Below are 144179 nucleotides of genomic sequence, written 5' to 3' on the forward strand. Positions count from 1 at the left end.
GTTAACAAAAATGTATTCTGCACACAAAAACCACAAAACAAATAGATAGAAATGTAATTATTAAAAGGCAAAAACTAAGCTAATAGAAGAATTTCACAACATATATTAGCTTTGTTATACTGAGAATGTCTTTGTTGCCTATATTAACCAATCAGAGCTCAGGTTAATTAACTGTAGCAAAATAGAAGCTGAGCTGTGATTGGTTGCTATTGGCAGCCTGATAAATCCCCAGCCAACAGTAAGCCCTCCCCCCTGGCAGTATATATTAGCTCACACATACACATAATAGACTGGTCATGTGACTGACAGCTGCCGTATTTCCTATATGGTACATTTGTTGCTCTTGTAGTTTGTCTGCTTATTAATCAGATTTTTATTTTTGAAGGATAATACCAGACTTGTGTTTGTTTTAGGGCGAGTTTCGTGTGTCAAGTTGTGTGTGTTGAGTTGCGTGTGGCGACATGCATGTAGCGACTTTTGTGAGATGAGTTTTGTGTGGCGACATGCGTATAGCAACATTTTGTGTGTCGAGTTGCATGTGACAGGTTAGTGTAGCAAGTTGTGTGCAGCAAGATTTGTGCATGGCGAGTTTTGCGCGTGGCGAGTTTTATGTGTGGTGCGTTTTGAGTATGTGCAAGTTTTGTGTGAGGCAACTTTTGCATGTGGTGCAACTTTTGTACATGTGGCAATTTTTCTGTGTGTGCAAGTTTTGCATGAGGTGAGTTTTGCACGTGTGGCGAGTTTTGCGTGAGCCTAGTTTTGCATATGGCGAGTTTTGCATGTAGCGAGTTTTGCGCGTTGCGAGTTTTGAGTGGTGACTTTTGTGTTTCGACTTTTATGTGGCGAGGTTGGTGTGTGTGTGGTGAAATGTGCGCTGAGGGTCGTATATGTGTTCGAGCACGTGGTAGTGTGTGGTGCATTTTGTGTTTGTGTTCATATCCCCTTGTGTGGTGAGTATCCCATGTCGGGGCCCCACCTTAGCAACTGTACGGTATATACTCTTTGGCGCCATCGCTCTCATTCTTTAAGTCCTCATTGTTCACATCTGGCAGCTGTCAATTTTCCTCCAACACTTTTCCCTTCACTTTTTCCCCATTATGTAGATAGGGGCAAAATTGTTTGGTGAATTGGAACGCGCGGGGTTAAAATTTCACCTCACAACATAGCCTATGACGCTCTCGGGGTCCAGACGTGTGACTGTGCAAAATTTTGTGGCTGTAGCTGCGACGGTGCAGATGCCAATCCCGGACATACACACATACATACATACACACATTCAGCTTTATATATTAGATATACCTGTATGTAATCTCCTGTATATAGTATATACCTGTGTGTCATCTCACCTATATATAGTATATACCTGTGTGTCATCTCCTCCTGTATATAGTATATACCTGTATGTCATCTCCTCCTGTATGTAGTATGTACCTGTATGTCATCTCCTCCTCTATATAGTATATACCTGTGTGTCATCTCCTCCTGTATATAGTATATACCTGTGTGTCATCTCCTCCTGTATATAGTATATACCTGTGTGTCATCTCCTCCTGTATATAGTATATACCTGTATGTCATCTCCTCCTATATATAGTATATACCTGTATGTAATCTCCTGTATATAGTATATACCTGTGTGTCATCTCTCCTGTATATAGTATATATCTGTGTGTCATCTCCTCCTGTATATAGTATATACCTGTGTGTCATCTCCCCTGTAAATAGTATATACCTGTGTGTCATCTCCTCCTGTTTATAGTATATATCTGTATGTCATCTCCTCCTGTATTAGCCCTCGTTCACACGTTATTTGGTCAGTATTTTTACCTCAGTATTTGTAAGCTAAATTGGCAGCCTGATAAATCCCCAGCCAACAGTAAGCCCACCCCCTGGCAGTATATATTAGCTCACACATACACATAATAGACAGGTCATGTGACTGACAGCTGCCGGATTCCTACATTTGTTGCTCTTGTAGTTTGTCTGCTTATTAATCAGATTTTTATTTTTGAAGGATAATACCAGACTTGTGTGTGTTTTAGGGCTAGTTTCGTGTGTCAAGTTGTGTGTGTTGAGTTGCGTGTGGCGACATGCATGTAGCGACTTTTGTGAGATGAGTTTTGTGTGGCGACATGCGTGTAGCAACTTTTTGTGTGTCGAGTTGCATGTGACAGGTTAGTGTAGCAAATTGTGTGCAGCAAGTTTTGCGCATGGCGAGTTTTGCGCGTGGCGAGTTTTATGTGTGGTGCCTTTTGAGTATGTGCAAGTTTTGTGTGAGGCAACTTTTGCATGTGTTGCAACTTTTGTGCATGTGGCAATTTTTCTGCGCGTGGCAATTTTTCTGCGTGTGCAAGTTTTGCGTGTGGCGAGTTTTCCATGAGGTGAGTTTTGCACGTGTGGTGAGTTTTGCATGTGGAGAGTTTTGCGCGTTGCGAGTTTTGAACGGCGACTTTTGTGTTTCTACTTTTATGTGGCGAGGTTGGTGTATGTGTGGTGAAATGTGCGCTGAGGGTGGTATATGTGTTCGAGCATGTGGTAGTGTGTGGCGCATTTTGTGTGTGTGTTCATATCCCCGTGGTGGTGTGGTGATTATCCCATGTTGGGGCCCCACCTTAGCAACTGTACAGTATATACTCTTTGGCGCCATCGCTGTCATTCTTTAAGTCCCCCTTGTTCACATCTGGCAGCTGTTAATTTGCCTCCAACACTTTTCCTTTCATTTTTTCCCCATTATGTAGATAGGGGCAAAATTGTTTGGTGAATTGGAAAGCGCGGGGTTAAAATTTCACCTCACAACATAGCTTTGACGCTCTCGGGGTCCAGACGTGTGACTGTGCAAAATTTTGTGGCTGTAGCTGCGACGGTTCAGATGCCAATCCCGGACATACATACATACATACATACATACATACACACATACACACATTCAGCTTTATATATTAGATATAATGATCCCACCAATAATCTGCAGGATTGCTCTTAAGTGACCCGTATAGAAGATAAAAACTACAAGGTCTTACAGTGTTGCTCAGTAAGAGGACCTTTCACTAGCATGGTTTTTTCCAAGGGGGTGTGGCTCACAGGATCCTCAGGGGTGTGTCTTTAGGCTGCTGACCATTATTACTCTGTGAGCCACACTCCCTTGGTAAAAACCATAAAAAGTAGAGATAAACCAAAAGGCCCAATATGTCTGGAACCATAAGGAGTACAAATGGATTATTCAGAGGGCCAGTGGGAATAAAATAAGAACAAAAACTGGCCATTTATAACCCGATGACAGATACACTTTAGTGGATTTATCCTTAGTAGTCAAACCCTTTTTTTGTTAGAGAAGGTTGTTCAGTAAAGAACTAATCAGAGTGTGTCATTAAAGGTGGTTTCTGGAATGTAGAAGCACGTATTCCAGTTCCCTACAGCACTCCCGCAGGAAGAATGAAGTATTACATGAAAATCAGATGCACTGGGTCCTCCCGAGAAGGAGACGCTCTTTGTAGCTGCTCTTTAGAAGTCTGAATCATTGGGCTATAGGGTAATACTAGGTCCACTGTCTAACCCATCCTCAACTTGACAAATGTGAATTGTGTCCTCGATCATTCCAAGGCTCGCACGCCACACTGCTACTTTTAGGGTCTTTGCACAAGAGGGATAAGCTGGGAATTTTCAGCCACAGAACTGTACATATTACAGTATGCAGAGCATTGCTCCTTCTTAGACTGGCAGATCCACCCTCCAGGCTCCTGATCGGATAGTTTTTTAATGTAATTAGTACTTTCATAAACATAACAAAAAGTTTTTACACTACTTTTGGCTGCGAGTTTGAGCTTATTTACAAGACAGCCGTGTCCCGGATGTGGGTGAAGATACAGGGCTGGCGTAGTATTTGGCAGATGTGTTATGTGATGTTTCCATGTGGCCTCTTGGAAAGAAGCGTTCTGTCAATAATAATGTTATTCCTCCCTCCTCGTCCCTCTTCTATATTTCAGCAACAGTACATAGTAAGTTGTAGAGATTAATTATGTGAGCATTGATAGATGAGAAGAACAGTCCAGAAGCTGATGGCCAACCGGATGGTTGGCTGATGGTCAACTGGATGGTTAGCTGATGGTACAATTGTTGGTCAGCTGATGGTCAATTTGATGGCCGGCTGATCATAAACTAGATGATTGGCTGATGGTGAACCGGATGATTGGCTAATGGTGAACTGGATCATCAGCTGATGGTCAATCAGATCAGGTGGTCAGCTGATGGTCAATCGGTTGGTCTGCTGCTGGTCAATCAGGTGGTCAGATGATGATTAACTGGATGGTCATTTAATGGCCAACTAGATGGTTGGCTGATGGTCAACTGGATGGTTGGTTGATGATCAACCGGATGGTTGGCTGATGGTTGGCTGATGATCAACCAAATGGTTGACTGATGGTCAACTGGATGGTTGGTTGATGGTCAATTGGATGGTTGGCTGATGGTCATTACTTGCTGTTACATTATAGAGATGTGCATCCAGACAATCGATACATACCCTACAGCCTGTCTATCCTGCTATAAAACCTGTCATACACCTGATAAGGCTGTTGGCGAAACATTTTTTTTTTAGCAGTTATTTATCCAGACTCCATATACACAAGAACTCTTGTCCTGAAAGAGCAAGTTCGATTTATGAATTCCAATATATCGGGAATGGATAACCAATGTGTCACTTCGCATCAGCTGCCATCTGGGAACAATGTGTGATAATGGCGTACAAAAAAGTCACTATTTTTGGTGTTCTTCTGCCAGGAAGTTTAACTTTACGCTACCATGGAGCTATCTGATGATGTGATGATGTGAGTCCCAGCTTAGATCAGTATCAGGCAATTACCTGGTCATAAACTACTGATTTACCATCACGCTGACATTTCTGAGATGTATAACTGTGTTATAGATATGTGATCCTTACATGACCAGGGAAGATCTTAAAAATCATAAGGAATATCTTGGGATCTCCATCACATGGCAAAATACATAGCGGTTGCCGGTTGGGTGGGATGAGGGCACATTTCCTGGAAGCCGCCATGACAATAATGTTCCCCACATATAGGCTATGTATTTATTCTCACTGCCTTTGTGACATTTTCCAGTAAAGTTGTACTTGTCTGCGGGCAAGTCCAGGCCCCCGTGACCCAAACTTTACCAGTGCGACGAAGCAAGATAGTACCCTGCCCGTCCAGAGAGTCCATAAGTTATTGTAACCTCTGAACACAGTGCCACCGCCTGGAAATGTGTATTCCACTCAAAATAAAGATGATCTTATAATTAGTAGGTGGATCCTGCTGTGTACTGCGCCATTCTAGCTCTGTGTACTGTGCGCTATCTCTGTGAAGCTCCGACCACTGAAGGTGCAGCTACAGAGACAACCCAGAGAGGCCGAGATACTCTGTTTCCAAAGTTCCTATTGAAAAGAACAGGAGTTACAGAAACCGCTGAGCAGAGCTGTTCTGGGTGGTTTCTGTAGCTGCACCTCCATTGATCAGAGCATGGACGGGGATAATACAGTCTCAGCCATGAAAGGTCCAGATGGGAATAACCATTTAAACAGGAACCTTACAAGCAACTTACAAGAGATACAGAGCAGTAACAGCAGGCACAATACACGCAGCACTGCGGGCACAATACACGGGGGCACAGCGGGCACAATACACTGGGGCACAGCGGGCACAATACACTGGGGCACAGCAGGCACAATACACGGGAGCACAGCGGGTACAATACACGGGACACAGCACAGCGGGCACAATACACAGGGGCACAGCGGGCACAATACACGGGAGCACAGCGGGTACAATACACGGGACACAGCGGGCACAATACACGGGGCACAGCGGGCACAATACACGGGGGGCACAGCAGACACAATACACGGGGGCACAGCAGGCACAATACACGGGGGCACAGCGGGCACAATACACTGGGGCACAGCAGGCACAATACACGGGAGCACAGCGGGTACAATACACGGGACACAGCGGGCACAATACACGGGGCACAGCGGGCACAATACACGGGGGGCACAGCAGACACAATACACGGGGGCACAGCAGGCACAATACACGGGGGCACAGCGGGCACAATACACGGGGGTACAGCGGGCACAATACACGGGGGTACAGCGGGCACAATACACGGGAGCACAGCGGGTACAATACATGGGACACAGCGGGCACAATACACGGGGCACAGCGGGCACAATACACGGGGGGCACAGCAGACACAATACACGGGGGCACAGCAGGCACAATACACGGGGGCACAGCGGGCACAATACACGGGGGTACAGCGGGCACAATACACGGGGGTACAGCGGGCACAATACATGGGGGCACAGCGGGCACAATACACGGGAGCACAGCGGGCACAATAAACGGGGGCACAGCGGGCACCATACACGGGGGCACAGCGGGCACAATACACGCGGGCACAATACACGGGCACAGCAGGCACAATGCACTGGGGCAACGTAGGCACAGTACATGGGGGGCACAGCAGGCACACTACATGAGGGCACAGTAGGCACAATATATGAGGGCACAGTGGACAATTCATGAGGGCAAAGTACATGAGGGGGCAGTAGGCACAAGATATTGGGGTCGGGAACAGTAGGCACAATATTTGGGGGCATAGACAGCAAGTTCAATACATGGGGCACGGTAGGCACAGTAAATGAGGGCACATTAGGAACAATACATGGGGCATAGCAGGCACAATACATGGGGCACGGTAGGCACAATAAATGGGGGCACATTAGGAACAATACATTGGGGCACAGCAGGCACAATACATGGGGCACGGTAGGCACAATAAATGGGGGCACATTAGGAACAATACATGGGGGCACAGCAGGCACAATACATGGGGCACGGTAGGCACAATAAATGGGGGCACATTAGGAACAATACATGGGGGCACAGCAGGCACAATACATGGGGCACGGTAGGCACAGTAAATGGGGGCACATTAGGAACAATACATGGGGGTACAGTAGGCACAATCTCTGGGGGTTCAGTAAGCACAATGCATGTGGGCAAAGTTGGTCAAATCTATGAGGGGCACAATACATAAGGACACAGCCAGTACAGTGTAAAGGAGCTTCCAAATCTGACTTTTGATATGCAGCCCCTTATTGACGAGCCACAATACATTAGATAAACTTTATTCTTTGTAAGATGCAAAGTTCTTTTTACAATGTACAGCTCTCCATAAACCATAAAAGTGCCCACCTTCTATTCAGAGCGTGGCTGTGATGCCACAGTATTAATTATATGCAGGGAAAGTCGCTGACACATAAGTCATTCTCTCAATATACCTGCCATAAATTATCACTTCCAGTGTGACACAGACAATGCCGCTTGTGAAAGTGTGTAACATGGTGCAATGTGTCACCAACGATCGCCTGTACCGGAGCACCCTGTGTAGTCAGGAGGATGACATGGAGAAAATGAATAAATCACATTTAACATTTGGTGTCAGTCCTGGGCCTGAGTCCCTACAGTAAAACCTCCTGTCACTGTGGTCTGGCAGCTCAGTGACATGAATACGGCACTTTGCTGCGCCAGAGACCAAGAGAGCATTACATAAAGTCCATACAAATCCCCCCAAAATGGGTCACGGACCCACAGCCCCAGCCTTCAGGTCAGACTGCTCCAGTTATATAAGTGATGACATAACATCCCAAAATGTTACCTCTGTGCACTAATACTACAGACGGTCTGGACAGATAGTGCATGACCCCAGATTAGAAAACAGATTTTACAATAATCTGGGCTTTGAAAAGCAGCTGGTGAGTCTGGAGGTGATGTCTGGGATTAAGCAGCAGCAAATTAAGCATTTTCATGCCTACAAACATCTATCTATTATCCATCTATCTTTTTACCATCTGATTTTGGAGTGCTGCCCTCTTTTTGGGTGATTTGAATACTAGTATTGGTGATAAACATGGAGGCTTTGCACTCATAATTGAATCTACAGTGGGTATAAAAAGTCTGCACACCCCTGTACAAATACCAGGTTTTGGTCATGTAAGAGAAATAAATATTCATACCAACTAGAATAATTTCAGAACTTTCTCCACCTTTAATGTCACCCATAGTCTGTACAAATACATTAAGAAACTAAAAAGAACAAATGTTAAATAAAAAGATTGCATAAGTGTGAGTGCAACATTCCCCCAGGTAACCGGTTGTTGCAGTGATGTAGCCTTCCTTTCGGGGAGGGTGATATCACGCTTGGAGGCAAGGGAGATTCTTTCTATCAGGTAAGGCACTCACATTCAACACATCTGAATCTAGGCCAGGAGGGGGAGCTCAGGACCCGGATTGAGGGGAGCTTCCTTAGACTTTATGTATCCTGGTCTGGAGGAGGAATCAGCCAGTTGTAGAGAGTGGTAGAGGAGTGAGGAGAGGAGAAGGCCGTCTGGAACAGACAGAGGGGCCGAGCAGCCACATGGGAGCTGCGACCCCTGGAAAGAGTGATAACTTGAAGGAGTTGAATAGTGGAGGAGCTTAGAGGGAAGAAGCACAGAGGAGGAAGAGGCTCGGGAGGGGAACGGCGGAAGGACACCCTGGGAGCTAGAGCGCAGAAGCCGGGGTATGGGGAGTCCGAGGTTGCGTTGTTCTCCAGGATGCGCGACAGAACCAGAGGGCATAGGACTGTATGTCAGTTGCCTGCACCAAGTCTAATAATAATAATAATAATTTTTATTTATATAGCGCCAACATATTCCGCAGCGCTTTACAACTTATAGAGGGAACTTGTACAGACTATAGACATTACAGCATAACAGAAATCACAGTTCAAAACAGATACCAGGAGGAGTGAGGGCCCTGCTCGCAAGCTTACAATCTATGAGGAAAAGGGGAGACACGAGAGGTGGATGGTAACAATTGCTTTAGTTATTTGGACCAGCCATAGTGTAAGGCTCGGGTGTTCATGTAAAGCTGCATGAACCAGTTAACTTCCTAAGTATGTAGCAGTACAGACACAGAGTGCTATTAACGGCATTAAGTGTATGAGAACACGATGCAAGGAACCTGATTATGTGTTTTGTTTTTTGTTTTTCTATTTTTAATAGGCCACACAGGGATAGTTAGGTTAATGCGTTGAGGCGGTAGGCCAGTCTGAACAAATGCGTTTTTAGGGCACGCTTAAAACTGTGGGGATTAATCGTATTAACCTAGGTAGTGCATTCCAAAGAATCGGCGCAGCACGTGTAAAGTCTTGGAGACGGGAGTGGTAGGTTCTGATTATTGAGGATGCTAACCTGAGGTCATTAGCGGAGCGGAGGGCACGGGTAGGGTGGTAGACTGAGACCAGAGAGGAGATGTAGGGTGGTGCTGAGCCATGGAGTGCTTTGTGGATGAGGGTAGTAGTTTTGTACTGGATTCTGGAGTGGATGGGTAGCCAGTGTAATGACTGGCACAAGGTAGAGGCATCGGTGTAACGGTTGGTGAGGAATATGATCCTGGCAGCAGCATTCAGGACAGATTGGAGCGGGGAGAGTTTGGTAAGAGGGAGGCCGATTAGTAGGGAGTTACAATAGTCCAGGCGGGAATGAATAAGAGAAACAGTAAGAGTTTTTGCAGAGTCGAAAGTAAGAAAAGGGCAAATTCTAGAAATGTTTTTGAGATGCAGATAAGAAGAGCGAGCCAGTGATCGGATGTGGGGGGTGAATGAAAGCTCGGAATCAAGAATGACCCCAAGGCAGCGTGCATGTTGCTTTGGAGTAATGGTGGAACCGCACACTGAGATGGCAATGTCAGGCAAAGGTAGGTTAGTAGAGGGAGAGAACACGAGGAGTTCAGTTTTTGACAGGTTCAGTTTCAGATAGAGGGAGGACATGATGTTAGAGACAGAGGTAAGACAATCACTGGTGTTTTCTAAGAAGGTCGGAGTGAAAGCAGGAGAAGAGGTGTATAATTGGGTGTCATCAGCATAGAGATGGTACTGGAACCCAAATCTACTGATTGTTTGTCCAATAGGGGCAGTATACAAAGAGAAGAGGAGGGGGCCTAGGACTGATCCTTGAGGAACTCCAACAGTAAGGGGAAGGGGAGAGGAGGAGGAACCAGCAAAACATACAGTGAAGGATCGGACAGAGAGATAGGAGGAGAACCAAGAGAGAACGGTGTCCTTGAGGCCGATGGAGCAGAGCATAGTGAGGTTGATGATCCACAGTGTCGAATGCTGTGGAAAGATCCAATAGAATTAGCATGGAGTAGTGACCATCAGATTTAGCTGTTAGTAGGTCATTAGAGACTTTAGTGAGGGCAGTTTCAGTAGAGTGTAAAGAGCAGAAGCCAGATTGAAGAGGGTCGAGAAGAGAGTTATCTGAGAGATAGCGGGTAAGACGGGAGTGGACCAGGCGTTCCAGGAGTTTAGAGATGAAGGGAAGATTAGAGACAGGTCTATAATTAGCGGCACAGTTTTGGATGTATGATGGCATGCTTAAATGAGGAGGGAAAAATACCGGAAGTGAGGGAAAGGTTGATTATTTTTGTTATGTGAGAGGTGACAGCCGGGGAAAGGGACTGGAGGAGATGTGACAGAATGGGGTCACTGGTGCAAGTGGTCGGGCGAGAAGATGCAAGGAGCCTGCTTACTTCTTCTTCAGTAACTGGTTCAAAGTCAGAGAGTGAACTAGATGCAGTGGGGGAGGGAGTACAGTGCCTGGTATGAAGAGATTGGGAGATGATTTCCTGTCGAATGTGGTCAATTTTTTCTTTGAAGTAATTGGCCAGATCGTCAGCGCGGAGATCTGTGCTTGGGGCCTGCTCTCTTGGGTTGAGTAGGGACTGAGGTGTCTGAGGTGAAGCAGTAACTTGAGAGCCCGGGTCATGATAGAGATCCTATAAACAGGCTCGCACTGCCTATCATACAGACATCTGTCTTAGGACAGGAGAGAGGGGACTTTGCAACTAAGCTTCAAGTGGCAGGGACCTCGCCATCTTAGCGCAAGTAGGAAAGGCTTACGGACCTCACCTGGGAGAGGGATCTCCTATTGCCTCCAAGCCGGCCGGACCACAGCTACCCCTGCACTTGGTACTCTGGACTGAGAACTGCTTTCATCAGTAAACCAGGTAAAGACTGCAAACCTGTGTCCTCGTTCTTTACTAAATCATCCACCACATCATCGGTGCCATACACTTGGGAAGCTCTGGGGACCCCGCTTCACCTGTGGGAAGCGTCACTATCTAGTCGCCCTACCATCACCCCAGAGGACCCCTTTAAGCAGCGTCAGTCCCTACTGACTGAGAACCACAGGTGGTGTCAGGAACAATAGACTGTATTTACAATATCCCTTAAAGACCTTTCCCCTTTAATTGGGCGCCCAGGGCCACAGACTGGGTCGCAGCCACCGTGACATCCCCTTTAAGACCGGACCCGGTACTGTGTACCCCACGGCCCTGGCGGGTGACTCATGAACACCCTCTTATAATTGGAGATGTGGTTGTAATCAGAATAATATTTACCGTCATGTTAAATAGTAGTCAGTGCTCGGCCGCCATCATTTACAGAATTCAGGGCATCTGCATTGCCATGCAACGTCTCTGGCCTGTGCTCAACATGAAAAGTAAAGTCCTGGAGCGCCAGAAACCACCTAGTTACCAGGGCATTGTTCCCCTTCTTTTTCGTCATCCACCTCAGGGGTGCATAATCCGACACTAGCCTGAGCTTTCTGCTTAACTGGTAGCATGTTAGGGTGTCAATTGCCCACTTGATGGCCAAGCACTCTTTCTCTATGATGGCTTAGTTCTTCTCACAGGAGGAGAGTTTCCTACGCAGGTATAGGACTGGATGTCCCCATCTATTTCTTGGGACAACACAGCTCCCACACCAACCTCAGAAGTGTCCGTTTGGAGCACAAAGTCCTTAGTAAAGTCTGGTGCGAGCAAGGCCGGCTGTCAGCACAGGACGAACTTCAACTCTTAGAATTCCATCTCTGCTTCAGAGGACCATTTGGTCATCAATGATTTTGTGGTCTAGAGAAGATCCATCAGGGGGGAGGCTATCATGGCAAAATTCGGGATAAATTGCAGATAATATTCCACAATTCCCAGAAATGCCCTAACCAGCTTTTTGGAGACCAGCTGAGGCCACTTTTGGATTGCCTCCGCCTTATCTATTTGTGGATGTTCTCGGTCTCAGGTCTAGGTCTCAGTTCCACTGAAGCAGCTCATGGCACTGTTGTTTCTGGGCAGGCAAGTGTTTCTGCCACTGTGACATCCTCGATCCTTGCCTTTAGTATGGGCACTTAGGCGTTGCTTCTATCAGATTCCTGTCTCGCCACGGTTTCAGCAGGTTAATATGATACACCTGGTATGGTTTTCTTCTCCCTGGTTGATAGACCTTATAGTTGACATCACTCAACTTTTCGACCACCTCGTATAGCCCTTGCCACTTGGCCAGGAACTTACTTTCAACGGTGGCGATCAACACCAACACACAGTCTCCAGGGGTAACCGTCTCAGTCTTGCTGACCGATTGTAGACCCTTGCCTGGGCCTCTTGTGCTTGGAGGAGGCTCTTCCTCACAATCGGCATCACACTCGTGATCCTGTCCTGCATCTGTGCCACATGCTCGATAACGCTGTGGTGGGGAGTTACCACCACTTCCCACGTCTCCTTTGCAATGTCCGGAAGACCTTGAGGGTGCTGTCTGTATAAGAGCTCAGACGGCGAGAACCCCGTAGAGGCCTGTGGGACCTCTCTAATAGAGAACAGGAGGTATGGCAGCAAACAAATCCCAATCACGGCCATCCTTCTCCACGATCTTCTTCCACATAGTTTTCAGGGTCTTGCTGAACCTCTCCACTTGGTCATCTGTCTGCAGATGGTACACAGAAGTCCTAAATTGGGTTATCCGGAGTGCCTTACACAACTCCCTCATCACCTTGGACATTAATGGTGTCCCTTGGTCTTTCAGGATGTCCTTCAGCTGGCCTGTCTGGGAGAGAATAGGAACTAGCTGTCATGCTATACTCTGGGCAGAGGAGTTTCTCAGTGGTACCGCCTCCGGGTACCACGTAGCATAGTCCATTACCACCAGGATGTATTGATGACCCCTGGCGGACTTAACTAAGGGTCCGACCAGGTGCATGGTAATCCGGTCAAATGGAACTTCAATTATGTTTAATAGAACTAGGGGACTGCAGAAGTGGAATACAGGAGCAGATAGCTGACAGGTAGGGCAGAATCAGCAGAAAATAACAATGTCCCGGTGACACCCAAGCCAGTAAAACCTCTGAAGGACTCGCTATTGGGTTTTATCTACGCCTAGATGCCCCCCCAAGACATTAGCATGGGCCAGATCTAGCACCCTATGTCTATAGGGTCCCGGACTAACAGCTGCTCTAATACTTCCCCTCGCTGTTTAGTGACCCGATATAGCAACTGCTCATTGACTGCAAAGTACGGGAACCTGGTGTCGGCCCCCGACTCTTGGGCAACCCCATTTATCACAGTAACATTTTCAAGTACATTTTTTAATGTTAGATCCTGCATTTGGGCAGTCCCCCTGAAACCCCCAGTTCAGGAATTTTGGCCACACTGGTCACCATCTCGTCCTTGTTACCAGCTAGGACACAAGGGGAACTCATCCTCCTCCGACTGTGGTGGGGTTTCCTCAAGGTTTAGCTGACTCCTGTCTGCGTCCTTTGATATCTCCGCCTTTCCCCACAAGTCCCATAAAAGGCTAAAGTCCCACCCGATTCTCACGGGGTGTAGCAAACCTTTGACCTCATAGGTACCCCAGCTTGTGTTGACCAACACTCTGGCGACAGGATAGTCGTTGGCGTCCCCATGGATACAGCAGACACCCACGTGTTTCCCTGATATCAACTGGTGGGGGAGAGTGGCCCTTATCAGGGTCACCAAGCTTCCTGAGTCTAAGAGCCCTTACATCAGCACCCCATTTAGTGACACGGGACATGCCTGCAGCCCCTCATCGGGCTGATAGTCCACACAACAGGCGGGGTAGGCATAGTAGGAGCAGCACCTTCCTAGGCTGCAGTCCATCTCTTCAGAGGACAAGGGACAATGGACGCTATATGTCCAGGACTGCGACATCTCCAGCAAAGCAAGTCTTTACCAATGGCCTTTGACAATTCCTCAGTGACCTCTTGGGATCTAGGACTCCCCCCAGTGGTGGTTCTACTACCCTTCTTTTGAGGCTCAGGTTCTCACCAGGTACCCCGGTATGAGGATGCACCACCCCCTAGCTTTCTTAGGGACCTCTCGACCACCTGATACCGTTCCACTAAGCCCGCAAGTTTGTCCGCATTCCGGGTATCTCCCTGGGCAACCCTGGTCTGCGCAGGGATAGGAAGGGAGTGCCAACATTTCTGTTTTTAACTTGGCATACGCATGCGCATCCTGTAAAGCCAAATCATAATAGGCCTTCTGGGGCTCACCAGTCAAATCGGGGGCTAGCACCTCCACCCATTGCTCTGGCGGTAGCTTCTCCCACTCCTCCACCTGCTCGAACACAGTCAAAAATGCCTCAGCATCATCACCTGGGGTCATTTTTTGCATGGCTCGTCTTACCGCCTTCCGGACGTATGTGTTGTTACCTGGACTGGGTGGAGGGAAGTACAATTACTACAATACTGCCCAGTATGTATAAGAATATAACTACTGTAATACTGCCCCTATATACAAGAATATAACTACTATAATACTGCCTCCTATGTACAAGAATATAACTACTGTAATACTGCTCCTATGTACAAGAATATATCTACTATAATACTGCTCCTATGTAATAATAATAATAATAATTTTTATTTATATAGCGCCAACATATTCCGCAGCGCTTTACAACTTATAGAGGGGACTTGTACAGACAATAGACATTACAGCATAACAGAAATCACAGTTCAAAATAGATACCAGGAGGAATGAGGGCCCTGCTCGCAAGCTTACAAACTATGAGGAAAAGGGGAGACACGAGAGGTGGATGGTAACAATTGCTTTAGTTATTTGGACCAGCCATAGTGTAAGGCTCGGGTGTTCATGTAAAGCTGCATGAACCAGTTAACTGCCTAAGTATGTAGCAGTACAGACACAGAGTGCTATTAACTGCATAAAGTGTATGAGAACATGATGAGAGGAACCTGATTATGTTTTTTTTTTCTTTTAATGGGCCACACAGGGATGGTTAGGTTAATGCATTGAGGCGGTAGGCCAGTCTGAACAAATGAGTTTTTAGGGCACGCTTAAAACTGTGGGGATTGGGGATTAATCGTATTAACCTAGGTAATGCATTCCAAAGAATCGGCGCAGCACGTGTAAAGTCTTGGAGACGGGAGTGGGAGGTTCTGATTATTGAGGATGCTAACCTGAGGTCATTAGCGGAGCGGAGGACATGGGTAGGGTGGTAGACTGAGACCAGAGAGGAGATGTAGGGTGGTGCTGAGCCATGGAGTGCTTTGTGGATGAGGGTAGTAGTTTTGTACTGGATTCTGGAGTGGATGGGTAGCCAGTGTAATGACTGGCACAAGGTAGAGGCATCGGTGCAACGGTTGGTGAGGAATATGATCCTGGCAGCAGCATTCAGGACAGATTGGAGCGGGGAGAGTTTGGTAAGAGGGAGGCCGATTAGTAGAGAGTTACAATAGTCCAGACGAGAATGAATAAGTGAGACAGTAAGAGTTTTTGCAGAGTCGAAAGTAAGAAAAGGGCGAATTCTAGAAATGTTTTTGAGATGCAGATAAGAAGAGCGAGCCAGTGATCGGATGTGGGGGGTGAATGAAAGCTCGGAATCAAGGATGACCCCAAGGCAGCGGGCATGTTACTTTGGAGTAATGGTGGAACCACACTCGGAGATGGCAATGTCAGGCAAAGGTAGGTTGGTAGAGGGAGAGAACATGAGGAGTTCAGTTTTTGACAGGTTAAGTTTCAGATAGAGGGAGGACATGATGTTAGAGACAGCGGTAAGACAATCACTTATGTTTTCTAAAAAGGTCGGCGTGATAACAGGAGAAGAGGTGTATAATTGGGTGTCGTCAGCATAGAGATGGTACTGGAACCCAAATCTACTGATTGTTTGTCCAATAGGGGCGGTACACAAAGAGAAGAGGAGGGGGCCTAGGACTGATCCTTGAGGAACCCCAACAGTAAGGGGAAGGGGAGAGGAGGAGGAACCAGCAAAACATACAGTGAAGGATCGGTCAGAGAGATAGGAGGAGAACCAAGAGAGAACGGTGTCCTTGAGGCCGATGGAGCGGAGCATAGTGAGGAGGAGCTGATGATCCACAGTGTGGAATGCTGCGGAGAGATCCAAGAGAATTAGCATGGAGTAGTGACCATTAGATTTAGCTGTTAGTAGGTCATTAGAGACTTTTGTGAGGGCAGTTTCAGTAGAGTGTAAAGAGCGGAAGCCAGATTGAAGAGGGTCGAGAAGAGAGTTATCTGAAAGATAGCGGGTAAGACGGGAGTGGACCAGGCGTTCGAGGAGTTTAGAGATGAAGGGAAGATTAGAGACAGGTCTATAATTAGCGGCACAATTTTGGTAGAGGGAGGGTTTTTTAAGTAATGGATGTATGATGGCATGCTTAAATGGAGGGAAAAATACCAGAAGTGAGAGAAATGTTGAATATTTTTGTTAGGTGAGAGGTGACAGCTGGGGAAAGGGACTGGAGGAGATGTGACGGAATGGGGTCACTGGTGCAAGTGGTTGGGCGAGAAGATGCAAGGAGCCTGCTTACTTCTTCTTCTGTAGCTGGCTCAAAGTCAGAGAGTGAACTAGATGCAGTGGGGGAGGGAGGACAGTGCATAGTATGAAGAGATTGGGAGATGATTTCCTGTCGAATGTGGTCAATTTTTTCTTTGAAGTAATTGGCCAGATAGTCAGCGTGGAGATCTGTGGTTGGGGCTTGCTCTCTTGGGTTGAGTAGGGACTGGAAAGTGTCAAAGAGACGTTTAGGGTTATTTGACAGTGAGGTGATGAGGGTGTTGAAATAGGTTTGTTTGGAGAGGTGAAGGGCAGAGTTGTATGTTTTTAGCATGAACTTATAATGGATGAAATCTTCAGGTAGATTAGATTTTCTCCACAGACTTTCGGCGCATCTGGAGCACCACTGCAGGAAACGTGTTTGCAGCGTGTGCCACGGTTGTCGCCGTCTGTGCCGAGTTGTTCTATGTATAGGAGGTGCAGCTTCATCCAGGGCACTTTGCAGGGTTTCATTGTAATGCTTCAGAGCAGAATCAGGACATGAGATGGAGAAGATTGGGGCCAATGAGGACTGCAAGTTCTTCATAAGTTTCTGGGTGTTAATGGCCTGTATGTTTCTATAAGTGTGGAAAGTGGGGGTGACCTGAGCGGGGTGGCAGTTCTTGATAGAGAATGAAAGAAGGTTGTGGTCAGAGAGCGGGAGAGGGGAGTTTGTGAAATCATCCACTGAGCAAAGCTGGGAGAAGACCAAGTCAAGGGAGTTTCCATCTTCATGCGTTGGAGAGTTAGTATGCTGTGAGAGGCCGAAAGAGGAAGTTAGAGATAAAAGGTGAGAAGCAGATGGGGAGAGGGGAGAAGCAATGGGGATGTTGAAATCACCCATGATAAGGGTGAGGGTGTCACAGGAGAGAAAGTGTGGAAGCCAGGTGGCAAAGTGATCCAGGAACTGATGAGAGGGGCCCGGAGGACGATACACCACCGCCACTCGCATGGAGAAGGGGACGTAGAATCTGACAGCATGGACCTCAAAGGAAGGGAATACAAGTGAGGGTACTTGGGGGATAACTTGGAAGGTACATTTGGGTGAAAGGAGCAGACCAACGCCTCCACCTGCTCTGTTGTCTGACCTTGGGGTATGAGAAAAGTGTAGTCCACCATATGAAAGAGCAGCAGCAGCAGTGGTGTCTGACTGCTGGATCCAGGTTTCAGTAAGAGCCAGGAGATTAAGAGAGAAAGGAAAAAGTCATGAATGAAGGAGAGTTTATTACACACAGAGCGAGAATTCCAAAGGGCACAATTGAAAGAGACAGAAGGCATGCAGGGAATATTAATAAGGTTAGAGGGGTTTCTGGGTGTAGCAGTTGGGAGGTTTGACTGGCTATAACATGGGGGGCCGGGGTTGGGAGAGATGTCTCCAGCGACTAGGAGAAGGAGGATAGAAAGAGTGAGCAGATGGTTAAGTGATTTGTGAGAGCGTCTCTTGTGTTGGATGGTGGGACTAAATGGATCTGCGCTGTTAAGCAATGTGAACAGAGCATGAGTGCTATACATAGGAGAGGCAAGGACAGAGGGACCAATATGGATGGAGTGTAATGAGTTTATGCAAGGGCGGTGAATTTGAGTGAATGCAGCAGCCAGTATATAGATTATACAAATACATATGGTGAGTATTTGTTCTGTTTCAGGTGAATAGGGAATAGGTTTAGATTGTCTTACCTGTCTCCTGCCCTGTCTCACTGCCATGTTATAACTGCCGAATACTTAGAAAAAAATACTTTGAATAAAAGTACACGAATAATAGTGCACGAATGCACCCCTGCACGAATGCATCCCCAAACTATGTCTACATTTAGAGAAGGCTAGCTCTTAGATCTCACTTTTTTTTTTTTGGGGGGGTGTTTCTCCCCCTCTCGTTACAAATCAATCTAACTCAGTTGAGACAGCAGGACACAATAAATGTAGTGATCAGATAAACAAATGTCCAGGTCTACATGGATCATAAACCCCTTTGAAACAGTTATGTGATCTCTCTGCATAAGGACAAGCAGAAGTGAGTTAAATATCTATAAACAAACAAATGCATAATAAGATGACTAACATATATAAATATATGCAGGATTCAATGCTGAAGATAGAATGACTCAGATACCATTCAAGCTGCTTGCTGTCAGGGAATGGAGCAATAGACATGCAGGATATCTCAGTTCAGAGAATGAATGATATGTTTACCATTCAAGCTGCTTGCTGTCAGGGAATGGAGCAATAGACATGCAGGATATTTCAGTTCAGAGAATGAACATGAAAATGAAATGTACAAGAATATAACTACTATAATACTGCCCCTATGTACAATAATATAACTACTATAATACTGCTCCCATGTAAAAGAATATAACTACTATAATACTGCCCCTATTTACAAGAATATAACTACTATAACACTGCTCCTATGTACAAGAATATAACTACTATAATACCGCTCCTATGTACAAGAATATAACTACTACAATACTGCTCCCATGTAAAAGAATATAACTACTATAATACTGCCCCTATATACAAGAATATAACTACTACAATACTGCCCCTATATACAAGAATATAACTACTATAATACTGCCTCCTATGTGCAAGAATATAACTACTATAATACTGCCTCCTATGTACAAGAATATAATACTGCTCCCTATGTGTAAGAATATAACTACTATAATACTGCCTCCTATGTACAAGAATATAATACTGCTCCCTATGTACAAGAATATAACTACTATAATACTGCCCCCTATGTACAAGAATATAACTACTATAATACTGCCCCTATGTACAAGAATATAACTACTATAATACTGCTCCTATGTACAGGAATCTAACTACTATAATACTGCCCCCTATGTACAAGAATATAACTACTATAATACTGCTCCCTATGTATAAGAATATAACTACTATAATACTGCTCCTATGTACAAGAATATAACTACTATAATACTGCTCCTTTGTACAGGAATATAACTGCTATAATACTGCCCCCTATGTACAAGAATATAACTACTATAATACTGCTCCTATGTACAAGAATATAACTACTATAATACTGCCTCCTATGTACAAGAATATAACTACTATAATACTGCCCCCTATGTACAAGAATATAACTACTACAATACTGCCCCCTATGTACAAGAATATAACTACTATAACACTGCTCCTATGTACAAGAATATAACTACTATAATACTGCTCCCTATGTATAAGAATATAACTACTATAATATTGCTCCTATGTACAAGAATATAAGTACTATAATACTGCTCCTATGTACAAGAATATAACTACTATAATACTGCCCCTATGTACAAGAATATAACTACTATAATACTGCTCCTATGCACAAGAATATAACTACTATAATACTGCTCCTATGTACAGGAATATAACTACTATAATACTGCTCCTATGCACAAGAATATAACTACTATAATACTGCTCCTATGTACAAGAATATAAGTACTATAATACTGCTCCTATGTACAGGAATATAACTACTATAATACTGCCTCTATGTACAAGAATATAACTACTATAATACTGTCCCCTATGTACAAGAATATAACTACTATAATACTGCTCCCTATGTATAAGAATATAACTACTATAATACTGCTCCTATGTACAAGAATATAACTACTATAATACTGCTCCTTTGTACTGGAATATAACTGCTATAATACTGCCCCCTATGTACAAGAATATAACTACTATAATACTGCTCCTATGTACAAGAATATAACTACTATAATACTGCCCCTATGTGCAAGAATATAACTACTATAATACTGCCCCTATGTGCAAGAATATAACTACTATAATACTGCTCCTATGCACAAGAATATAACTACTATAATACTGCTCCTATGTACAGGAATATAACTACTATAATACTGCTCCTATGTACAAGAATATAAGTACTATAATACTGCTCCTATGTACAGGAATATAACTACTATAATACTGCCCCCTATGTACAAGAATATAACTACTATAATACTGTCCCCTATGTACAATAATAATAATAATCTTTATTTATATAGCGCCAACATATTCCGCAGCGCTTTACAGTTTAACAGTTTCAAACACAACAGTCATAGGTAACAACGTTAACAATACAGTAATAAAGCAAAATAAGACAAAATAAGGGTACGTGCCCACGTTCAGGATGGCCGGCGGTATCGTCGGAGCGGCAAAGCCGCTCGGCGCTAAGCCCCGCCCCCTTCTGGGACGCGATGATGCCGGATGTGTTCACTGTACACATCCGGGATCATCGCACTCCTCGCATAGGGCCCCTGTGTTATTCCTTGCGGCGATGCAGCGTCGCCGCAAGGAACATGGACATGCTGCGATCTGAAAAGACGCGCAGTATGTCCGGAGTCGCAGGGCCGCCGCGTGCGTGTTTCCACGCATAGTGGACACGGGATTTCAAAAAATCCCCTCCACTATGCTGGAACATCTGGACGCTGCGTGTTTGACGCTGCAGCTCTGCGCAGCGTCAAACACGCAGCGTTTACTGACCGTGGACACGTACCCTAAGACGACCCTGCTCGTGAGAGCTTACAATCTACAATGAGGTGGGGGAGATACAAAGTACAGGTGTGTATTTACAATGATGTATTTACAATGATGGTCCAGCCATCTTCAGGGGGTGGGGGGTAGATGGAGATAGTGAATGGGCTATACACACACACACAAACATAAAATGACTTTGATTAGTTAATGTGGTAGGCAGCTCTGAACAAATGTGTTTTGAGCAAGCGCCTAAAACTATGCAAGTTGTGGCTGGTCCTAATATCTTGGGGTAGAGCATTCCAGAGGATTGGCGCAGCACGGGAGAAGTCTTGGAGTCGGGAGTGGGAGGTATGGATTAGTGCAGAGGTTAGTAGAAAGTCGTTTGCAGAGCGCAGTGGTCGGCTAGGCCATTAGACAGAAATGAGGGAGGAGATGTAAGGGGGTGCCGCACTGTGGAGAGCTTTGTGGGTGAGAACAAGTACTTTGAATTGTATCCTGTAATGAATGGGCAGCCAGTGTAACGACTGGCGAAGAGCGGACACGTCCGAGTAACGATTAGCCAGATGGACGACCCTAGCTGCCGCATTAAGGATAGACTGGAGAGGGGAAAGTCGAGTAACAGGGAGGCCAATTAGTAGAGCGTTACAGTAGTCCAGGCGGGAGTGGATTAGGGCGACAGTGAGAGTTTTTGTTGTCTCCATGGTGAGAAAAGGGTGGATTCTGGAGATGTTCTTTAGGTGTAAGCAGCACGAGCGGGCAAGAGATTGTATGTGGGAGGTGAAGGAGAGATCGGAGTCAAACATAACACCCAGACAGCACGCCTGCTGCCGGGGTGTTATTATGGTACCACCCAAGGAGAGGGAAATGTCAGATTTAGGGAGGTTAGTAGAAGGTGGGAGCAGAAGAAGTTCAGTTTTGGAGAAGTTGAGTTTCAGATAGAGAGCGGACATGATGTTGGAGACTGCAGACGGACAGTCAGTGGCGTTCTGTTGTACAGCGGGGGTAAGGTCAGGGGCTGACGTGTATAGTTGTGTGTCATCAGCATAAAGATGGTACTGAAAGCCAAATCTGCTGATGGTCTGTCCAATAGGGGCTGTGTAGAGGGAGAAGAGAAGGGGTCCAAGGACTGAGCCCTGAGGTACCCCAACAGTGAGAGGAAGAGGAGATGAAGTGGAGCCGGAGAACAGAACACTGAAGGAGCGTTCAGAAAGATAGGAGGAGAACCAGGAGAGAGCAGTGTCCTTAATGCCTAGTGACTGGAGCCTAGAGAGCAGGAGAGGGTGGTCAACAGTGTCGAAAGCTGCAGAAAGGTCGAGGAGAATGAGCAGAGAGTGGTCACCATTACATTTTGCTGTTAGAAGGTCATTGGTCACCTTGATGAGTGCAGTTTCTGTCGAATGTAGGGGGCGGAAACCGGACTGTGAAGGGTCTAGGAGGGAATGAGTGGAGAGGTAACGGGTAAGGCGGGAGTAGATCAGGTGCTCCAGGAGTTTTGAGATGAAGGGGAGATTGGAGACCGGTCTGTAGTTGTTTATGCGTGATGGGTCAAGGGTGGGTTTTTTTAGTAATGGAGTAATGATAGAGTGTTTGAAGGAGGAGGGGAAAATGCCAGAGGAGAGGGAGAGATTAAAAATTGTAGTTAGGTGAGTTGTGACGACTGGAGAGAGAGACTGGAGGAGGTGTGAGGGAATGGGGTCGGTGGTGCATGTAGTCGGACGAGAAGAGGAGAGGAGCTTGGAGACTTCTTCTTCTGTGATGGGATCGAATGTAGAGAGTGAGCCAGCGGAGATGCAGGGAGGAATGGAAGTCATTGCACTTGGTGTCTGGGAGCAGATTTCCTGACGGATATTGTCTATTTTCTCTATAAAGTGGGAGGCCAGGTCAACAGCACAAATGCCTGTGATAGTGTCTTGTGCTTTTGGCCTGAGGAGGGAGTGAAAGGTGTTAAAAAGTTTCTTGGGGTTGTTGGATAGTGAGGAGATCAGGGTGGTATAGTAGGTCTGTTTGGCGAGGTGAAGGGCAGAGTTATAGGTTCTTAACATAAATTTGAAGTGTGTGAAGTCTTCTGGGGTGCGAGTTTTCCTCCATAAGCGTTCAGCACTTTTAGAGCATCGCTGGAGAAATCGGGTTTGCAATGTGAGCCAGGGCTGTTTTACTCTGTGTTTGGAGGTTCTGAGGGTGAGGGGAGCTTCTTGGTCTAGGGTGCTTCTAAGAGTGTCATTGTAGTGATGTACAGCCAGATCAGGACAGGAAAAAGAAGAGATTGGGGACAATGATGAGTGTAGGGAGTCTGAAAGTGTATGAGGGTTAATGGCTTGTAGATTTCTGAATGTGTGATAGGTAGGAGTGTGCTGGGGTGGGCGAGGAATTGTGAGTGTGAAGGAGAGAATGTTGTGGTCAGAGAGGGGAAGCGGTGAGTTATCTAGGTAGGAGATTGAACAGAGCCGGACAATGTACAAGAATATAACTACTATAATACTGCTCCTATGTACAAGAATATAACTACTATAATACTACCCCTATGTACAAGAATATAACTACTATATTACTGCCCTCTACGTAGAATATGAACCAGCAGTGATATGAGGACACTTGTTCTTTTAAGGCTGTGGTGATCACAGAGCAGCGTGTTCCCCTCTCACTACAGTACGGGAATGATTGAGTGCTATATTTTTGGCAGCTGAAAGCCGCTATCATTCCGAGCGTCTCTATAACGCCATTCTTGGTGCGCATCGTGCCACAAGTGATTGGTCACGCCAAGATCAGCTGACATACTGTACAACACAAACAGTGATCCCGGAGCTCGCTGAGTCCGGCCCTCATCCGAATGAAGGCAGCTCCGGGAGACCCCGGGTGGCGTCCGATAGCGCAGTATTCAGTACACGGAGCTCAGACACAATGTTATTGGAAACGGAATGTCCAAACTTTCTCCGTCCCTCGGGCACAGGATGCGTCTATTCCATTCACACAGTGCCCAGCTTGTGCGGTGACGGGTGGGCGGGCGGTTGGATCGATGTAAACAACTGGCAGATATAGTAATGGCCAAGAGAATATAGGAGGGGACGAGCGGTGCCACCTCCTTATACTTCCTTGTCCTCAAACGCCCGTCTGGACAGAGGCCCAGAACTTGTTAATGTAAAACTGACAGTCTGCACGTAGCTGTCTGCAGACACACAAACACACAGCCACTGATCAACCAGGACATCACAACTTGTACAGTGCTGAACCGAAGCAGCTTAACCCCGCGCATACTGATACCCACCATCCTCTGCTGCTAACGACATGTCTGTACATAATGAAGACACGTGCAGTATGGAAATGACACCCGCCGAGGCAGTAATGAACATTAATTAATTTAGGCAAAGACGTCATTCGCTATGAAGCACGCCATGCGTCAGGTTATAATCTGTCATGTATAGGTTTCCATAAATCCACATTAATTGCAACTTAAGTCTCAGCCGATATCAACAGGAATAATCAGTCCTGAGTTACATGGTACATGCAAATTATCAAATATATGAATGTTCCAACCTTGTATCATGATGGAATATATATACAGCCCCCTATGTACAGGAATATACCTACTATAATACTGCCCCTATGTACAAGAATATAACTACTATAATACTGCTCTATATACAAGAATATAACTACTATATTACTGCTCCCTATGTACAAGAATATAACTACTATATTACTGCTCCTATGTACAAGAATATAACTACTATAATACTGCTCCCTATGTACAAGAATATAACTACTATAATACTGCTCCTATGTACAAGAATATAACTACTATAATACTGCTCCCTATGTACAAGAATATAACTACTATATTACTGCTCCTATGTACAAGAATAAACTACTATAATACTGCTCGCTATGCACAATAATATAACTACTATAATCCTGCCCCTATGTACAAGAATATAACTACTATAATACTGCCCCCTATGTACAGTCTATAACTACTATAATACTGCCTCTATGTACAAGAATATAACTACTATAATACTGCCCCCTATGTACAAGAATATAACTACTATAATACTGCCCCAATGTACAAGAATATAACTACTATAATACTGCCCCTATGTACAAGAATATAACTACTATAATAGTGCTCCTATGTACAAGAATATAACTACTATAATACTGCTCCTATGTACAAGAATATAACTACTATAATGCTGCTCCTATGTACAAGAATATAACTACTATAATACTGCTCCAATGTACAAGAATATAACTACTATAATACTGCCCCAATGTACAAGAATATAACTACTATAATACTGCCCCTATGTACAAGAATATAACTACTATAATACTGCCCCTATGTACAAGAATATAACTACTATAATACTGCTCCTATGTACAAGAATATAACTACTATAATACTGCTCCTACAGGATTATGGGGAAGGAGACAGTAGGTTGAGGGTTGCAGGAGCTCCGGTGTTGGTGAGGCGGTATCTCCGGTAGTGATGAGGAGGCAGCGGGGTCAGTATAGGCTGTAGACTTTCCTGAAGAGGTGGGTTTTCAGGTTCCGTCTGAAGAATCCGAATGTGGTTGATAGTCAGACGTGTTGGGGCAGAGATTCCAGAAGATGGGGGATATTCGGGAGAAGTCTTGGAGGCGGTTGGATGAGGAGCGAATAAGTGTGGAGGAGAGAAGGAGGTCTTGGGAGGACCGGAGATTACGTGAGGGAAGATATTGGGAGATTAGTTCAGAGATATATGGAGGAGACAGGTTATGGATGGCTTTGTAGGTCAGTATTAGTAATTTGAACTGGATACGCTGAGGGAATGGGAGCCAGTGAAGAGATTTGCAGAGGGGGGGAAGCGGAGGAGTAGCGAGGAGAGAGATTAATTAGTCGGGCAAAAGAGTTAAGGATGGACTGGAGAGGTGCAAGGATGCTACCAGGGAGGCCACAGAAAAGGATGTTGCAGTAGTCAAGGCGGGAGATGATGAGGTCGTGCACAAGCATTTTAGTAGATTGGCGGTTGAGGAAAGGACGGATTCTGGAGATATTTTTGAGCTGGAGGCGACAGGAGGTGGAGAGAGCTTGGATGTGCGGTTTGAAGGACAGGGCAGAATCAAAGGTTACTCTGAGGCAGCGGACTTCCGGTACGAGGGAAAGTGTGATGTCGTTAATTGCGATAGATAGGTCAGGTAAGGAAGATCTATGTTATGGAGGAAAGATGATGAGTTCAGATTTGTCCACATTGAGTTTGAGGAAACGAGAGGAGAAGAAGGAGGATATGGCTGATAGACACTCCGGGATTCTGGACAGCAGAGAGGAGACGTCTGGGCCAGAAAGGTAGATCTGAGTGTCATCAGCATACAGGTGGTACTTGAAACCATGAGACTTTATGAGTTGTCCCAGGCCCAGTGTATAGATTGAGAAGAGTTGGGGTCCTAGAACAGAGCCTTGGAGGACTCCAACAGAAAGAGGTTGGGATGAGGATGTAGTGGGAGATACTGAATGTGCGGTTGGAAAGGTACGAGGAGATCCAGGATAGGGCGAGGTCTTTGATGCCAAAGGAGGAGAGGATCTGTAGTAGGAGGCAGTGGTCAACTGTGTCGAAAGCAGAGGACAGGTCTAGAAGGAGGAGTACAGAGTATTGTCCGTTAGCTTTGGCTGTAAGTAGGTCGTTAGTGATTTTGGTCAGGGCTGTCTCAGTTCAGTGATGGGGCGGAAACTAAATTGTAGATTATCAAAGAACAAGTTAGATGAGAGGTGGGAGGAAAGCTTAGTATGGATGTGATGCTCCAGGAGTTTGGAAGTGAATGGGAGCAGCGATATTGGGCGATAGCTGGACATAGCAGTTGGATCGAGGGTTGGCTTTTTAAGGATAGGCGTGATTGTGGCATGTTTGAAAGCAGAAGGGAAGGTGCCAGAAGTTAGTGATAGGTTGAAGAGGTGGGATAAGTGTGGTGGTGAGTTTGGGGAGGAGGTGGGATGGGGTTGAGCGCACAGGTGGTGAGGTGCGATTTGGAAAGGAGAAAATTAAACCCCCCTTCAGTGATGTTGGATAGGGAGGTTATGGGGTTTGGGCATTGGTCTGTTATACAAAGGGATTGTGGTGGTTGAACAATGAAGACTTGCCTTGTTTGGTTGATCTTATTTTTAAAGAGTGTGGCAAAGTCCTCAGCAGAGATGAGGGAGGTTGGAGGGGGCAGTAGTGGGCGGAGGAGGGAGTTAAAGGTTTTGAATAACTGTTTGGGGTTGTAGGATAGGGAAGATATGAGGGTTGTGAAGTAGGCCTGTTTAGCAGAGGTGAGAGCAGATTTAAAAGCGAGTGTTGCCTGTTTGAATGCAGTGAAGTCATCTTGCGAATGTGTTTTCTTCCACGCCTCTCTGCAACCCTGGACACTTGCAGGGGCTTTTTAGTGGTGTTATTGTGCCAAGGTTGTCTATTAATACATAGTCTGTGGGGCCCCAGTCCACCAAATCATTCGGAGGGGCGCCTCACAGGCAGCGCTCCCTAGCCCCCCAAGCCAGGTCCCGCTCATCCACCCGCCGCCCCAGCACAGACCATCCGCCAGCTGCGGTCTGGCCCACAACGTCCTTCTGGCAGGCATTGCTGCAATGCCTGCACGGGGGGCCGTGGGGTCAGACCTTTCACCCAGGAACGCAGTCGCGGAGCGCACTGATCGGTCCATCTCGACCAACCAGCGCGCTCAGCAACCATTACAGTATAACACAAGCACGGTCGCACGCAACACGTACACACCAATAATAAACGGTGCACCGCCTACACCCAAATGCAAATTGATCTGTTTAATACACCCTCCCTGGTCCTTTCCAGCACACCCCTTGCGGCTAATGTCGCCGCTTTATCGCCAACGCCGTCACCACGCCCCACACCACCTGTTACGACACACAGCCAGCGCTCCTCCATCACATCCCCTAACCACGACAGTCACAGGCGTACAGTGCCTACAAGTAGTATTCAACCCCCTGCAGATTTAGCAGGTTTACACATTTGGAATTAACTTGGCATTGTGACATTTGGACTGTAGATCAGCCTGGAAGTGTGAAATGCACTGCAGCAAAAAAGAATGTTATTTCTTTGTTTGTTTGTTTTTTAAATTGTGAAAAGTCTTTTCAGAGGGTCATTAATTATTCAACCCCTCAACCCACCAGAATTCTGTTTGGTTCCCCTAAAGTATTAAGAAGTAGTTCAGGCACAAAGAACAATGAGCTTCACATGTTTGGATTAATTATCTCTTTTTCCAGCCTTTTCTGACTATTTAAGACCCTCCCCAAACTTGTGAACAGCACTCATACATGGTCAACATGGGAAAGACAAAGGAGCATTCCAAGGCCATCAGAGACAAGATCGTGGAGGGTCACGAGGCTGGCAAGGGGTACAAAACCCTTTCCAAGGAGTTGGGCCTACCTGTCTCCACTGTTGGGAGCATCATCCGGAAGTGGAAGGCTTATGGAACTACTGTTAGCCTTCCACGGCCTGGACAGCCTTTGAAAGTTTCCTCCCGTGCCGAGGCCAGGCTTGTCCGAAGAGTCAAGGCTAACCCAAGGACAACAAGGAAGGAGCTCCGGAGCTCTCATGGCAGTGGGGACATTGGTTTCAGTCAATGCCATAAGTAACGTACTCCACCGCAATGGTCTCCGTTCCAGACGAGCCCGTAAGGTACCTTTACTTTCAAAGCGTCATGTCAAGGCTTGTCTACAGTTTGCTCATGATCACTTGGAGGACTCTGAGACTGACTGGTTCAAGGTTCTCTGGTCTGATGAGACCAAGATCGAGATCTTTGGTGCCAACCACACACGTGACGTTTGGAGACTGGATGGCACTGCATACGACCCCAAGAATACCATCCCTACAGTCAGGCATGGTGGTGGCAGCATCATGCTGTGGGGCTGTTTCTCAGCCAAGGGGCCTGGCCATCTGGTCCGCATCCATGGGAAGATGGATAGCACGGCCTACCTGGAGATTTTGGCCAAGAACCTCCGCTCCTCCATCAAGGATCTTAAGATGGGTCGTCATTTCATCTTCCAACAAGAAAACGACCCAAAGCACACAGCCAAGAAACCCAAGGCCTGGTTCAAGAGGCAACAAATCAAGGTGTTGCAGTGGCCTAGTCAGTCTCCTGACCTTAACCCAATTGAAAACTTGTGGAAGGAGCTCAAGATTAAAGTCCACATGAGACACCCAAAGAACCTAGATAACTTGGAGAAGATCTGCATGGAGGAGTGGGCCAAGATAACTCCAGAGACCTGTGCCGGCCTGATCAGGTCTTATAAAAGACGATTATTAGCTGTAATTGCAAACAAAGGTTATTCCACAAAATATTAAACCTAGGGGTTGAATAATAATTGACCCACACTTTTATGTTTAAAATTTATAAAAATTTAACTGAGCAACAAAACTTTTTGGTTTGTAAGATTTATGCATCTGTTAATAAATCCTGCTCTTGTTTGAAGTTTGAAGGCTCTAACTTATTTGCATCTTATTAAACCTGCTAAATCTGCAGGGGGTTGAATACTACTTGTAGGCATTGTATATGCCACAGACCGTCCCCATCCTCCTCCGGAGACTCCCAGCATTACGTTCACTAAATCCCACTATTCCCCCCATCGGCGCAGACGCAGTGCACATACATACGTACCACCACAGGTCCCGGTCGGCAAGATGGCGTTCACCACCCACATCGGGACGGTCCAACAGTTCCGAGTGCCGCGATAGGTGGTATCGTAGAAGACGTCATCCCGAGGATCCATCAACAGGGCTGGAGCGACACCATCAGCGGTAACTGCTCAGGCACACGACGAGCCATCGCCGTCACGTGCCCCAGCCCCGGCTGCCAGCAGGGGATACCCACCCTCATGTCCCCGGGCTACTGGCCAACATCAACGATGCACCACCACATCGGAAGACGGAAGAGTCACTCTCGCCCCGGCACACGGCTGTCTACAACCACGTGCAGCGGCATCGGCTACCGGCCAGGGAACCCCATCTCCATCTCCCTGGGCTTCCCGCCAACAAGTCATCGCTACGATAGGAGTCGGAGTCCCTCTGCAGCGCCCCAGAGTCCTGGTCGTTGCAGTACTGTGGCTCCGCCACTAAGGGGAGCTATGGTACGTCTGATGGCACTGAAGGAGTTCATCTGACCAGTAGTGTTGAGCATTCCGATACTGCAAGTATCGGGTATCGGCCGATACTTGCTGTATCGGAATTCCGATACCGAGATCCGATATTTTTGTGATATCGGGTATCGGTATCGAAACAACATTAATGTAAAAATGTGTAAAAGAGAGCATTAAAATAAAAAATATTGCTATACTCACCTCTCCGACGCAGCCTGCACCTTACCGAGGGAACCGGCAGCGTTCTTTGTTTAAAATTCGCGCTTTTCTTTCCTTTACGTGAGTCCCGGCTTGTGATTGGTTGCGTGCCGCCCATGTGATCGGGACGCAACCAATCACAGCAAGCCGTGACGTAATTTCAGGTCCTTCAGGATTTTAAAATTACGTTCCGGCGTTGTGATTGGTTGCGTCGCAGTCACATGGGCGACGCAACCAATCACAGCAAGCCGTGACGTAATTTCAGGTCCTTAAGGATTTTAAAATTACGTCCCGGCTTTGTGATTGGTTGCGTCGCAGTCACATGGGAGACGCAACCAATCACAAGCCGTGACGTCACGGGAGGCTGGACACGCGCGCATTTTAAAATGGGCGCGTGTCCAGCCTCCCGTGACGTCCCGGCTTGTGATTGGTTGCGCCGCGGTCAACCAATCACAAGCCGGGAGGCTGGACACGCGCGCATTTTAAAATTTTAAAATGCGCGCGTGTCCAGCCTCCCGGCTTGTGATTGGTTGATCGCGGCGCAACCAATCACAAGCCGGGACGTCACGGGAGGCTGGACACGCGCCCATTTTAAAAAGCGCGCGTGTCCAGCCTCCCGTGACGTCACGGCTTGTGATTGGTTAATGGCGGCCATGTTGCCGGGATGCGGACCAATCACAGCAAGCCGTGACGTAATTTCGTCATGGCTTGCTGTGATTGGTCCGCGTCCCGGCAACATGGCGCCGTGACCAATCATAAGCCGGGACGTCACTGGAGGCTGGACACGCGCGCTTTTTAAAAAGCGCGCGTGTCCAGCCTCCCGTGACGTCACGGCTTGTGATTGGTTAATGGCGGCCATGTTGCCGGGACGCGGACCAATCACAGCAAGCCGTGACATAATTTCGTCACGGCTTGCTGTGATTGGTCCGCGTCCCGGCAACATGGCCGCCCTGACCAATCACAAGCCGGGACTTCACGTAACCAAGTAAAAGCGCGAATTTTAAACAAACAACGCTGCCGGTTCCCTCGCTGAGGTCCAGGCTGCGTCGGACAGGTGAGTATAGCGATATTTTTTATTTTAATTCTTTCTTTTACACATTTATATGGATCCCAGGGCCTGAAGGAGAGTTTCCTCTCCTTCAGACCCTGGGAACCATCAGGAATACCGTCCGATACTTGAGTCCCATTGACTTGTATTGGAATCGGGTATCGGTATCGGATTGGATCCGATACTTTGCCGGTATCGGCCGATACTTTCCGATACCGATACTTTCAAGTATCGGACGGTATCGCTCAACACTACTGACCAGGTATCACAGACACCAATACATTTCACAGCCGGGCCTCCAGGGGGAGCTAAGGGTTCTATTCACTAGGCCACTCCCCACCATAGTGGGTAAACTGGGGGTCAGGCAGGAAGTTAGATCAGAAAGCTGACTGGGTTGGAACCAGGCAACACCTTGTGGCAGAGGGTGTTGTGGGGGAAGATACAGTAGGGTCTCTGTCAGGGGTGGGATCCTGACAGAGGCTTGGCAACTTGAGAGAACGTAACGGGACCGTGCCTGCTCAGGATAGCGGCAGTGCCCAAGGAAGGATCAGAAGCGAGATAGATTGTGCTGAGTGAGAAACGAGATCAAAGCAATAGGAGAATACCAGTAGGAGTCGTGCTGTAAGATCGAGGCAACATCCTACTGAGGCGCACAACCGGTGGCCGGAACGCCGAGAGAGTATTATAACATTCAGCTTCAAGCAATACTCTAAACAGCGGCAGGACAGTCAGTCTAAGGCGGGCTGTCTCACATAAATCACCTATGCAGTCTTGGGGGGCAACTTGTGGAGAGGGGCGACTCTAGGGTCCCGGAAGAGCTCCGAGCCTACCCGTCAAACGGGTGCCGTTCCAACCAGAACATCAGGGAGGGACGGAGGATTAGCAGAACATCATCTAATCGAGTTGTGAGGGAACTTAAGAAACAGACACAACAGTTGTGGGGACTTTCTGTAAGCACAGCAGGGAAGGACCACAACACATAGCGCAAGCAGGAAGGCACAGATTTCCACCTGTGAAGAGAATTCTGGAGGTGCCATTGGACCGGCCGGACATGCGCAGCCTGGTGAACCGTATTCTGGACTGAGGACCCAGAGATCTTTAGTAAAGAGGTAAAGAGACTGCAACCTGGTGTCCTCGTTATTTACCGCGACCTGCACCCCACAACTGCACCATTATCATCACACTCCATACCTATCTACTGAGCGCCCCACGGCAGGGTCACGGACTGGGGCCTAGCCACCGTGACAACCCCTGAGCAGAGACTCACAGGCCCGGTACCGGGTACCCCTCGGCCCTGCGGCGGTGGGGGCGCTACACCTCCACCACCGGGAGACACTCGGCCTGCGTCAGACAGCGGTAAGAGCTCTGAATTCGGCAAGCACCATGCCATACACATCTCAGGGGAAGGAGAATTGGAATCCTCTATCAGGGCACTAGTCCACCAGCTGACTCGCCCTGCCGGACAAACTGACACGAGGACAGCTCAATCAGCTAGCCTTCACAAAGACACATTTTTCTGTGGAATTAGTCCCCTAGGTACACAAGTAGACCCAGAGATAAAACATAAAATATGGGATAACGATTACGTGGATATATGGTCGCTATTATCAGCAGACCAACAGTCCGTGGATAAGGAGCGGCGGTCAGGATACGAAAGAAACAGACCAAAGATAGCCCAAACCATGAACAACTGGCTTCAGGCCTTCGCAGTCCTAGGCTACATTATGGGTCAAAAACACCCAGAACGCTGTTCTGAGCTATTCATATACCAGGACCTAGTATATAACTCATATAAGTCTCACGGCGGGTCAGCGTGGAGGCGGTACGATGAAGAATTCTGCTGGCGACTTGCCATGCAACCTGACCTAGGCTGGGGCGTTAATGCAACGGATGTTTGGTTACGTCTTATGCTAACCCAAAAACAACCCCCCTTTTCGTCGTCGGCCACTAATTACCCAGCCACCGCAGGCCAAAATTCAGTGGTCGCACGGAGACCAGGGGCCTGCTTGCTGTATAACGAGGGGTACTGCCGCTTCCATGGGGGCCTGTAGATATAAACACGACTGCTCGGCCTGCGGAGGCGGACACCCTGCAGCAAGATGTACCCGCCAAGCACCTGCAAGGCATAACCCCGGTGAATGTCACCGCAATAGGCCCTTGGATAAGCCTCTACCCCAATAAAGAGGCGGCACAGCAACTCGATAACGGTTTCAAATTCGGTTTCTTTATCCCCTTTAAGTTTAGTCGCACCCCGAAATCAGCGAATAATCTGAAATCCGCTCGTGAATTCCCTGAGATTTTACAGGAAAAAATTCAAAAAGAGGTAGAACTTGGCAGGATGGCAGGCCCATTTAATTAGCTGCCATTCAGGAATTTTAGAATTTCACCCCTGGGCATCGTCCCTAAAAAAGAATCGGGAAAATATCGGTTAATCCATCACCTCTCATACCCTAAAGGCGATTCGGTTAACGACGCGATACTCCCACAAGAAGCATCAGTAACCTACGCTTCATTTGACAGGGCGGTCGAACTCGTGCGGACAGCCGGGCCTGGTGCCCTGCTGGCAAAATCGGACATAGAGTCAGCATTTCGCCTATTACCCGTTCACCCCGAGTGCTTCCACCTGTTAGGTTGTAAGGTAGACCAGCTCTTCTACTTTGACATGTGCCTACCGATGGGCTGTTCCATCTCCTGTCACTATTTCCAGCTTTTCAGCAGTTTTCTTGACTGGGTAGTGCGTTACGAAACCGGCAGCGATTCGACGGTTCATTACCTCGACGATTTCTTGTTTGTCGGGCCAAAAGACTCTAAGCTTTGCTATTTCCTCCTCCAAAAATTTTAATTTCTAACCAGTCATTTATGCGTACCTCTCTCAACAGAAAAAACGGTTGGCCCGTGTAATGTGCTGCCTTTCCTTGGCATAGAAATAGATACCAACGCAATGGTTTTTAGATTGCCAGAGGATAAATTGCAAAAAACTCTGCAAATGGTCGACGATTTCTGCGGGGTTAAAAGAGTCACCCTCCAACAGATGCAGTCCCTGCCAGTCCCTTACCAGCCTGAGAGTTTTGTCTGGTTAATAAGGGGAGGGACCCCACTTTGGGTTTTTCATTAATTCATTGTCTCCTACTCGCACTGCTGCCGGCAGAGCAGGCGACTATGGATGAAAGCTGCGTTCAGCACCGCACGCAGGGGAACAGCACTTACAGTAGCACTGCTTTCCCGGTGGCCATCAGTGCACAGTGTACACTGTTCTCTGTGTACACGTGTGTGGCACCTTTTGCAGCCCGTGTGTCCGGGTAAAAACGGATGTAAGAGGGTGGTGCTGTTATGGACAGTCAGGAACATGCTGTCACTTTAAGAGGCTGCACCCCGTTGTCTGGCGTGATGGAATGTTCTGCTTCTCCCCTGCAATAGTCAGAGTAATGAACTGGTCTGTGCAGAGTGCAGGTGTGGAGCTGGAGCAGCATGTGTGAGCTGAGGCTGCTGCAGAGAGGATTTTTTGGGCTGATAGCTGAAAGAGAGAACTGTGCCCTGATATAGCTGCAAGAGAGCCACGAAGATACAGAGAAAGGGATTTACAGTTTCCAGGAGCATCCCTAGGATCCAGAAGCAAGGAGAAGACCACGTTTCACAGAGCTGACAGAAAGCCGTGCACACCACCATATTAGACTGCTGGGGGCCCCCCTGGGACTGGAGCTGATTCTCCAACATCACCGTTTGTTCCTGTTTGGTGCACCTTTTAGGGCCTATTGTAGGCTTCAATAGTCAGTACACGGGAGCCATGTGGCCTGCTTAGTAAAGGCCAGGGAGGTTATATGTAGAGTAGCATCATCACCTGTTTATTGTTTACATTTGCTGGTTAGACATATTTTGAGTCTGTAATAGTTGGAGCACCGTGCTATTTATAACTCTTGTAAATTGTCTTTTGCCATTGCATACCCCTGCTTGCATCTTCCTCATTCACTTCGTTCCTTGCCTCCCAATAAATCTACCCTTTGTTGTTTGCACCTCATCTTGTGTACAGTAGTCTTCCTGCACCGTGGTGGTCCCCCGGCGATCGCTTCACGGACATGTCTGTGTTTTTTGCACACGGACACACAGTCCATCAAAAATGCTGACATGTGCCTAGACCTATTCATTTGAATGAGTCTATGTGTGTCAGTGTCTCTGGTAAGTGAGAAAACAGTCACCACACGTACCAGAGACACTGACGTGTAAAATTGGACTTAGTAAGTCAGGATTAGGCTATAGTCACACTAGCAGTATTTGGTCAGTATTTTACATCAGTATTTGGAAGCCAAAACAAGGAGTGGGACAGTCAGAGGAAAAGTATAATAGAAACACGTCACCACTTCTGCATTTATCACCCACTCCTGGTTTTGACCTACAAATACTGAGGTAAAATAATGACCAAATACTGCTAGTGTGGCCGTAGCCTTATCGTCGCTGGTGTAAATAGAACATTCAGTGAACTGAGGATGTGTGTAAGGCCGGCGTCACACTGGCGTTTTAAACGGCCGAGTGCAATGCGATAAAAAAATCGCATTGCCCTCGGACCAATGTTAACATATGGGGCAGCTCCCACCAGCCGACTTTTTGTTGGCCGTTTTCCTGCTGCGATTGTCTCGGACCGAGGAAAACTCTGGGCTCACTCGCACCCATATAAGCCTATGGGTGCGAGTGAGACAGCGCACACCACTCGGATATCATCCGAGTGCTGTGCGTTATAAGCGGACCCCAGCAATGGAGGAGATGGAGAAATTCATTTCTCCGCCTCCTCCACAGCTGTGCTCCGATCCTCCCTGTGTGAGAGAATCGGAGCACAGACGCATGACACTCGGCTCCTGCTCTGCTGCGAGCAGGAACCGAGGGTCATTAGCATATCGCATCCGATGATCTCGCATCAAATACAATACGCCAGTGTGACGCCGGCCTGAGATAACATTACCACGATACGGCACATGGTGGGTCCATGCCAGGTGGGTAATTTGCCTGGTAAATATATGGGTGAATGTTTCCTTCCGGGGAAACGGAGGCTGCAGCATAATCAGCTTTGGGAACAGGATAATTGAGAAGATGGCGGTGAGGAGTAACGATCTGGCAGATGAGCTCGCCTTCCTCTTAGCAGCGATTCTCTCAGGTAAAGGGCAATGATTTCACAGGAGGAGATTCCAATGAAATAGGTAAAAAAAATGGCTGCATGACTGGAGGGCCAAGTGCAGAGAAGGAAATAAATCTGGGAAAAATTGTAGGTCAATGTGAAAGCCACCCTCCATTACAACACAACCTTGGAATTAAGGGTTTGCTCACACCGAGGCTTTTTGCTGTATTTTTGGAGTGGAAACACCATATTTTAAGAGCTCTGAGTTTTTAAGGAGGATTTTGGAGCGTTTCTGCTCTAAAAACTTAAAAAGACTCAATGTGAACGCACACATAAGGCCATGTGCACACATCTTTTTCAGGCCTTAGGAACGACAAGACCACCCGTGAAGCTGCCCCCAGAGGTTTCCTGAAGAAGCTTCACCTTGGAAAATTTGGTAGCTGCGCTGGCATCTAAATAACGCTGTGTGAACACAGCCTGAAAGAGAGGGTTTTTATCATGGATTTTAGTGCAGATTCTGCTCCAAAATCCACATGAAATATAGCTGTAAATTCCCTTTTAGGCCGGTACGTGAGGTGACAGTTTCCTCACGTACCGGAGCCACTGACACACGTAGACACATTGAAATCAATGCATCTGTGCAGATGTCATAGATTGTTTGCGGACCGTGTCTCCGTGTGCCAAACACGGAGACATGTCAGTGTTCGTGGGAGCGCACGTATTACACGGACCCATTAAAGTCAATGGGTCCGTGTAAAACACGGACCGCACACGGATGTTTTCCGTGTGCAGTCCGTGTGCCGTGCTGGAGACAGCGCTTACAGTAAGCGCTGTCCCCCCCCACATGGTGCTGAAGCCGCCATTCATATCTTCTCTGCAGCAGCGTTTGCTGTAGAGAAGATATTAATACAGTAGAAGCTGCGGCCAGGACAGGACACTGCGATGAAGGCGGGTGAGTATTTTAATAACAGCGGTCGGGCGCACAGGGGGTGGGGACAGGGAGCTTTATGTTAAACACGAGAAACAAACAAAAAAAGGATTATTCATATCTTCTCTACAGCAAACGCTGCTGCAGAGAAGATATGAATGCCGGCTTCAGCACCACGTGGGGGGGACAGCGCTTATCTCTAGCGCTGTCTCCTGCACGGTGCGTGTGGTACCCAGTCGGCACACAGGCGGCACACGTGTGCCACACTGATGTGACACAGAAACGCACGGGCACACGGACACAGATAATTCCGGTACCGATTTTTCCGGTACAGGAATTATCTGGACGTGTGAGACTGGCCTTAGGCAGCGTTCCCACGATGAGCTGTTGGTGAATTTTCTGCACCCATTAAGCAAAATAGTTTACTTGCATTTTTTTTTTTAAATACGCAGTGTGAAAAAACTTACTAAAAACTCCAAGAGGAAACATAGCCTAAATAAGCTTCATAGGGTCCACATTGAGGTTTTTTTTTGCTGATTTTTTATAGAAGAAAGTCTCCAGCTCTCCAATAAAAACTCACGGTTTTTGGAGAGTTTCTGCTTCAAAAACTCAGCAAAACACCCCCCCACATCCCAAGAGTAGCCGCACGGCTTCTTTTTACGCATGGTCATAAAAAACAGGACAATGTACACTATACACATGTTTTCCCACTGAACACACATTTTTTTCAAGTGGATTCTGCTCATAAACATCGCTTCAAAAGATATACAAAAATCCGCATTGAAAAAATCACTGCGTATATCATCCTCAAAGGGGTTTCTCATAAAGAATGGTTCTGCTTTTTTGTTTTCAGAAACACCGCCTCTCTGGTCTATAGGCCATACCTGGTACTGCGCCGCAACCCCATTCATTACATGTTTACCACAGAAATCACTGATTGACTGCAGCGGTCACATGATGTTAATGAAGACTGGTGAGGGACAAGGGAAGAAGTAAGGGAGGAAATCAGCAGTTAAGCTTTGTATTTTTTGGAGTGTGGTGGGAACCATACTGGCATCTCCAAGTACTGGACAACCGCTTTAAAGAGGACCTTTCATCGTATCAAAAGAGACCAGTTTTTGCTCCTATTTTATTCCCACTGCTCCTGAGTTTTCCATTTTTTAACGGTTTCCAGGGATGTGGGCCTTTAACTCATTGCTAAATTTATGTTCTTTAAAAGAGGGCGTGGCTTACAAAGTAATTATGCAGGGCAGCCTAAAGACATGCCCCAGAGGATCCTGGAAGCCACTCCCCTTCCGTAAAGACCACAAAAACTATCACCAAATAAAAAGTCCTGCATCTTTGGAACCGTATGGAGCATTTTTTTTTTTTTTTTTAATTGCATATTCAAGAAGGCAGGTAGAATGAAATAAGAGGAAAAAATGGCCTCTTTAAAAGGGTGGCAGATCCTCTTTAAAATATCGGCCTTAACAAAAGTGCCCTGTAAATTTCATATATCCCAAAACATTTATTTTCTAGATGGTATTATACACTCCCAGGAGAAATATCTGATTGTCTAAACTCCAAATAACTAAGTTTACTTACCTGCAGTCACCACTAGAGGGAGCATGCTGAAGACATAGCTCCCATTGAAGTTAATAATAATTCTGTATGCAGTGAGCTCCTCCTAGTGGTGACAAGCAAAATGAAATAAGGGAACTCATTGAATCTTTGTGGCAACAAAGATGTAGAAGGGGTTCATAATGTCCACACAGACAATATATTAAAGCTACTTATTACTTACTAATTTGTCACCTATCCCCTCAAGTACAATGCCCCATTGTGTGCCCTGGCAACCTCACAAGTCTCTAGTGTTATACCACTTACAGGCTAAATCCAGTACATTCTGGCAGAGTAGACACAGCGTTGCGCACGTTGACATCTCCTGCAGGAATTTTCCATTATTCTTTGTAAATGTGAGCAGCTTATGGCACATATTCTGGATTTCCCTATAGAAAACAATGAGAATTAATACAATCATGGGCGTCTAAGCCACGTGATTTGGTCGCAGACCCTAAATGTCGCTGTAACTGAGCAGTATACAGTCCGATCTATAAAAGGCAAGGTACGTTTCTGGTGGTAAATACTGTCGAAATCCATAAATGGCATTTAAAGGAGTTGCACTCTGGAGCAAGTGACGACCGTAGATGAAACCGAGACGTAATCTAAGGTGTTTCTAGGTAAGTTTCCTGCTCTTCTGAGCAATGGCTGTAATGAACCACAGCTGAAAGCGCCTGCTAATGCAGCCCTGCAAGCGAAACACAGGCAGACAGTGATAGGATGCTGCCCTCTAGTGGTTCCTACAGGTATTTCTATATCTCAAATATTTACCATGATGCTTGTTCACGTTTCCAGCCTAGGACACTTTTGATGCTTTAACAGCAGCTGCCTGACATTGATGTAATAAATGCCAAGTTATCAGTTTCACTTTTTTTTTATTTAAAAAAAGAATGCAAAAATCCAAATTGTATTAATTGATTAAACATCACAGAAGTAAATCACCAGTAGAAAACAAAATAACACAAGCTTAAGGGCACAAGGGCATAACTTGATTTTTGGGAACAACACATTGTACGGACAGTGGAGACATGACAACTCAACAGTGTCATCATCACCGGTGACATCACTTTCATACTTTGTCACATTTGCTGTAATTAAATACTAAGATTTTAAAAGATTTCCAGATGATGGGGTCTGAGGTACACAATGTTCCCCCTCCTCTCTGCATTTCCTCACGATCTCGATTCATATCACCGATGCAGGCCCAGCCGGGAGAGTCAGACCAGGTCACACACCACTTGGAGTGGTCAATGTGAGATGAGTAACTGACGGAGGAGCCGAAGGAGATTTCCTCAATGTCATATGTATTATACGATAAAGAGCAATTGGAGGGGAGAATGCCGCGGGAATTCAACCAGAACTGCACACACAGGTCCGACTTCAGCACCGAAGACACCCAACCAGAATACAGATCTGTGGAGGAAACAAGGCAACAACATGATATCCCTGTAACCTCTTATTACAGTAACCCGGCTCCTGATCCTCTTATTACCCTGTAACCTCTTATTACAGTAACCCGGCTCCTAATCCTCTTATTACCCTGTAACCTCTTATTACAGTAACCCAGCTCCTGATCCTCTTATTACCCCTGTAACCTCTTATTACAGTAACCCGGCTCCTGATCCTCTTATTACCCTGTAACCTCTTATTACAGTAACCCGGCTCCTGATCCTCTTATTACCCTGTAACCCCTTATTACAGTAACCCGGCTCCTGATCCTCTTATTACCCTGTAACCTCTTATTACAGTAACCCGGCTCCTGATCCTCTTATTACCCTGTAACCTCTTATTACAGTAACCCGGCTCCTGATCCTCTTATTACCCTGTAACCCCTTATTACAGTAACCCGGCTCCTGATCCTCTTATTACCCTGTAACCTCTTATTACAGTAACCCGGCTCCTGATCCTCTTATTACCCTGTAACCTCTTATTACAGTAACCCGGCTCCTGATCCTCTTATTACCCTGTAACCTCTTATTACAGTAACCCGGCTCCTGATCCTCTTATTACCCCAGTAACCTCTTATTACAGTAACCCGGCTCCTGATCCTCTTATTACCCCTGTAACCTCTTATTACAGTAACCCGGCTCCTGATCCTCTTATTACCCTGTAACCTCTTATTACAGTAACCCGGCTCCTGATCCTCTTATTACCCCTGTAACCTCTTATTACAGTAACCCGGCTCCTGATCCCCTTATTACCCTGTAACCTCTTATTACAGTAACCCGGCTCCTGATCCTCTTATTACCCTGTAACCTCTTATTACAGTAACCCGGCTCCTGATCCTCTTATTACCCTGTAACCGCTTATTACAGTAACCCGGCTCCTGATCCTCTTATTACCCTGTAACCTCTTATTACAGTAACCTGGCTCCTGATCCTCTTATTACCCTGTAACCTCTTATTACAGTAACCCGGCTCCTGATCCCCTTATTACTCCTGTAACCTCTTATTACAGTAACCCGGCTCCTGATCCTCTTATTACCCCTGTAACCTCTTATTACAGTAACCCGGCTCCTGATCCCCTTATTACTCCTGTAACCTCTTATTACAGTAACCCGGCTCCTGATCCTCTTATTACCCTGTACCCTCTTATTACAGTAACCCGGCTCCTGATCCTCTTATTACCCTGTAACCTCTTATTACAGTAACCCGGCTCCTGATCCCCTTATTACTCCTGTAACCTCTTATTACAGTAACCCGGCTCCTGATCCCCTTATTACCCCTGTAACCTCTTATTACAGTAACCCGGCTCCTGATCCTCTTATTACCCCTGTAACCTCTTATTACAGTAACCCGGCTCCTGATCCTCTTATTACCCCTGTAACCTCTTGTTACAGTAACCCGGCTCCTGATCCCCTTATTACTCCTGTAACCTCTTATTACAGTAACCCGGCTCCTGATCCTCTTATTACCCCTGTAACCTCTTATTACAGTAACCCGGCTCCTGATCCTCTTATTACCCCTGTAACCTCTTATTACAGTAACCCGGCTCCTGATCCTCTTATTACCCTGTAACCTCTTATTACAGTAACCCGGCTCCTGATCCTCTTATTACCCTGTAACCTCTTATTGCAGTAACCCGGCTCCTGATCCTCTTATTACCCTGTAACCTCTTATTACAGTAACCCGGCTCCTGATCCTCTTATTACCCCTGTAACCTCTTGTTACAGTAACCCGGCTCCTGATCCCCTTATTACTCCTGTAACCTCTTATTACAGTAACCCGGCTCCTGATCCTCTTATTACCCCTGTAACCTCTTATTACAGTAACCCGGCTCCTGATCCTCTTATTACCCTGTAACCTCTTATTGCAGTAACCCGGCTCCTGATCCTCTTATTACCCTGTAACCTTTTATTACAGTAACCTGGCTCCTGACCCTCTTATTACCCCTGTAACCTCTTATTGCAGTAACCCGGCTCCTGATCCTCTTATTACCCTGTAACCTCTTATTACAGTAACCCGGCTCCTGATCCTCTTATTACCCCTGTAACCTCTTATTACAGTAACCTGGCTCCTGATCCTCTTATTACCCTGTAACCTCTTATTACAGTAACCCGGCTCCTGATCCTCTTATTACCCTGTAACCTCTTATTGCAGTAACCCGGCTCCTGATCCTCTTATTACCCTGTAACCTTTTATTACAGTAACCCGGCTCCTGACCCTCTTATTACCCCTGTAACCTCTTATTACAGTAACCCGGCTCCTGATCCTCTTATTACCCTGTAACCTCTTATTACAGTAACCCGGCTCCTGATCCTCTTATTACCCCTGTAACCTCTTGTTACAGTAACCCGGCTCCTGATCCCCTTATTACTCCTGTAACCTCTTATTACAGTAACCCGGCTCCTGATCCTCTTATTACCCCTGTAACCTCTTATTACAGTAACCCGGCTCCTGATCCTCTTATTACCCTGTAACCTCTTATTACAGTAACCCGGCTCCTGATCCTCTTATTACCCTGTAACCTCTTATTACAGTAACCCGGCTCCTGATCCTCTTATTACCCCTGTTACCTCTTATTACAGTAACCCGGCTCCTGATCCCCTTATTACCCTGTAACCTCTTATTACAGTAACCCGGCTCCTGGACATCTTATTACCCCTGTAACCTCTTATTACAGTAACCCGGCTCCTGATCCTCTTATTACCCTGTAACCTCTTATTACAGTAACCCGGCTCCTGATCCTCTTATTACCCTGTAACCTCTTATTACAGTAACCCGGCTCCTGATCCTCTTATTACCCCTATCACCTCTTATTACAGTAACCCGACTACTGATCCTCTTATTACCCCTGTAACCTCTTATTACAGTAACCCGGCTCCTGATCCTCTTATTACCCTGTAACCTCTTATTACAGTAACCCGGCTCCTGATCCTCTTATTACCCCTGTTACCTCTTATTACAGTAACCCGGCTCCTGATCCCCTTATTACCCTGTAACCTCTTATTACAGTAACCCGGCTCCTGGACATCTTATTACCCCTGTAACCTCTTATTACAGTAACCCGGCTCCTGATCCTCTTATTACCCTGTAACCTCTTATTACAGTAACCCGGCTCCTGATCCTCTTATTACCCTGTAACCTCTTATTACAGTAACCCGGCTCCTGATCCTCTTATTACCCCTGTAACCTCTTATTACAGTAACCCGGCTCCTGATCGTCTTATTACCCCTATCACCTCTTATTACAGTAACCCGACTACTGATCCTCTTATTACCCCTGTAACCTCTTATTACAGTAACCCGGCTCCTGATCCTCTTATTACCCTGTAACCTCTTATTACAGTAACCCGGCTCCTGATCCTCTTATTACCCTGTAACCTCTTATTACAGTAACCCAGCTCCTGATCCTCTTATTACCCCTGTAATCTCTTATTACAGTAACCCGGCTCCTGATCCTCTTATTACCCTGTAACCTCTTATTACAGTAACCCGGCTCCTTTTACCCTATAACAAACCGGTAGAAAAATATCTTACCATCTCCAAATCTTGCATGTTTGGCAAAGCTAGTGAATGGTTTTCCGCCAACAGAAGTAAGGGTGATTTGCCGGTTCCATGGTGGATTGGTTACTTGCTTCTTTTTTGCTGCAGACTGCAGGTCAGGCAAGTCGCTACTGAAGGGATCGGGAATTGAGGAATCATAAGGGGTGATGGTGTTGTACATGAGCTGGGTGCCTACGACACAGAAAATATCTGAGGGTCAGTCGTTCCCGTCCGGAATCAGTTTGGTTACAGCTTTGCGTGCTCCTTACCGATGTCTTTGAACTGTGCGTATGGGTATGTGACGCAGATGAAGGACTGACCGTTGTGAAAGGCATTGGAAGGATAGTCGTACTTTTCGGAACTAGATGGCGGGAAGTGCGGAGTGCTGTGTATCAGCCAGAAGCCCTGCTTTTGGTCGAGGAGAACTACACCTGTAAACAGAGGATGATGAGAGTTCCCAGCTGTCATAGACTTCATAACCAGACAGAGAAAGACACAGCAAGCAATAGAAGAAAACACGAACTCCTGCAGTCATAGGAACCCGAGGTCCCCCACACTATCACACTCAACAATCAGAACAACGGCTCCTGATGGTGGAAAACGCTGCAAACCAGACACTGTCCAATCCAAAAGCTGCAAACAAACACTTCAGAGACAAAAAAAAAACTCTTTCACAATGCTTCAGAAAATGAAAAACGCCTCCAAAAACTCAAAGAAGAAGCATTTTCTGCTTAGGAAAAAACATTTTTGACAGTCTCCAAAAAACAAACAAACAACTTTTGTGCACATATCCTTAGACAATGTTCACACAGAATTTTTGAGGCACTGAAAAATGAAGAAGTTTTCAAGCATAAACCAATTTTTTGGGAGAATTTTTTTTCTTTTCCTAAAGAGGTTTTGGAAGGGTTTTTTTTTCTTTGAGTCGTTCTTTGGATTGGACGGTGCCCATTCTGGAGAGGATTTCATCAGGATTAGGGAAGTGACACTTTCATTTTTTTTTTTTTTTTACCACCAGGTGTTTTTCAAAACCTTTTCAGGGCAAAAAAATAAAAAATAATTAAAAAAAAGCTCAAAAAAGTCACTTGACCAGAAAAGTGTTTTTCCTCTTTGAAATGAGTGGAAAGAGTTTTTCAAGGGTTTTTTTTTTAGGAGGATCCATTAAAAAAAACAAAAAAAAAACTATATGAACACAGCCTTGGGATATGAGCACATGACCTCTTTACTGTCAAGGTTTTCCTAGGCTTCGCTGGTGGTTTTGTCATTGTTTTTACTCTTTCTTTTTGCGGCGCTTTTTCAGGAGCATTACTGACATAGGAGATGACTATTGGTGCTCTTAATATTCTATGGAGGGGACGAGCTAGGGGCCGACACAGACATTCTGCTGCGAGTTCTCACCCAACTACAGTTACAATTCTCCATAGAACATGATAAGCACTAACTGTCATCTCTCGTCTCACTAATTGGAAAATCTGTATTCACTGAAGACAAATTTTACCTTCTTAATTGAGAATTTTGAGAATGAAAGAACAGTCCAGGAGGAGAAAGAAGCAGGACTATGGTGGAAAGTTGTAACGTCAGGCCTTGGCCTTTCGCGTAGTTCAGAACATCGAGTTGTGTACGAGTAGTGTACTTTAGGGAAATAAGTAAAGCCTGCACAGATACAGATAGTTAGTGACTCAGGCACCTTTGGTGTGGCCACGGACGGCATTAGACCCTTTCACGGGGGGCTGATCGTTGTACAGCACATAAGCCACGTCCTAGAAGACAAAAACGAAACATTTAGTGACAGGGTGAACTGCAGCCACATTGGGTCATTGGACCCATTTTCACTTTAGATTTTTTTCCTCCACATATATTATATATAAAAAAAACAGAAGTTCATATCACCCTCCTTTTCCAATAAATAATTAAAATCTAAAATAAATAAAATAACAAATTTGGTATCGCACATTTGTAACCGGAAAAGTTAAATATAATATTTAAGAATATTTATCCTGTACAACAAAAAAAGTGATACACTACCGTTCCAAAGTTTAGAGTCACTTAGAAATGTCCTTATTTTTTAAAGAAAAGTACAGTTTTTTTTCCAATGAAGCTAACATTAAATGATTCAGAAATACCCTCTATACATTGTTAATGTGGTAAATGACTATTCTAGCTGCAAACGTCTGGTTTGTAATGCAATATCGTCACAGGTTTCCAACAACTATCACTCCAGTGTTCTTATGGTACTTTGTGTTTGCTAACTGTGTAAGAAGGCTAATGGATGGTTAGAATACTTGCACAAGGGTTTTCAAGGGTATGTTAGCACAGCTGAAAACAGTTTGGCTGATTAGAGAACCTATAAACCTGACCTTCCTTTGAGCTGGTTGAGAATCTGAAGCATTAAATTTGTTGGTTCCATTGAACTGTCAAAATGGCCAGAAAAAAAGAAATTTCATATGAAACTCGACAGTCTATTCTTGTTCTTAGAAATGAAGGCTATTCCATGCGAGAAATTGGCAAGAAACTGAAGATTTCCTACAACGGTGTGTCCTACTCCCTTCAGAGGAGAGCACAAACAGGCTCTAACCAGAGTAGAAAGAGAAGTGGGAGGCCGCGCTGCACAACTGAGCAACAAGTATATTAGAGTCTGTAGTTTGAGAAATCGACGCCTCACAGGTCCTCAACTGGCAGCTTTATTAAATAGTACACGCAAAACACCAGTGTCAACGTCTACAGTGAAGAGGCGACTCCGGGATGCTGGCCTTCAGGGCAGAGTGGAAAAGGAAAAGCCGCATATGAGACTGGCTAATAAAAGGAAAAGATTAATATGGGCAAAAGAACACAGACATTGGTCAGAGGAAGATTGGAAAAAAGTGTTATGGACAGACGAATCCAAGTTTGAGGTGTTTGGATCACACAGAAGAACAACTGAAAAGATGCTGGGAGAGTCTGACGCCATCTGTCAAGCATGGTGGAGGTAATGGGATGGTCTGGGGTTGCTTTAGAGCTGGTAAAGTGGGAGATTTGTACAAGGTAAAAGGGATTTTGAATAAGGAAGGCTATCACTCCATTTTGCAACGCCATGCCATACCCTGTGGACAGCGCTTGATTGGAGCCAATTTCATCCTACAACAGGACAATGACCCAAAGCACACCTCCAAATTATACTGGAACTATCTAGGGAAGAAGCAGCAGCTGGTATTCTATCTGTAATGGAGTGGCCAGCGCAGTCACCAGAGCTCAGCCCCATTGAGCTGTTGTGGGAGCAGCTTGACCATATGGTGCAAAAAGTGTCCATCAAGGCTAATCAACTTGTGGGAGGGGCTTCTGGAAGCATGGGGGGAAATGTCTCCAGATTACCTCAGCAAATTAACTGCTAGAATGCCAAAGGTCTGCAATGCTGGAAATGCTGCAAAGGGAGCAAAGATTGAAGGAGAAAATTATTATTTCAAATAAAAATCTTTTTTTCGAACCTTGTCAATGTCTGGACTAGATTTTCAATTTATTTGGCAACTAATTTGATTAATAAAAGTATGAGTTATCATGGAAAACACAAAATTGTCTGGGTGACCCTAAACTTTGGAACCGTAGTGTATATCTCATTTTATTTATATCAATGTATTTAATGTTTTTATTCTGTTACATTGCAATACCTTAATATCGCAGTGTATGATAAAATTACCGATTTACTGTGAAGCCCAACCACAGGCCACAAACATAATAGATACGGTGTGCCTCCAGCAGACTCCCGGCAGCCATGACAATGCCATCAGCTCCCCGCAATCCTGTCGTGGGGATCGCTGATGGGCGTTGGAAGGGACATTATTCCATTATCGCTGATGGGCACTGTGGGGGCCTAATTACTTTATGAGGGCACTGTGGGGGCCTTATTACTTTATGAGGGCACTGTGGGGGCCTTATTATTGTATATGAGGGCACTGTGGGGGCCTTATTACTTTATAAGAGGGCACTGTGGGGGCCTTATTACTTTATGAGGGCACTGTGGGGGCATTATTATTGTATATGAGGGCACTGTGGGGGCCTTATTACTTTATAAGAGGGCACTGTGGGGGCGTTATTACTTTATGAGGGCACTGTGGCGGTATTATTACTTTATAAGAGGGCACTGTGGGGGCCTTAGTACTTTATGAGGGCACTGTGGGGGCCTTATTACTTTATGAAACTGAACCTGTCAAAAACTGAACTCCTCGTGTTCTCTCCCTCTACTAACCTACCTTTGCCTGACATTGCCATCTCCGTGTGCGGTTCCACCATTACTCCAAAGCAACATGCACGCTGCCTTGGGGTCATCCTTGATTCCGAGCTTTCATTCACCCCCCACATCCGATCACTGGCTCGCTCTTCTTATCTGCATCTCAAAAACATTTCTAGAATTCACCCTTTTCTTACTTTCGACTCTGCAAAAACTCTTACTGTCTCACTTATTCATTCTCGTCTGGACTATTGTAACTCTCTACTAATCGGCCTCCCTCTTACCAAACTCTCCCCGCTCCAATCTGTCCTGAATGCTGCTGCCAGGATCATATTCCTCACCAACCGTTACACCGATGCCTCTACCTTGTGCCAGTCATTACACTGGCTACCCATCCACTCCAGAATCCAGTACAAAACTACTACCCTCATCCACAAAGCACTCCATGGCTCAGCACCACCCTACATCTCCTCTCTGGTCTCAGTCTACCACCCTACCCGTGCCCTCCGCTCCGCTAATGACCTCAGGTTAGCATCCTCAATAATCAGAACCTCCCACTCCCGTCTCCAAGACTTTACACGTGCTGCGCCGACTCTTTGGAATGCACTACCTAGGTTAATACGATTAATCTCCAATCTCCACAGTTTTAAGCGTGCCCTAAAAACTCATTTGTTCAGACTGGCCTACCGCCTCAACGCATTAACCTAACCATCCCTGTGTGGCCCATTCAAAAAACAAACAAACACATAATCAGGTTCCTTGCATCGTGTTCTCATACACTTTATGCAGTTAATAGCCTCTGTGTCTGTACTGCTACATACTTAGGCTGTCAACTGGTTCATGCAGCTTTACATGAACACCCGAGCCTTACACTATGGCTGGTCCAAATAACTAAAGCAATTGTTACCATCCACCTCTCGTGTCCCCCCTTTTCCTCATAGTTTGTAAGCTTGCGAGCAGGGCCCTCATTCCTCCTGGTATCTGTTTTGAACTGTGATTTCTGTTATGCTGTAATGTCTATTGTCTGTACAAGTCCCCTCTATAAGTTGTAAAGCGCTGCGGAATATGTTGGCGCTATATAAATAAAAATTATTATTATTATTTATGAGGGCACTGTGGGGACCTTATTACTTTATAAGAGGGCACTGTGGGGGCATTGCTATTTTATGAGGGCACTGTGGCAGTATTATTACTTTATAAGGGGACACTATGGGCATTACTACATCAATATTGGAACACTTGCTGCATTATTATCTTACAGGGGGGCACTCTGCAATTATAACTTTCAAAAGGGGCATTCTGGGGGGTTTCTAAGATGTCTTCGCATAGAACGAGGCTATCAGCCATCTTTCAGAGCTGAATGTGGCTCTCTAGGTAATTAGGTTGGGACCTCTAGTCTTGAAGGTGCATGTAGGGGATACAATGAAGTATAATATGGCGTTACCTTGGAATCAGAAGATTGATAGAGCTGACTGAGTGTTCTTCCCACCGCGCTTTCTGTGTCATTCATTAATGAGGCGCCAGTCACCCATCCGTTGCTGTTACTGTCCTGGTACATGTATTTTATGCCCGCTTCAGGAGTGTGATCTAACCGAGGCAGTTTGTACACAATGAACCTGATGATAGAGAACAAAAAGGCAGGAAGGATTCTTTACTGTAAGAGCATTTTGGTCCTCTGAACATCTATAAGCTGTGACAAATACCATACATTTTTCACATACAAAAATAAATTAAATCAAATTAAAAAAAAAAAAAAAAAGTACATTTTCATGGTCAAAAAGAAAAGGATGTGAAATTCCCCCCACATCTGGTAGCAAAAAGTGCTGTAGTATTTGCCGCATGTGCATGGCCTCTGCATAGCTCACTGTTGTATGACATAGCCCAGTATCAGTCCTCACCAGTCCACAGGTTGTCCATGGTCATCATAACAGGAGATAGCCGCAGAGCAGAGACCGGGCAGGATGAGGCTCATCAAGAACTGAAGGGTCATCTTATAACCGGAGACGGCAGGATCGAACAAAAGGTGAAGCTCAAAAAACCTGAAAAGCCAAAGTCAGAGTAATTACGGTAAATGGTTGTCGCTTCACCAAACTTTGCATAAAACGATAGCACGAGCACTGCAGATCAACTCTTATACAGTGAATGGTGCTGAGCTGCGTCACCAGTCACATCCGCGGACAGGAGTAGGAAACACCATTCTGTCCCATTCTAGGGAGCGTCGTTGGCGGCTCCTTCATTTTGAGGATCTTACACATTTTAAACTTCCCCTTTTATGTTTCGCTTGATTTCCACTTTCAACCACAATTTCGATCTACAAGAAACGTTATAAGTGTTTCTGTAAGTAGTAAGTGTACAATCATCACATGGTGGTGTCCGATACAGATGGGGCTACATAGGCACCGCTTATCTCCTCCTCCAGAGCTATCCACCATAGATCACTGCTGAAACAAGAGGTTCTTCAGCAGCTGCTGTAACCATAATACAGGCTCCAGCTGATACAGAATTTCACAAAGGACACCTCAGCTGGCGCAGAACCTCTTAATACACCTCAGCTGCTACATAACCTCATAATACACCTCAGCTGGTGCAGAACCTCATACTACACCTCAGCTGCCGCATAACCTCATAATACTCCTCAGCTGCTGCAGAACCTCATACTACACCTCAGCTGCTGCAGAACCTCATCATATACCTCAGCTGCCGCAGAACCTCATAATACACCTCAGCTGCTGCAGAACCTCATAACACACCTCAGCTGCCGCAGAACCTCATAACACACCTCAGCTGCCGCAGAACCTCATACTACACCTCAGCTGCTGCAGAACCTCATCATACACCTCAGCTACCGCAGAACGTCATACTACACCTCAGCTGCTGCAGAACCTCATAACACACATCTAATACATATGAGGCACATAAATCCCACAGATCACTTGCTGACAGTGAAATGAGCCCTCAGAGACAGTAACAGACCCGAGCACTCACGTGTCAGACAGCAGCAGTGCGATACACGGACTCGTCGCTCTCACGGCTGCACATACGGCGCGGACTGACAGTGTACGGCGGACCTGACCACTAGTCTCATGACCGCGAGTCTCACTTCTCTTTACTATTATGTGTCAGCTTTATCCACCAGATGAACCACCAGGATCCATGATTCCCAGGGTTGCAAAAGTGTTCACCCCCCTCCCCAGCTCTTACATCCTCATCTGTCCAGAGATCAGAAAATCCTACAGACCCCAGCGAGGGGCTGATAACAACAATATCTGGTGTCGAGCGAAAAATAAACACGGCGTCTGAAGACAATATCCCAGAAGGACAGGTCCACCTTACCACAAAGAGAACGTCGGAAAACAAACCCAAATCACAAAATCTCATTTCTTTCTCCAGTTGGACGTTTTTCCTCCCCTCATTTTTTCCCTTTATACAGTATATTAATCATATTCAAAACTACAACTCATCCTGAAAAAATAAAGAAGTCGTCGTACGGCCGTATCAGTCGAAAAATGTAAAAAAAAAAAAAAAAAAAGGTCTGAATTTTTAAAGGGAGGCGAATAGTGAAAAATTTTCCAAGGTGGGAAAGGGTTAATAAAATGTCAATATGTTGTACCTATAGCAAAAAAATAAATAAAACTTATTGTATAAAAAGTGCAAACACGGCGGCGCTGGCTCGGGAGAAGCATCAATAAGGGGTTAACGTGCAGCGTAGAGCATCACACTGTGGAGTTCCCCTTTAAATAACAATTCCCTGGTCCACTACTGGCCCCACCATGGCTGCCCAGCAGACACCACGCAGATCCCAGTATACACATCAGGAAACATTATGGAATTGCTATTCGTGCAATTGTCCAGATGATAGCAGCAACCATACTATGCAAATAACTACAAACACGCATAAGTGTGAAAAGCAGAAACCAGCCTGTCCCGCTGCAACGGGTGAGCAGTGACCGGACACGATAGCTGCAGCGAGCAAAGGGTTACTGTTTCAGCAGCAACAACACAGCACCGTCAGGACGAGTCCCGGCCATTGTACCGCGCATGCGCACAAACTCACCAGTGCGCCTGCGTGTAGTAAAGGTTCGCTAATGTACCACGCATGCGCTCTACGCCTCAACGGTTTCTCTATTTTTTTTTTACCTGACTGGATGATGCCGATAGTCGGCGTTGCGGTCACAGCTGCCGGTTTGTGTCTCCTCGGAGCAGGTACAGGACGAGCTGTGCCGCCTATTCCATACCAGGTATGGCATACCTGTGTTATCAGTGTGGAGACAGAAATAGGGAGATGGTTGTGGGCGACATGTAGCATCATGAGGGCTGAACGCCTATAACATCACAGATCGCCGTATACCAGTGAGAGACAGCCATATATGCCCCATAATAGTGTGTGCCGGCCATATATGTCCCATAATAGTGTGTGCCGGCCATATATGCCCCATAATAGTGTGTGCCGGCCATATATGTCCCATAATAGTGTGTGCCGGCCATATATGCCCCATAATAGTGTGTGCCGGCCATATATGCCCCATAATAGTGTGTGCCGGCCATATATGTCCCATAATAGTGTGTGCCGGCCATATATGTCCCATAATAGTGTGTGCCGGCCATATATGCCCCATAATAGTGTGTGCCGGCCATATATGCCCCATAATAGTGTGTGCCGGCCATATATGCCCCATAATAGTGTGTGCCGGCCATATATGCCCCATAATAGTGTGTGCTGGCCATATATGTCCCATAATAGTGTGTGCCGGCCATATATGCCCCATAATAGTGTGTGCCGGCCATATATGCCCCATAATAGTGTGTGCCGGCCATATATGCCCCATAATAGTGTGTGCCGGCCATATATGCCCCATAATAGTGTGTGCCGGCCATATATGCCCCATAATAGTGTGTGCCGGCCATATATGCCCCATAATAGTGTGTGCCGGCCATATATGCCCCATAATAGTGTGTGCCGGCCATATATGCCCCATAATAGTGTGTGCCGGCCATATATGTCCATAATAGTGTGTGCCGGCCATATATGCCCCATAATAGTGTGTGCCGGCCATATATGCCCCATAATAGTGTGTGCCGGCCATATATGCCCCATAATAGTGTGTGCCGGCCATATATGCCCCATAATAGTGTGTGCCGGTCATATATGCCCCATAATAGTGTGTGCCGGTCATATATGCCCCATAATAGTGTGTGCCGGCCATATATGCCCCATAATAGTGTGTGCCGGTCATATATGCCCCATAATAGTGTGTGCCGGCCATATATGCCCCATAATAGTGTGTGCCGGCCATATATGCCCCATAATAGTGTGTGCCGGCCATATATGCCCCATAATAGTGTGTGCCGGCCATATATGCCCCATAATAGTGTGTGCCGGCCATATATGCCCCATAATAGTGTGTGCCGGTCATATATGCCCCATAATAGTGTGTGCCGGCCATATATGTCCCATAATAGTGTGTGCCGGCCATATATGTCCCATAATAGTGTGTGCCGGCCATATATGCCCCATAATAGTGTGTGCCGGCCATATATGTCCCATAATAGTGTGGGCCGGCCATATATGTCCCATAATAGTGTGTGCCGGCCATATATGCCCCATAATAGTGTGTGCCGGCCATATATGCCCCATAATAGTGTGTGCCGGCCATATATGCCCCATAATAGTGTGTGCCGGACATATATGCCCCATAATAGTGTGTGCCGGACATATATGCCCCATAATAGTGTGTGCCGGACATATATGTCCCATAATAGTGTGTGCCGGCCATATATGCCCCATAATAGTGTGTGCCGGCCATATATGCCCTATAATAGTGTGTGCCGGCCATATATGCCCCATAATAGTGTGTGCCGGCCATATATGCCCCATAATAGTGTGTGCCGGTCATATATGCCCCATAATAGTGTGTGCCGGCCATATATGTCCCATAATAGTGTGTGCCGGCCATATATGTCCCATAATAGTGTGTGCCGGCCATATATGTCCCATAATAGTGTGTGCCGGCCATATATGCCCCATAATAGTGTGTGCCGGCCATATATGTCCCATAATAGTGTGTGCCGGCCATATATGTCCCATAATAGTGTGTGCCGGCCATATATGCCCCATAATAGTGTGTGCCGGCCATATATGTCCCATAATAGTGTGTGCTTGCCATATATGCCCCATAATAGTGTCTGCCGGCCATATATGCCCCATAATAGTGTGTGCCGGGCCATATACAGGTCCTTCTCAAAAAATTAGCATATAGTGTTAAATTTCATTATTTACCATAATGTAATGATTACAATTAAACTTTCATATATTATAGATTCATTATCCACCAACTGAAATTTGTCAGGTCTTTTATTGTTTTAATACTGATGATTTTGGCATACAACTCCTGATAACCCAAAAAACCTGTCTCAATAAATTAGCATATCAAGAAAAGGTTCTCTAAACGACCTATTCCCCTAATCTTCTGAATCAACTAATTAACTCTAAACACATGCAAAAGATACCTGAGGCTTTTAAAAACTCCCTGCCTGGTTCATTACTCAAAACCCCCATCATGGGTAAGACTAGCGACCTGACAGATGTCAAGAAGGCCATCATTGACACCCTCAAGCAAGAGGGTAAGACCCAGAAAGAAATTTCTCAACAAATAGGCTGTTCCCAGAGTGCTGTATCAAGGCACCTCAATGGTAAGTCTGTTGGAAGGAAACAATGTGGCAGAAAACGCTGTACAACGAGAAGAGGTGACCGGACCCTGAGGAAGATTCTGGAGAAGGACCGATTCCAGACCTTGGGGAACCTGAGGAAGCAGTGGACTGAGTCTGGTGTGGAAACATCCAGAGCCACCGTGCACAGGCGTGTGCAGGAAATGGGCTACAGGTGCCGCATTCCCCAGGTAAAGCCACTTTTGAACCATAAACAGCGGCAGAAGCGCCTGACCTGGGCTACAGAGAAGCAGCACTGGACTGTTGCTAAGTGGTCCCAAGTACTTTTTTCTGATGAAAGCAAATTTTGCATGTCATTCAGAAATCAAGGTGCCAGAGTCTGGAAGAAGACTGGGGAGAAGGAAATGCCAAAATGCCTGAAGTCCAGTGTCAAGTACCCACAGTCAGTGATGGTGTGGGGTGCCATGTCAGCTGCTGGTGTTGGTCCACTGTGTTTCATCAAGGGCAGGGTCAATGCAGCTAGCTATCAGGAGATTTTGGAGCACTTCATGCTTCCATCGGCTGAAATGCTTTATGGAGATGAAGATTTCATTTTTCAGCACGACCTGGCACCTGCTCACAGTGCCAAAACCACTGGTAAATGGTTTACTGACCATGGTATTACTGTGCTCAATTGGCCTGCCAACTCTCCTGACCTGAACCCCATAGAGAATCTGTGGGATATTGTGAAGAGAAAGTTGAGAGACGCAAGACCCAACACTCTGGATGAGCTTAAGGCCGCTATTGAAGCATCCTGGGCCTCCATAACATCTCAGCAGTGTCACAGGCTGATTGCCTCCATGCCACGCCGCATTGAAGCAGTCATTTCTGCCAAAGGATTCCCGACCAAGTATTGAGTGCATAACTGAACATTATTATTTGATGGTTTTTTTGTTTGTTATTAAAAAACACTTTTATTTGATTGGACGGTTGAAATATGCTAATTTATTGAGACAGGTTTTTTGGGTTATCAGGAGTTGTAGGCCAAAATCATCAGTATTAAAACAATAAAAGACCTGACAAATTTCAGTTGGTGGATAATGAATCTATAATATATGAAAGTTTAATTGTAATCATTACATTATGGTAAATAATGAAATTTAACACTATATGCTAATTTTTTGAGAAGGACCTGTATGTCCCCATAATAGTGTGTGCCGGCCATATATGCCCCATAATAGTGTGTGCCGGCCATATATGCCCCATAATAGTGTGTGCCGGCCATATATGTCCCATAATAGTGTGTGCCGGCCATATATGCCCCATAATAGTGTGTGCCGGCCATATATGCCCCATAATAGTGTGTGCCGGCCATATATGCCCCATAATAGTGTGTGCCGGCCATATATGTCCCATAATAGTGTGTGCCGGCCATATATGTCCCATAATAGTGTGTGCCGGCCATATATGTCCCATAATAGTGTGTGCCGGCCATATATGTCCCATAGTAGTGTGTGCCGGCCATATATGCCCCATAATAGTGTGTGCCGGCCATATATGTCCCATAATAGTGTGTGCCGGCCATATATGCCCCATAATAGTGTGTGCCGGCCATACATGTCCCATAATAGTGTGTGCCGGCCATATATGTCCCATAATAGTGTGTGCCGGCCATACATGCCCCATAATAGTGTGTGCCGGCCATATATGTCCCATAATAGTGTGTGCCGGCCATATATGCCCCATAATAGTGTGTGCCGGCCATATATGTCCCATAATAGTGTGTGCCGGCCATATATGCCCCATAAGTGTGTGCCGGCCATATATGCCCCATAATAGTGTGTGCCGGCCATATATGCCCCATAATAGTGTGTGCCGGCCATATAGGCCCCATAATAGTGTGTGCCGGCCATATAGGTCCCATAATAGTGTGTGCCTGCCATATATGCCCCATAATAGTTTGTGCCGGCCATATATGCCCCATAATAGTGTGTGCCGGCCATATATGCCCCATAATAGTGTGTGCCGGCCATATAGGCCCCATAATAGTGTGTGCCGGCCATATATGTCCCATAATAGTGTGTGCCTGCCATATATGCCCCATAATAGTGTGTGCCGGCCATATATGTCCCATAATAGTGTGTGCCGGCCATATATGCCCCATAATAGTGTGTGCCGGCCATATATGCCCCATAATAGTGTGTGCCGGCCATATATGCCCCATAATAGTGTGTGCCGGCCATATATGCCCCATAATAGTGTGTGCCGGCCATATATGCCCCATAATAGTGTGTGCCGGCCATATAGGCCCCATAATAGTGTGTGCCGGCCATATATGTCCCATAATAGTGTGTGCCCGCCATATATGTCCCATAATAGTGTGTGCCCGCCATATATGTCCCATAATAGTGTGTGCCGGCCATATATGTCCCATAATAGTGTGTGCCCGCCATATATGTCCCATAATAGTGTGTGCCCGCCATATATGTCCCATAATAGTGTGTGCCGGCCATATATGTCCCATAATAGTGTGTGCCGGCCATATATGCCCCATAATAGTGTGTGCCGGCCATATATGTCCCATAATAGTGTCTGCCGGCCATATATGTCCCATAATAGTGTGTGCCGGCCATATATGTCCCATAATAGTGTGTGCCGGCCATATATGCCCCATAATAGTGTGTGCCCGCCATATATGCCCCATAATAGTGTGTGCCGGCCATATATGTCCCATAATAGTGTGTGCCCGCCATATATGTCCCATAATAGTGTGTGCCCGCCATATATGCCCATAATAGTGTGTGCCGGCCATATATGCCCCATAATAGTGTGTGCCGGCCATATATGCCCCATAATAGTGTGTGCCGGCCATATATGTCCCATAATAGTGTGTGCCCGCCATATATGCCCATAATAGTGTGTGCCGGCCATATATGTCCCATAATAGTGTGTGCCCGCCATATATGCCCATAATAGTGTGTGCCGGCCATATATGCCCCATAATAGTGTGTGCCGGCCATATATGCCCCATAATAGTGTGTGCCGGCCATATATGTCCCATAATAGTGTGTGCCGGCCATATATGTCCCATAATAGTGTGTGCCCGCCATATATGCCCATAATAGTGTGTGCCGGCCATATATGCCCCATAATAGTGTCTGCCGGCCATATATGCCCCATAATAGTGTGTGCCGGCCATATATGCCCCATAATAGTGTGTGCCGGCCATATATGCCCCATAATAGTGTGTGCCGGCCATATATGCCCCATAATAGTGTGTGCCGGCCATATATGCCCCATAATAGTGTCTGCCGGCCATATATGTCCCATAATAGTGTGTGCCCGCCATATATGCCCATAATAGTGTGTGCCGGCCATATATGCCCCATAATAGTGTGTGCCGGCCATATATGCCCCATAATAGTGTGTGCCGGCCATATATGTCCCATAATAGTGTCTGCCGGCCATATATGTCCCATAATAGTGTGTGCCCGCCATATATGCCCATAATAGTGTGTGCCGGCCATATATGCCCCATAATAGTGTGTGCCGGCCATATATGTCCCATAATAGTGTGTGCCGGCCATATATGCCCCATAATAGTGTGTGCCGGCCATATATGCCCCATAATAGTGTGTGCCGGCCATATATGTCCCATAATAGTGTCTGCCGGCCATATATGTCCCATAATAGTGTGTGCCGGCCATATATGCCCCATAATAGTGTGTGCCGGCCATATATGCCCCATAATAGTGTGTCGGTTATATATGCCCCATAATAGTGTGTGCCGGCCATATACAGTTAGGTCCATATATATTTGGACAGAGACAACATTTTTCTAATTTTGGTTATGGACATTACCACAATTTAATTTTAAGCAAAACAATTCAGATGCAGTTGAAGTTCAGACTTTCAGCTTTCATTTGAGGGTATCCACATTAAAATTGGATGAAGAGTTTAGGAGTTTCAGCTCCTTAATCTGTGCCACCCTGTTTTTTAAAGGGACCAAAAGTAATTGGACAATTGACTCCAAGGCTATTTCATGGACAGGTGTGGGCAATCCCTTCATTATGTCATTCTCAACTAAGCAGATAAAAGGCCTGGAGTTGATTTGAGGTGTGGTGTTTGCATTTGGAAGGTTTTCCTATGAAGTAAACATGCGGTCAAAAGTGCTCTCCATGAAGGTGAAACAAGCCATCCTTAAGCTGCGAAAACAGAAAAAACCCATCCGAGAAATTGCTACAATATTAGGAGTGGCAAAATGTACAGTTTGGTACATCCTGAGAAGGAAAGAAAGCACTGGTGATCTCATCAATGCAAAAAGACCTGGGCGCCCACGGAAGACAACAGTGGTGGATGATGGCAGAATAATCTCCATGGTGAAGAGAAACCCCTTCACAACAGCCAACCAAGTGAACAACACTCTCCAGGAGGTCGGCGTATCAATATCCAAACCTACCAAGAGAAGACTGCATGAAAGTAACTACAGAGGGTTCACTGCACGGTGCAAGCCACTCATAAGCATCAAGAATAAAAAGGCTGGACTGGACTTTACTAAAAAACATCTAAAAAAGCCAGCACAGTTCTGGAAGAACATTCTATGGACAGATGAAACCAAGATCAACCTCTACCAGAATGATGGAAAGAGAAAAGTATGGCGAAGGCGTGGTCCAGTAAAGCATACGGAGAAAATTTTTTAAAGTACAAAAGGGAAATCAAACAGTGTGTAACATAAGTTCCCCTTAAAATATTAAATCTTTAATAGAATATCTTAAAAATACCACTTCCCAGTGAGAACAGAAAAAATGTACTGTATTTTCTGGCGTATAAGACTACTTTTTAACCCCTGAAAATCTTCTTATAAGTCGGTGGTCGTCTTATACGCCGGGTGCCGTCTTGTATGCCGAGTGCAGACACCAATGTGTATATTTGTCTCACAGGAAAGTGTGAGTGGAGTGTCCCCCATTACCTCATTGTAGCTGCAGTATGGGGTCTCTGTGCTGGGGAGAGGCGGCAGCTGCTGCTCCTCTTTGTGCCGCATAGGTGCTGTGCTGTGGGGCGGTGGCCGCCGCCGCTCCCCAGCACCCCACACTGCAACTACAATGAGGTAATGGGGGATACTCCACTCACAGTTTCCTGTGAGATGCCCCCTCTTCGTCATCAGGACAACTCCCCCCATAAGGCACAATAGTCACCGGCCCTATAAGATGACATACGGCGTATAAGAAGACCCCCGACTTTTAAGAAGATTTTATATTTTAACTGGCAAACTTGGGGGGTCGTCTTATACGCCCAGTCGTCTTATATGCCGGAAAATACGGTATATATAAATATCACATGGACTACAAAAATACTAGGTGCACCTAACCTAGTGGATATCCCTCTGCTGTCCTGCTATCCCTGCCTATCAGTGGAGGTTGGCACCCTGATAGAGTATTTGGCGCCCCCACTCCGCGGCGGCTATAACCTACTGGCCCTGTTAAAAAACTAGCCAGCTAAAGGTAAGAAAACAATGAGCAATTTAAAGATATGAAGGAAGCAGGAGTAGAGGGAACTAAGGTGCACACTAAATAAAAACAATGTCAGCCTCCATTCTTAACCCCTTCCTGACATCCGACGTACTATCCCGTCGAGGTGGGGTGGGCCCGTATGACCGCCGACGGGATAGTACGTCCAGCGCGATCGGCGGCGCTCACGGGGAGAGCGCGGCCGATCGCGGCCGGGTGTCAGCTGCCTATCGCAGCTGACATCCGGCACTATGTGCCAGGAGCGGTCACGGACCGCTCCCGGCACATTAACCCCCGGCACACCGCGATCAAACATGATCGCGATGTGCCGGCGGTGCAGGGAAGCATCGCGCAGGGAGGGGGCTCCCTGCGGGCTTCCCTGAGCCCCCCGCAGCAACGCGATGTGATCGCGTTGCTGCGAGGGTCTTACCTCCCTCCCTGCCTGCTCCAGACCCGGATCCAAGATGGCCGCGGATCCGGGTCCTGCAGGGAGGGAGGTGGCTTCACAGAAGCCTGCTCAGAGCAGGCACTGTGAAGCAGCCTGCACTTCTCGCAGATCGGTGATCTGTCAGAGTGCTATGCAAACTGGCAGATCACCGATCTGTATTGTCCCCCCCTGGGGCAAAGTAAAAAAGTAAAAAAAAAATTTTTCCAAATGTGTAAAAAAAAAAAAAAAATATTCCAAAATAATGAAAAAAAAAAAAATAAAATATTCCCATAAATACATTTCTTTATCTAAATAAAAAAAAACAAACAATAAAAGTACACATATTTAGTATCGCCGCGTCCGTAACGACCCGACCTATAAAACTGGCCCACTAGTTAACCCCTTCAGTAAACACCGTAAGAAAAAAAAAAAAAACGAGGCAAAAAACAACGCTTTATTATCATACCGCCGAACAAAAAGTGGAATAACACGCGATCAAAAAGACAGATATAAATAACCATGGTACCGCTGAAAGCGTCATCTTGTCCCGCAAATAACGAGCCGCCATACAGCATGATCAGCAAAAAAATAAAAAAGTTATAGTCCTGAGAATAAAGCGATGCAAAAATAATTATTTTTTCCATAAAATAGTTTTTATCGTATAAAAGCGCCAAAACATAAAAAAATAATATAAATGAGGGATCGCTGTAATCGTACTGACCCGACGAATAAAACTGCTTTATCAATTTTACCAAACGCGGAACGGTATAAACGCCTCCCCCAAAAGAAATTCATGAATAGCTGGTTTTTGGTCATTCTGCCTCACAAAAATCGGAATAAAAAGCGATCAAAAAATGTGACGTGCCCAAAAAGTTACCAATAAAAACGTCAACTCGTCCCACAAAAAACAAGACCTCACATGACTCTGTGGACCAAAATATGGAAAATTTATAGCTCTCAAAATGTGGTAACGCAAAAAATATTTTTTGCAATAAAAAGCGTCTTTCAGTGTGTGACGGCTGCCAATCATAAAAATCCGCTAAAAAACTCGCTATAAAAGTAAATCAAACCCCCCTTCATCACCCCCTTAGTTAGGGAAAAATAATTTTTTTTTATTTATTTCCATTTTCCCATTAAGGTTAGGGCTAGGGTTGGGGCTAGGGTTAAGGCTACAGTTAGGGTTGGGGCTAAAGTTAGGGTTAGGGTTGGGGCTAAAGTTACGGTTAGGGTTTAGATTACATTTACGGTTGGGAATAGGGTTGGGATTAGGGTTAGGGGAGTGTCAGGGTTAGAGGTGTGGTTAGGGTTACTGTTGGGATTAGGGTTAGGGGTGTGCTTGGATTAGGGTTTCAGTTATAATTGGGGGGTTTCCACTGTTTCGGCACATCAGGGGCTCTCTAAACGCGACATGGCGTCCGATCTCAATTCCAGCCAATTCTGCGTTGAAAAAGTAAAACAGTGCTCCTTCCCTTCCGAGCTCTCCCGTGTGCCCAAACAGGGGTTTACCCCAACATATGTGGTATCAGCGTACTCAGGACAAATAGGACAACAACCTTTGGGGTCCAATTTCTCCTGTTACCCCTGGGAAAATACAAAACTGGGGGCTAAAAAATAATTTTTGTGGGAAAAAAAAAGATTTTTTATTTTCACGGCTCTGCGTTATAAACTGTAGTGAAACACTTGGGGGTTCAAAGTTCTTACAACACATCTAGATAAGTTCCTTGGGGGGTCTAGTTTCCAAAATGGGGTCACTTGTGCGGGGCTTCTACTGTTTAGGTACATTAGGGGCTCTGCAAATGCAATGTGACGCCTGCAGACCATTCCATCTAAGTCTGCATTCCAAATGGCGCTCCTTCCCTTCCGAGCCCTCCCATGCATCCAAACGGTGGTTCCCCCCACATATGGGGTATCAGCGCACTCAGGACAAATTGGACAACAACTTTTGGGGTCCAATTTCTCCTGTTACCCTCGGGAAAATACAAAACTGGGGGTTGAAAAATAATTTTTGTGGGAAAAAATTTTTGTTTTATTTTTACGGCTCTGCATTATTAACTTCTGTGAAGCCCTTGGTGGGTCAAAGCACTCACCACACATCTAGATAAGTTCCTTAGGGGGTCTACTTTCCAACATGGTGTCACCTGTGGGGGGTTTCTACTGTTTAGGTACATTAGGGGCTCTGCAAACGCAATGTGACGCCTGCAGACCATTCCATCTAAGTCTGCATTCCAAATGGCGCTCCTTCACTTCCGAGCCCTTCCATGCGTCCAAACGGTGGTTCCCCCCCACATATGGGGTATCAGCGCACTCAGGACAAATTGGACAACAAATTTTGGGGTCCAATTTCTCCTGTTACCCTCGGGAAAATACAAAACTGGGGGCTGAAAAATAATTTTTGTGGGAAAAAATTTTTGTTTTATTTTTACGGCTCTGCATTATTAACTTCTGTGAAGCCCTTGGTGGGTCAAAGCACTCACCACACATCTAGATAAGTTCCTTAGGGGGTCTACTTTCCAAAATGGTGTCACTTGTGGGGGGTTTCAATGTTTAGGCGCATCAGTGGCTCTCCAAACGCAACATGGCGTCCCATCTCAATTCCTGTCAATTTTGCATTGAAAAGTCAAACGGTGCTACTTCCCTTCCGAGCTCTCCCATGCGCCCAAACAGTGGTTTACCCCCACATATGGGGTATCAGCGTACTCAGGACAAATTGTACAACAACTTTTGGGGTCCAATTTCTTCTCTTACCCTTGGGAAAATATAAAATTGGGGGTGAAAAGATAATTTTTGTGAAAAAATATGATTTTTTATTTTTACGGTTCTGCATTATAAACTTCTGTGAAGCACTTGGTGGGTCAAAGTGCTCACCACACCTCTAGATAAGTTCCTTAGGGGGTCTACTTTCCAAAATGGTGTCACTTGTGGGGGGTTTCAATGTTTAGGCGCATCAGTGGCTCTCCAAACGCAACATGGCGTCCCATCTCAATTCCTGTCAATTTTGCATTGAAAAGTCAAACGGTGCTACTTCCCTTCCGAGCTCTCCCATGCGCCCAAACAGTGGTTTACCCCCACATATGGGGTATCAGCGTACTCAGGACAAATTGTACAACAACTTTTGGGGTCCATTTTCTCCTGTTACCCTTGGTAAAATAAAACAAATTGGAGCTGAAGTAAATTTTTTGTGAAAAAAAGTTAAATGTTCATTTTTATTTAAACATTCCAAAAATTCCTGTGAAGCACCAGAAGGGTTAATAAACTTCTTGAATGTGGTTTTGAGCACCTTGAGGGGTGCAGTTTTTAGAATGGTGTCACACTTGGGTATTTTCTATCATATAGACCCCTCAAAATGACTTCAAATGAGATGTGGTCCCTAAAAAAAAATGGTGTTGTAAAAATGAGAAATTGCTGGTCAACTTTTAACCCTTATAACTCCCTAACAAAAAAAAATTTTGGTTCCAAAATTGTGCTGATGTAAAGTAGACATGTGGGAAATGTTACTTATTAAGTATTTTGTGTGACATATCTCTGTGATTTAAGGGCATAAAAATTCAAAGTTGGAAAATTGCAAAATTTTCGCCAAATTTCCATTTTTTTTGCAAATAAACGCAGGAAATATCAAAGAAATTTTACCACTATCATGAAGTACAATATGTCACGAGAAAACAATGTCAGAATCGCCAAGATCCGTTGAAGCGTTCCAGAGTTATAACCTCATAAAGGGACAGTGGTCAGAATTGTAAAAATTGGCCCGGTCATTAACGTGCAAACCACCCTTGGGGGTGAAGGGGTTAAGATCCCACTGAGGACAATGTGCTAGAGACCTGTAACCAATTTGGCTAATAAAATATTGATGTAATTGTCCTCAGTACAATCACAAAAAAGCATATAAATTTATGTGCATAAATAGTGGGAAATAAGACAAAGATTTTTCAATAGGAGGAAAGACATGCAATGTGAATGACCTGGTTCAGTCCAGATAACAGACTGTGCATGCCCACACCATCTAGCAGAAATTTACACATTAGTTATGATGACTGCATACAAGAGTGTATAAACAGAATTGCATAGGCACCTGCAGTCAAACGCAGCAATATATAAGTGCCAATGGACAATAATGACAGGTGGTCAGTGTCCACACCTGAAGCACAGTGCACAGGACCATCAAAATAGATGATATATAGAAAACAGCAAAGGAGGGGGGGGTTTTTGTCCCCAAAACAAGACACTTAGCTGTCAGTAGAACGCCCCGACGCGTTTCCCCGTCATACGGTTCCTCAGGGGGCAAAAACGGATGCAAAGAACCGGAGGTCAGTGATGTAGGTGCCCTGATAACGGGACAGACCTGACTGTATCCCTGGAGAGGGGACCTATATAGTGAGAAAAAGCTCCCCGCTGACCAATCAGCAGGATATTCAAAGTCCCTCCTCTCCCCAGATTTCCGGAAGACACCGGGTATGAAGGCGTGGTCCAGCTCATGATCCAAAGCATACCACATCATCTGTAAAACACGGCGGAGGCAGTGTGATGGCTTGGGCATGCATGGCTGCCAGTGGCACTGGGTCACTAGTGTTTATTGATGATGGGACACAGGACAGAAGCAGCCGAATGAATTCTGAGGTATTCAGAGCCGCCATACTGTGTGCTCAGATCCAGCCAAATGCAGCCAAACTGATTGGTCGTCGTTTCATATTACAGATGGACAATGACCCAAAACATAAAGCCAAAGCAACCCAGGAGTCTATTAAAGCAAAGAAGTGGAATATTCTTGAATGGCCAAGTCAGTCACCTGATCTCAACCCAATTGAGCAGCATTTCACTTGTTAAAGACTAAACTTCAGACAGAAAGGCCCACAAACAAACACCAACTGAAAACCACCGCAGTGAAGGCCTGGCAGAGCATCAAAAAGGAGGAAACACAGAGTCTGGTGATGTCCATGAGTTCAAGACTTCAGGCAGTCATTGCCAACAAAGGGTTTTCAACCAAGTACTAGAAATGAACATTTTATTTAAAATTATTGAATCTGTCCAATTACTTTTGGTCCCTTTAAAAACAGGGTGGCACATGTTAAGGAGCTGAAACTCCTAAACCCTTCATCCAATTTTAATGTGGATACCCTCAAATGAAAGCTGAAAGTCTGAACTTCAACTGCATCTGAATTGTTTTGTTTAAAATTCATTGTGGTAATGTCTATAACCAAAATGAGAAAAATGTTGTCTCTGTCCAAATATATATGGACCTAACTGTATGTCCCATAATAGTGTGTGCCGGCCATATATGTCCCATAATAGTGTGTGCCGGACATATATGTCCCATAATAGTGTGTGCCGGACATATATGTCCCATAATAGTGTGTGCCGGCCATATATGTCCCATAATAGTGTGTGCCGGCTATATATACCCCATAAGTGTGTGCCGGCCATATATGCACCATAATAGTGTGTGCCGGCCATATATGTCCCATAGTAGTGTGTGCCGGCCATATATGTCCCATAATAGTGTGTGCCCCCGTATATGCCCCTTAATAGTGTGTGCCGGCCATATATGTCCCATAATAGTGTGTGCCGGCTATATATACCCCATAAGTGTGTGCCGGCCATATATGTCCCATAATAGTGTGTGCCCTCGTATATGCCCCTTAATAGTGTGTGCCGGCCATATATGTCCCATAATAGTGTGTGCCGGCTATATATACCCCATAAGTGTGTGCCGGCCATATATGTCCCATAATAGTGTGTGCCCCCGTATATGCCCCTTAATAGTGTGTGCCGGCCATATATGTCCCATAATAGTGTGTGCCGGCCATATATGCCCCATAGTAGTGTGTGCCGGCCATATATGCCCCATAATAGTGTGTGCCCCCGTATATGCCCCTTAATAGTGTGTGCCGGCCATATATGTCCCATAATAGTGTATGCCGGCTATATATACCCCATAAGTGTGTGCCGGCCATATATGCACCATAATAGTGTGTGCCGGCCATATATGCACCATAATAGTGTGTGCCGGCCATATATGTCCCATAATAGTGTGTGCCGGCCATATGCCCCATAATAGTGTGTGCCGGCCATATATGCCCCATAATAGTGTGGGCCGGCCATATATGCCCCATAATAGTGTGGGCCGGCCATATATGCCCCATAATAGTGTGGGCCGGCCATATATGCCCCATAATAGTGTGTGCCGGCCATATATGCCCCATAATAGTGTGTGCCGGCCATATATGTCCCATAATAGTGTGTGCCGGCCATATATGTCCCATAATAGTGTGTGCCGGCCATATATGTCCCATAGTAGTGTGTGCCGGCCATATATGTCCCATAATAGTGTGTGCCGGCCATATATGTCCATAATAGTGTGTGCCGGCCATATATGTCCCATAATAGTGTGTGCCTTCCATATATGTCCTATAATAGTGTGTGCCGGCCATATATGCACCATAATAGTGTGTGCCCCCGTATATGTCCCATAGTAGTGTGTGCCGGCCATATATATCCATAATAGTGTGTGCCGGCCATATATGTCCCATAATAGTGTGTGCCGGCCCTATATGCCCCATAATAGTGTGTGCCGGCCATATATGTCCCATACTAGTGTGTGCCGGCCATATATATCCCATAATAGTGTGTGCCTTCCATATATGTCCCATAATAGTGTGTGCCGGCCATATATGCACCATAATAGTGTGTGCCCCCGTATATGTCCCATAATAGTGTGTGCCGGCCATATATGCCCCATAATAGTGTGTGCCGGCCATATATGTCCCCATAATAGTGTCTGCCGGCCATATATGTCCATAATAGTGTGTGCCGGCCATATATGCCCCATAATAGTGTGTGCCGGCCATATATGTCCCATAATAGTGTGTGCCCCCGTATATGCCCCTTAATAGTGTGTGCCGGCCATATATGTCCCATAATAGTGTGTGCCGGCTATATATACCCCATAATAGTGTGTGCGGCCATATATGCACCATAATAGTGTGTGCCGGCCATATATGTCCCATAATAGTGTGTGCCGGCCATATGCCCCATAATAGTGTGTGCCGGCCATATATGCCCCATAATAGTGTGGGCCGGCCATATAGGCCCCATAATAGTGTGTGCCGGCCATATAGGCCCCATAATAGTGTGTGCCTGCCATATATGCCCCATAATAGTGTGTGCCGGCCATATATGTCCCATAATAGTGTGTGCCGGCCATATATGCCCCATAATAGTGTGTGCCGGCCATATATGTCCCATAATAGTGTGTGCCGGCCATATATGCCCCATAATAGTGTGTGCCGGCCATATATGTCCCATAATAGTGTGTCCCGGCCATATATGTCCCCATAATAGTGTGTGCCGGCCATACAGTTGTGGCCAAAAGTATTGACACCCCTGCAATTCTGTCAGATAATACTCAGTTTCTTCCTGAAAATGATTGCAATCACACGTTCTTTGTTATTATTTTCTTCATTTAATTTGTCTTAAATGAAAAAACACAAAAAGAATTGTCCTAAAGCCAAATTGGATATATTTCCACACCAAACATAAAAAAGGGGGTGGACAAAAGTATTGGCACTGTTCGAAAAATCATGTGATGCTTCTCTAATTTGTGTAATTAACAGCACCGGTAACTTACCTGTGGCACCTAACAGGTGTTGGCAATAACTAAATCACACTTGCAGCCAGTTGACATGGATTAAAGTTGACTCAACCTGTGTCCTTGTGTGTACCACATTGAGCTTGGAGAAAAGAAAGAAGACCAAAGAACTGTCTGAGGACTTGAGAAACCAAATTGTGAGGAACCATGAGCAATCTCAAAGCTACAAGTCCATCTCCAAAGACCTGAATGTTCCTGTGTCTACCGTGCGCAGTGTCATCAAGAAGTTTAAAGCCCATGGCACTGTGGCTAACCTCCCTAGATGTGGACGGAAAAGAAAAATTGACAAGAGATTTCAACGCAAGATTGTGCGGATGTTGGATAAAGAACTTTGACTAACATCCAAACAAGTTCAAGCTGCCCTGCAGTCCGAGGGTACAAGTGTCAACCCGTACTATCCGTCGGCGTCTGAATGAAAAGGGACTGTATGGTAGGAGACCCAGGAAGACCCCACTTCTAACCCCGAGACATAAAAAAGCCAGGCTGGAGTTTGCCAAAACTTACCTGAAAAAGCCTAAAATGTTTTGGAAGAATGTTCTCTGGTCAGATGAGACAAAAGTAGAGCTTTTTGGGCAAAGGCATCAACATAGTTTACAGGAGAAAAAAAGAGGCATTCAAACAAAAGAACACGGTCCCTACAGTCAAACATGGCGGAGGTTCCCTGATGTTTTGGGGTTGCTTTGCTGCCTCTGGCACTGGACTGCTTGACCGTGTGCATGGCATTATGAAGTCTGAAGACTACCAACAAATTTTGCAGCATAATGTAGGGCCCAGTGTGAGAAAGCTGGGTCTCCCTCAGAGGTCATGGGTCTTCCAGCAGGACAATGACCCAAAACACACTTCAAAAAGCACTAGAACATGGTTTGAGAGAAAGCACTGGAGACTTCTAAGGTGGCCAGCAATGAGTCCAGACCTGAATCCTATTTTACACAAGAGGGCACATTTCTGGTGGGGACGATTGCTCCTCATGAAACCCTCACGGTGCCATCGAAGGAATAAAAGAATCCACACTATCTATAAACAGAGAGATGGTCAAGGAACTCTTAGCTAATTTACATGAATTTAAATCTTTCAGTCCAGATGAATAACACCCTAGGTTGCTGAAAGAGTTAGCAGACCAGAACCTTTGAAAAATCCTGGAAAACAGGAGAAGTCCCAGTAGAATGGAGAAGGGCAAATGTCCCTACCTTCAAAAAGGAAAGAAGACGGATCCAGGAAAATACAGGCCAGTGAACCTTACTTCTATACCGGGAGACATATTTGAACAAATTATTAAACAGCATGTATGGAAGGCTGGACAGCTATCTGTCTGAGATGGTTTAGTGAGTCCTGCACTGAGCAGGGGGTTGGACACGAAAACCCTTGAGGTCCTTTCCAACTCTAGCATTCTATGATTCTACTTGGATAATTCTGAGTTCTAACTTCAATTTTGCAAGCCAACAAGGCAAAGTCTACAAATATAAGTATGCAATAGATCTCGTCATTGTGCGGACAAATTTCGCAGGGGCCCATTCTTGGGATATTGTGCTTCTTATGAATCTGAATCCACTGCAGATTTGGACATATCCACAACTGAATCCACGTGTGACTTGCGGATTTCACTGTACAATTCAGCCTCCCCCCTTGCATTGAAAAGGATGAAAAAAAAATTTCTGTAAGGCATGAACAGGATTAGAGTATGGGATAACTTCCCAACTGTTGGGACCCCAACCAATTCTGAGAACAGGGCTCTTATGAACTCTTTGTAGAGCAAAGGCCAAGCATGTGCACCTCCATTCCATTCAATGTCAGTAGGAGCACTGGAGATAGCCGAACACTGCACTCGGCTGGTTGTCCGAAGTCCATGGCTGGTTGTGACAAAAGCCCTACACATTAGAGAAAATTTGACAAACACTCTGATTTCTTCTCTCAACCCAACAGATAGGTAGTGAAGGCATCGGACATAATGAAATACATGGTCCCATCCCTTTTCTTCTCCAGGAGATAAGTTGCATCCATAGGTGTTTGTCAGCTGATTATTCACCCGCCATATTTATAACACATCCAAGCTTCAGCTTGGGAGAAATAGCTGACTGCTTTCTAAGGTGTATGGGTACTTTTTGGGGCACCAAACCACATGGAAACAAAGGTAGAGGCACGTCAAGGCACTATGGTTAGAACTACCAGACCACAAGGCACCTAGATCAGTGGAATCAATCCACAAGTCTCCAGGTTAGGACCATCAAACCATGAGAAACCAAGGTTAAGGGCACAAAGTGACATGCACAATCCATACGGAAATATGATTAGAGTGATTCACCTAGAAGTCTTCATTAAACAATCAGGGACATCAATCCATTAGACACAGGTCCCCAATTATAAGCCAAGGATGGGATTGGGACCTAAACTAGTGGGGTCCCTGTATGGATACTAAAGCACTGAACCTCACAGGCTGTATATTATCCCGCTAGCGATCAGTAAAGATGGATTAGCTCATTCCACTTGTTTTCCCGAGTTCGTCACCTTCTCAGCATAACACACGCAGGTGTAATCACTAGATGTAGCTCTTGGAAAGGTAGCTGGACTACTGAGAAATCACATAACAGGATAATGCTTCCTCCAAAAAAAAAGAAAAAAAATCAATGGTTAGATTGTCCTCCATCGCAGTACATTACTCATCAAAACAGTGCCAAGATACAACAGATTTCCTGTACGGCATAATGCAAGTATTCACTTATTTGATTGTGGTTTTTCTTTGTGTCAATATATTTATGAGAGTCATTTCCTTCTGTTTTGTTTCACTTTGTAAATGTGTCTTATTGTTACTGTGCAGTTTTTGCTGATGATGCTTGGCCTGTTTATCTGTGAGATAGCAGCAGCTGTTCTGATTCTGGCTTTAGCTAATGTGGTGAGTTGCAACGGTTAGAACAGGTTGTTCAGGATTCAGGCACACCTACTTTCTTCCACCAACATCATCACACCTGTCCACATGTGTGGTATTACAGCTCCACTCTGTTACGTGTTACGGAACCTCTCAGCACCCAGAATATGTTGTGCAGTTATATGTATGTATAATAGGTTCCATGTGAGATGCATGTCCCTAATGCATCAGCCCACAGGCTGCGCCCCTGGGCTGAGGAGACAAGATATCCCCCTTCTGACCTCCCCCACCTTTGTAATTCCCACAGTAAATATCGGCAGGCTCCGGCCACCTGCGGCTATTGTAATGTATGTCTGGCCTGCCGCTTTTCAATTGGCCTGCCCTCTGTATCTGCGTGATATATTCTGTGTCCTGTGAGTAAAGTGTCGTCAGACTGGAAATACATGGAGAAGCAGTGAGCTTTTATATGCGCCCAAGTAACCAAGCAATTTCCAGCCAATGTTCTTCATTCAGACGCCAGCCAAAGCAGAGTGGACCTCCTGAAACACGGGGTGGTACTGAAAGAGGTACTCCAGCACGGTAGACCCCGTTACACTGGTGGCAGACAGCGGGATGTGATACCCCATCTACAGGAGGAAAGGAATGAATGGAAAATAACTACCAGAAGGTAAAAAGGACCACATTAAAAGATCTGGTGGAAGCCCGAGGGTTAATCGCCAGCAGCAAAACAAAAGCGGAGTTGATAGCAGCCATCATGGAACACGACAGTGCAGTGCCCCCCCCCCCCAATGTGAACGTGGGGGAGACTGAATTCCAGAGGGAGGTAAAGAACAGACTGGCGTTCTATGGCCCAAACCCTGCAGTAGAGATCATACGAGAGGTGATGGCTGATGTGTGTACTAATCTGAAGGAAAAGATGGCCGAGCGGACCAGGATAGAGCTAGCCAAGATGGAGATGGCAGAGCGGACCAAAGTAGAGCTGGTCAAGATGGAGATGGCAGAGGGTGGAAGAGATGGAGGAAGTGCTGCATGAAGTAGACCCCGTGCAGGCAGCCCGGGCAGATAATCGACAGCAGCATCGACAGGTCGTGTGGCTTAATGGGAAACGTATGCAGGGACTGAGATTCTGGGGCAACTTTGACCCTTGTGAAGCCTCATCTCGTCCGGGACCAAGAGAAGACGGACCGGACAGTGGCAGTCCGTGTAGCAGGGGGAGCCATACATCGACTGCCCACTGCCAGGATTCACCTGAACTGGGGAGTCGGGGATGGCCTGGTTGAGGTCGGCTTGATGGAGGATTTGCCTGCAGACGTCTTGCTGGGAAATGACTTGGGCCCCATGTTGTCTGCCTTCTCGGTTGCCCCTCTAGCTGAGACATATCCTGTGACCACCCGGAGACAAGCTCGAGCTGCGGAGGCGGAATCACACTCAGAGGAGGCCCAGGTAAGACATCCCAGCCCTACACGTATTCCCATAGCCAGACACATTTCTTGGGCCACCCCAGCTGAATTTAAGAGGGAGTTACTTGAGGATCCTTCATTGGAGGGATATCGTGGGAAGGCACAGGAGGGGAGAGGGGTACTGGAAGGGGAACAGTTTGTATGGAAGCAGGGACTCCTCTACCGGATCACAGAGCAGCACCACACAGGGACGAGCCCCACTATAAAACGACAGCTGACCATGTCCTGATCACTATTAGGGGGCCTCTGCAGTATGTGTCCGCCCTGCACCATGTACACCTTCCAGCAAGGCTTGTTTTTATTATTCTGGAGCTGCTGTAGAACCATAAATTCCTGCATTCCCAGTCTTTGTGTAAGGGGGACTTGTACCTTCACACCCTGACTTTTATTCTGTAGCTGCAGGATAACTACAGGTTTAGGTTACATGTCCTGTCATTCTAATTATGGAGATGTAGGACTGCAAATCCCAGCATGCCCTGTGGTTGGTACTGTAGGGACTGCAAATCCCAGCATGCCCTGTGGTTGGTACTGTAGAAACTGCAAATCCCAGCATGCCCTGTGGTTGGTACTGTAGAAACTGCAAATCCCAGCATGCCCTGTGGTTGGTACTGTACAGACTGAAAATCCCAGCATGCCCTGTGGTTGGTACTGTACAGACTGAAAATCCCAGCATGCCCTGTGGTTGGTACTGTAGAGACTGCAAATCCCAGCATGCCCTGTGGTTGGTACTGTACGGACTGCAAATCCCAGCATGCCCTGTGGTTGATACTGTAGGGACTGCAAATCCCAGCATGCCCTGTGGTTGATTCACTAGGGACAGGTAGTGATGGCTACTTGCCAACATGTGCGGCACTTGCGGTGAGACAAAAAAACACTGCTAGCAGTGTTTTTTTTCCATTGCTGCAAGTGCCGCACATGTCCGCAAGTCCCATAGGGAATGAATGAGGCCGTGTGATTTTACTGTACACCGGACATGAATTGCCGGCTTTTCAAAGGACGCCGGTGCATAAAAATCGGACAGCACTCGCATGGTCCGAGTGCTCTAGGATTTTTTTCTTTGCACCCATTGACTTGCATTGGCGAGTCTCAGCTGATATACGAGTGAAATCACTCGCACTGATAATATGGCCGAGAAAAAAAACGATGATGGGAGCTGCCCCATAGATTTATACTGGTCCGAGTGTGATGCGATTTTTTTTTTTCTCATATAGCACTCGCCCGTATTCCTCGCTAGTGTAACTCTAGCCTTAGAGCTCATTTTAACTTGCGAGAAACACGTCCGTGTCTCGCATGTGGAAACCAAGCTATGGCGCCGGCACTCCAGAGCGGAGCGTGCGGCCGCATAGGAACACATGGAGCTGCACAGCTCCGCTCCAAAGTGCCGGCGCCAGAGCTTGGTTTCCACATGCGAGACACAGACGTGTTTCTCGCAAGTGAAAATGAGCCCTTACTCATACTCACCAATGGGGGAGGCAGCATTAAAAGTGCCCAGTGCAACAGAAACTCTAAATACGGCCCTGACTACACCACAGCTCTAGTAGGAAGGCTTCTAACTCCACCTGGTAAAGGGGACTCTGAATTCGCTTCCAAGTCGGCCGGACCCTGCCTGTACCTGTGATCTGGTGCCCTGGACTGTGGCTGCCTGAAGTCTTCAGTAAACCAGGTAAAGAGACTGCAAACCTGTGTCCTCCGTTTCTTTCTACACTACTCACCATCCTTATCACTACACCGGGAGCCCTGGTAACCCAGCTTCACCTGTGGGAAGTTATACCATCTAGCTGCCATAACATCACCCCAGCGGAACCCTTTAAGCAGTATCGGTCATCCCTGACCGAATTCCACAGGTGGTGTCACGAACGCAAACTTTATTCAAACCCCTCTAAAGACTTTTCCCTTAACATGGGCGCCCAGGGCCACGGATCATCAACATTAACAGAAATAAACAATTGAAATAGATCACTCTGTTTGTAATGACTCTATAAAATATATAAGTTTCACTTTTTGTATTGAAGAACTGAAATAAATTAACTTTTTGTGATATTCTAATTTTGTGAGATGCACCTGTATATTATGATTTTTTTTTTTTTTACTTTAGACTACTTAGCATATTGTGTTTTTACCCTATGTGAGGCATTGAGAGGGATCATATGCGAGGGTCGATGTGTGTCCACCAGGATGCAGGTGGAGTCTTATTAAACCCGCTGGAGTGCCTTGTGTTTACAGCAAAAGAAAAGAGTGGATTGGGTCCAAGTAGTTTACCCAGTCAGATTTTTAGGAAAACCCTACAAGGGCTTTTATTTTTTTGCGGAATTTGCAAGTTTGGTAGTGGGGTGAATTCCCCTCTCCACTCAGGGTTTTGGAAGTGGCTGTATGGCCACAATTCCATTTAAATATGTCAATTTGTAGTTTACAAGCTGCAGAGCAGGTGGCTCTGTGCAACCCAGGTATGTGTGGAGCTGACACAGGGCCAGAGACTTCAAGGCAGCTGACGCACCCAAGAGACACGGTGGTGCCATTGTCCATGGCACCTGTCACAAATCCCACCGGGATCCCACCAATATGTCACGGTTCACGGAGAGGATACCTTTATCATCCCCACCACTCACACCAATCTGTCACGAACCGGGGCTGTTTGGTTGCGCGTGGTTTCTTCTGAAGGGGATTTATCTATATCTCACTTCCCAGTTCTGGTTTGGAACTTGCAGCTCTCGGCGACCCTCAGGTCAGTCAGAGTACTGCTCCAAGGGTTATTAGTCACCAGAAAGGCTGCCTGCTATGTACTAGCTATTGGGCACACTGCAGCGAGGGCGATATAAGTACTCCCACACAGGCGGGAACAATAATTATCAACGCCACTGGTCGCTGCAAAGGCGCCCAATTGCACAGGAAAAAGTATGCTGCCACCAGCTCTGATTTTCTTAATTATTAACGGGTCCGGAGCCAACCCAGATTAGTAGCACAATTCACCTGAGAGGAGTCGACAGTTCGTTATAGAGCAAGGAGAGACAAGCTAGTAGTTTTATATTTTACTCCAAAAAAGGTAGGCAGTGTTTACAAAGTATAAAAAGATAATATAAAGAAGACAAATATCATTTGTACAATACAATTACAAATAAAATGGGATTAACGTTGAAAAATTACTTACATTTCGTTATGTCAGCTTATCTCATGGCCGACCGTGTGCTGTGGAGGAGGGGACGAGCATATATCCAGATGCATCACCCCTGTATAGCAGCAAGACCCCAGACAAAGACACTGCAAGACTGCTGTCTTACTAAGTTATCTCACAGCCCAAAACTCAGGCACTCCCCCTGTGGTGACCTAACTTAGAGACTGAAACCTCCCCTTTACTTAGAGCTATGGCAACTATTTTTATGCCTAGCTCACGGTAGGAATCTTGTAAACGAAATACACAATGATCAGGATGTGCCCCCATCATGGGGATTCTTTTAAGTGTAAACACGGAGTAATTACACAACTCACATACGGAGAAATCCTCTCTTTGCACTCATTGCGTTTAGCTGCTAGCGGTTTCAGTGTGTTATAGATCTATTGATGGACATCTGGAATATATAATTCTTATATCTCTAGCCCGGATCGGTGCCTCTATATACCACTTTAATAGAACAAAGAATCTAATTCTTTCTATACTAGTTTTGGCTGGTACCAGGTGGGAGGGGGAATTAGTAGTGTCACAGAATCTGGTATTTGCAGCTTAGAACTATATAAATTCTTGTGGGAGGAGGGAAACAGAGTTTTGAATTGCACACACAGGCAGCAGACAGAGTGAGAAGGGGGGACGGAATGGCCCACAGTGTGTGTCTGCCATGGAGCCCGCTGTTATGATCTGGTGGCCTAGGAGCGGCATGAGACGTACTCTGGAGAATGTGGTAACTGTTCTGACCGCAGACCCTGGACTTAACACCGCAACTAGAAGTAGCCGTGGGATGTACCTACCAATCCTAGACACCTCGACACAGCCGGAGGACTAATTAACCCTATAGATAGAAAAGGGAAAACTATCTTGCCTCAGAGAAAATTCCCAAAGGATAGGCAGCCCCCCACATATATTGACTGTGAGAGGAGAGGAAAAAACATACACAGGCTGAAAACAGAATTTAGCAAAGGAGGGCCAATCTAGCTAGATAGAAAAGATAGGACAGAGAACTATGCGGTCAGTATTAAAATACTATGAAATGTCCACCACAGATAATACAAAAACTCCACATCTAACTAAAGACATGGAGGGTAAATCTGCCTCTCCAGAGATTCCAGCTTGGCTGCATAAATCCTTACACAGATAAAGCTGGACAAGAAAAAACATGCAATGCACTGAACAATGAGGCCCACAACATGTGGGCAGAAAAACAAGCAGAACTTATCTTGTAGAAATGAACTGCAAGCAGGAGCGACCAGGAAGGGATGTGAATCCTCCAGAAACAATGAACAACTGGCACTCACTAAAGGGTGAAGCCAGACTAAATAGCCCCGTCTGAAGTGGACGCACCTGATGACTGCTGTGAAGGACAAACAGCAGCACTACCACTTATAACCACCGGAGGGAGCCCAAGAGCAGAACCCACAACAGAATTCACAACAGCCCGCTAGAACTAATCTCACAATATGGCATTTTTACATTATCGTGATACCGCCCCCTTTTGGACCGCACTATGGCGACAGAACCTCACGGTACTCCTCCATGTGCACCTCAGCAGGTTCGTCCCGGCGGGACAACCCATCTCCATTGCCATGCTCCCTGTCCATTTTGTGTTTGACTGTAAAGTCGTACTGCTGGAGGGCAAGGCTCCAGCGTAGCAACCTTCCGTTGGTTCCACACATGGCTTGTAGCCAGCGCAGAGGGTCGTGCTCAGTCACCACAGTGAAAGTGCGACCGTACAGGTAGGGCTGCAACCGTTGCAGGGCCTAGACTATGGCCAGGCACTCCTTCTCGATGGTGGAATAGGCCACTTCCCTCGGCAGAAGCTTCCGGCTCAGGTACAACACGGGATGCTCTTGGTTCCCCGAGTCGACCTGGCTGAGCCTGCTAGAACTAAACTCACAATATGGCATTTTTACATTATCGTGACAGCAACAGGTTATGAACACAAACTTTTTATATGGAAACCTGGCTGCTATCCAGAGGATAACACTCCTATATGTGAATCTGCAAATTTAAGACACTCATTCAGAGCAGAAATGCGTTGTGTTTTTTGAAAGTTTTTTATGTTTTTAGTGCATGAGCACGTACAAAATATTTTTACAATAAATTTAATTTTAAACATGCAAGTGTAATATTGTGACTCTGGAACAACACTTGGAGGTTGTTCCAGAATCAAGGTCTTTTTGGGATTCCAGCTATTAGAGAAAAGTGCCTCTGAAAAAGCTTTTTCCACTAAATTAAAGACACCGTTTAAGTTGAAGTTTTCTGTTGTGCCTGCCTGTTTGTCGCACTGCACCAAACCCCCTGCACTACATATGGTTGGAGAATGCGGGCAGTGTGAACTGAGGGTAGTGGTTGATCAGCTGGTTAGAACTCTGCCATTGCTATTCAGCATTGGGTGGGCTGAGGGGATCCTAGCACACTAGACCACGTTGTCAGCTTGATTGAGCGGTATATGGCCACTCAGGACGTCATACGGGTCTCTGCTCCTCTGCGGTTAGCACACCGGGCCCCGCCAGCCCAGGAGCCTGGGAAAGGGCCATGATCCTCTGCTGGGGCAAATCAGGACTGAGCCCGTACTGAGGGGGTACTCCGGAGTGAGAGTGACAAGAGACCCTTTTTCCCTAAACTGGCCCCGGTGTCCAATCGTGCTGAAGCTATTACGTGTTGGCGGTGCTAAGGGCCAGGACATGTGGCTGCTAACTGCTCTCTGACAGCTGAACCCATGGACTGCGAGTTTACTCGGTGGTGTCAGTGTATGTCCAGGCTGTCTTCACCACGGATGTTTGTCCCAGCGGGTGAACCGCATCTGTGCCAGGTGTGTGTCAATGGATACCAGGCCGAGGCTCTCCTGGATTCAGGTAGCTTAGTGATACTTGTGCATGGGTCATTAATTTTGGGCTTAGAAACTACTGGGAAAATGTGGATGTGTGTATTCATAGTGAACTCCGTGAATATCCAACAGTGGAGGTCTCATTTCTTACGCCATGCGGAGAGATTAAACATGTGGTGGGCATAGTGAAGACCCTTCCTTACACCGAAGAGTCTGCAAAACTATGTTGTCTTGCCCTTTGGACTACATGTGGCACCAGCTACATTCCAGAGGCTGATTGATATCTTCTTAGAACCCCATCGGAAGTATGCCTCAGGGTACCTGGATGACATCATCAACTTTAGTACTGACTGGCATAACCACTTGTCCCGGTTACAAGCGGTAGTAAATTCGCTCAGAGCTACAGGCTTTGGTGGCGAATCCCAAGAAATGTGCAGTAGGGCTTGAGGAAGTCCAGTATTTAGCGTACGTAATCGGCTGTGGAGTTATCAAACCCCAAATAAATAAAATTGAGGCCATATAGAACTGGCCCTGACCTATTACCACCAAACAGGTGAGGGCGTTCCTCGGAATCATTGGGTATTACCGAAGGTTCATAACGCATTTCTCTTGGACAACAACACCCCTAACCGATTTTTTTAAAGCGAAAGAAGTCGGTCATGGGCCGGTGGAACCCTCAGGGTGAGGAAGCATACCAATCCATGAAGTTGGCGATGTGCCCATCATCATTAGCCCCAACTTCAAGAAGGTCTTCGTTGTGCAGACGGATGCCTCTAACGTCGGCCTGGGAGTGGTCCTGTCACAGGAGGTGAACGGAGAGGAACATCCGGTCACATACCTAAGTAGGAAACTCACCCAGGCCGAGAAAAATTATAGCGTAGTGGAAAAGGAGTGATTGGCCATTAAGTGGACCTTGGAGTCCCTACGCTATTATTTGCTCGGTCGGTCGTTTCTCCTGGGGACATCATTCTCCCTTGGTCTGGATAAGAAGTGCCAGTGCTCGGATAACCAGATGGTTCCTTGTCTCTGCAAAATTTTAATTTCACCGTGGAACATCGTGCAAGGAAGGCGCAAGGGAATGCGGATGCCCTGTCGGGGGCCCCCTGTATGTTGATAAATGTTCAATCCCACAAGTTTGAACAGAGGGGGGATATGAGAGGCAGTGAGGGGATCATATGCGCGGGTCGATATGTGCCCCCTTGGATGCGGACAGAGTCTTATTGAACCTGCTGGACTGCCTTCTGTTCACAGCAGAGCGCCTGTGCCATTGTGCCACAAGGCAAAATAAAAGAAAAGAGTGGATTGGGTCCAAGTAGTTGACCCAGTCGGATTTTTAGGAAACCCCAACAAGGGCTTTTATTTTTAGAAGAATTTGCAGGTTTGGTAGTGGGGCGAAGTATCCAGGTTCCCGATGCAGCTTCTTCGGTAAGCGCTATAGCCTGCCGAATAAGGAGGCAGCCGACGATGTTCGCTCATCTCTAGTTATGAACACGGACTGTTTATATGGAAACCCGGCTGCGATCCGGAAGATGACACTCCTGTATGTGAGTCTGCAAATTAAAGACAGTGTTTAAGTTGAACTTTTCTGTGGTCCCTGCCCGTTTGTCACACTGCACCAAACCCGCTGAACTACACCATTTACTTTTCCAGTGTGCCATTTATTTATATATTTCCTAGTGTTTAAAGACATAAATATTCAAAACTAGAAGTACCATCTAGCTCACTCTTATTCCGTCTTATTATTTCCACCTTGTGTCCCCTATTTGGCATCTCTGCTTTTCATATTCTTTTTATGTATTTATGATCTAATAAAAATTAATATTTTAACGTTATGGATCTCTTCGTCACTTGACTCCTTATCAATGGGATTGGATTTTTTTGAATTATTATTTTTGAAGTGCCTATATACGGTCAGCGGACATTTTTGTTTAATTATTAGTTCAGAATTGCAGCACATTATACAGTCGATCTAGTAAAGTCAAAGTAAGATTCCTGACAGACTAATTAAACATGTAAAAGGCATAGAAATAATATGCCTTCCCCCTCAAATAAAAAAAAAATCTAAAAGTATAAATCATCCCACATTTAGCCAAAAAGTAAATACCAAAATGAAAAAAACAACAACAATTCTTTGGTGTCGCTGAATATATAATTGTCTGAATTAATATAACGTTAATATTTATCCCATAAGGGGAATGTTCAAATGGAAAGAAAAAATATAAATGTCAGAATTGCAAAAAAATGGAATAAAAAGGATCAGAAAGTCGTATGTACCTTAAAATTTTGAATAAAACTCCAGCTCGTACCCCCCCCCCAAAAAAAAAATGCCCTGATACAACCTTCATCCTAGAAATATATATCTGCCTCTCAGAATATGGCAACTGAAGGCAAATTATTGTAAAGTGGTGAAAGTAGAAAACATATAACTTTGATATCACTATGATCTCACTGACCGCTAGACGTTACCAGGACATTTTTGACACAATCCCAAAAACTTTTTTTTGGCATATATAACACGACATGAAGCCTAGGATGTCCATGACAATGCAAAACGTTGCGTCCATACTGTTCTGGTACAATGAAGAAATATATCTTTCTGTAGGGCTATTCTGCGATGATTGAATCTGTAAAAAAGTAAAGCATTGCCATAGTGATCACAGCCGCTGTAATCACAGGGTGTGAGGTGAGGACATGCATATATTGACAGTCCATTTATCTATAATGCTGAGCTATAACCTGTAATCAGGATTTAATGTGTACAAGACATGTAGAAAAAAAACATCCGAGTCATCCTTTCTTGGCCAAATTCACACAACTATGAAATACGTGGCTCTATATCCAGCCTGACCTCAGGGATATATGGGGCAGATAACTCAGGTCAGGGGACAGGTACTCCGATTCTGGCCTGACCTGAGGCATATATGGGGCAGATAACTCAGGTCAGGGGACAGGTACTGCGATTCTGGCCTGACCTGAGGCATATATGGGGCAGATAACTCAGGTCAGGGGACAGGTACTGCGATTCTGGCCTGACCTGAGGCATATATGGGGCAGATAACTCAGGTCAGGGGACAGGTACTGCAATTCTGGCCTGACACATGGCATATATGTGGCAGATAACTTAGGTCAGGGGACAGGTACTGCGATTCCGTCCTGACCTGAGGGATATATGGGGCAGATAACTCAGATCAGGGGACAGGTACTGCGATTCTGGCCTGACACATGGCATATATGTTGCAGATAACTTAGGTCAGGGGACAGGTACTCCGATTCCGTCCTGTCCTGAGGCATATATGGGGCAGATAACTCAGGTCAGGGGACAGGTACTGCAGTTCTGGCCCGACACATGGCATATATGGGGCAGATAACTCAGGTCAGGGGACAGGTACTCTGATTCCGTCCTGACCTGAGGGATATATGGGGCAGATAACTCAGATCAGGGGACAGGTACTGCGATTCTGGCCTGACCTGAGGCATATATGGGGCAGATAACTCAGGTCAGGGAACAGGTACTGCGATTCTGGCCTGACCTGAGGCATATATGGGGCAGATAACTCAGGTCAGGGGACAGGTACTGCAATTCTGGCCTGACATATGGCATATATGTGGCAGATAACTTAGGTCAGGGGACAGGTACTGCGATTCCGTCCTGACCTGAGGGATATATGGGGCAGATAACTCAGATCAGGGGACAGGTACTGCGATTCTGGCCTGACACGTGGCATATATGGGGTAGATAACTCAGGTCAGGGGACAGGTACTCCGATTCCGTCCTGACCTGAGGGATATATGGGGCAGATAACTCAGATCAGGGGACAGGTACTGCGATTCAGGCCTGACCTGAGGCATATATGGGGCAGATAACTCAGGTCAGGGGACAGATACTGCAATTCTGGCCTGACACACGGCATATATGGGGCAGATAACTCAGGTCAGGGGACAGGTACTACGATTCTGGCCTGACCTGAGGCATATATGGGGCAGATAACTCAGGTCAGGGGACAGGCACGGTGATTCTGGCCTGACCTGAGGCATATATGGGGCAGATAACTCAGGTCAGGGGACAGGTACTGCAGTTCTGGCCTGACACATGGCATATATGGGGCAGATAACTCAGGTCAGGGGACAGGTACTGCGATTCTGGCCTGACCTGAGGCATATATGGGGCAGATAACTCAGGTCAGGGGACAGGTACTCCGATTCCGTCCTGATCTGAGGGATATATGGGGCAGATAACTCAGATCAGGGTACAGGTACTGCGATTCTGGCCTGACACATGGCATATATGGGGCAGATAGGTCAGGGGACAGGTACTCCGATTCCGTCCTGACCTCAGGGATATATGGGGCAGATAACTCCGATCAGGGGACAGGTACTGCGATTCAGGCCTGACCTGAGGGATATATGGGGTAGATAACTCAGATCAGGGGACAGGTACTGCGATTCAGGCCTGACCTGAGGCATATATGGGGCAGATAACTCAGGTCAGGGGACAGGTACTGCGATTCCAGCCTGACCTGAGGCATATATGGGGCAGATAACTCAGATCAGGGGACAGGTACTGCGATTTTGGCCTGACCTGAGGCATATATGGGGCAGATAACTCAGATCAGGGGACAGATACTGCGATTCCAGCCTGACCTGAGGCATATATGGGGCAGATAACTCAGGTCAGATGACAGATACTGCGATTCAGGCCTGACCAGAGGGATATATGGGGCAGATAACTCAGGTTAGGGGACAGGTACTGGGATTCCGGCCTGACCTGAGGCATATATGGGGCAGATAACTCAGGTCAGAGGACAGGTACTGCGATTCCGGCCTGACCTGAGGCATATATATATATATATGGGGCAGATAACTCAGGTCAGGGGACAGGTACTGCGATTCTGGCCTGACCTGAGGGATATATGGGGCAGATAACTCAGATCAGGGGACAGGTACTGCGATTCAGGCCTGACCTGAGGCATATATGGGGCAGATAACTCAGGTCAGGGGACAGGTACTGCGATTCCAGCCTGATCTGAGGCATATATGGGGCAGATAACTCAGGTCAGGGGACAGGTACTGCAGTTCTGGCCTGACCTGAGGGATATATGGGGCAGATAACTCAGGTCCGGGGACAGATACTGCGATTCCGGCCTGATCTGAGGCATATATGGGGAAGATAACTCAGGTCAGGGGACAGGTACTGCGATTCCGGCCTGATCTGAGGGATATATGGGGCAGATAACTCAGGTCCGGGGACAGGTACTGCGATTCCGGCCTGACCTGAGGGATATATGGGGCAGATAACTCAGGTCAGGGGACAGGTACTGCGATTCTGGCACGCTCCGTGTTTCACAGATGTGAGAATTTGACCTATAGGCTGATACAAAGTTAACACGCGATGGGTGATAATCGGGAGCCATTTTATTCTCCAGCGAGGTTGTTCAGGTTCAGCCCCTGGATATCAGCCTTACCTTCCCTGAAATGGATGGTCATCGCATTAATCAACCAGGGAGATCAGGATGAGCGCTGCGATATGCCGACCTACATAAAGCTCTGCTCTAACACTGTTGCATCTTTCATAGACACCAACGCCCACCAGTGACGTATACTGGAGTCTGTCATGGCGCCCATCACTTTTACAAATGGTGGATATTACAATAACAATAACGTGGTGATTTTTTCTTTTATAGTTTATTAAACTTCATTTTACTTTCCATTATATTTTTACAAGAAGAGATCATCATAAAGACCCTGGTCCAATAGGCACCTCATTATTCCATGGCCTCTGCACTATGGCTCTGTGAACCAGCTTGTTTCTTAGTTTGATTATTCGGACTGGCACAGTATCATGCCTGACAGTGGAGCAGGCTGACTAGTCCGAAGAGGAGCCGAAGGGGTTCGCAGGTCCGTGGGCTGGCCTGGGGTCCTGCATGTCTTTTAGATCATATGTACCCACAAGTGGACTTGAACATGTATGAGCTTGTCTATCTGGCAGAATTGAATATTAGTACTTAAGGTCAGGGAAGCCATGGGAGCCATTTCTAGGTCCTCTGCTGCCATGACAATACATCCACACCGCACACATGTGTTGTGAAGTGACTGATGGAGCCCTTTCCCTCTGTTTAACCACTTAGATGCTATAGCCTCTATGATCCAAGGGGCATCTAATGGGGTAAAATTGCAAAGTAGGAACAAGCAACTTTGCAAATTGCCTTTTTAAAAATCCTCTCTGATTTCAAGAATGGAGGGATTTTTAATTCTACAGAGTTTACTGCTTGTTGACTAGGTTACTGGCCACCTCTGCAGGCTATCAGAGGTGGTCGGTCACCTAGGTAAGGGTCATGCGCTTACAGCTCTTTGCTATAGAGCTTGTCAGTGCTGCTCTGTAGCCGGTCAGATAGATGGATGCGCCCAGCTTCAGTGTCCCTGCGCTCTATTGCCGCAGAGGGAAAGCTGCGCAGTTTGGAGCATGCCCCCAGCCCGTATGTCAATCATCAGGAGCAGGCCGCCCCTTAGCAGGAAGGAGGCCGGGAGGTTAGCAGGCGGTATGTATCCGTCATGTGGCGCTATGTAACGCCTGCTCATGATGGCAGTACACACAGCTTTGTTACATTCCCAGTCTGATTTTCATGTTTAGAAAGAGGCAATATGAATGTATAGTGACTGTAAAAGAAACACCGAGAAATATGGAGGAAAGTAACACAAATCCTACCTCGTACTGACGACCCTGTGCTTCCGATCTGTCACCTGTGCTGACGGTCCGGCCCTGACAGCATCCTAGCAGAGGAAGAAGCGGAGATACAGCATGTAAATCTCTGACCTCACCTCACTGATCCCGGCTACTTTGTTGTTTTTATTGTTTTTTACATTTACCGGTCCTCCATCGGTAGTCCCTATATTTCCCCACTAGCCATGTGACCGCTGCAGCTAATCACTGGTTGTCTACTAGATGCCACATGATCAGCCGAGGGGATGTACATGAAGGATCATTTATTGGGGACCCCAGAGCAAACCTGGACGTGCCCCTTAGGGAGAGATGATGGGGTCTACGCTCAGGCCTAGGGTTCTGTACTGTGCACGCTCAGTCACTGGTTTCTGTTTGCAGCTGTCATCCATCCTGGTGGGGCGCAAGCTGTTCCTTAGACTGGAGTAACGTGCGGTGCCCACGGGGAGACATCATCTATCCACCATGAACAATGAGTGAGTTGTTTTGTTCCGTTTTATTATTAACTTTTATTAAATATTGTATTTGTATTATTAGGATGGAAAGGAGTTTTTGTGTATCGCGTCTCTGAAGGACGCCGGGCCTGGAGAATGGCAATTAAAAACCTTCAAAAGCCGCCAATGCTCGTCGCTCGGCCCGTGCGCAGAATATATTATGGCGGCCGATGTATTATTTCCTCACACTGAGCTTTTCCCTTCGTATTGATTTCTGCTAATGAGTCTCCCTCCAGCCTTTTCTTACATTGTACTGGGCACAATAGCCGGCGGAGCTGAATCAACGCCTGATCGGAGGAACAATGCCCAGAACTGAGGCAATTTGGGGAGGGTCTTTTTTTCTTTTTTTTCTTCAAAGCTCATGCAAATAGAAAATAGTCGGAACAATTCAAGCTTAGAAAATAATTAGTTGCTATGGGCATCAGCAAATATTCCCCCTACGTATCCTTACAACTAGGCTCTGGTCAGAGGTAAGTGCAGAGAACGTACCTCCAAAGTGAACACCCATGTGCCCGCGTAGGCCTCGGTTCACCCAGCACTTGCCATAATAGTGTCCCCACACTGAATTAGTAAAGCATAATCGGCATTACTACACAAAGAATCACAGTAAAAACAATATATACCGAGCAGAGAGACTGTATGTAATGTGGCCGTGGACATCAGGGGCAATGCTTCCTCTAACGAGCCTGAAAACAGGATATGAAACTAAACTATTACTACACAGTTACTGCAGCTGCCTGTATTTCTATTATATGAGCACTAGAGGGTGCTATCAGTCCTAAGAACATGCAGTAGCGGGTCCTCACAATACTAAAGGCGGTACTATAAACACATGAAATATACTCCTTTATATACTTTACATAAGCATATCAAGCAGTCAGTATACCATGAAATAATATAGATATATTTTTCTCTCATCACATTTACTTACTATTTTAGAAGAGTCAGACGGCCGTATAACTTGGACGGGGAACGCAGCGCAATGCTCGGACTGGCCATCAGCTCTCCCGACCTGAGCTTGACAGCTGCATAGAAATACATGCTGTCACGCTCCTGTCAGGAGAGTCGAAGGACAGTCCGAGCATTGCGCTGCGATCCCCGTCCATGTTATACGGCTGTCTGGCTCTTCCCTTTAGAAGATTTTCTCCTGGTCAGTAATACCAAGTATTCCAGTGGCACCACTGACTGAAGGAGAGACAAGAGGTTCTATTGCGATACTTGGACTATATCTCTTGAAGCAATTTAATTTTTTTCAGGTAAAATGATAGGCACCATAACAGAACCTGACAAGTGCAGTAGGTGTTCACTCTAAAAGCAACATAATATAGGGGCAGAAACCCTGATTCCAGCGGTGTCACTTACTAGGTTGTGTGTTGCTGTTTTAATAAAATCAGTGTTTTATCAGCAGGACTAGGTGTCTCCTGCATACTAGTCAACTGATCTGTCTAACTCCGCCCTGTCATGATCTCTGCAGGCAGAGATCATAGCAAGCCTATAGAGGGACAAGCTCTCGGAAGATGGAACTATACTGACCATGAACTAAGCCTGCCGCGCAACTAGAAATAGCCAGGTAGCATTTCCTATTTATCGCTAGATGCCCAGCTCTGGCCTAAGACCTAAATAGCTAGCAGAGGGAAATATAAGGCCTGGCTCACCTCTAGAGAAATATTCCAAAGAAGCCAGTAGCCCCCCACATATAATGACGGTGAGTTCAGATGAAACAACAAACGCAGCAGGAAAATAGTCTTAGCAAATTTGAGGTCCGCTTACTAGATAGCAGAAGACAGATAGTATACTTTCATGGTCAGCAGAAAAACACTAACAAAACACCATCCAGAGATTACCTTAAACTCTGGCATTAACTCATAACGCCAGAGTAGCAATCCCTGATCAACGAGAGCTTTCCAGACACAGTAACAAAACTTCAGCTGTGAACTGGAACAAATAGGCAAAACAAAACATGGACAAAAGTCCAACTTATCTAGTAGTTGTCTAGAAGCAGGAACAAGCACTGAGAGGCATCAGATAACATTGTTGACCGGCAAGAAACCACCAGAGAAATGAGCTTAAATAGCGACACCCACTACTGATGGAACCAGGTGAAACAGGAAAGAGGATGACAAGTCCAATTCCACAAGCGGCCACCGGGGGAGCCCAGAATCCAAATTCACAACAGTACCCCCCCCTCAAGGAGGGGGCACCGAACCCTCACCAGATCCACCAGGGCGACCAGGATGAGCCCTATGGAAGGCACGAACAAGATCAGAAGCATGAACATCAGATGCATTGACCCAAGAATTATCCTCCTGGCCGTAACCCTTCCAGTTGACCAGATACTGGAGTTTCCGTCTGGAAACACGAGAGTCCAAAATTTTCTCCACAACGTACTCCAACTCACCCTCAACCAACACCGGAGCAGGAGGCTCAACTGAAGGTACAACAGGTACCTCATACCTGCGCAATAACGACCGATGAAAAACGTTATGAATGGAAAAGGACGCAGGGAGGTCCAAACGGAAAGAAACAGGATTAAGAATCTCCAATATTCTATAAGGGCCGATGAACCGAGGTTTAAACTTAGGAGAAGAGACCCTCATAGGGACAAAACGAGAAGACAACCACACTAAATCTCCAACACAAAGCCGAGAACCAACACGACGATGACGGTTGGCAAAACGCTGAGTCTTCTCCTGGGACAACTTCAAATTGTCCATAACCTGCCCCCAGATGTGATGCAATCTCTCCACCACCGCATCCACTCCAGGACAATCCGAGGATTCCACCTGACCGGAGGAAAATCGAGGGTGAAACCCCGAATTACAGAAAAACGGGGACACCAAGGTGGAAGAACTGGCCCGATTATTGAGGGCGAACTCTGCCAATGGCAAAAAAGCAACCCAATCATCCTGGTCAGCAGAGACAAAACACCTCAGATATGTCTCAAGGGTCTGATTAGTCCGCTCGGTCTGGCCATTAGTCTGAGGGTGAAAAGCAGATGAAAAAGACAAATCTATGCCCATCCTAGCACAGAATGCCCGCCAAAATCTAGACACAAATTGGGTACCTCTGTCAGAAACAATATTCTCAGGAATACCGTGCAATCGGACAACATTCTGAAAAAACAGAGGAACCAACTCAGAAGAAGAAGGCAACTTGGGCAGAGGAACCAAATGGACCATTTTAGAGAAACGGTCACAGACCACCCAGATGACAGACATCTTCTGGGAAACAGGCAGATCTGAAACAAAATCCATCGAGATGTGTGTCCAAGGCCTCTTAGGAATAGGCAAGGGCAACAGCAGTCCGCTAGCCCGAGAACTACAAGACTTGGCCCGAGCACAAACGTCACATGACTGCACAAAGACTCGCACATCTCGTGACAGGGAAGGCCACCAGAAGGATCTTGCCACCAAATCCCTGGTACCAAAAATTCCGGGATGACCTGCCAATGCAGAAGAATGTACCTCAGAGATGACTCTGCTGGTCCAATCATCCGGAACAAACAGTCTATCAGGCGGACAACGATCCGGTCTATCCGCCTGAAACTCCTGCAAGGACCGCCGCAGATCAGGAGAAACGGCCGACAAAATTACTCCCTCCCTAAGGATACCTGTGGGTTCAGAATTACCAGGAGAGTCCGGGTCAAAACTCCTAGAAAGGGCATCTGCCTTAACATTCTTAGAACCCGGTAGGTATGACACCACAAAATTAAAGCGAGAAAAAAATAAAGACCAGCGCGCCTGTCTAGGATTCAGGCGTCTGGCAGTCTCAAGATAAATCAAATTTTTGTGGTCAGTCAATACCACCACCTGATGCCTAGCCCCCTCGAGCCAATGGCGCCACTCCTCAAACGCCCACTTCATGGCCAAAAGCTCCCGATTCCCAACATCATAATTCCGCTCTGCGGGCGAAAATTTGCGAGAAAAGAAGGCACAAGGCCTAATGACGGAGCAGTCGGAACCTTTCTGCGACAACACTGCCCCAGCTCCGATCTCCGAAGCGTCAACCTCAACCTGAAAAGGCAGATTCACATCAGGCTGACGCAACACAGGGGCAGAGGCAAAACGGCGCTTAAGCTCCTGAAAGGCCTCCACAGCATGAGGGGACCAATTAGCAACATCAGCGCCTTGTCTGGTCAAATCAGTCAGTGGTTTAACGACATCCGAAAAACCAGCAATAAATCGGCGGTAAAAGTTGGCAAAGCCCAAAAATCTCTGAAGACCCTTAAGAGAGGAGGGCTGAGTCCAGTCACAAATAGCTTGCACCTTGACGGGATCCATCTCAATGGAAGAGGGAGAAAAAATATACCCCAAAAAGGAAATTTTCTGGACCCCAAAAACGCACTTAGACCCCTTCACACATAAAGAATTAGACCGCAGAACCTGAAAAACTCTCCTGACCTGCTGGACATGAGAGTCCCAGTCATCAGAAAAAATCAGAATATCATCCAGATATATTATCATAAATTTATCCAGAAAATCGCGGAAAATATCATGCATAAAAGACTGGAAAACTGAAGGGGCATTAGAAAGACCAAAAGGCATGACCAAATACTCAAAGTGGCCCTCGGGCGTATTAAATGCGGTCTTCCACTCATCCCCCTGCCTGATCCGCACCAAATTATACGCCCCACGAAGATCAATTTTAGAGAACCACTTAGCACCCTCTATACGAGCAAACAAATCAGTAAGCAATGGCAATGGGTATTGATACTTAACAGTGATCTTATTCAGAAGCCGATAATCAATACATGGTCTCAAAGAGCCGTCTTTTTTTGAGACAAAGAAAAACCCAGCTCCCAAGGGAGAAGAAGATGGACGAATATGTCCCTTTTCCAAAGACTCCTTTATATATTCCCGCATAGCAGCATGTTCCGGCACAGACAAATTAAACAAACGACCCTTTGGATATTTACAACCCGGTATCAAATCTATGGCACAATCGCACTCACGGTGCGGAGGTAACGACCCAAGCTTGGGTTCGTCAAAGACGTCTTGATAATCAGAGAGGAACTCAGGGACTTCAGAGGGAATGGACGACGAAATAGAAACCAAAGGTACGTCCCCATGAATACCCTTACATCCCCAGCTCAACACAGACATTGCTCTCCAGTCCAAGACTGGGTTGTGAGACTGCAACCATGGCAATCCCAGTACCAAATCGTCATGTAAATTATACAGCACCAGGAAACGAATAATCTCCTGGTGATCCGGATTGATACGCATGGTTACTTGTGTCCAGTATTGTGGTTTATTATTAGCCAATGGGGTGGAGTCAATCCCCTTCAGAGGAATAAGAGTCTCCAAAGGCTCTAAATCAAAACCACAACGATTGGCAAAGGACCAATCCATAAGACTCAGAGCGGCGCCAGAGTCAACATAGGCGTCCGTGGCAATGGATGACAAAGAGCAAATCAGGGTTACAGACAAAATAAACTTAGACTGAATGGTGCCAATGGAAACAGACTTATCAAGCTTCTTTGTACGCCTAGAGCATGCTGATATAACATGAGTAGAATCCCCACAATAGAAACACAATCCATTCTTCCGTCTAAAATTCTGTCGCTCGCTCCTGGACAGAATTCTATCACACTGCATACTTTCTGGCGTCTTTTCCATAGACACCGCCAGATGGTGCACCGGTTTGCGCTCCCGCAGACGCCTATCAATCTGAATAGCCATTGTCATGGACTCATTCAGACCTGCAGGCAAAGGGAACCCCACCATAACATCCTTAACGGCATCAGAGAGACCTTCTCTGAAAGTTGCCGCCAAGGCGCACTCATTCCACTGAGTAAGCACAGACCATTTACGGAATTTTTGGCAGAAAACTTCAGCTTCGTCTTGCCCCTGAGATAGTGCCATCAAAGTTTTTTCTGCCTGAAGTTCCAAATGAGGTTCCTCATAAAGCAAGCCCAAGGCCAGAAAAAACGCATCCACATCGCGTAACGCAGGATCCCCTGCTGGCAATGAGAAGGCCCAATCTTGAGGGTCACCCCTGAGCAAGGAAATCACAATCCTAACCTGCTGAGCAGGGTCTCCAGCTGAACGAGACCTCAGGGACAAATAAAGCTTACAATTATTTCGGAAATTCTGGAAGCTAGCTCTATTCCCTGTGAAGAACTCCGGCAAAGGAATTCTCGGCTCAGATACCGGAGCATGTACCACAAAATCTTGTAAATTTTGTACTTTCGTGATGAGATTATTCAAACCCGCAGTTACACTCTGGAGATCCATTATTGTCAGGTGCACACAGAGCATACAGAGATTAGGAGGAGAGAGAGAAAAAAGACTGCAGCAAGGCAGACTGGAGGAAAAAAAAAAAAAAAAAAAAATTCCAGCAGACTTCTTATAACTCTCCTTTCTCAACCTGGGTCTTTAACACTTTATGGGCCGGTCAAACTGTCATGATCTCTGCAGGCAGAGATCATAGCAAGCCTATAGAGGGACAAGCTCTCGGAAGATGGAACTATACTGACCATGAACTAAGCCTGCCGCGCAACTAGAAATAGCCAGGTAGCATTTCCTATTTATCGCTAGATGCCCAGCTCTGGCCTAAGACCTAAATAGCTAGCAGAGGGAAATATAAGGCCTGGCTCACCTCTAGAGAAATATTCCAAAGAAGCCAGTAGCCCCCCACATATAATGACGGTGAGTTCAGATGAAACAACAAACGCAGCAGGAAAATAGTCTTAGCAAATTTGAGGTCCGCTTACTAGATAGCAGAAGACAGATAGTATACTTTCATGGTCAGCAGAAAAACACTAACAAAACACCATCCAGAGATTACCTTAAACTCTGGCATTAACTCATAACGCCAGAGTAGCAATCCCTGATCAACGAGAGCTTTCCAGACACAGTAACAAAACTTCAGCTGTGAACTGGAACAAATAGGCAAAACAAAACATGGACAAAAGTCCAACTTATCTAGTAGTTGTCTAGAAGCAGGAACAAGCACTGAGAGGCATCAGATAACATTGTTGACCGGCAAGAAACCACCAGAGAAATGAGCTTAAATAGCGACACCCACTACTGATGGAACCAGGTGAAACAGGAAAGAGGATGACAAGTCCAATTCCACAAGCGGCCACCGGGGGAGCCCAGAATCCAAATTCACAACACCGCCCCCACCACTGATTGGTAGCTTTTGGTCAATATACACAGGTAGCAGCCAATTAGTGGTGTGGGCGGGGTAAGTATGCTAGATCTGTAGCAGAGAATACTGTGATTGTATCAAAACAGCAGCAAGCAGCCCAGTAAGTGACACATCGCTGGAATCAGGGTCTCAGCCCCTACATTATGCCGCTCACAAAAACCTGCTGACTGCTAGCAGGGCGCGTATTCACAACTCACTGCAGCTCAGCTCCTATGCAAGTGAATGTGATCTGAGCTGCAGTACCTGAGAGCGGCCACTATACAGTGCTCGGTGCTGCACACAGCTGATTGGTTGGGTTGTCGGGTGTCAGACCTCCAGCAATCTGATATCTAAGGATAAAGTATCAATATCTGAGCAGTGAGCTCCCCACACTAACATGTAATCTACAGGGTGGGCCATTTATATCCATGCACATGGGTGGGCCATGTATATGGATGCACCTAAATAAAATGGGAATGGTTGCTGATATCAACTTCCTGTTTGTGGCACATTAGTATATGGGAGGGGGAAAAGATGGGTGGTGACCATGGCGGCCATTTTGAAGTCGGCCATTTTGGATACAACTTTATAAATGGCCCACTCTGTATTATTACCCAGAAGGACAGCATTGCCTGTCTCAGAATAACAATGATAGATGTCGCTCATGTAACGCACACACGTGCCAGGTACTCTCTCCTTGAAGCCAGTTTTCCAGCCTGGATAAATGAGGGGGATACTGGATGAGAAACGTCTTCCTATGAATCCCCTTAGAGTATGTGCATGTGGGGTCTTATAGACGTACCCACTGAGCTTATGCTCCAGGAAACCGTCGGCGGTGATATTCCTGAAGCCTCTATGGACCAAACAATCACATGAGGGACTGACCGGGGGCATTGAAGTGTAGTTTGGTAAATGGACATGACAGAAGTGTTTGTCTATGGAGAAAGCGTGTCGGCTTCTTAGTTCTGAGCTTTACTTACATTTTTTCCACATTTGTGCCCTCAGTCTGTCAGGCAGAACTGGGAGCGAACGTGTTAGAATTGTGTTAGTTAAGTGGGTTTACACTTATGACCAAGAACACACAGTCATAGATCTGCAGCCTATTTACCTTCCTGCGCCTCAGAGAAGCCGAACAAAAGGGATCGACGGACTTCCTGGAACAGTCACAGGAGAACTATGTCATGTAGGATGGGCGTGAGGCGGCCTCCTGCTCGCACGCTCAACACGTTACCCTCCGTCTACACCAAAGTGTAATACACCGCAAGCTTCACCGTAGACCCCTGGGCAAATATAATGGGTGGCAAGGGGGACGTGGGCAACCTATTACACGGGGGTCCGGGTGTGAGTGCTAAATGCAAACGCTTAAAAGGGGTTGTTCGGTGAAAACAAGTTATGACCTATCTGCAGGAAAGAAAACCCGACATTTCATCAGCCAATAGAGAATGATCCAAATTAAATGACGCTATCAATACATATAAAACCAATCACCAAGTCACTCCACGTAGGGAGGAATGACAAGATGACCAGAAAAGGCACAAAACACAATGATATAGAAAAATTACTTGACAATCCACTATTATTACAATAATTACACTCAAAACTTTTTATAAAAAAGATGCCTCAAATGCGAGGGACGCATCCGGCTAGGGACCCTATTACACAGCTATAGAAAAGACAATGATGATGGATAAATTTAAAAGAATAAATGAAACTAAATTTATACATAATAGTGTATAATCCACATATTCATGAGCAAACTAATAACTAATAACCAGCAAAGGCTATGGAGACAGCTGCGTGCTGTAATATAAATAGCCTTTATACTTAGCCTTTACTGACTATTCTAGCACTTAGGCTACTTTCACACTAGCATCGGCCCGACGTACCGACGCATACTGTGCAAGCGCCGCACAACGGGGGCAGTGGATGCTGTTTTTCCACGCATCCGCTGCCCCATTGTGAGGTGCGGGGAGGTGGGGGCGGAGTTCCGGCCGCGCATGCGCGGTCGGAAATGGTGGACCGTCGGCACAAAAAAAGTTACATGTAACGTTTTTTGCTGCCGGCGGTCCGCCACAACACGACGCAACCGTCGCACATCAATACGTCGCAATGCGTCGCTAATGTTAGTCTATGGGGAAAAACGCATCCTGCAGATGACTTTGCAGGATGCGTTTTTTCGCCAAAACGACGCATTGCGACGTATGCAAAAAAACGCTAGTGTGAAAGTAGCCTTAGCCTCGCTCTTTCCACTTGCCCTGTAGTGGTGGCAAGTGGGGTGATAGTTGGGGGGGTTGATGTAACCTTTGTATTGTCAGGTGACATTAAGCCTCAAGGTTACTAATGGAGAGACGTCAATAAAATGCCCTCATTAATAACTCCATAGTTACACTGTATGAAAACACAGACACCCAGAATAAAGAATGACACAGACTCCTTTAATAAATCTTAATTAAACCAAACTTATGACCTCGCCCATTCCACAGACTCCCTTGTCATCTGCAAAAGAGTTAAAAATAAAAAATCTTCACTTTTCTGCAGAGATGCTGCTAATCCATTTGTCCCATGACGGGTCTAGCTCTCGCTGACTGCATAGTTGCATGATGCGACCATACAGCCTGTCATCTAGCGGAGACACTGAGCAGCGTGTGCTCAGTGTCTCCCTGTGAACTCCTATTCCCTGTCTGAGGGCACTTTCTCACGCTCGCGGTGGATAAGCAGCATCTCTGCAGAAAGGTGAGGTATATTGTTGCTTTTTATTTTTAATTCTTTTGCAGATGACAAGGGCATCGGTGGAATTGGAGAGGTCGTAAGTATGGTTTAATTAAGATTTATTAAAGGAGTCTGTGTCATTCTTTCAATTAAAGGACTTTATTGTTACGGAACTGCAACACAGAACTAGGGTAGTAGGGTGAAAACTGACCCTGCTCCATGACTAGGCTGATACCCTACGATGGAGTGGGCGACCCATTCCTTGCGAATAGACCCAAAGACGATCCTAGGTTAAAGGGGTTGTCCACTATTTTCAGTTAACCCCCCAATGTATCCCCCCGAGGCCCCTAATGAATTTTATAAATACCTTCTGTTGCCGTTTTCGCCTGTGAGCGGCGCTATGGCGGTGGCTGAGTCCGGGTCACGTGACGCCCAGGCTGCAGCCACCGCTAATTTCCGCCGACGTCACGTCAATTTCCAGACTCTGGAAATTGACGTGACGTCAGCAACAGGTGTCCCAGCCGCACAGTCAGCAGTCACTCATCAAGAGTGACTGGGCTGTGGGCTGCCTGCGGGGCTGTGCTGGGGGCGGGCAGGGCTGTGGTGGGATCGGCTGGCCGGCTGCGCTCATGTGAGATGTGCGGCCGGTGCGGCGGCCGGTGGCGTTTGTTGCGGCTGCCGGTGCCGTGGCGGCGGCCGGTGCGTCGGCGGTGGCCGGTGCCGTGGCGGCGTTCGTTGCGGCTGCCGGCTAATGTGTTGAATGTAAAAAAAACCCACATACACATATACAGTACATACATACATAGAACGCACATACAGGACATGCGATGACATGCACCATGCGGCGCCATGTGACGACATGCACCATGCGACAACATGCAGCATGCGAAATGTGACATGCACCATGCGACGAAATGCAGCATGCGACATGTGGCGACATGCGGCGCCATGTGACATGAGACAACATGTGGCGCCTTGCGACGAAATGCGCCATGTGATGAAATGCGACATGTGACATCATGCGACGTGCAGCATGCGACATGCGACATGCTACATGTGACAACATTACATGCAACGACATGCGACATGTGACGACATGCGACATGCAGCATGCGACAACATGTGCCATGCAACGACATGCAACATGTGACATGCGCCATGCAACGGCATGCACCATGCGATGACATGCAGCATGCGACATGAGACAACATGCGACGAAATGCGCCATGCAACGAAATGTGCCATGCTATGAAATGCGCCATGCTACGAAATGCGACATGTGACAACATGCGACGTGCAACATGTGACAACATGCGCCATGCGACGACATGCGCCATACGACGACATGTCACCTGACAATACAAAGGTGATATCAGCCCCCCCCAACTATCACCCCACTTGCCACCGCTACAGTGCAAGCGGGAAGAGCAAGGCCTATAGATGCATCTTTTCTGAGGAGGCCGAGAGCTGATGTTTTTAGCCTGGGGTGGGCCAGTATCCATGGCCCCTTCCTAGGCTATTAATATCAGCCCGCAGCTGTCTGCATAGCCTTTGCTGGTTATTAATTATAGTGGAACCCTACACATCATTTTTTTTATAGTCTCCCATTTTAAGAGCCACTAAAGGCTAACTATACAGATGTGAGCTATTAATAGCCTGGGAAGCTCCATGGGTATTACCCCCTTCCCAAGCTATAAACATCAGACCCAGCCGTCGGCTTTCCCTCAGCTTGTTACGAAAATTATGCGGGAGCCCACGCCATTTTTTTCAGAAAAAAAAAAAATAATACAGATTTATTACAAAGATGCTGGGGGCTTCTGAAGAGAGAATACCTCCATATTACCACACCCAGGCTTAGCCTTCATACTGTAAGCACCTGACAGAAGAAACCTACGGCCTGCGTATGATCTCACAGTAATAGCTCTGTGGATGAGGGATTACATTACTGCAGGGGGCAATTTTGGAATTTAGTGACAGGATCTCTCTGATCTCCGGGTCCGGGTAGATTTGTAGTTAGAAATGTGTAACCACTTAATTGCATGTACAATTAGTTCTATGGTTATAGCACCGTGTATCATCCACACACGCTTTTTTCACAATGGGTAGAATTCTATAACCGTATAAGTGGAGCTCCTGTCTACTTGTTACAGGCCAGAGCCGAGAAAAGAGGTAAAATGAGCTGTATCCCGAAAAGTAAGCCCGCACAGACAGCAATATTACCTTCACAAATGTGCACCCTTTGTCCTCCGCACCCGAGTGTGAATTCAACCGCAATAGTTTTACATTAGCCATAGAAATGTATGTGGTCGGGAATAATCCGGCCGGCGTTCAGGACTTAGGGCTCATACACACAGCACCGTCATGGCCACAGACCAGCTGTAATTCATTTGGGCTATGTTCAGACATTACATTTTTGCAGCATTTTTTTTCTTATTACTGCTTTGTTATGCAAATTTTAAGCACAGTACCAGCAAAATCTGAGACAGAAATCTCGTGCATACACCTTGGGTTTTTTTTTTTTTCCTGTTTTGTCAAAGAGCTGCATTTTTGCCAAATGCAGCATGTCACTTCTTTCAGCGTTTTTGCAGCGTTTTTCACCCACTGAAAGCAATGGGTAAGTGCAAAAAAACCCGCCGGTGTCGGGTTCTGCTACGTTTTTTTGTGCCAAAACCTGATGAAGTTGAATCATATTATTTTTTATGCACTAAACTTTATCATCAAGAGACAAATGTACCCACAAAATCGCAGCAAAACCTGCAGCAAAAACGCATCGTGTAAACATAGGCTACGTTCACATTAGCGTTGTGCGACGCAGCGTCGGGCGCCACTGCGTCGCCGCATGCGTCATGCACCCCTATATTTAACATGGGGGCGCATGGACATGCGTTGCATTTGCTGCGGCGCACGAGTCAGGGCGCACAGGACGCAGCAAGTTGCATTTTTTGTGCGTCCAAAATCAAGCAAAAAAAGGACGCATGCGTCACAAAACGCTGCGTTGTGCATGCGTTCACATGTGCGTTGCGTCGCCGACGCTGCGGCGCACAACGCAAATGTGAACGTAGCCTTAAGGCTGCCGTTTGCCACGTAAATAAAGTTGTGATTGTTTTTTCCACCGATTAATTTTATTCTATAGTTACTATAAAGCAAGAGAGTTTTTTATAACCCCAATAAATTTTTGAGAAATGTCGTATCGATCTTGTGTGCACCTGATGCGGAGGGCTGGTCCGTGCAGGGGATTGCAAGTGTTAATGGGCGAGTCGCTGCTTTTTTCTTTCCATTATTTATCCTGGCTATGCATATGACTCACCCGGAAGATTTATACGCTGCCTGTGCTACGTTACTATACCACGTGTAAGTACACTTACCGCTTATTGCACAGAGAAACTATGTTGGCTCACATAATGGACGATAATCGTCCAAGAAAAGAAAAAAAAAATTACGTTTTTTTTATTGTAATCGTCAAATGCCAAATAAATCAGGTTTGGAAGATAAATGATGTAAGCTTGAAAAATTGAGGCTTGAGGAGACCGAAATATGGTGGGATCAAGCCGCACTCCAGAAGTGTGTCGCTAAGGGGGCGAAGAGTTAAAAAGATTCCTACAAACATTCCGAGGAATTTGTTAATGACTTGAGCAACATTCCGACCAATCGTTTTCTAAGGGCTCGTTCACACAAGCTTATTTTCGGTAAAAATGTAAAAATAAAAATCGCAGCATGTACTAATTTCTTCCGTGAATCGGGCGACACTCGCCCATTGAAGTCTACGGATACTTAAAAAAAGAATCCCGGGTGCCATAAGTATGCAATGACAGTGCGAAAACGCTGATGATTTTTTTTTTATACGGTTGTGTGAACCTTAAAACGTATGCAATCAAACACGAGAAAAATAAATCTGTACAGATCCAGCAAAAGTGATGGATTCTTGCCAACAACTTAGTTAAAAAGTTGAAGCTTTCAATTATTAAAATTAAAAAAAATGAGAATTTCAAAAAGGAACTTTTAATAACTCTAATAATCAGGTTTACGAATGGGGTCGTCGTCATTCACACTCACCATTCATTCAGATCCACATTGAAGAACAACTGGCCTAATATAGAAATTGACCTAATATAATAAAAAAAAATAGAGATAATTTGCATTTATTTATTTTACTTCCTTGCATAGAACCATTAGTTTCCACTGCACAAGTCATAATCAATAACACAATTTTTCTTAGACATTGAAAGTTCTAAAGTTTACATTTCCTCTAATCATCCAATCAAAAAAACAAAAATCCAAGAGGATCGAAAAAAAAAAAGAAGAGGCAGCAAGAAACATAAACAACTCGTGCCTCTTAATCAATCAGATGCCACTAACTCCAGCGCGTGCTTTTATGAAGACCGGCGTTGCTCAATCAAGGCCAAACTTTTAAAATATTTATTTTACTCACTTATATAGCGCCATTAATGCCACAGCGCTTTGCACACATTATCATCACTGTCCCCGTTGGGGATCACAATCAGTATGTCTTTGGAGTGTGGGAGGAAACCGGAGAACCCGGAGGAAACCCATACAAATACTGGGAGAACATACAAACTCCTTGCAGATGTTGTCCTTGGTGGGATTGTGGTGGTTCTAACCACTGAGCCACCATGCTGTCCACATTTACCAGAATTAGTTTTCCAAAATGAGGTGGAAATGTTCGGAAGGTCTTGCTAATCAGTGAGGCACTCTGGATATTCCATCTTGGCACGTGCTTCTCATTGGCAGGGCTGGCTCCAGGTTTTCGTGGGCCCCGGGCGAAAGCGTGCCAAACTAATGGGGTGACATAAAACATCCTGCGGGAACTCTAGGCTATAAATTCATGCCACCTACACAATAAAATGACAGTTATGGACTTGTGGTGATTGCCTTTTATTATGGACACCCAGAAAGAAATCTTCTGAGAGCAACTATAACCCCCAGCAGGCTGTTTTCTGTGACTTATAGCAGTATTATAGACACCATATAGTCCTCCATACAGTATTATAAGTACGACACATTCCTTCATACAGTATTATGGGCATCACATAGTCCTACATACAGTATTATAGGTACGACACAGTCCTACATACAAGTATTATTGGCACCACATAGTCCTCCATACAGTATTATAGGTAAGACACAGACCTCCATACAGTATTATGGGTACCACATAGTGCTCCATACAGTATTATGGGCCTCATATGGTGCTCTATACAGTATAATGAGCCCCATATAGTGCTCCATACAGTATTATGGGCATCACATAGTCCTCAATACAGTATTATAGGTACCACATAGTCCTCCATACCGTATTATAGGTACGACACAGTCCTCCATACAGTATTATAGGTATGACACAGTCCTCCATACAGTATTATGGGCACCACATAGTGCTCCATACAGTATTATGGGCCCCATATAGTGCTCCATACAGTATTATGGGCATCACATAGTGCTCCATACAGTATTATGGGCATCACATAGTTCTCCATATAGTATTATGGGCACTACATAGTCTTCCATACAGTATTATGGGCACCACATAGTCTTCCATACAGTATTATGGGCACCACATAGTCTTCCATACAGTATTATGGACACCATATAGTCCTCCATACAGTATTATGAGCAGCACATAGTCCTCCATACAGTATTATGAGCAGCACATAGTCCTCCATACAGTATTATAGGTACGACACAGTCCTCCTTACAGTATTATAGGTACTACACAGTCCTTACAGTATTATAGGTACGACACAGTCCTCCATACAGTATTATGGGCACCACATAGTGCTCCATACAGTATTATGGGTACCACATAGTGCTCCATACAGTATTATAGGCCCCATATGGTGCTTTATACAGTATAATGGGTCCCATATAGTCCTCCATACAAGTATTATGAGCATCACATAGTCCTCCATACAGTATTATAGGTACGACACAATCCTCCAAACAGTATTATAGGTACGACACAGTCCTCCTTACAGTATTATTGGTACGACACAGTCCTCCATACAGTATTATGGGCACCACATAGTGCTCCATACAGTATTATGGGTACCACATAGTGCTCCATACAGTATTATAGGCCCCATATGGTGCTTTATACAGTATAATGGGTCCCATATAGTCCTCCATACAAGTATTATGAGCATCACATAGTCCTCCATACAGTATTATAGGTACGACACAATCCTCCAAACAGTATTATAGGTATGACACAGTCCTCCTTACAGTATTATAGGTGCGAGACAGTCCTCCATACAGTATTGTGGGCACCACATAGTCCTCCGTACAGTATTATAGGTACCACATAGTCCTCCATACAGTATTTTAGGTACAACACAGTCCTCCATACAGTATTATGGGCACCACATAGTGCTCCATACAGTATTATGGGCCCCATATAGTGCTCTACACAGTATAATGGGCCCCATGTAGTGCTCCATACAGTATTATGGGCATCACATAGTGTTCTATACAGTATGGGTACCATATAGTGCTCCATACAGTATTATGGGTACCACATAGATCTCCATACAGTATTATGGGCCCCATATGGTGTTCTATACAGTATAATGGGCCCCATATAGTCCTCCATACAGTATTATGAGCAGCACATAGTCCTCCATACAGTATTATAGGTACGACACAATCCTCCAAACAGTATTATAGGTACGACACAGTCCTCCATACAGTATTATGGGCACCACATAGTGTTCCATACAGTATTATGGGTACCATATAGTGCTCCATACGGTATTATGGGTACCACATAGTGCTCCATACAGTATTATGAACCCCATATAGAGCTCCATACATTATTATGGGCCCCATATGGTGCTCTATACAGTATAATGGGCCCCATATAGAGCTCCATACAGTATTATGGACCCCATATGGTGCTCTATACAGTATAATGGGCCCCATATAGTTCTCCATACAGTATTATGGGCACCACATAGTGCTCCATACGGTATTATGGGTAACCACATAGTTTTCCATACAGTATTATGGGTAACCACATAGTTCTCCATACAGTATAATGGGCCCCATATAGGCCTTCATACAAGTAATATAAGCACCACATAGTCCTCCATACAGTATTATGGGCACCATATAGTCCGCCACACATTGTTATGAGCAGCACATAGTCCTCCATACAGTATTATAGGCACCGCATAATCCTCTATACAGAATTATAGGCGAAGCATAGTCCTCCATACAGTATTATAGTCACCGCATAATCCTCTATACAGAATTATAGGCGATGCATAGTCCTCCATACAGTATTATAGCCACCGCATAATCCTCTATACAGAATTATAGGCGATGCATAGTTCTCCATACAGTATTATAGGTGCCACATAGTCCTCCATATGGTATTATGAACACCACATCATTTTTCATACAATAGTATGGGCACCACATAGTCCTCCATACAGTATTATATGCATCATATAATCCAAAAAAAATGTATTATGGGCACCACATAGTCTTCCATAGTCCCAATAGTGCTTCATCCAGTATTTTGGGCCCCTATATATTGCTCCATATAGTATAATGGCCCCATATAGTCCTCCATACAGTATTGTGGGCACCACATAGTCCTCCATACAGTATGATTGTAATGCCGGTATGTTAGTTCCTTGTTTCCCTGGCGCTACTCTCCATGTCTGTGCTCTTACCCTTTGCTCCTTTCCCCTAATCAGCTGGGATACTGTTGTCTGTTACCTGTATGGATGCTGCTCAGTTCCCTGCTCTGCTGCATAGCCGTACATATCTTGTAAAGTCTTTGCTCCGTTGCATAACCATCCACGTGTGTGGTCCCTGGCTGCCGCTATGGAAGCTGTCCGTGTGTTGCAAGGTCCTCTGCAGCTGGTGAATGACTTTCCACGTGTGTCCAGGCTTGCAGCCGCTGCCAAGTGCCCTAGGCCTCAGTTCCTGTGCTGGCTATGCTGTACTGGTTTCTGGCTGTGCGTTGGGTGCGCGCGGCCACACCTTCCCCGCTTTTATTAGGGGCAGTGTGTGTGCTTGAATTGCTGTCCCCAGCCTATTGCTGAGGGGCAGCTCCTATTTAAAGTTCCTCCTGTTGGGCATTGCCAGAGCTTCTCATTAAGTTGTATAACCTAGCTGTGTGTGTTTGGTCCAGCATGCTGCTCCTGGTCTGCCCTGTCTTCAGCGCCTGTTCTGCCTGCTATCAGTTCTTGGAGAACTGATGTCTTTGTCCCTGGACCTGTCCTGTCTATGTGTTGGTACCCAAGTCCTTGCCATTGAATGTGGATTCCTGCTGTGTGATATTCTTGAAGCCCTTCTGTATCTTGCACCATGTACCCAGTGACTGTGAGTTTCTAGAGACCTGTGTCTTGAAGATTAAAGGGAATCTGTCACCCCATTTTTGGCCTATAAGCTGCGCCATCGCCATCAGGGGCTTATCTACAGCATTCTGTAATGCTGTAGATAAGCCCCCGATGTAACCTGAAAAATAAGAAAAACAAGTTAGATTATACTTACCCAGGGGCGGTCCTGGTGCGGTCCGGTCTGATGGGCATTGCGGTCCGGGTCCAGCACCTCCCATCTTTATACGATGACGTCCTCTTCCTTGCTTCCTGTCGCGGCTCCTGCGCAAGCGTACTTTATCTGCCCTGTTGAGGGCAGAGTAATGTACAGCAGTGCGCAGGCACTGGGAAAGGACAGAGAGGCCCAGCGCCTGCGCACTGCAGTACTTTACTCTGCCCTCAACAGGGCAAATCAGTACGCCTGTGCAGGAGCCGCGACAGGAAGCAAGGAAGAGGACGTCATCGTATGAAGATGGGAGGCACTGGACCCGGACCGTGACGCCCACCGCAGCGGGACCGCCCCCTGGGTGAGTATAATCTAACTTTTTTTTCTTACTTTTCAGGGTACATCGGGGGCTTATCTACAGCATTACAGAATGCTGTAGATAAGCCTCTGATGGCGGTGTCCCCAGCTTATTGTTGAAAAATGGGGCGACAGATTCCCTTTAACCTGTGTTCGTCTTTTGAAGATGGAGTCCGGTGTTCCTGCTGAGGGTCTACTATGCTGTGCTCAGCTTATTATGCGGTGCTAGCTCCATTCAGCTCAGGTCCGATGCTGCGGCGCTTGCACCATACCGCTTTAGTTCCTTTCTAGGTCGTGTCTCTGGGTATCCTGTCTGGGTCCTGATATTCTCTGCCTGAAGCCGTGTCTGTTGTCCTAGATGTCCAGACTGTGCCCAGATATCCAGTCCGTGGTCCAGTCAGTGTTTCAGTAGGTACCACTTGTGTTCCTGGATGAGTTCTTCCTCTGTGTTTCTGGGGAGTCTCCACTCTACTCATGTTCCTGGACGGGCTCCTCCTCTGTGTTCCAGGGGAGTCTCCAGTCTTGTTTCCTGGTGACGGCTCTGCCTGTACGTCCTGGATCTGACCAGCTGATGTCTTGAGCTTTCATCTCGGTGTTCCTGGATCAGTGCTGTCCGTGTTTTGCCTGTTCCCTGGGGTCCATCTTGTGATGACGTCTGTCTGATGTTCTCCTGCTGTTCCAGAGCTGCGCCTGAGGCCTAAGAGAGAGCTTCTCCTGATATGCCCATGCCAGATGACCCTGGACTGCATCAACCCGTGATGACCTCTGGCCATTGTCTGCTGACCTGTGATGTGCACCCTTCCTTGATGTGCGGTATCGGGAGCCTGCATTGTTATGTCTTGTGTTCTGTATGATGATGTTGTCTAAGTAAATTTCATGTTTCTTCACACCTGAAGTTGTGCGGTGTCATCTAGTCCTGCATGTCACCACCTTGCCCACATGCTCAGCTGCCACAGACCCCGGACGCTGCCCTTCTTTATTCTGGGTAGGCCTGGATCCCCCTCTGTGGTCTAGTGGGTCCACATTCCATTACCACCTGGGACGCACGCGCCACATCGTCGAGGCGTGGGAGCGTAAGCTAACTAAACTAGCCGCGTTCTTCCCTCGTGACAATAATGTGCCCCATATATTGCTCCATTCAGTATAATGAGCTTCATATATTGCTCCATTCAGTATAATGGGCCTCATATATTGCTCAATTTAGTATAATGGGCCCCATATATTGCTCCATACTGTATTATAGGCCCAACATTAAGAGTAAACAAATACCTCTCCCTGTTCCCCTCTGCCCTGGTCTCTGCAGCGTGTCTTCTGACCCTCTGCACTGCTCAGCATAGAAGGACCTCTGTATTGAGGTCATCGTGCCCTTTGCGCTGAGACATCACAGAGCTCAGACACAGAGGGGGATGATGGAAGAGGGATCATCAGGTGACAGCTCCCTCTATCATAATAAAATCAATAGTGGGCAGTTTGCTCCAGAGCGCCAAGAAGGTAGCCCCAAAGGAAGGGGGAAAGTGCAAAGTCCCCCCGCAGCTCCAGCCGAACAACTCCAATGGGGGATACAGACACATAAAAAAAAATGAAAGCTCAGTCTAAGGAGCGCAGAAAGAAGACTCTGACACCAGGATAGGGTTAAGCCGCAACGCGTTTCAACGGAAATACCGTCTTCATCAGGTGGACATTTCCACCTGATGAAGACGGTATTTACGTTGAATCGCTCCCTCTACTATGGCACAGGTCCCCCCGACTCACGGGCCCCATAGCAGCTGTGTGAGCCCCCCATTTGTCCAGGCCCCAGCACTTTTGCGCGAGCGCCGGATGGGGACCCGGCCATGCTCATTGCGGTCAAATTTACCTAGAGAAATCATGGATTTTTACTAATATTGCAGTAACTATATTCTCTAGCGGTAGAAACATTCTTGATTGTGTATTCATAAATTCAGATGAATTTTATTGGTTTCAACACATCTGAATTTGTAATCACTAATTAGTGTGGCTACTTTAGATCACTTCCTGTTTTAGATCAAATTCTATGACTAAAAGTATGAAATGTTCAAAGCATATAAGCAAAGCTGTGATTGTTGTTTCAGAGTGCGGCACGATGCATTTCATTATTATTTATTTATATAGCACCATTAATTCCATGGTGCTGTACAAGAGAAGGGGTTACATCAAAATACAAATATCACTTCATTCTACAGATATGATAAAGCAAGATAACTTTTTATCCCCAAATGTCAGATTGTTTTATGAAACAATGAAGTTATGAATTGCATTGCACACAAAAAAGCAAGCGATGATCTTTACACCCACACTTCACTCTAAAGACATGAGAATCCTAAACACAGGATCCCCTCTATTAACTGAAAATTCACAAAGTGAGTATGAAAAACCATTAAACCCAGTTTACTGTCAAAAAGCGAGGGGGTGGTTTCTGACTGTGTTATAAGGCTCCATTGTTTTCCCCTTTTATAAGAAAAGAAAGATTAGGGGATCCTGTTAGTAATCATCTGAGCTGACTCCTCGCTAAACAAAGATATCATATATTAACTTTTCCCAGAATAGTTAGTATTAAGCCAACTTGCCATTATTATATGTCTGGACAGGTTTCCATATTCTCATCTATCAATTACTGTAATTTGGCATGAATTTTGTTCCCATTGCAGTCCCCCATTGTTGCAGAGCACGTAGAAATTCTAGCTGCAATTCACATAAGATCATTTTTCTTATCCTCTAGTATGTCTGATTTGTTAATGATCCAGAGAGACAATGCCTAAATTAATGGGATGGTGAAATTTTAATACCTTTAATGTAATGGGCTGCCTATATAACACCTAGGCCTGGTCTTCCATAGCAAAATCCATTCACATATTAGAGTCAGCAACTGGGTTAATGTTTTAAGACCTGTCAAATCTCACAGTTAGGATGTGGTAATTCTCACGAGAGGACTAGAACAAAGAAGCTGATGATGTGAGTGTGACTAAACTGGGTGGACACAAGGAGTATATTTTACTTAATATGCAACCATGAATTCTACTATTTGCTACCATGAAATGTATTACATTTATGTGCGGAACTCCAATATTCATAAAATGCGTAAATATACAAACATTCCGGGAAGCCCCCGGAGATTGTTTAAAATCACGTGCTAGTGTATTTTTATGTATTCTCTCCAGCCATAATCAGAAATGAATTGAATTTGAGCTACTCTAACACATGGAAGTGCTCTCTGATCTGGCTAATTGAGAGGGTGCAAAAGTTGGAGACCCTCCATTACATCTACATAGAGCATATTTGCAGACAACCCATTTAGAGGAAACATTTCAGATTCAGAGAGGAGTATAGAGTAGTGACAGACAAGCCTACATATCATCGCCGTCCTTGCTGCAGCCACATATTCGACATGAATGTTCTCCAAAACTGGTGAAAGACAGCTTATATCAGCGTGTCTGTCACGGCACAATGCTGCCCTAAGGGAGGGCATTAGGAGCCTGACAAGGTCCTTTTAAGGTTACCTTTTAAAAGGATATCAGTGTCCTGCTTGAGTGATGGCACGTCAGCAGCACTTCCACATTCAATCTTTCCAAGCACACACCCCTACTGAAGGCATTTTGCTCAGAAAGGGTCATTGGTAAATTACTGGTTGAAGGTCCGGGCTGTAATTCACGGTGCACACCTTAACTTATTATTTTTGTCCCTTGTATGACCACTTTTTCACTGAATGTCCGTCACAAAGAACTGCTGGGGATACGGTTTCCTTATGTGTTCCCTTCTGAACGGTTTAGGGGTGTGCGTGTGGCCATCAGGTTCCTCATCCCTCCGAATCTCCTCTTCCAGTCGATCTACGCTGGGCCCAGGTGGGGAACAACCTTGGTAGACGCTGGTGAAAAGGCTGACTCTCTCCACTCTTCGGTAACAAGAGGCCAGTGATATCAATCTCTCGCTGTAGCCATCTGGTCCAAAGGGAAGGAAATGTTTATTGAGGGAAGGCCGCATCCTTGTGCTCTTCTGTTGTATGGCACGCCTCACATTTTTATGCCCTATGAATGGAGAGCTCAATCTCTGGCTCTTTGAAAGATGGAGAAGTGACCACATCACCTTCCCGAAACTGGGGACGGCTCTGACAAAGCTATGGCAAGTGACCACAATTATGACGTCCTGTTTCAGGTGGAGATATTTATTAGGGCATTATAGATTTCAGACCACCCCTTTTAACCATTTTCCTGAAAAGAATGTATATCAATCTTACAGTCAGACCCGTCTTGGCTACTAAAGGCTGTAACTCAAGCTTTAAAACAAGCCCAAGATGGCTGCTCTAGCCACAATCTACAAATCAGGGAGATGGCCGCTGGACCAGGTCCTGGGAATTGATTAGTAGTATTTCTATCATCCATTGAATTCCTAAAAAAAGCAGCATCAGATCCCACAGGCCATGTTCACATCACGTTTTACCCTCACCTCAGTGGCTCCATCAGGGCTTCTGTATGGAGCCCCGAGAACAGGATTCAGGTGTATCGGCAGACAAAGGCCACCGACTTTAGTGAAGGAGTCACGTTGTGCCCTGTCTGACCTCACTATCCTTTTTTTTCAAAACTAGGTTGGCCACCTTTTTTCGTGCTCACCTGAAAGAGGCAGATACTACCGAAAATTAGGTCAGACGGAGCACAAGGTGCCTCCTTCATAAAAGTCAACAGCGGATACGCCTGAATCCCGTTTTTCAGGACTCCACACGGAGCCATTGGTGTAGGGTAAAAGGTGATGTGAACACTTGAGGGTAATTCTGAACTTTGATCACCCTGATTTATTATTTTTATTTGCTTTTTTTTTCCTTTCTCTTACAGCATGGTCTGTACTTGACAGATGCAGCCCCTGATTGGCTGCAGTGGTCACATACTGTCCACGTTGGAAGTGAAGACAAGGTTATTGTTGGGGGATGTCACCAGAGGAACTGCAGGGGAGCCGAGCCCAGCGTGTATGTGTATAGGGGCAGTAGAGATAGTTGTCCATCTATTTGGGGTTTATAGGGGATCTGTCAGCAGGTTTTTTTTATAATCTGACAGCAGCATGTTGTAGGGTTAGAGACCCTGATTCCAGCCATGTGTCACTTAGTTTACTGGGGGGCGCAGTTGTGATAGGTTTTTTCTGCTGCAAAGCTCGGAATGCTGAGCCCTGTATAACCCCGCCCACACCACTGATTGGCCGCTTTCTGTGTATCAGTACTGGGAGTGTGATTGGACCAGGAGGCACGAGACATCTAGTCCTGTAGTGATAATCTCCTGCTGATAAAACTCCTCTATTATTGAAACAGCAACACACAGCCCAGTAAGTGACATCGTTGGAATCAGAATCGGGGTCTCTGCCCCAACATCATGCTGCTCACATATTACATAACAACCTGCTGAGATTCCATTTAATGTTACATTTCCTACACATCATATGATCAGTTGATTTGGATATTAGCTGAAGGTCCCTAGATATTCCGGGGGTCCAGCACTAACCCACTAGCGAGATATCGATGGCGTATAATGAATATGGTATATCTTATATATCTAGTACGTGACTGTAATATCTTACGCTGCGTCAGTAAAGAAAACAGTGACTGGCCCGATATCCTTCTCTCATAACTTTGCGCTGTTTCCTTTGCACAGCGCAGATTTCTGGACTTTCCGGTCCGGCCGCATACCTGGCTCCAGATAAAAGCTGAACCTGACGATATAAAGACACCTATACAAAACACATGTACATATGGGGACACCATTCCTGCAAACCCCCGCCCTGACTGGATTCTCCTGAAAAACCTGTAGCCGGCCGTCACCTCTCACCCTCCTGAAAGGGACGTGGCAGGAGAATAGTGGAGCAGAAACCTCTGGCGCGGAGACCAGATTTACCTGTATTTACCTGCTCGTATTCCTATTATATAAACCTTCCTGCGAGAGGTTCAGGGGAGAATTCTCCGACTAACCCCATAGTGCCCACTTTTGAGCAAGGGATTACATAAATTTTGGCCCTGGAGTCCGGGGAAGTCTGGGACAGTCGGCGAGTATACATTAGATGGTCGGTCGACTGTCATCCAACGTGTATGGGGGTCTTTAAAGGGACTCCTTCATTACCCTTTAGGCTAGTTTCACACATCTGGCATTCACGGTCTGAGTGTAAACTGCGATGTTCGGACCAGACAGTGGTGTAACTAGACTCTGATGGGCCCCGGTCCATAGACTGCAAGTGCACTGGTGGGAGTATTGGTGCACTTGCAGTCTATGGCTTCTCCATGCTGGCGCCACTCCTGTGTCTTGACTGACAGCAGAGACAGAGGCTGTGCTACATAACGTCATCTCTGCTCTCAATCAAGAAGTGGTGATGGCGCATTGAGGAAGAGCCATAGGCTGCAAGTGCACTACTGGGTGTATCGGTGCACTTGCACTCTATGGCTTCTCCATGCTGGTAGCAACCCTGCATCTTGACTGACAGCAGAGACAGAGGCTCTGCTGCACAACATCAGCTCTGCTGTCAGTCAAGAAGTGGTGATGGCACTGTGAGGAAGAGCCATAGACTGCAAGTGCACTGCTGGGCATATCGGTGCACTTGCACTCTATGGCTTCTCCATGCTGGCAGTGCCCCTGCATCTTGGTTGACAGCAGAGACAGAGGCTCTGCTACATAATGTCATCTCTGCTGTCAATCAAGAAGTGGTGATAGCCCTGTGAGGAAGAACCATAGACTGCAAGTGCACTGCAGGGCATAATGGTGCACTTGCAGTCTATGGCTTCTCCATGCTGGCAGCACCCCTGCATCTTGACTGACGGCAGAGACAGAGGCTGTGCTACATAACGTCATCTCTGCTGTCAATCAAGCAGCAGTGATGGCGCTGTGAGGAACAGCCATAGACTATAAGTGCACCGCTGGATGTATCGGTGCACTTGCAGTCTACGGCTCCAGCAGAGATGACGTTGTACAGCGGAGTCTCTGTCACTGAGACAAAAAGGCCAAATTTCAGCACAGCAGATGGCGCAGTGATAGGCGTCTTTCTTTACCCTGCCGTATCCCACACTACCTCTGCTTGCCTGGGGGTCGTGTTAAGGACAGGTTCCCTTTAACAATTCCTGGTCAAGAAAGCGAAGGACTGCACTCACTTACAGCTTTCTCACATACTTCATGCTCCAAATCCTCACTATGTGCGAAACACAAGAGCTGCTGCCTGTCACTGAATGAGAACCGGTCCTGACGAAAGTCCAACATTAGCAGAATGGACGCAGGACCCTGACTCCCGCGGCGGCGCTGCGCCATCTCCTCCTGACGCCAGCACTTCCATTAACAGCTCTGTTACACGCGGGTGGATTATCTGCAGTGCGGAGTCCAGCTGCCGACGGCGGGGATCGCAGTGTCCGCCCTAATGTACAGCGCCTGCAAACACTGACGTGGAAGTCACAGAAGAAGGGGGGGGAAAAAAACAACAAAAAAAACAATTTTTTTTTTCTTTTGTATTTTCATAAGGAAAATTCGAGCTATTTGTTCTGTAAGGTAAATATTTAATGTAAAGCGCACGAGGCCGATCTGTAAACAGCAACTTACAGATCCGTAACCAGAATTCTGCAAATATTCCTGCACCCAGGTACGAGCTCGCTGCGGCTGCATCATACAGTCATGGCCGAGGAACGCTGTGGATGCCATGTCCCTGCATATAGGATTAATATGCCATGAAAAGTGTCCCAGTTTAAAAAAAAAAATCCAAATCTGCATATTTTATTAAATAAATCTGTTTGGCCTGATGTTGCTGGTATACTAACTTCTATAATCCTGTATAATCTGTGACTGTATAATCCTGATTAAAAAAAAAAAAGATTTTCTAAGTGCAGCTGGATTGGAGTCGGACAATGCTCATTTTCTCATTTTAATAGTAAAGGGGGAAGGTTTAGAAAAGAATTATACAGCCCAAAGTAATTATAACGGCCTCTTCAGGTTCAAGTGATCTAATTAATAATATATTCAGTTCATATTGTAAAATCTAGCAATGCTGTTCTTTACAGGGTGAAAGATAACAATTCAAAGTTCTCATTGGTTGGCACTTTCTATGATGCTTATAGGAGCTTCCAATAAGCTAATGTCCCAATAAAATGGAGACATCAGACCTCTCCTCCTCCTCCTAATACACAGTCATCAGGACACACAGACCTCTCCTCCTCCTAATACACAGACCTCAGGACACACAGACCTGTCCTCCTCCTAATACACAGTCATCAGGACACACAGACCTCTCCTCCTCCTAATACACAGACCTCAGGACACACAGACCTCTCCTCCTCCTAATACACAGACATCAGGACACACAGACCTCTCCTCCTAATACACAGACCTCAGACACACAGACCTCTCCTCCTCATTATACACAGACATCAGGACACACAGACCTCTCCTCATTATACACAGACATCAGGACACACAGACCTCTCCTAATATACAGTCATCAGGACACACAGACCTCTCCTTCTAATATACAGACATCAGGACACACAGACCTCTCCTCCTAATACACAGACATCAGGACACACAGACCTCTCCTCCTAATACACAGCCATCAGGACTCACAGACCTCTCCTCCTCCTAATACACAGACATCAGGGGACACAGACCTCTCCTCCTCCTTATACACAGACCTCTCCTCCTCCTTATACACAGACCTCTCCTCCTCCTTATACACAGACCTCTCCTCCTCCTTATACACAGACCTTTCCTCCTCCTTATACACAGACCTCTCCTCCTCCTTATACACAGACCTCTCCTCCTCCTTATACAGACCTCTCCTCCTCCTTATACACAGACCTCTCCTCCTCCTTATACACAGGTCGCACTCTTGTACACAGTCAGATTTCATAGATACAATAAAAGGAGACTTCCTTTTATTACAAATGTAAACATGTGGTATAATGATCGTACACCCGCAGGAGAGGGAACATCTGAGGTGTTAACAGCTTCATTTGTGACACCCAAATATATATATGTGTACGAATCAGCACTTCAGGGCCCGCGGAGTAATCCCACCCTCAGTCCATCACGGAGGGTCCAGCCCATACACAGTAACATTTCTATGTCCCCCTCCAGAAGGTTCATGCGGAGCATTAAAAATAAAAACATGCAGAGCCAAACTTTGCAGATCCCTCGTAGTGTGGAGTTATTCGTCTTAGGGGCACATTGGATTAATCTTTGGCACTTAATGGCAAGGAAACATGGAGGAAGCCCCTGTGGAGATGCGATCACACCATAGGTGGTGCATGGCGGCCACATAGGTCATGAACTTGGCTCCCAATATTTGGGGGGTTTCTGTAACAATGGCTTATCTTGGGGATTCTTATGTAACAATGCCTCTCGCTGGAGGAGTGGTCGCTCGGCCGGGAGTGCGATGGCGGCAGTCACCCCCTTCCCTGTGGACCTCATACAGCCCGGAGGTTTCCGCCCCGTGAGGGCAGGGACATTTTGCATCTCGCCGAGCTTTGCATATAACAAGAGACATCTCTCCGACCTAATTGGGACTGTGACCGGATTAACAAGAACAATTATTCTGCTCCTTGGGGGCGGCGTCATTGAGTTGAGCGGCTCCACCTGACGGTACCGGTCCATTCTCCAGGCTTTCGTTCATCTTCTCACAGATGACATCCACCAAACGCTCAAACACTTGCTTCACGTTGATGTTCTCCTTCGCACTTGCTTCAAAAAACTCAAATCCTTAAAGAGAAGGAGAAACACACGTCAGTGGAGACCTCGGGCCGGCCTTGGCTTTGGCCGTGACTTTTTTGGTTTACTCAGCAATATAGACACCAGGAGCAGCACAGTACTGGGAAATACAGGGTCTTTTTTTCTTACACAATGCTATAAAAGCATTTTTTTTTCCAACAAATCCATTTAAAAAGGGATTTTCAATAATGTTTTGCCAAAATGAAGAGATGGCTGGTAACCTGGGCAAGGGGCCGTAAACAAAAGAATGAAAAATGTCTCCGTTATTCGGGAAGAGAGAGGATTTATAATAAAAAGAAAATTGCAAACATTCTTGTTTATATAAACACTGCAATTTTAACCATAAAATGGGTTGTCCAGTACTTTTATACTGATGGCCTGTCCTTAGGATTAGTCATCAATATCAGGTCGGTGGAGGGGGCAACACTTTTTGTCAACCGGATGCGGTCAATCCAGAGTCCCAATGTCTGCCAGATATGATCAGTCCTGAGTGAAGATGCTGGCCGGATGTGATCGGTCTCAAGCACCGATAGCAACCAGATGTGATTAGTCCCGAGTCCTGATGCTGGCCAGATGTGATCAATCTTGATGCTGGCCAGATGTGATCAATCTTGATGCTGGCCAGATGCGATCAGTCATCATGCACGCCAGATGTGATCAGTTCTGAGTGCCGATGCTGGATGGATGTGATCAGGTCCTGAGAGCTGATGCTGGCCAGATGTGATCAGTTCTGAGTCCTGATGCTGGCCAGATGTGATCAGTCCTGATGCTGGCCAGATGAGATCAGTCCTGATGTCGGCCAGATGTGATAAGCCCAAGTCCTGATGCCGGCCAGATGTGATCAGTCCTGATGCTGGCCAGATGAGATCAGTCCTGACGTCGGCCAGATGTGATAAGCCCAAGTCCTGATGCTGGCCAGATGTGATCAGTCCTGATGCTGGCCAGATGTGATAAGCCCAAGTCCTGATGCTGGCCAGATGTGATCAGTCCTGATGCTGGCCAGATGAGATCAGTCCTGATGTCGGCCAGATGTGATAAGCCCAAGTCCTGATGCTGGCCAGATGTGATCAGTCCTGAGTCCCGGTGCTGGCTACACATGATCGGTCTCGAGTACCGATGGCAAACGGATGTGATCAGTCCCGATTCCTGTTGCTGGCCAGATGTGATCAGTCCTGATGCTGGCCAAATGAGATCAGTCCTGATGTCGGCCAGATGTGATAAGCCCAAGTCCTGATTCTGGCCAGATGTGATCAGTCCCGATGCAGGCCAGATGTGATCAGTCCTGAGTCCCGGTGCTAGCTACACATGATCGGTCTTGAGTACCGATGGCAACCGGATGTGATCAGTCCCGAGTCCTGATGGTGGCCAGATGACATCAGTCACGAGTACCAGTGCTGTTCAGAAGTGATCAGTCCTGAGTGCCGATGCGATCAGTCCTGAGTACCATTGCTGGCCGGAAGTGATCAGGTCCTGAGTGCTGATGTTGGCAGGATGAGCTCAGTCCTGATGCTGGCCAGATGTGATCAATCCTGATGCTGGCCAGATGTGATCAGTCTTCATGCACGCCAGATGTGATCAGTCCTGAGTGCCGTTGCTGGCCGGATGTGATTAGTCCTGAGTGCCGATGCTGGCCGGATGTGATCTGTCCTGATGCACGCCAGATGTGATCAGTCCTGATGCACGCCAGATGTGATCAGTCCTGATGCACACTAGATGTGATCGCCAGATACCATTAGTCCTGATGCCGATTCTGGCCGGATGTGATCAGTCCTGAGTGCCGATGCTGGATGGATGTGATCAGTCCTGAGTACCGATGCTGGCTACATATGATCGGTCTCGAGTATCGATGGCAACCGGATGTGATCAGTCCCGAGTCCTGATGCTGGCCAGGTGAGATCAGTCACAAGTACCAATGCTGTCCAGAAGTGATCAGTCCTGAGTACCCATGCGATCAGTCCTGAGTACCATTGCTGGCGGGAAGTGATCAGGTCCTGAGTGCTGATGCTGGCCAGATGTGATCAGTCCTGAGTCCCGATGCTGGCCAGATGAGATCAGTCCTGATGCCGGCCAGATGTGATAAGCCCAAGTCCTGATGCTGGCCAGATGTGATCAGTCCCAAGACCCAATGCTGGCCAGATGTGATCAGTCCTGAGTCCCGATGCTGACTATACATGATCGGTCTTGAGTATCGATGGCAATCGGATGTGATCAGTCTAGAGTCCTGATGCTGGCCAAATGAGATCAGTTCAGAGTACCAATGCTGTCCAGAAGTGATCAGTCCTGAGTGCCGATGCGATCAGTCCTGAGTACAGTTGCTGGCTGGATGTGATCGGTCCTGAGTGCTGATGCTGGTCAGATGTGATCAGTCCTGAGTGCCAATGTTGGCCGGATGTGATCAGACCTGAGTGTCGATGCTGGCCGGATGTGATCAGTCCTGAGTACCGTTGCTGGCCGGATGTGATCAGTCCTGAGTACCGTTGCTGGCTGGATGTGATCAGTCCTGAGTACCGTTGCTGGCTGGATGTGATCAGATCCTGAGTGCTGTTGCTGGTCAGATGTGATCAGTCCTGATGCTGGCCAGATGTGATCAGTCCTGATGCTGGCCAGATGTGGTCAGTCCCAAGACTCAATGCTGGCCAGATGTGATCAGTCCTGAGTCCCGATTCGGGCCAGATGTGATTGGTCTCGAGCACCGATGGCAACCAGATGTGATTAGTCCCGAGTCCTGATGCTGGCCAGATGTGATCAGTCCTGATGCTGGCCAGATGTGGTCAGTCCCAAAACTCAATGCTGGCCAGATGTGATCAGTCCTGAGTCCCGATTCTGGCCAGATGTGATCGGTCTCGAGCACCGATGGCAACCAGATGTGATTAGTCCCGAGTCCTGATGCTGGCCGGATGTGATCAGTCCTGATGTTGGTCGGATCTGATCATTCCCGAGTACCAATGCTGTCAAGAAGAGATCAGTCCTGAGTGCCGATGTGATTAGTCCTGAGTCCTGATGCTGTGTGGATGTGATCATTCACAAGTACCAATGCTGTAAAGAAGTGATCAGTCCTGAGTACCGTTGCTGGCCGGATGTGATCAGGTCCTGAGTCCTGAAGCTAGCTGGACGTGATCAGTCCTGAGTACCGATGCTGGCCAGATTTGGTCAGGTCCTGATGCCGATGCTGGCCAGATTTGAACAGTTGTAGAGCAGAATACTACAGTTCAGTCAACTGTATGGTGGCCATAGCGGGGGACTGCAGATCTACACCTATTCATTCGAAAAGGGTGAATGTTCAGTACCCCAGGACCGGGAACAGCTGATCGGTGGTGGGTGCCAAATGTCGTACCCCCATGATCTGGTATTGATGACCTATCCTAAGGATAGGCTATCAGCATAAAAGTACTGGACAAACCTTTTAATGAGGTTTTCCATTTGAAAAAAAGTGCGGCTCAAACAATGACATACTATATACAGATAGTACACGACCTCCACCGGTCCAGCGCCGGCTCTCCACCACTACTCCGGTCTCTGTGTATTGGCATCATGATGACTACAGAGCGTATCACCATTGCAGCTAATCATTGCGCTCCGTGGTTGAGCCGTTGACACCAGCAGAGCCGCCGAGCTCAGTGTTTGGCTCCAGTGGTGATATATGTGCCGTACTCATGGCGTCACTACCGCAGCTCATTTTCATTTAAAAAAAAAATGCAGGGTTTGTAAAAACAAAGAAACTTTGCAATTTAGCACATATTGAAAGTTCTATTTCTTCTGAAAAAATAGGATATTTTTTATTTTAAAATGGTAAAGCTCGTTGCCTAGGTTACCGGCCACCTTGGCAGGGTATCAGAGATGGCTGGTCTCCTAGGCAAGGAGTGCATGCTTGTCATCGCTTAGCTATATAGCTTGTGAGAGCAGCTCTGCAGCCAGCCGGATCGCTGGGACCCCTTATCAACACATGACGTACTGGTATGTCGTATGCCGGCTCCCTGACTTTGATGTGGGCTTGCATGCTGAACCTACATCTTTCCTGGCAGATGATGGCTGTGATATTCAGCCATCATCTGCTTCTAACAGATCCACCCATGGCTGTTAACCTCAATCTCTGACAGTGGCATTTACCATTCACCGATAAGGGGCACGTCATTCCACACGCTCATCGGCACACCCATGACGTGATCGCATGGCATTAATGAGTTGCTATGACAGCCGGGGGTCTGACGAAGACCCCTGTGTCTGTCAATACGATCCTCCTGTAGAAGCCAACCTGTAGATGGCGTTCATAGGAAATCGTGATTTTCGCTATACATAACAGTGCTGCTGCTCTGCTATATATAGCACAAGCGATCAGACGATCGCAGATTCAAGTCCCTAAAGGGGACTATTAAATTCAGTAAAAAAAAAATAAAAAAAAAATTTAAAAAATAAATGAAAAAAAAATGCAAAAGTCACACCCCATTCAAAAATACACATATTTGGTATCGCTGAGTTCATAAAAGTCAGATATGTTAAAGTATAAAATAAATTAGACCAATCAGTGACGAGAAAAAAAAAAAAGAAAAAAATCACAATTGTGTTTTTTCAGCGGCTGCAACAACACACAAAAAAAAAAGTAATTGCGGGCAATCAAAACATCGTATCTACCCCAAAGTGATGCCAATAAAAACATCGAATCAGGGCTAAAAAAACAAGCCCCATATGTCTATGTGGATGGAAGAATGAAAAAAAAGAGTTATTGCTCCTGAAATGAGGAGAGGAAAAAGTTAAAGTGCAAAAATGGAAAAATCGCCCAGATGGGAAGGAGTTAGGCCAAATCATCCTCACCTAGTTCTTCAGCCAGTCTCCGTCCGTCTTCTGCAGGGATGACCCGATCATCTTCCAGGTCGCACTTGTTTCCTACCAGCAGGACCTGCGCGTTGTCCCACGAGTACGTCTTGATCTGGGTTGCCCTGTAGAGAAGAAGGGGAGAAATGATGACGGACATCCGTATAGGGTTTACTGTATCTTAATAAGCCCCTCAAGTAATGGCGAGTTGTTGTTGTTGTTTTTTATCCCCTTATTATGAAGGCCAAGCGTTTTTTATTTTTCTTCTGGATTAGGTTTTTTTTTTATTATTTGTTATTTTTAATGCTGGGATATTTTTATTTTTTTATATCTTATGTACTTTTCATTGTTATCATTTTATGGAGGGAACATAAAAAATTAATTCAGTCAATTTTTTAAGTTTACTTTCATGTCATTCATGATGAGAGATGTAGGAGGCGTCAGCCACGTCGATCAAAGATGGTGAGCCGGCGACTGCGGGGTCACAGGAGGCGCCGAGCACAGACCACCCATCAGACCCCATACACACTGGGGGAGTTTGAGGAGATCTTGGTATTTATGAACAGGATACTGGAGTGATCTTCAAGATGACTTAAAGGTGGTGGAATTAGTTTATTGAGGGAGAACCTGATGATACGTCCGTCCACTTGTCCCTGAGGGAGAACCTGATGATGCGTCCGTCCACTTGTCCCTGAGGGAGAATCTGATGACACGTCCGTCCACTTGTCCCTGAGGGAGAACCTGATGACGCGTCCGTCCACTTGTTCCTGAGGGAGAACCTGATGACGCGTCCGTCCACTTGTCCCTGAGGGAGAACCTGATGACGCGTCCGTCCACTTGTCCCTGAGGGAGAATCTGATGACACGTCCGTCCACTTGTCCCTGAGGGAGAACCTGATGACGCGTCCGTCCACTTGTTCCTGAGGGAGAACCTGATGACGCGTCCGTCCACTTGACCCTGAGGGAGAACGTGATGACGCGTCCGTCCACTTGTCCCTGAGGGAGAACCTGATGAGACGTCCGTCCACTTGTCCCTGAGGGAGAACCTGATGACGCGTCCGTCCACTTGTCCCTGAGGGAGAACCTGATGATGCGTCCATCCACTTGTCCCTGAGGGAGAACCTGATGACGCGTCCGTCCACTTGTCCCTGAGGGAGAACCTGATGATGCGTCCGTCCACTTGTCCCTGAGGGAGAACCTGATGACGCGTCCGTCCGCTTGTTCCTGAGGGAGAACCTGATGACGCGTCCGTCCACTTGTCCCTGAGGGAGAACCTGATGACGCGTCCATCCACTTGTCCCTGAGGGAGAACCTGATGACGCGTCCGTCCGCTTGTTCCTGAGGGATAACCTGATGACGCGTCCGTCCACTTGTCCCTGAGGGAGAACCTGATGATGCGTCCGTCCACTTGTTCCTGAGGGAGAACCTGATGACGCGTCCGTCCACTTGTCCCTGAGGGAGAACCTGATGACGCGTCCGTCCACTTGTCCCTGAGGGAAAACCTGATGACGCGTCCGTCCACTTGTCCCTGAGGGAAAACCTGATGACGCGTCAGTCCACTTGTCCCTGAGGGAGAACCTAATGACGCGTCCGTCCACTTGTCCCTGAGGGAGAACCTGATGACGCGTCCGTCCACTTGTCCCTGAGGGAGAACCTGATGACGCGTCCATCCACTTGTCCCTGAGGGAGAACCTGATGACGCGTCCGTCCACTTGTCCCTGAGGGAGAACCTGATGATGCGTCCGTCCACTTGTCCCTGAGGGAGAACCTGATGATGCGTCCGTCCACTTGTCCCTGAGGGAGAACCTGATGATGCGTCCGTCCACTTGTTCCTGAGGGAGAACCTGATGACGCGTCCGTCCACTTGTCCCTGAGGGAGAACCTGATGACGCGTCCGTCCACTTGTCCCTGAGGGAGAACCTGATGACGCGTCCGTCCACTTGTCCCTGAGGGAGAACCTGATGACGCGTCAGTCCACTTGTCCCTGAGGGAGAACCTGATGACGCGTCCGTCCACTTGTCCCTGAGGGAGAACCTGATGACGCGTCCGTCCACTTGTCCCTGAGGGAAAACCTGATGACACGTCAGTCCACTTGTCCCTGAGGGAGAACCTGATGAAGCGTCTGTCCACTTGTCCCTGAGGGAGAACCTGCTGACGCGTCCGTCCACTTGTCCCTGAGGGAGAACCTGATGATGGCAGATCTGGAACCATGACAAGTAGCTGATATTCCCAACTCTTACTGTGTCCACATCCCAGGTAATTGTGAGATCCCCGTGACGCTGTCCTCCTCCTCAGGCTGTTTGCTCTCACCGTGGAGCCAGCACTTCCCTCTCCGTTCACTCCTTCGGGCATAGTCATTCTGACTTCTTAAAGAGCAAGTTCACCCTCAAGCCCATATCGTTCATCCTTGGATGGCCCTCAGGCCCTATTCCCGGGCACCAGTAATATAAAAGGCACATAATAGATATCTTACAGATCTTTTCATAGTCTATGTAGATAGATTACTTTACTTATTTTGTATTAAACACTGTATTATACTCCAGAGCTGCATTCACACTTCTGCAGCGCTCAAATCTTTCTAGTTCCGTATCTGTATTAAGTTCAGTAACACTTTCCGCAGTATTATAGGAACTCAATTCAAGGTTGTTGAGGAGTTCCAATTACAAGCAGCTGAATTGTGAATACAGCTCTGGAGTACAATATAGCATAGGCTTGAAAAACCTTGTCCTCCCATCAATCCCTTGATTTTTTACTCAGTTCCAGTGTTGGGGTTATTTGCTCACCAGTCCTGCACGGCGTTGAATGAGTCCATGTTTGAGATGTCGTACATGAGCAGGAATCCCATGGCTCCTCTGTAGTATGCAGTGGTGATAGTGCGGTATCGCTCCTGTCCGGCCGTGTCCTGTGCACACAACACAAAGACTGTCAGCACAGGAGAAGGCGCTGCCACAATCACAACTACCTCCAGGGAAACACCCACAATAATGCACAAATTCATCATGTCTGATCGGTCTGTCATTGTCAGGGGACATAGCGTCAGGCGGCCCCCCACATCAGCTGCTTGCAGTTGTTCGGCCACAACTGGTGGGAGCAGCCGGATTTTATCTAGTATATATAGTTAATTGCCTTTAGGACTCACTCAGGATCAGTAATGTAATGTATGTACACAGTGACTGCACCAGCAGAATAGTGAGTGCAGCTCTGGAGTATAATACAGGATGTAACTCAGGATCAGTAATGTAATGTATGTACACAGTGACTGCACCAGCAGAATAGTGAGTGCAGCTCTGGGGTATAATACAGGATGTAACTCAGGATCAGTAATGTAATGTATGTACACAGTGACTGCACCAGCAGAATAGTGAGTGCAGCTCTGGGGTATAATACAGGATTTAACTCAGGATCAGTAATGTAATGTATGTACACAGTGACTGCACCAGCAGAATAGTGAGTGCAGCTCTGGGGTATAATACAGGATTTAACTCAGGATCAGTAATGTAATGTATGTACACAGTGACTGCACCAGCAGAATAGTGAGTGCAGCTCTGGGGTATAATACAGGATGTAACTCAGGATCAGTAATGCAATGTATGTACACAGTGACTGCACCAGCAGAATAGTGAGTGCAGCTCTGGGGTATAATACAGGATGTAACTCAGAATCAGAACAGGATCAGTAATGTAATGTATGTACAAAGTGACTGCACCAGCAGAATAGTGAATGCAGCTCTGGGGTATAATACATGATGTAACTCAGGATCAGTACAGGACAAGTAATGTAATGTATGTACACAGTGACTGCACCAGCAGAATAGTGAGTGCAGCTCTGGAGTATAATACAGGATGTAACTCAGGATCAGTAATGTATGTACACAGTGACTGCACCAGCAGAATAGTGAGTGCAGCTGTGGTGTATAATACAGGATGTAACTCAGGATCAGTAATGTAATGTATGTACACAGTGACTGCACCAGCAGAATAGTGAGTGCAGCTCTGGGGTATAATACAGGATGTAACTCAGGATCAGTAATGTAATGTATGTACACAGTGACTGCACCAGCAGAATAGTGAGTGCAGCTCTGGGGTATAATACAGGATGTAACTCGGGATCAGTACAGGACAAGTAATGTAATGTATGTACACAGTGACTGCACCAGCAGAATAGTGAGTGCAGCTCTGGGGTGTAATAAAGGATGTAACTCAGGATCAGTAATGTAATGTAACACAGTGAGTGCACCAGCAGAATAGTGAGTGCAGCTCTGGGGTATAATACAGGATGTAACTCAGGATCAGTAATGTAATGTATGTACACAGTGAGTGCACCAGCAGAATAGTGAGTGCAGCTCTGGAGTATAATACAGGATCAGTAATATATATTCACAGTCAATGTTTTCTGAGCAATAATCTGATATGTAACTTGTAGCACATTGTGTAAAGGATGGTTTATCTTTTAGCCGCTCAGTGAGGGCCAGGATGAGACCCTGCACATACCCCTGAATATACGATACATGTGCGGCCCCTGCCAGTAGATATACATTTGCTTACAATCATGTAACGTTGTTGCTGAAGGCTGCGGCCCGTTCACTTGTCACATAGAGAATATTTAGGTATTTCTTACCCAGATTTGCAGCTTTACCCTCTTCTCATTCCTGTACACGGTCTTCACCTTAAAGTCTATCCCCACGGTGCTGACAAAGGCGGAGGTGAAGGAGTCATCAGCATAGCGGAACAGGAAGGACGTCTTCCCCACGCTGCTGTTCCCGATGATCAGGAGCTTAAACATGTAATCAAAGTTCTGGTCCGCAGCGTCTTTCTGAGGTTGGCGGGTGTCATTGGCGGATGCCATCTGTCGTGCGAGAAGAATTATTGTGTTATCCCAATGGCCGGAGAGTTCTGTAGGTTATCAATGAAAACTCCGCTCTGCGCTAATGATGTGTCGGCCCCTTTACCTTAAAGAAGAGTCTCAAAGGGCATCTGTAGGACAGGCCAGTCTCATGGCATAAGGTCTGTGCAGAGATCGCACCATGGGGACCGCCATTGTTTATCACCTATGAGGAGGAGGCCACGTACATACATGCAGTCCATCCCTATCCAAATGATGGGGGGCAAATATCCGGCCCCTCGCCCCCGGTGTATAATATCTGGCCTTTTGTCCAAGTGTATAACATCCGGGCCCTCTCCCCGCTGTATAACATCTGGGCCCTCACCCCCGCTGTCTAACATAGGGCCCCTCACCCCCTGTTGTACCCCCGCTGTATAACATTGGGCCCCTCAACCCCGCTGTATAATATCCGGCCCCTCACCCCGGTGTATAACATCTGGCCCCTCATTCCCAGTGTATAACATCCGGCCCCTCGCCCCCGCTGTATAACATCCGGCCCCTCGCCCCCTGGCGTATAACATCCGGCCCCTCATTCCCGGTGTATAACATCCGGCCCCTTGCCCCTGGCGTATAACATCCGGCCCCTCGCCCCTGCTGTATAATATCCGGCCCCTCGCCCCCGGTGTATAACATCCAGCCCCTCACCCCCAGTGTATAACATCTGGCCCCTGGTGTATAACATCTGGCCCCTCGCCCCTGGTGTATAACATCTGGCCCCTCGCCCCCGGTGTATAACCTCTGACCCTCGCCCCAGGTGTATAAAATCCAGCCTTTTGTCCAAGTGTATAACATCTGGGCCCTCTCCCCCGCTGTATAACATCTGGGCCCTCACCCCCGATGTATAACATAGGGCCCCTCACCCCCCGTTGTACCCCCGCTGTATAACATCGGGCCCCTCAAACCCGGTGTATAACATCTGGCCCCTCGCCCACGGTGTATAACATCCGGCCTTTTGTCCAAGTGTATAACATCTGGGCCCTCACCCCCGCTGTATAACATCGGGCCCCTCACCCCCCATTGTACCCCCGCTGTATAACATCGGGCCCCTCACCCCCAATGTATAACATAGGGCCCCTCACCCCCCGTTGTACCCCCGCTGTATAACATCGGGCCCCTTGCCCCCGCTGTATAACATCTGGCCCCTCACCCCCGCTGTATAACATATGGCCCCTCGTTCCCGGTGTATAACATCCGGCCCCTCGCCCCCAGCGTATAACATCTGACCCCTCGCCCCCGCTGTATAACATCTGGCCCCTCGCCCCCGGTGTATAACATCCGGCCCCCAGTGTATAACATCCGGCCCCTCGCCCCCGCTGTATAACATCTGGCCCCTCGTTCCCGGTGTATAACATCCGGCCCCAGGGTATAACATCCGGCCCCTCACCCCCGGTGTATAACATCTGGCCCCTCGCCCCCGGTGTATAACATCCGGCCTCTCGCCCCTGGTGTATAACATCCGGCCCCTCGCTCCCGGTGTATAAAATCCGGCCTCTCCCCCCCTCCAGTGTATAACCTCCGACCCCCTGCCATGTCATTTGCCTTTATTAACATGTAACACAACGGCCAGTGGTGCAGAGCACACTGATACCAGTCCGGTCCTGTAATAGAGGCCACCGGGGGAACAAGTCCGTTCATGACATTTCTTCCTCCTAAATCTTCCCTCATCACCTGTGAGTGATATTACTAAGAAGTGAATGCAGTCTTACATCACCAAGCACAATGCCGAGCTTTGGATGGAGTGGTATAAAGCCACCAATGGAATCTGGAGGAGACGTGTTCTGTGCAGTGATGGATCACACCTCTCTATATGGCGTCTGATGGAGGAGTCTGGGTTTGGTGATTTCAGGAGAACGTTACCCTGACTGCATTGTGTCCGCTGTACAGATGGTGGAGGAAGATAACGCTCTGGGCTGCTATCAGGGGCGGCCTCGGACCCTTAGCTCCACTGAAGGGAAATCTTAATGAATCAGGACAAGACATTGTGGACAATTGTAGCCTCCATCTTTGTGGGAAGAGTTTGGTGAAGACCCTTTTCTGTTCCCCATGACTGCGCCCAGTGCACAAGGTCCATACAGACATGGAGGGGGGAGAACATGAGCGGCCGGACAGACCTCAGCCCCATCTAACGACTACACCGGAGACTGTGAGCCCGGCCTCCCCCAACGTCAGGGTCTGACCTCACAAATGCTCCAATATTCCCACAGACGCCTCCAATATTTTTGTAGAAATCCTTCCCAGAAGAGCGGGAGCCGTTATATCTGCCGGGGGCCGACACCATATCAATGTCTATGGATGTAAGAAGGGAGGTCAGAAAAGCTCCTAGAGGTTTAGTGTGTACGCGCCCCAATACCTTTCTCCATATAATGTACCTGAGCTGTTTGCTAACATGAGCCACGAGTCCGGTCCACCAGCTCTGCCCTGTAAGCGATGAGTCCGGGCTCCAAAACTAATTTACTCTCCTTTCTTGAAGTTCCACTGACTACAACCCGGTAGTGATTATAGACGTGCCGCCATATACAGTTGTGCTCAAAAGTTTACATACCCCGGCAGAATTTTTGCTTTCTTGGCCTTTTTTCAGAGAATATGAATGATAACACCAAAACTTTTTCTCCACTCATGGTTAGTGGTTGGGTGAAGCCATTTATTGTCAAACTACTGTGTTTTCTCTTTTTAAATCATAATGACAACTCAAAACATCCAAATGACCCTGATAAGTTCACATACCTTGGTGATTTTGGCCTGGTAACATGCACAGAAGTTGACACAAATTGGTGTGAATGGCTACTAAAGGTAACATCCTCACCTGTGACCTGTTTGCTTGTAATCAGTGTGTGTGCACATAAAAGCTGAGTGAGTTTCTGGGATCCAGACAGACTCTTGCATCCTTCATCCAGCCACTGACGTTTCTGGATTGTGAGTCATGGGGAAAGCAAAAGAATTGTCAATGGATCCACGGGAAAAGGTAGTTGAACTGTATAAAACAGGAAAGGGATACAAAATCATATCCAAGGAATTGATAATGCCAGTCAGCAGCGTTCACACTGTCATTAACAAATGGAAAATCAGGGGCTCTGTAAAAACAAAACCACGGTCAGGTAGACCAACATAAATGTTGTCCACAAATGCCAGGAAAATAGTTTGGGATACAAAGAAAACCCCACAAATAACATCAGCTGAAACACTTGGACTCTCTGAAAACTAGCGGTGTGGCTGTTTCAAGATGCACCATATCGAGGCACATGAAGAAAAATGGGCAGCATGGTCAAGTCACCAGAAGAAAGCCATTACTGCGCAAATGCCACAAAGTATCTCTACAATACGCAAAACAGCACAGAGACAAGCCTCAAAACTTCTAGAACAAGGTAATTTGGAGTGATGAGACCAAAACTGAACTTTTTGGCCACAACCATAAACGTTACATGTGGAGAGAGGTCAACAAGGCCTATGATGAAAGGAACACGATTCCTACTGAACAGCACGGAGGTGGATCGCTGATGTTTTGGGGATGTGTGAGCTACAAAGGCACAGGAAACTTGGTCAAAGTTGAAGGAAAGATGAATGCAGCACGTTATAAGCAAATACTGGAGGAAAATTTGCACTCATCAGCCCAGAAGCTGCGCAAGGGACGTACTTGGACGTTCCAACAAGACAACGATCCAATACACAAGTCCAAGTCGACCTGTCATTGGCTACAGCAGAACAAAGTGAAGGTTCTGGAGTGGCCATCTCAGTCTCCTGACATCAATATCATTGAGCCACTCTGGGGAGATCTCAAGTGCGCAGTTCATGCTAGACAGCCCAGTTCCTGTAAGAACTGGAGGCTCTTTGCCAAGAAGAGTGGGCAGCTTTACCATCTGAGAAAATAAAGAACCTCATGCACAACTACCACAAAAGACTTCAAGCTGTCATTGATGTTAGAGGGGGCAATACACGGTATTAAGAAATGGGGGATGTGAACTTGTGATCAGGGTCATTTGGATGTTTTGGGTTGTCATTATGATTTACAAAGAGAAAACACAGTAGTTTGACAATAAATGGCTTCACCCAACCACTAACCATGACTGGAGAAAAAGTTTTGGTGTTATCATTCATATTCTCTGGAAAAAGGCCAAGAAAGTAAAAATTCTGCCGGGGAATGTAAACTTTTGAGCACAACTGTAAGACACAGAATTACTGAAATACCTGAGATGTACTGAGATGACTCTCCATGCAAGAGTTACTCTGCTGCAATCATTCCTATGTAGTGACGCGGGGCTGCCGGCTGACATGGGGTTTATCTTATGTGGAGGCACTGCATATATGTCTATTCAATGGTAGCATTCAGCTAGCACAATCTCTGCCTATTTAAGGAGGAAGCACATGATACTATAGGAAAATATACTTTCACAACTTGACTATCAGATACAAAACTGATCAGACGTCCAGATGTAACTTTACATTTACAGCCACTGCCAATAATACAGTAGATATAGATGCAGTATATTTATGTGACACATTGATTTTTTTTCCTCTACCCTTCGAGGAGAATGCCTTACACAAGTTCCTGCTGCCCCGTTAAAGCTACAAGAATTCTTCTACCTAAATACTAAAGCTTTATAACTTTATTGGAACTCAGAACTTAGTTTTCCTTAACCACCACTAGGGGGAGCGCACTACTTACTGAGATAGACAGACTATAAATCGAGATCCAGTGAGCTCCCCCTAGTGGTGGCTGCTGGAAGTCAGAATTGAATTGTTCCACTGTAGCTACAAAAACATTTGCAGGTTGGGGTCTTTAAATAAATGTTGTGACAGAAGTAATCCATTGAAAGGTCTGGCTATTCTGTACTTAGTATAAATTATATGTAACTGAAAAACAAATAAAGAAGATAGAAAAAATATCACCCAATCATCAAGATAGGCAATAAACCTGCCTGTCCTGATCCACCTTCAATACTTCCGGAGACATCATAAGCCATCTACCATCCAATAATCTATAGCAAGTCCCATAATCATCCCATATCCTGCCTTAATGGTGCCCATACACCTCTGTTGTCATTGATGAGAGGGGATGCCGGACATCTCTGGTGGCTGCTTATCATCCAGTTGGGAGAACCCAGGAGAGAGGACATTACTCACTCCCCTACCCCCATCAGATAACAGTTATCTACAAATCTAATACCGAGAACAATTTCTTTAAAAGTATTAGGGTTGGGTCATTCTCTGGTCCTGTGTGCAATAGAACGAGGACAGGAACTGGTGGCCGAAGTCTGAAGATCTGCTCACACAAGCAGCCAGCCATGGTGCCAGTACAAGGACAGGAACTGGTGGCCAAGGTCTGAAGATCTGCTCACACAAGCAGCCAGCCATGGTGCCAGAACAAGGACAGGAACTAGTGGCCAAGGTCTGAAGATCTGCTCACACAAGCAGCCAGCCATGGTGCCAGAACAAGGACAGGAACTAGTTGCCAAGGTCTGAAGATCTGCTCACACAAGCAGCCAGCCATGGTGCCAGAACAAGGACAGGAACTGGTGGCCAAGGTCTGAAGATGAACTAGTGGCCAAGGTCTGAAGATCTGCTCACACAAGCAGCCAGCCATGGTGCCAGAACAAGGACAGGAACTGGTGGCCAAAGTCTGAAGATCTGCTCACACAAGCATCCAGCCATGGTGCTAGAGCAAGGACAGGAACTGGTGGCCGAAGTCTGAAGATCTGCTCACACAAGCAGCCAGCCATGGTGCCAGTACAAGGACAGGAACTGGTGGCCAAGGTCTGAAGATCTGCTCACACAAGCAGCCAGCCATGGTGCCAGAACAAGGACAGGAACTAGTGGCCAAGGTCTGAAGATCTGCTCACACAAGCAGCCAGCCATGGTGCCAGTACAAGGACAGGAACTGGTGGCCAAGGTCTGAAGATCTGCTCACACAAGCAGCCAGCCATGGTGCCAGAACAAGGACAGGAACTAGTTGCCAAGGTCTGAAGATCTGCTCACACAAGCTGCCAGCCATGGTGCCAGAACAAGGACAGGAACTGGTGGCCAAGGTCTGAAGATGAACTAGTGGCCAAGGTCTGAAGATCTGCTCACACAAGCAGCCAGCCATGGTGCCAGAACAAGGACAGGAACTGGTGGCCAAGGTCTGAAGATCTGCTCACACAAGCATCCAGCCATGGTGCTAGAACAAGGACAGGAACTGGTGGCCGAAGTCTGAAGATCTGCTCACACAAGCAGCCAGCCATGGTGCTAGAACTAGGACAAGAACTGGTGGTCAAGGTCTGAAGATCTGCTCTTACAATCAGCCAGCCTTGGTGCCAGAACAAGGACAGGAACTGGTGGTCAAGGTCTGAAGATCTGCTCTCAGCAGTTAGAGGTCACAAATTTGGGACAAGTTTGACTATTCCCAAGTGACTAAATCAGTATTGATCTCTCGCAAACACCTCTGAATATCTTACCAGATCACAATCCCCTCAGGATTGTACACTACGCATAAGGTGAGGACCATATGGTCATAAGTGTACTATAACTTTCAGCACTGAGGACCTACAATGAGGAGAGGAACAAGAGACAACCAAGCACCAAGAGGAGGCCTTCTTCTGGGGCTGGTCCACCAAAGCCTGGAGCTTCTTTGGCTTTTAGTTCCTTTCTATGATCCAGGGGTTAATAGTCCAAATGGGGAAGGGAGCTTGCTCCAAAAAAACAAGGAACCAACCTGGACTTGAGGGGGGATTAACCATAAGCAGGAGACAAGGGCATCAGGGGACTGTCCATAGACGGGAGGGGGCAGATGTATTGACCTGGAGGAGCCATTAAGTCATTACTGTCCTATGTAATTAACGTCTTACGTGGAATTTGTCTTCTAATGGAAAGTGATTCTGGGCAGCCGGAGCGGAGCATTGTGTCCAGCCATCTGGGAGTTACACCGTCTACACCCCAAAGCAAATAAAACCCAGGAGCTGGGATCTCCGCCGCGCTTACAGAGGCTGATAAAAGACAAAAGTCTGCACCTTAGCTTCTATAAAGGGGTGGAAAAACGACTCGAAAGCTCTTCCAAATGTACCAGGCATGGGTACAGTCGTTCGGGGGGTACATTAAATAGGGACCCCCGTCATAGAGTGGCTTCTCTCAATCACCCCCACTCTGGTATAGGAGATGCTGCTCATAATGGTGCACTAATGAGAAAAGCCATTAATTCTCCACGCTCGCCCCCAGCAGCGTCAATGGGATTTACACCCAAAAAATATCCCAGTGCCAGGATTATAATTACTACATGCCCTGATTATAGGGCTAGCCCAATTAAAAAGTGCCATATATATTATTATTATATATTATGTCACGACCCAATGCTATGAACTTGGCTGGTGGCTGACAACACCCTGCCCCATCTGTCCGATCACTATGGGCCTTCCATCCATTATACTCCTAGTGAATACACAGCCCCCGCACCAGCCTGCACACTGCGGAGACGCACGCCCCAGAGTCCTAGCCCACCCTGCACACAGGCTACACATGTATATAGTGTATACGTGGTGGTACACACTATAACTAGCACATCAGTACTTAGGGATACATGGAGGGGACACACACACACACACCCACATGTAAGGAGACGTGTCCCAGGATGGAGACCCAGCAGCTGCTGGTGACAGCCTACCCCAGGATATATTACCTTCTCCGGCAGGGTCCAGCCGCCACAGGCTCAGCTTCTTCTGGGTCACACTCTGCAGTGGTCTCCCTGTCCTGCAGCACCCCTCTATTGCCCCTGCCTGGATGTCACTGTCTGCTGCTGTCTCCTGCCCTCCCTCCCGGATCTGTCTGTTTGCAGGTAGCTCTATCTCCAGTCCTAGCTGAGGTGTGTCTCCTTCCCCTGCATTCTCCCTCCTACTCTAGCACAGGCTCTCACCTCCTCCCACAGCCCTCTCTCCCTGCAGGGCTGGCCCATCCTGTCCCTGACCAGCTGCCTACTGGCTCCACAGTCCCTGGGTCCTGACTGTACAAGACAATGGCCAGACCCTGCAATCCTGAATCTGTATCCGGCTCCTGATCTCCACTGTGACCATCCAATTACCTCAAAGTAATGGTGTTCACCGGCTGCAGTATAACACCGTGACATACATACAGGGCAGTTTCTAGCCCAAAAATGACACAGGGCGAGAGTAGGAAATTTCTCCCCCCCCCCCCCCCCCCCCGGCACCGAAAATAATAAACATTATTTTTGTGGGCTTGAGTAATAAATAGAGAGCAGGCTTGTATCTTCCCTTTTTTTAATAAATTATAATTTGCCTTTAACTTATATAGAACTTGGGGAAAAGGGACAAGTATGCTAATTATTAACGGTGAGAACAAAGTTGTAGGTAAATAATATCTATTAATTATTTTGGAAACAGATCCTAAAAATTGTAGGTTGCAGATTTATGAGAAACTGACTCTTCTAGATTTAGCCGCTGCAAAAGCATTAATAGCTTCCGAATAATTCAGCTTTTCTGCCAGTTCATTTTCTAATTCCAGGTCACATTTACTAATCTCTTCTAAAAGGAGATTGGCGAGACTTTCCCCAGATGTATCAGTAGCAGGACGATAGCCAATAAAATGTTCCTTTATTGCTACGTGATCATCATCTATATCAACAAATCTTAAGGTGTATGACAACTGTTCAGTGTGACCTGCATCTTGTGTGCAGTCCAACATTATTGAAAAATACTTAGATCTTTTGGCTTTTTCTAGAATACATTTCTTCACCTGAGAGGCCATCAAGCAGATAATTTCATTTTGAATTAAATTTCCACAGTAATGTGTATGGATTTCCTGGGAAGTAATTCGTTTTAAATGATCTCTCATTACTGGTTCAAATTTTCCAAGAAGCTCTATAAGCCCAAGGAAATGTCCATTATTTGGTGTAAACAATGTATTTGACGATCCTCGAAAAGCTAAATTATTGGTTGCCAGGTATACAGTTACTGCCATAACTCTTTCCAACACTTCTCGCCTGGGTGAGGATGCCACCAGACTGCCAAAGATGAGGTAAGTCAGCTGGGCCCCCTCCCGGGTTTCATGCTGTGGGGCATGCCAAATCAGCATGCCCCAAGGGTGGTTGGGGGGGGGGCAGGTGTGGGGGTCCCCATCCAAAAAAAAAGGCTAGCCCAACCCATCCCATCCCTCAGACCCCCTCACCTGTTCAGTGTGTCAGTGCCCTCTGCCCTCTGAGTCTGAGCGCGCTCAGACTGCTAAATGGGGCTGCTGGGAAGGGAAGGACTAATCCATAGGCAGGGGGTGGGCATTTTTGCTATACTGCTACCACTGTCAGACTAGACTGCAGCCTGTCCTGTCCAGCATTGAAATTGGCAACAGCCAGGCAGCCTAGTCTGACAGTGATAGTGTGTGTGCTTAGCTCTTTGATCACTGTCTCAGGGAGCGCCCGTGCTCAGCCGAGAGCGCGGCGCCCCTGCTATCAGTGTGGGAGTGGCCGAGCTGCCTCATCCTGGCTGTTCATTCTCGCTGTTCATCCAGCGCGGAGCGGAGGTGAGTCATACCTCCCAACTTTTGAAGATGGGAAAGAGGGACAAAGTTTGCGGCGCGCTTTGCGCGCCGCGGCAAATTTTAGGCCACGCCTCTGACCACACCCATTCATAATTAGTCACACCCATATCCACATCCCAACCACACCCATTTAGCACTGCCGATCACACTGTTTCATATACAATAATTATAAACAAAAAAATATGGCCACACAGTGCCCCATACTGTATAATGGCCACACATGATGCTCCATACTGTATAATGAACACACATGACGCTCCATACTGTATAATGGCCACACATGATGCTCCATACTGTATAATGAACACACATGATGCTCCATACTGTATGACCGCACATGATGCTCCATACTGTATAATGACCGCACATGATGCTCCATACTGTATAATGAACACACATGATGCTCCATACTGTATAATGGCCGCACATGATGCTCCATACTGTATAATGAACACACATGATGCTCCATACTGTATGACCGCAAATGATGCTCCATACTGTATAATGACCGCACATGATGCTCCAGACTGTATAATGACCGCACATGATGCTCCATACTGTATAATGACCCCACATGATGCTCCATACTGTATAATGACCGCACATGATGCTCCATACTGTATAATGACCGCACATGATGCTCCATACTGTATGACCGCAAATGATGCTCCATACTGTATAATGACCGCACATGATGCTCCAGACTGTATAATGACCGCACATGATGCTCCAGACTGTATAATGACCGCACATGATGCTCCAGACTGTATAATGACCGCACATGATGCTCCAGACTGTATAATGACCGCACATGATGCTCCAGACTGTATAATGACCGCACATGATGCTCCAGACTGTATAATGACCGCACATGATGCTCCATACTGTATAATGGCCGCACATGATGCTCCATACTGTATAATGGCCACACATGATGCTCCATACTGTATAATGGCCGCACATGATGCTCCATACTGTATAATGGCCACACATGATGCTCCATACTGTATAATGACCGCACATGATGCTCCATACTGTATAATGACCGCACATGATGCTCCATACTGTACAATGACCGCACATGATGCTCCATATTGTATAATGACCGCACATGATGCTCCATACTGTATAATGACCGCACATGATGCTCCATACTGTATAATGGCCACACATAATGCTCCATACTGTATAATGACCGCACATGATGCTCCATACTGTATAATGACCGCACATGATGCTCCATATTGTATAATGACCACACATGATGCTCCATACTGTATAATGACATACAGGCACGCAGCTCACACACAGGCACGCAGCTCACACGCACGCAGCTCACAAACACATGCAGCTTTGACACAAATGCATCACACACGCAGCCATCACACACACACGCAGCCATCACACACACACACACGCAGCCATCACACACACACACACGCAGCCATCACACACACACACGCAGCCATCACACACACACACACACGCAGCCATCACACACATGCAGCCATCACACACACACGCAGACATCACACACGCAGCCATCACACACACACACACACGCAGCCATCACACACACACGCAGCCATCACACACACGCAGCCATCACACACACACAGCCATCACACACACACAGCCATCACACACACACAGCCATCACACACACACAGCCATCACACACACACAGCCATCACACACACGCAGCCATCACACACACGCAGCCATCACACACACACAGCCATCACACACACACGCAGCCATCACACACACGCAGCCATCACACACACGCAGCCATCACACACACGCAGCCATCACACACACGCAGCCATCACACACACACACGCAGCCATCACACACACACACGCAGCCATCACACACACAGCCATCACACACACACACGCAGCCATCACACACACACACACACGCGCAGCCATCACACATGCAGCCATCACACACACACGCAGCCATCACACACACACACGCAGCCATCACACACACACACGCAGCCATCACACACACACGCAGCCATCACACACACACACGCAGCCATCACACACACACACACGCAGCCATCACACACACACACACGCAGCCATCACACACACACAGCCATCACACACACACACGCAGCCATCACACACACGCAGCCATCACACACACACACACGCAGCCATCACACACACACAGCCATCACACACACACACCCAGCCATCACACACACACACACGCAGCCATCACACACATCACACACACACAATCTCCTCTGTGATGCAGGGGCGGCTGATGTCCATGTGCAGCTCTCTGCTGAAGTCTTCAGTCTCCTGCTCACAGCTCTGCACTATCCCGGCACCTCCCCCGTCTCTCCTTCTCTGCCGGGATAGCAGCTAAGAGCAGAAGCCGGAGCTCCGTGCACACACAGCCAGAGGTAGTGAATCGCTGACCTTTCTTCTTGATTGCTGCAGGCTCTCTCCTTCAGCGTGGCAGCGCCGCACAGGGGGCGGGAGGGGGGGGGGGTGTTGCGCGGGCGGTCAGGAGGCAGCTTTTATATAAAAAAAAAAAAAAACAGGCTCTCTCTACGTCCCGGAAGTGGGCGGGGCTTCACCGGCGGCCGCAAATTCGGGATTTTAAATGCCCGAAGCGGGACAGCGGGACCCCGGTGCCAAAGCGGGACTGTCCCGCTGAAATCGGGACGGTTGGGAGGTATGGGTGAGTGGCGGCGCCGAGGTGGCCGCAACCATTATGTGCGGTGCGGGGGGGGGGGCGCGGCGACGCGAGGCGATGATCTGACCGCTCAGCTGTCAGATTTGCAGCTGAGTTCGGGCAGGGCGCGCCCGCGCTCAGCACTGAGCGCGGCATCCGCGCCCCTGACAGCCCTTAAACAGCAGCAGCAGCGGGCAGGGGACCACCGGGGCCCGAGGCCTCTCCTGCGCCCCCCGGCCCCACGGCGCCCCGTGTGGCCGCCCTGCCCGCCCTGTTGAAGAAACGGCCCTGCATACATACATCCAATACCTACAGTTGTGGCCAAAAGTATTGACACCCCTGCAATTCTGTCAGATAATACTCAGTTTCTTCCTGAAAATGATTGCAGTCACAAATTCTTTGTTATTATTATCTTCATTTAATTTGTCTTAAATGAAGAAACACAAAAAGAATGGTCCTAAAGCCAAATTGGATATAATTCCACACCAAACATAAAAAAGGGGGTGGACAAAAGTATTGGCACTGTTCGAAAAATCATGTGATGCTTCTCTAATTTGTGTAATTAACAGCACCTGTAACTTACCTGTGGCACCTAACAGGTGTTGGCAATAACTAAATCACACTTGCAGCCAGTTGACATGGATTAAAGTTGACTCAACGTCTGTCCTGTGTCCTTGTGTGAACCACATTGAGCATGGAGAAAAGAAAGAAGACCAAAGAACTGTCTGAGGACTTGAGAAACCAAATTGTGAGGAAGCATGAGCAATCTCAAGGCTACAAGTCCATCTCCAAAGACCTGAATGTTCCTGTGTCTACCGTGCGCAGTGTCATCAAGACGTTTAAAGCCCACAGCACTGTGGCTAACCTCCCTAGATGTGGACGGAAAAGAAAAATTGACAAGAGATTTCAACGCAAGATTGTGCGGATGTTGGATAAAGAACCTCGACTAACATCCAAACAAGTTCAAGCTGCCCTGCAGTCCGAGGGTACAACAGTGTCAACCCGTACTATCCGTCGGCCTCTGAATGAAAAGGGACTGTATGGTAGGAGACCCAGGAAGACCGCACTTCTAACCCCGAGACATAAAAAAGCCAGGCTGCAGTTTGCCAAAACTTACCTGAAAAAGCCTAAAACGTTTTGGAAGAATGTTCTCTGGTCAGATGAGACAAAAGTAGAGCTTTTTGGGCAAAGGCATCAACATAGAGTTTACAGGAGAAAAAAAAGAGGCATTCAAAGAAAAGAACACGGTCCCTACAGTCAAACATGGCGGAGGTTCCCTGATGTTTTGGGGGTTGCTTTGCTGCCTCTGGCACAGGACTGCTTGACCGTGTGCATGGCATTATGAAGTCTGAAGACTACCAACAAATTTTGCAGCATAATGTAGGGCCCAGTGTGAGAAAGCTGGGTCTCCCTCAGAGGTCATGGGTCTTCCAGCAGGACAATGACCCAAAACACACTTCAAAAAGCACTAGAACATGGTTTGAGAGAAAGCACTGGAGACTTCTAAGGTGGCCAGCAATGAGTCCAGACCTGAATCCCATAGAACAACTGTGGAAAGATCTAAAAATGGCAGTTTGGAGAAGGCACCCTTCAAATATCAGGGACCTGGAGCAGTTTGCCAAAGAAGAATGGTCTAAAATTCCAGCAGAGCATTGTAGGAAACTCATTGATGGTTACCGGAAGCGGTTGGTCGCAGTTATTTTGGCTAAAGTTTGTGCAACCAAGAATTAGGCTGAGGGTGCCAGTACTTTTGTCTGGCCCATTTTTGGATTTTTGTGTGAAATGATCAATGTTTTTCTTTTTGCTTCATTCTCTTTTGTGTTTTTTCATTTAAGACAAATTAAATGAAGATAATAATAACAAAGAATTTGTGATTGCAATCATTTTCAGGAAGAAACTGAGTATTATCTGACAGAATTGCAGGGGTGCCAATACTTTTGGCCACAACTGTACGTATATCACTATAGAAGTGGTGTGAGGAGATGTGTGTACTGTACCTGTGAGGTGTATACCTGTTATGGTGTAGTAGTAGTGTGAGCAGGGGCATACATAGACATCACTGGGTCCCATAGGACGGACGCACGCACGCACGCACGCACGCATGCATTCCCCTTTCCATTGCACCCATAAAGTATGATGCTAACAAAAGTGCCCCCAAACACAAAAGTACCCTCCACACACACAGTATGTACCCCACTTCAACTTACCCAGCAAAATATGGTGACCCCCAACATGGTATGATCCTCCAACTGTGACCTCAATGCAGTAAACTCTATAATGGCCCAGCCCTCAACACAGTATGATGGACACTACGGAAACCATCACACTGTATTATTTTTTGCATACAGTATAACAGACCCCACATAGCCCTCCATAAAGTATAAAGGCTTCCATATAGCCCTCCAAATATTATAATAGCCACATCATAGCCATCCATATAGTATAACGGGCCCCATAGTCCTCCATATAGTATACTGCACCCCATAATCCTCCATGTAGTAAAATGCACTCCATAATTCTCAATATATTGTAATGCATTATCCGTAGGTCTCCATACAGCATAGTGCACCCCATATTCCTCTATATAGCACAAAGCACTGCCCATAGTCCCCCATATAGTATAATGCACTCCCCATAGTCTCCCATATAGTATAATGCATTCCCCATAGTCTTCCATATAGCATAATGCACTCCCCATAGTCCTCCATATAGTATAATACCCCATAATCCTCCATATAGTATAATGCATACCCCATAGTCATCCATTTAGTATACTGCATTCCCCACAGTCCTCCATATAGTATAATACACTCCCCATAGTCCTTTATATAGTATAATACACTCCCCATAGTACTCCATACAGTATAATGCACTCCCCTAGTCATCCATATAGTATAATACACTCCCCATAGTCCTTTATATAGTATAATACACTCTCCATAGTACTCCATACAGTATAATGCACTCCTGTCATGCCTGAGCAGGGAGAGGTCTGGCATGCGACGCAAAGGGAGAGGGTGAAGGAGCTGGTAAAGGGGAACCCTGACAGTATGGAATATTGTGACCCCTCAACAACACCTATCGCCCTAGACAAGTCCTTCCCCCCGTGCGCCATCATGTGCTTAAGCCCTGGTTGACCCCAGGTCTTAACCCTAGATAGTGAGATGGGCAACAAGACACTAGTCTGAATACTATAATAAAACAACCCAGGGAAAGGGACAGACAGGGGAAACTCACAAACAAATGGAAAAGCACAGAAATCAAAAGGAACACAAACAACTTCTCCAAGACCACTTCAGTTTCTCCAGGAAAACAACAGCTACTCCAGGAAGGTAAGGCACAGGAGAGATAAACCTATTGCTGGAATGGGAGGAAGCCAGAAATGAGTTTCAATAGTGAAGGGGGAGAGTACAACTAAGCAGCATCTGAGACCTAAGCCAAATGGAATGGACTTAAACCAAGGACTTATAACCCTGTCCATACCAAAAGAAACAGTAAACCTGCACCACTCATGTGAATGTAAACTACAAAGAAGACCTGTAAGCAGCTAACCTCTGTGATCTTCTGATCCCAGGTGCCACACAGGTCCCAGCTGGTGGAGCACACTTGTGACAACTCACCATTGTCCTCCATATAGTATAATGCACCACATAGACCTCCATAGAGTATAATGCGCTCCCCATAGTCCTGCATACAGTATAATAAACTCCCTATAGTCCTCCATATAGCATAATGCACTGCATAGTCCTTTATATTGTATAATGCACTCTCTATAGTCCTCCATACAGTATAATGCACTCCCCATAGTCCTCCATACAGTATTATGGCTACCACAATGTACTCACTGATTAAAAAAAAAAAGTACAATACTCACCTCTCTTCTTCGTTTCTGCGGCTCTGCTCCGTTCTCTACAGCTAGCGTTCTGATGCACCAAACATCTCAGGGCAGCGTGCGCCATGTAGTGACATCATCGCACCGACTGCACTGAGATGTGAAACCCTGAGGAGGGGTGATGGAAGAAGGAACTTCAGCTGACACTCCCTCTCTCATCATTACTATTAAATATATCGACATCCAGAATGACAATACAGTTGAACATGCGATGATAGGCCGGGGGGCTGTGCTTGCCCTTTGCCTCATGGGCTCCATAGCGGCCGCGTGGCATGTTGCTATTGGTGGTAGGCTACTAAGGGTGAGGAGGAGATGTGTGTACTATACCTGTGCTGTGTATACCTGTCATGGAGTAGTAGCATTATGAGGAGGAGATGTGTGTACTGTACCTGTGCTGTGTATACCTGACATGGAGTAGTAGTATTATGAGGAGGAGATGTCTGTACTGTACCTGTGTTGTGTATACCTGTCATGGTTTAGTAGTGTGAGGAGATGTGTGTACTGTACCTGTGTTGTGTATACAGTATCTGTCATGGTGTAGTAGTATTATGAGATGTCTGTACTGTACCTGTGCTGTGTATACCTGTCATAGTGTAGTAGTATTATGAGGAGGAGATGTCTGTACTGTACCTGTGTTGTGTATACCTGTCATGGAGTAGTAGCATTATGAGGAGGAGATGTGTGTACTGTACCTGTGCTGTGTATACCTGACATGGAGTAGTAGTATTATGAGGAGATGTCTGTACTGTACCTGTGCTGTGTATACCTGTCATAGTGTAGTAGTATTATGAGGAGGAGATGTCTGTACTGTACCTGTGTTGTGTATACCTGTCATGGTTTAGTAGTGTGAGGAGATGTGTGTACTGTACCTGTGTTGTGTATATCTGTCATGGTGTAGTAGTATTATGAGATGTCTGTACTGTACCTGTGCTGTGTATACCTGTCATGGTGTAGTAATATTATGAGGAGATGTCTGTACTGTACCTGTGTTGTGAATACCTGTCATGGTTTAGTAGTGTGAGGAGATGTGTGTACTGTACCTGTGTTGTGTATATGTCATGGTGTAGTAATATTATGAGGAGGAGATGTCTGTACTGTACCTGTGCTGTGTATACCTGTCATGGTGTAATGGTAGTATGAGGAGATGTGTGTACTGTACCTGTGTTGTGTATATCTGTCATGGTGTAGTAGTATTATGAGGAGGAGATGTCTGTACTGTACCTGTGTTGTGTATACCTGTCATACTGTAGTAGTGTGAGATGTGTGTACTGTACCTGTGCTGTGTATACCTGTCATGGAGTAATAGTAGTGTAAGGAGATGTGTGTACTGTACCTGTGCTGTGTATACCTGTCATGGAGTAATAGTAGTGTAAGGAGATGTGTGTACTGTACCTGTGTTGTGTATACCTGTCATGGTATAGTAGTAGTAGTGCGTAGGTGTGTGTATAATGTGTCGTTTTATCATGTATTGTACATTCTATTAACTGATAGATGCCACATTGATATTATCGCTCCTCCCTGTATATTATAGGCTTGTATACTGTTATTGAGGCGTGTAGTAACATTTCTGAGAATATCTTGTTATTATGCCTACATCTAGCCTGCGCCAGCCCTATAGGCATACGTCATCAATATCTTGTGACCGGACAAAAGCTTTCCGTCCTCTACAGTTACAGAGCTGAAGCTATACTGACTAATGCCTTCTTCACACGTCCGTTTTTTGTGTCTGAATGCAGTCTGATTTTAAGGGCTGCAAATACAGACACATGAATATCCATTGTGTTCAATGGTGGTGTGCACATGACCAGTTTCTCACAAAGGCCATGTGTTCGGGTGAAAAACCTGCAGACATGTCAGTTTATTTTTTTCACAGTATGGACAAAATGCGTGCCACACACGTGCACACTGAGGACATATGGATGACATCCACGTGTCATCAGCGTGACACGTACCAGCGCCTGGGAAGAAGCGGTACAGTTTGCGCTAATACCAGGCGCCGGCAGCTGAAGGCAGCTCTCATCATTGTCTCCTGCTCGAGCATTATCCATGACTCCTTCCCAGGCTATTAATAACAGCTCACAGCTGTTTGCTTAGCCTTTCCTGGTAAATTTACGGGCGACGCCAAAAAAAATGACGTAGGGTCCCCCTATAAATTCACACCAGCAAAGGCTAAACAGACAGCTGTGGATTTATATTAATAGCCTGGGAAGGGGCCATGGATATTGGCCCCATCCTCCCGCAAGCTACCAACATCAGCCCTCAGCCTTCCCAGAAATGGCGCATGCTATATAATTTTTTTCTGGGGTCCCCCATGAATTCACTTGGAAAGGCTAAGCAAACAGCTGTGAGCTGTTATTAATAGCCTGGGAATCTTTTGGGATATTGTCCCTTGTCCCAGATTCTTAACATCAGCTCCCAGCTGTGGGCTTTCCCTCTGCTGGTTATGAAAATTGCACGGGAGCCCACGCCATTCTTTTTATTTAATTCTTTATATTACACAGGAGGGACACAGCTGCTGCTGAATACAACTCCTGTCATAGTCGCCTGGTCGTGCTGATCTCAGGGAGACCAAGCGACAATGAGAGTTGCCTTCAGCAGCTGGCTCCTGGGATCAGCACGAACTGTACCGCTTTTCGCAGGCGCCGGTTCGTGTCACACGGACTGCACACGGATGCCACACAGATGTGAAACACGGACAGGCGGCCAGCAAACGGACCAAGGATCTCACCAGTACTGTTTTTCCTGTACAGGAATCACCAGGACATGTGAAGGAGGCCTAATACAGCTTTTATCATGAGGGCACATACTGGAAACGTTGTTGAATTGAGATTTAGGGAAGATGACATTTGAGATGGTAAAACCACATGGCAAAGAGAGCAACTGGTGCTGCTGACATCTGGTTTCTTACTCTAATGTTAAGTTCCCTCAATGAGTTTTTGGTGAGTTTTTTGAAGTTGCATATTTTCACTGCTCAAACTAAACACAGCATCTTACACTTCCACCAAAGTGAATGAGATTTATAGAAATATCACATTTACTGTGTCCCCTGGTGCCGTAGAGAAAAGATAAAAATTCATACAGGCAACTCCAGAGAGGGGACATAGCACCCTTACATTGAATATATGGGATTAATTGTGGCTGGGGAAGAGAGAAACTAATTATAACTGGGGAAGTGAAAGAGCCGACACATCAACCTTCATTGAAGTAGGGGCCTGCAGTGACCAGGTAATTACAACAGGAGATTTGCTCTGGGAAAAAAAAGACAGATTAGTTTACGTAGAGACATGGTAGTACACTTCCCAGACATACAGTGAAGGAAATAATTATTTGATCCCTTGCTGATTTTGTAAGTTTGCCCATTGTCAAAGACATGAACATTCTATAATTTTAAGGATAAGTTAATTTTAACATCGAGAGATAGAATATCAAAAATAAAATCCCCAAAAAATCACATTTTATAAATTACATAAATTTGCATTTTGCAGTGAGAAATAAGTATTTGATCCCTCTTTCAAGCAAGACTTAATACTTGGTGGCAAAACCCTTGTTGGCAAGCACAGGGGTCAGACGTTTAGTTGATGATGAGGCTTGCGCACATGTCAGGGGGAATTTTGGTCCACTCCTCTTTGCAGATCATCTCTAAATCATTATGATTTTGAGGCTGTCGCTTGGCAACTCGGAGCTTCAACTCCCTCCATAAGTTTTCTATGGGATTAAGGTCTGGAGACTGGCTAGGCTATTCCATGACCTTAATGTGCTTCTTTTT

The 144179-nt window shown here is 46.4% G+C and overlaps 2 protein-coding genes across 5 annotated transcripts; both read right to left on the minus strand.

Moving 5' to 3' along the window:
* Positions 1 to 40142: 40142 nt before the first annotated feature.
* Positions 40143 to 94482, minus strand: DNASE2 (deoxyribonuclease 2, lysosomal). Of its 4 annotated transcripts, none has more exons than XM_077261900.1 (8): positions 94429 to 94482; positions 85681 to 85745; positions 50342 to 50482; positions 49888 to 50059; positions 45930 to 46002; positions 44515 to 44676; positions 44240 to 44437; positions 40143 to 40674 (listed from the first exon to the last, which is right to left on the minus strand). In XM_077261900.1, the coding sequence occupies exons 3-8, from the start codon at positions 50431 to 50433 to the stop codon at positions 40331 to 40333; spliced, it is 1041 nt and encodes a 346-aa protein (XP_077118015.1). In that variant the 5' UTR covers positions 50434 to 50482; positions 85681 to 85745; positions 94429 to 94482; the 3' UTR covers positions 40143 to 40330. The 4 variants fall into 4 exon arrangements, with proteins under 4 accessions (XP_077118015.1, XP_077118016.1, XP_077118017.1 ...); XM_077261901.1 differs by lacking the exon at positions 94429 to 94482 and adding an exon at positions 86810 to 86877; XM_077261902.1 differs by lacking the exon at positions 94429 to 94482 and adding an exon at positions 86676 to 86742.
* Positions 94483 to 113768: 19286 nt separating this feature from the next.
* RAB3D (RAB3D, member RAS oncogene family) lies at positions 113769 to 132165 on the minus strand. Its single transcript, XM_077261904.1, has 5 exons — positions 131954 to 132165; positions 124048 to 124275; positions 122214 to 122332; positions 119432 to 119556; positions 113769 to 114613 (listed from the first exon to the last, which is right to left on the minus strand). Exons 2-5 carry the CDS (start codon positions 124273 to 124275, stop codon positions 114432 to 114434), a joined length of 654 nt encoding a protein of 217 aa, XP_077118019.1. The 5' UTR covers positions 131954 to 132165; the 3' UTR covers positions 113769 to 114431.
* Positions 132166 to 144179: the final 12014 nt, after the last annotated feature.

The sequence above is a fragment of the Ranitomeya variabilis genome, chromosome 5, assembly GCF_051348905.1.
Source record: "Ranitomeya variabilis isolate aRanVar5 chromosome 5, aRanVar5.hap1, whole genome shotgun sequence".
Lineage (NCBI taxonomy): Eukaryota > Metazoa > Chordata > Amphibia > Anura > Dendrobatidae > Ranitomeya > Ranitomeya variabilis.

Excerpts from the sequence above, each read along its gene's own strand:
- DNASE2 (XM_077261900.1), bottom strand. The coding sequence starts at position 50,433 with ATGACCCTTCAGTTCTTGATGAGCCTCATCCTGCCCGGTCTCTGCTCT. Across the intron at positions 50,060-50,341 it reads CATGGACAACCTGTGGACTG|GTTCATTGTGTACAAACTGC; the intron begins GTGAGGACTGAT and ends CTCTATCATCAG. Across the intron at positions 40,675-44,239 it reads ACATGCAAGATTTGGAGATG|ATCTGTATTCTGGTTGGGTG; the intron begins GTAAGATATTTT and ends TTTCCTCCACAG.
- RAB3D (XM_077261904.1), bottom strand. The coding sequence starts at position 124,275 with ATGGCATCCGCCAATGACACCCGCCAACCTCAGAAAGACGCTGCGGAC. Across the intron at positions 119,557-122,213 it reads TTCAACGCCGTGCAGGACTG|GGCAACCCAGATCAAGACGT; the intron begins GTGAGCAAATAA and ends TCTTCTCTACAG. Across the intron at positions 114,614-119,431 it reads GAGACTGGCTGAAGAACTAG|GATTTGAGTTTTTTGAAGCA; the intron begins GTGAGGATGATT and ends CTTCTCTTTAAG.